Source organism: Acinonyx jubatus, chromosome E4 (genome assembly GCF_027475565.1).
Source record: "Acinonyx jubatus isolate Ajub_Pintada_27869175 chromosome E4, VMU_Ajub_asm_v1.0, whole genome shotgun sequence".
Taxonomy (NCBI): domain Eukaryota; kingdom Metazoa; phylum Chordata; class Mammalia; order Carnivora; family Felidae; genus Acinonyx; species Acinonyx jubatus.
Window position 1 is genome coordinate 67,902,292 of NC_069395.1, and position 136,594 is coordinate 68,038,885.

Sequence of the window (136,594 nt, forward strand, 5' to 3'; positions counted from 1 at the left end):
TAAAGTGAGCCTAACAAATGCTAGTTATTCCTTGTGGCTCCTACTGTCCCGATCTCATCTTGTCATTGCCATCCGGCTGCCTCGTGGGGGTGAGGCTGGCTTCCTGAGTGCCAAGAGCTCAGCGTCCTTTCTTCTCATTAGCGTCTAGAGAACGGGCAAGGGTCCCACTCCTCCCCATCTTGTAACAGCTTCGGGGGACTCAACTCGCAGGATGGACCAAGCAGAATGCTTCGTGCTGGAATGCTGTGTGGACATAGAGACAGGTCCATGGGATGCCGTGTGGACAGAGACAGGTCCATGGGATGCCGTGTGGACAGAGGCAGGTCCATGGGAAGGTCTGGGACTCAGGTCGGCTCAGTCCAAGTCTTCCCTGGAACTTTTCATGTTGGAGGCAGAGACCTCTCACTTCTTGGACTGCAGAGAGGAAACACATAAGCCTGAGGTTTCTGATGGCTACATCCCATGCCATGTGGATCTGTGGTCAACGCAGGGCTCTTAGCTGAGCCTCAAGAAGATGTTTACAAAATGGTTATAAAGGAGTGGGGAGTCACTGGCAAAGCACAGATTGAGACAGGGACCTGGACCGTCTGTCCCTTTGCCACCTTCAAGGCGGTGAAAGGGCCATGGCTTTGAGCCATCACCACCGTCCACGCAGCACAAGTGATAACCGGGCCCATAAGCAAGTTAGATGCAGATTCTCCTGGAGGGTCCCTGCTCCCTGTTGGGAATCAGCTCACCTCAGCTTAACCTCAACCTGTGGGCTTGACAGTGAATCTGACCTCCTAGTTCCTTTGAGTTGGAACATCTGCAACATCAAAGTGAAACAATGGCTCCCTTTGAAGCACAGAAAAATTAACTGGAAATAGAACTATTCTGGTTTCAATGGGTCTGGTTGTAACGAGATGTGGAATTGGAAAATACCCAGGGCTTTCTGATTTCTGAAGAAGGCAGAATCAATTGGCAATTGTTTGGTGTCTCAAAAAAGCATTTCTTAAAAGGCCATTATTGACTCTTGATTAGCCAGGGCATACAGAAAGGAGAGGAATATGGCCCCAGATCATTTCGGCGACCTTCCGAGCCCCAGAAGGGTGCATGCTGAGAATATTCCTTTAAGTCAGCATTTCCAGACTACCCCCCGCCTCCCTGCAGAATCACTACAGGATCAGGATGGAGGGAGAACATTAATAAAAGCTGGTCCAATGTGGAATTAATTCAATTACACAGTCAGCGGAGAAACACTCAGATCCCCCAGAGCCAAAGGCAATTGCTTTAAAACTCCTGATGTCTTTCAGTTCAAATGCGACTAATATCACTGCCGGTCTTTAAATTCTACAATAAAAGACACGGGCACGCCAAGACTTGACAGGAAGTGGTTTGCTTTGCCATCCATTCCTCCAAAATTCATTTTTTTTTAAATGAGAATTTGTCCAGCATCCGACTCAAGAAAATATTACATAATAAAAGCGAACACGGCTTTCGTACTGTGTGTTCGCCATTGTTCTAAACTCCTTGCGCGCGTGAAGCTATTGAATTGTCACAACCCTGTGATTATATAGTCTAGCTCCTTCGCACGGATAGAGAAACCGATGCGTGGATGGGTTTTGGGCGTCACTCATCGGTTGAGTGATGCAGCGTAGACTTGCGTGTGTGCGGTCTGCCTCCAGAGCTGGTGCCCTTGCCACTACCACAGAGAGCCACGTGATGCTGGAAACAGCCCGCGAGCCAGAGAGAAGTGGGTTCAGATCCAGTACTGGCATTCACGGCGGGAACATCTCAGAGACCCCGCTTGCCCTCACTGAGCCTGGTTCTCATTGGTGAAATGGCATAGAGGTTATAAAATTAAGATAACTGATAATAATTATAGCATAATGATAATAATAAAGAAGATAATAGTGTGCCCCAGGGGCCCGGCTCCAAGTAAATACTTCATAAGGTTTGGCTGCTGGAGGGTAAGATGTTTTAATCCCACAATTTTGATCTGAGAGGTACAGATCTCCCTTGACTCACGATGGGGTTACGTCCCAATAACCTCGTCACCAGTTGAAAATATCCCGAGTCAGAAATGCATGCAATTACACTTCACCTACTGAACATCAGAGCCTCGCACCTTCAACACGCCCGTAACACCTACGTCAGCCAACACTTGGGCAAGCACCTCACACAAAGTCTATCTGATAAGAAATGTCGACTGTCCGGGGTCATTTCTTGGACACGCTGTACTGAACGCGAAGATAGACAGGTGGTCAGTGAATTGACCCTGTCATCTCATGGCTGACGGGGAGCATGCGGAAACCGTCTGTAGTTAAGCACAGCGTGTGATTCAGAATGCCAACGCCAGTAGGTTCTCCTCGACAGCATTTTTCCAGCCCAAACTCCTTTAAGGCAACTCACTTCTGTGATCAGTTTCTAAATGGTATGGTCAAGTCAATGCTTCCGCATTTTCCTGTTTTGTTTTCAACTTACAAACATTCTTTGCATTGAGATTAACCATTTATTTGTCGGCGTTTGTGATGACGTCAAACGTGACCGATGACCGCCTCTGCTCTCGTGGGCTTTCCCTCGTGGGAATTATTTCTACCAGGTTCGGTCTCCACCAGCCGAATTCTACAGAGCCGGGCATTGTAAAGACAACCTGGTTCTAGCCTGTAACTTTGATTGGTAACAACTTTTCACTGTTGGCACTTTTAGCCATGGTTGAACTTACTTCGTGTTAATAGATGTCTACTGTTGTTCTGGGGCCGATTTTTGAAGTTCTCAATTGTCACCAACAAAAATGCTGCTTTTTTCCAGCAACGAACAATGTCCGTTTTATTTTGTTTTGAGAAGCCTTTTGAGATAATTGCAAAGTCACGTTCAGTTTTAAGAACAAAATACAGAGAGACCCTGTGTCCCTTTGCTGGTGTTTCCTGATCACATCTTGTAAACTATGGTATAGTACACTCCCCTCCCCTCCCCACCCCAGGACACTGACACTGACACAGTCCAGACACAGGGAGGGGCCCTCCTGCTGCCTTTCATGGCCACGCCCACTCTGCTCCCCCTGGACCCTGGGCAGTCCTGCTCCGCACCCCACATCTGCGGTCTGTCCTTTCCGTGACGTTGGGTAGATGCAGTCACGCACTGTGTAACCTTTTGGGATTGGCTTTTCTCACTTGGCAGAATTCTCTGGAGAGTCATCCAAGCTGTCGTGTGTTTCAATAGTTGTTCCTCGGTGTAGACTTCCCATGGTGTTAACCCTTCAGCCACGGAAGGACATCCGGCCTGTCTCTGTCCCTCTCTCTCTGCTTGTGGATACCCACTCACTCCAGAACCGTTACGTTCAATTGCCATCTTCCTCCACTGAATCGCTTTTGCGTCTGTGTCAAAAATCTGGGGCACCTGGGGGGCTCAGTCAGTTGACTGACCGACTTTTGATCTCAGCTCAGGTCGTGATCTCACGGTTCATGAGTTTGAGCCCTGTGTTGAGCTCAGAGCTGACAGCACGGAGCCTGCTTGGGATTCTGTCTCCCTGTCTCTCTGCCCCTCCTCTGTTCGCTCTCTCCCTCACACTCAAAATAAATAAACTTTAAAAAATTAATCTAATTAGACATATTTATGTGGGCCTGTTTTCGGTGTCTCTATTCTGTTCCACTGAGGCAGTCTTGAGGCAATCTTGATTACTGCCGCTACGTCGTAAGTCGTAAAGCTGGGGGGACGCATTCCCCTCACCTGATTTCCCTGTTCTGAAGTTGTTTTAGCGATTATGCTTCCCTGATCTTTCCGTATACGTTTTATGGGTTTTTTTTTAATTTTTGTTTTCAACGTTTATTTATTTTTGAGGAGAGAGAGTGTGAGCGCAGGAAGGGCAGAGAGAGAGGAGGAGACACAGAATCGGAAGCAGGTGGGTGAATCTGCGAATTTGGAGGACTTGGTCCATTTGGTGAAGTGCCCGAAATCCTGGGTGTAAAGAGGTTGACAACATTCTCTGTTCCTGTCCCCACGTCGCTAGGGTCTGTGGTGATACCGCGGGTTTCGTTCGTGATGCCGCACTCTTGAGTCTTCCCTTTGTCCATTTTCTCAAACTTGGCAGAGAACGCAGTCTTTGTTTCATTGTTTCTCTCTACTTTTTTGTGTTTTCAGTTCAACTGATGTCTGCTCTTGCCTTCGTTATTTTGTTCCTGCTCTGGGTGTATGTTGCTTTCTTCTAGGTTCTTGAGGCACTAGCTTAGATTACAGAGTTGAGATTTTCTCTTTTCTAAAGTACGAACTTGGCGCTGGGCACTCTGCCGTCTCGGCACCGCGTTAGCCGTGGCCACGAGTTTGACGCGAAAGTTCAGCATATGTTTCAAAGCTTCCTTCGAGACTTTGACTCGTGGCTTATTCAGAAGTGTCCCAGTTGGTTTCCAAGTGTTGGAGAATTCCCTGTTGTCACTCTTGCTGATTTTCTGGCGTGATTCCGTGGTGGTCAGAGAACGCATGTTGTATGGTTTTCATTATTTAAATTTCTTGGCTTGGTTTTACGGCCCAGGGTGGGTCCTGTCCTGGTGTCTGTTCGACGGGTGCTGGGAAAGAACCCGATTCTGCTGCTGGTGGCTCAACAGCCTTGTTCCATAAATGCTCAATCGATCCTGTGGGATGATGGTAGTGTTGAATCCTTGTGCCTTTGCTGATTTTGTGTTCGGTATTTCCATTACCTGTTGAGAGAAGGGTATTCTAGAACTACATTCTAGTTGATTCTACTGATTTGTCTGGTTCCACTGGTTTCTGCTTGGTATATTTTGTAGCTCCATTGTTTGATCACACATACTTAGGGTTGCTGTGTCTTCCTGGAGGATATTCCTGTCTGTCTGCGGTGGTTGTATTTTATTTGAAGTACACTGTATCTTATATTAAATATAGCCACTATTTCGCAAATATTTTCTTCTAGTCTGTGACTTGTTTTCTCATTCTTTTGACCAGGAATTTTCTTCTTGAGTTCTAGAAATTTGACTATGACACGTCTTGATGAATTTCTGTGGGTTTACCCTTTCTTGGGCGTTCACTCAACATCTTGAATATGTAAGGTTAGTTCTTTTACCAAGTTTGTAAAATTTTTCCGCCATTGTTTCCTTGAGCACCTGTTCAGCTCTGTCTGCTTTGTCCTCTTCCTAGCGTGAATGCTGGGTCTTTTGTCCCATGTGTCTGGGAGGCTCTGTTAGTTTTTTTTTTTTTTTTTTTTTTTTCCTCAGAAAATTTTCCGTTTCTCAGTTTGGGTAACTTTTACTGTTCTGTCTTACATTTCAGCAAAGCTCTGCTCTGTCCCCTCCATTCTGCTGTGGAGCCCATCACCGAGCTTTTTGTTTTTGTTATTGTGTTTTCCAGTTGTGAACTTCCCATTTGGTGATTTTTTTTTTAAAGATTTTTTTTTTATGTTTCTTTATTTTTGAGAGGCAGAGAGAGACAGAGCATGAGCGGGGGAGGGGCAGAGAGAGGGGGAGACCCAGAATCCGAAGCAGGCTCCAGGCTCCGAGCCGTCAGCACAGAGCCCGACGCGGGGCTCAAACCCACGAACCGCAAGATCATGCCCTGAGACGAAGTCGGACGCTCGACCGACTGAGCCACCCAGTCATTGGGTGATTCTTTATGTTTTATTTCTTGGCGGAGATTTCCAATTCTTTCCCACTTATTTCAAGTGCGTTCGTAATCGCTTGTGGAAGCAAATTTATTGTGTCCGCGTTGGAATCTTCAGCTCCTTCTCCCATTTATCATCTGTGTTGTCTTTTTCATTCAGTCTGAGATATTCTTGGTTCTTGGTGGGACAAGTGATTTTCAGTGGAAGCCTGGTCATTTTGAGTTTCCTAAGACTGGATTTTATTGAAACCTCCTGTTTTTCTGCCTTCCTCTCTCACTGCTCCAGAAGGAGGGAGGTTGAGGCCTCATTCCTGCCGGGTGGAGGCGGGAGTGCCCCCTCCCTGGAGGCCACACGGATACTCCCTGGCTGCTGGATGGTGACAAAACTTCTCACTGTCCACGAGACTTTGTCTTTCACCACCCGGCAGGAAGAGGAAGGGGCATTCGGTTACTGCACGGTGGTCGTGGTGACGGTGGTGATGGGGGCCTCTGGGTACTATGCCAAACAGCTTACGAGGACTCGTTAGTCACACCTCACAAGTGTATGAGTGATAACCCTGTTTTTCGGATGGGCAGAGAGGGGCTCGGGAAGGCAACTTGCTCAAAGTCGTCAGGCGCTAGGTTCGTGGGAGGTCTGAACACCTCACACACCATTCCAGAATGCTGGCGGTGCACGTGGCATTTGGCTGGAGCAGCGGATTAATCGGAGGGGCAAAGGGGTGAGCAAAGGGGTCTTTCAGCAAAGGGGTGAGCACCTGAGTGGCCCTCGTCGGGGGAACCCAAGGCAGGTGAGGACACGAGACGGGGGCAGGGTCGAGTTCCTGCTACGTAAGGTGACAGTGTGACCCTCCCAACAAAATCCCTTCCTGGGTTACCTTTTGTGTCATTTCCAAAATACTAACGAGACAACCGGGTTTACTGTCTCAGCTTGTGGCTCCTTCATTTAACAATGTCATGTTCCCGAATCATGCTTAGTCATTCATTCAGAGTCATTCAGGTCAAGGAGACACAGTGTGTATAGACAGACGGCATCACCCAGGAGAGGCAGGGGACAGAGAGAGGGGAAAGAAAGATTCCAATCGAATTTTGTTCCAAAACGCTGGATGGGACTGGCCAGAGAGGGGGAGTGTGCAAAGAATCAGACCAGAAGATGCTTGGATAGCTTGGCTGTGGCAAAGCAGTCAGGCAGCGGTCCTGAGGGACTTATAGACACATCCTGTCAACACAGAGGGAAAGCAGAAGGGTTCACAATCCGGTGGGGAGCTACAGGGAGCCGTTTGCCCCAAACATGCCACAGAACACGAGTTCCACGGAGTGATCTAAGGGAAAAAGGGTCCCATGGTTCGTGTGAAAGACCTGGTTAGAGAACTGGATTTCTTTGCTGCAGGCCTTGTCAGAGCCTTTAAAACGTTCAGGTGCGTTATAAACACCCCAGAGGGGAGGTAGTAGGCAGGGTTCCGGAAACCACTGGTTTACAGAAATCCCCCCACTGAGCCATTCACAGACTCTTTTCCTTTCTCGGAGATTTCTTGTGACCACTGTAACCTCACACTTTACCTTACACGGATTATTTCGTCATCCCTCCAAACATCCCTTTGCCGTTGGGGTTATAATTTGCAAGTTCCGGGACAGGAAAAGCCTTACGACCCAGAACTGAACCCCCAGCTGTGGATTTTTCTCTACTTTCTCAACAATGTGACTGATGCGCGCTTCGAAGACGACTGGAGCGCTCAATGACTATTTTCTATTTAACCCTGAATTTACCAAGGCAAAAGCAATTTTCTGAGCCCCCCCCCCCCCCGCCTTCCACCCAACACTCTCAACTACCCCCAGTGAATCACAGAACTCGTTCACGAGAGGACACGGCAGTATTTTATATACTTTCTCGAATCAACGCTCAGCTCTAATCAGAGTGCCACGCACCACAGTCCCCCCCCCCCCGCACCTCCCCCCTCCCGCCCGCCCGCCCTCAGCAGCCCTGCGGCCCCGCCTCCTCCCGCGCCCGCCGGTCCCGGAGGCTGCCGGCCAGCGCGCGCGCCTGGTCCCCCCGGGGGGCCCTGGAGAGCTTCTCGAATTCCTCCAACGTGGCTTCCTGCTCCCGGGAGATGTGCTCCCTCCTCTGCTGCTTCCTCCGGATGGCCTCCTTGATGCCCTCGATGTGGCACTTGCCCTCCTTCTCGGCTTTCAGCTTCAGAATGTGCTGGTTCTCCCCCTGCAGGACGCCGAGCTCCTCCCCGCTGCCCCCGGCCCGCCGCGCCCTGCGCTCGGCCAGCTCGGTCAGCAGCCCCTTGTGCGCCGGCACCTGCTCCCCGGCCTCCCCGCGCCGCCGCAGCACCTGATGCAGAGGCTCCCGGGGCCGCTGCGCCCCGGGCCCCAGCTCCCTCCCCAGGCCCGGCTGCGCCCCCGGGCACCGCTGGGCGCCCTGCTCCTGGGACAGCTTCCTCAGCAGCTCTTCGGCCTTGGCCTGCAAGTCCAGGAGCACCTTCCGGGCCTGGTAGTTGACCAGGGAGCTGAGGTTGGTCTCCCGGACCGGCTCCTGGGTGTCCGTGGGGTGCAGGCCCTGCCGGGGACCCGCCCGCTCGGGCCTCTCGGGCTCCGGCGCGCGCAGCTCACGGCTCTGCCGGGGGATCGAAGGCGCGAGCTTCGGGGCGCGCTCCGGGTCGTCGTCCGGCCTCCCGGGGCCGTGGCGCCGTCGGACGCGCCGCTCCTGCTGCCGCCACTGCTCGCGGCTCTCGTGCAGAAGCCGCTCGCGCTCCCGCTCCAGGGTCCGCTGCACCTTCTGGTCCGAGAGCCTCAGCTCCTCCCAGGCGGCGGCCGCCTGCTGCTGCAGCTCCCGCATCCTCTGGGCCTTCCGGAGCCGGGTCAGGACCAGGGCCACGATCTTCTGGCCCCTGGAGGTGGTGAGCGCCTCCTCCAGCTCGGTCCTGAGGAGCTGGGTGCGCGGGCTCGGCCGCTCCTCGCGCGACGCTGACGGCTGGGACGGCTGGCGGGCCGCGGACTCCCCGGGGTCACTGCCTTCCCGCAGGTGGGCGCACGCGCACGCCGCCGGCGCCGCGCACTCCTGGGACCGCCCCGAAGACCTCTGGGACAGAGCCGAGGACAGGGACCGGCGACCCGCTCCTCCGCATTGCGGCACTGCCCACTGGTCTCCGCTCTGCGCCCTCTGCACCCCAAAGGTCCCGCGCGGGGGGCTGGACGCTCCCTCGGGGCAAGGTGGGGGCGAGCCTCCCCGGGCTGGAGGGCAGTGCCAGGGCCCTGGGGGCTGCCGTCGCCAGGCCGGGCCTTGCGCACCGGCCCCCGGCACGCCCCAGGCGTCCTCCAGGCGCCGTCCGTGGGGCCGGGGCCTCCTGGCGCCGTCCGGGGGCCCAGTGGCCACGTCGGTCAGGCTGCGGCTCTCTCGGGGCGAGTCCGGGCACCTGCGCCTTCGAGGCCGCGCGGTGGGCGCGCAGCGCGCATGTGGCGAGGGTGTCCCGGCCTCGCTCCCGGAGCCCGGGGAGGTGGCCCCCGAGCCCGGGTCCAGGAGGGAGCTCGGGCAAAAGCAGACTAAGCCCTCCATACTCGCGCCCGTGTCCGGCTCCGCGGCGCTGCGGGGCGCCCCTGGTGGGGGGCCTGCCCCCGGCTGCGCGCCTGTGACGCCCTGGCTACTTCACAATGCTCCCCGGCCGGGCCTTCGGACAGCCCCACCGCCTGGGGCCGCAGGTATCAGGAGCCCCAGAAGCTGAGGGTGCACGGGGAGCCCCAGGGGTCTCAGGCGAGGACTGAACTCGCGTGTGTACACCTTCACGTGGCGGGATTTTAACGGAACCGGGAGAGGGCGTCACCCCAGCATGGAACGCGGAGGGCTGGCGGGGTTGCCCGGGTGCACTCACGCCCCTCCCCACGCTTTGCCGGTTAAGTTAGCAAACCCGAGTGTGTTTTGTTTACTTTTTTTTTTTCACTTTAGAACAGAAAAAAACTAGTCTATTTTTTCCCTAGTACAGCAATTACTACTTTTGTCAAAACGTGAATGTTGTGCGCACACTTCTGAAACAGCATCAGGTCGTTTTCTCCTTGTGGAGGCACCTGGGGCTGCGGGGGGAGTCACTGGATCTGGTCCTGCAGAGCTGAGTCTGAATCCTCCCCTCCCACCCCCCCACCACCGTGTGGTCTCCGGAAGTTCTGGAAACATGGAGGAGGGGCCTGACATCATCAGGGCGGCAGGACCCCTGAGGGTCAAGGGCTTAGCATGTAATAAATGTTATCTTGACGTCCTGCTAGGCCTCAGTTAAAAGTTGTAAGACTTCATCTGTGGGTTTACGGAAAGTTTCTGCAGATTCCTAGCTTAAGAAGAGAACGGAATAACGGAATTAGTACCATTCTGAAGCAGGCCCCGCCATGTTTGTCCTGTGATCTGCATCTGAGTCATCCTCTCCTTTCTCCAGGTGCAGTGAGGACACAGTTCTGGGCAATATTCTCAAATACGGTCTCTCCTTAAAGAAGAGAGATGAGGATTCCTGCCCCACCCCCCCCACCCCAGCTGCTGCACCCACATCTCTGAATGTCACAGGCAGGGCCAGTAACGCTGGTAACACTTCCTTGAGACGAGGCTGCAGCCTGGCCCTGTGAACTCATTTCCCCACAGGTCACATGGTCAATGGCAGGGTGTTCAGATCCACTTTTTTCCCATGATGCCATGCTGCCTCCAGGAAATGCATTTTCAGTTGAGGCCTGTGCTGTGGACCCCCTGTCCCCCACCAACACCCACTGTGTTGGTATTTGGAGGTGGGCCTTGGGAGGGAATTAGGGGTAGAGGAGGTCACAGGGCCCCATGATGGCATCGGTGTCCCTGTAGGCAGAGGAAGAGACAGCAGTTTCCTCTGTGCCCTGTGAGGACGCAGCAGAAGGCGGCCGTCTGTAAGGCGGGAGGCGGGTCCTCACCAGAACTGAACTGGCTGGCGCCTTGATCTTGGCTTCCCGGCCTCCACACCTGTGACTGGAATATTCCTCAGGCTTCCTGGCCCGTGGTGTTTGGGTGTAGCAGCCTGAGCCGCCCAAGATGAGATGCTTTGAAGAAAATGAGGACTGCGCGTCTACCAGAGGGTCACGGTGGCCGTGTCCTTGAGGCCGTGTGGTGGCAGTCTTGACCAGAGTGATCTGCCCTCCCCGGGGCCGTCCTGCCGGGCTGGGGGCTCACGTGCTGTCATTTTAGCACATCTGCAGCTGAGGATAAGATTTTTATTGGTGCTACTGATACCGTCATTAGAGATCACATTGTGACTAATTTTTACTAAGAGGTGACTTCTTAAAAAATTAAGTTAGATTTCAAATGGAATAATTTAAGTTAGGAAGTTTTTAGGCATGGACTGAGCGGTGCTGATACCCGAGTGTCCCACGTCTCTAACTTCTTTGTCACACATCCTGCGCGCCTGAACATGGCTCGGGCCGGTGCCAGGCCGCTTCCAGTCACGGCAGAGCGGTGTCGTGGGGCACGACACAGCCACCCCAGGGCCAGGAGACCTGCCACCAGCCAGCGCTGCAGCCCGTGGAGTCCCCTCAAGTGGTCACGTCCCCCCCCCCCCCCGACCCTGAGTTTTCCGTTTCTTCGGCCCTGCAGGAGATAATCTGTGGATTTCTTTCGGCCCCAGATGGGAGTTCAAGCTTGGCCACCACTGCAGCCTTCATTCTGTAGAGCAAACTCGAGTTAACCCATGAAAGGCGCCTACCGTGGTGCCCGGCCTCTGCTCGCAGCCTCGTAAGCATCAGCCACTAGAGTCATCATGACCATCAGGCCAAGAGCAGTGGAAGCAGAGCTGCGTGGGGCTGGATTGAAAGACCGGGTTTGGAACAGAGCCACGCAAAGAACCCAGGGACTCAAACTCCCACCCGGGGCTCTTGCCTCCCCGAGGGCCCCCAGAATTCCTTGTGGAGTTGAGAGTAGTTCATTCACCTCCGCCGATGACTGAATGCGGGACACGGTCCCCACTTTACCGTGACACAAATATCCACGGACGGTCTAGGCCAGGACGAGGAAGGCCATCTGGGTTGTTGTAAGGAGGGCTTCGTGCAGGGTGACGTCGGCACTACCCCCGCGTGGGGGCAAGCAGGATCCCTGCGGACTGGGATGGGTGTGGTGGGAGTTCCCACCGGGCAGAAGTCACGTGGCCGGGGGGAGCCGCAGAGACACCGGCACACAGGGGTCGTGTACGTATATGTTGTGCGGTGGGGGTGCCTGATGGGTGGGTCCCCCAGCGGTGCAGGCTGGGCCCGGGTTCCAGAGGCCTCCCACCAGGCCCCAGGATTCCCCAGGGCCCTGGCAGGGGTGGGGCTGGAGGGCTTCGGGCAGCTCTGGGGTCCCTGCCCCTCTGTCCCCAGTACGGCTCATGCTTAACCTGTTTTATATCCTGGGGCTCTTGGTAACACCTCGCCGAAGAGAATTGGGGTTCTGCTTGTTAAAAAGGGTTGAAATCCACTGTGTAGACAATAGTGAGTCCATTCATGTCTTGAAACAGAAAGAGGGGATCTGATGGGTCTGTATTTTAAAGCTCACCCTTGGAGATGGGCCATAGGGGGCTGGCTGGTCAGGAATCCAGGTGAGCCAGCAGGACGGTAACCCCAGGGTGGCCAGGGCACGGGAGGGGCAGGTCAGAGGTCGAGACCAGGACCTGAGGGTGGGTTCTGCCTGCAGAAGCCAGGGCGGGTGTGGACGGAGGTGACCTTGGGAACAGCAGTCGTGGAAATGAGTCGCGGGATCTGTGATAGCATGGCGGCCCCACAGCATGGAACAGCCAGCCGAGTGCCTGGAAGAGACTGCACGGAGCCGGGCAGAGAGTCCTTCCGGACTGGTGGAGGGCGGGTCCCCCTGAGCCTGGGCAGAGGCCAGCTCCTCCGCGCGGATGGAAGGGACGTTTGGCAAGTGCTGAGTGGCCAGGCAATCATTCCCTTGATAAACTGCAAACAATCGGCCTCCTTTTCAGTTGGCAGAAAAATCCTCAAAGCATTTCCCTGGAGGCCCCAGGATTTGGGCCTTCTGCCAAAGACCTGGGCCTCCTTTGTTTCGTTTGTCGGAATCTTGGCAACTATGGCAGACTGACCCCCTCGTTCAAATCCGTCTATGCGACGGGGTGTGCCCTGTGCCCTTGGCAGAAGGTTCTGGAGACTTCTTGCTGCGTGTCCCGGAGCTGGGTCGTGGGTGGCTCGTCTTCTGAGTGTAGAACACGCGTGAATTGCAAAAATGCGCGTGGGAGAGCGTAATATCTCAACACCTGTGTCTTGGCTACTTGGGATGGTATTTCGAACACAACAGACTAAAGGAAATATCAAAATTAATTTCACACGTGGCTTGTTTTGATCTCCTAGTAAATTTAAAGTTACACGTATATGTAATGTCAACTGTGGCAGATTTCTGTGGATTACTTTGAAATCAGCTTTTCTAAGAAGGCGACAATTGGGGCGAAAGTTTCTTCTCCGTGGCCGGATGACAGGGTCAAGTATTAATTTTCAAAATCCAGCTGTGGAGTCCAATCTCACAGGAACTCGGTCCTTCCTGCCCACCCCAATTTTCCTCACCTCACGCAGGAAAACAGACGCCCCAAAGTAGTAGGGTCAGCCGATACAGCAGGGGCCACTCTGGACGTGCGTGTGGGAGACACGGACGCAGGAAAAACGCCAGGCCCACAGAGCGGGAGAGAAAGAAAAGTCTTGCGTGAACACCCAGGGCAGTAACGGAAAACTTACGCTAACGCAGAACCAGGGATGAAAATTGTAGCCTGTAAACTTCTTCAGAAAAAGAAAAAAGTGGGCTAAGAGCCTGGAACTATGACAGCTACGTTTCCGTGGAAACCATCATTTACCCACGATGCACGCTTTCCACACACGTGCTGCCGTGTGTAAGGGCATCATCGCTCCGCGTGCTGCGGGCGCAGACCCTTTCCCGGCAGCGGCGAGGGGCGCAGCCCGGCCTCTCCTGGGGCACAGAGAGGGTGTCCCCGGCCCGGCCGCCAGCCCAGCCTCCGCGTGGCGGCCCCGCGGCCTCGGCCAGAGAAAGTCACGTGTGGACGAGGGGGAGGAGAGGGTTCTAGAGAGTCGCGGTTTTCGGCGTGTTGGGATCTGATGAACCTGAGTGCAATCAGAGGCAGATGGCAATCAGCCAGTTCTCGTGAGGACAGGAGGGGTCACGCGTACTTTCAGGGCAGACGGTGAGCTCACCCCCACGGTGGGTCAGGGGGACCCACCAACAGTGACAGACGCACACGATGGCACAATTCCGTTACTTATTTTGAAACCTTATGACAAGGAGTTCGTAATGCTAGACACAGGAAGAGGCTTTTGCAGTAGAAACCGGGGGAGGGGGGAGGCTGCACGTCATGACTTACCCGACTTGGGGTCACTTCTTCATCCTCAACGTAACAGACATTCCGCTGAACGTTTTCTGGAAAGAACGTGCTTTGTCAAAACTTAAAAGCGTGGGTTTTTTAAAGTCTGCCCTTCCCCCTGGCTTGTTAAAACGGAGCCTGGAGTTTTTAACTTCAAAGGAAATGTGTTCTTCAGAAGCTCTGCGAGAGGGAGGGCAGCTGGGCAGCGGGGTCTGGGCGTCCAGTGGGTACCTCTCGTGATCTCTTGTGGCCCCGTCAGGGCGCTCCTTGCTGGCTCGGGTCCACTGCAGGGCTACACGCGTGGCCCCGTGAGTATTTGATCAACAAAGTCCTCTGCCAGGAAGCTCCCAGAGAGAACGGACAGACCCGCTTGCCTCCGTCCCCAGAGTATCTCCAGCACCTGCTTTAGCCGCGCACGTTGTGCTTCCGTGAAAAGACACACTCCTTCGTTCATCGAGCACTTTTTAACCTTTTTAATGTTTTATTATTTATTTTAGAGAGAGAGACAGAGTGCGAGCACCAGCAGGGGAGAGGAAAAGAGAGAGAGGGAGACACAGAATCTGAAGCAGGCTCCGTGCTGTCAGCCCAGAGCCCGACGCGGGGCTCAAACCCCTGAACCGCAAGATCGTGACCTGAGCTGAAGTCGGACGTGTGACCGACTGAGCTCACCGGGCACCCCGAGCCACAGAGCATTATTAACCCTGTCCTTGGCATACGGTGGATGTAGAGATCAAGACCCGGTCCCTGCTCTTTGTCAACTTAGACATACCTGGTGGACGGTGGCAGTGGCCAGAAGAAAGATCCTAAAATCCCAGGGGACTTTCAGGTGAAGGAAACCCTTCTGGGCCGGAGGGCTGGGTGGGGGGATGACCGACCGTAAGCCCCGGAGGACGGCATCGCGGTCCCGTTCCGTGCCGCGCGTCCAGTGCCTACCGCGGCGTCTCGCACGCAGTGGGAGTGAGTGCGTGTCTGCCGGGGAGAGACTGTGGGGTTCGGCTCTCGGCTGCGAGCTCAGCGCGTGCTGGCTGAGCGTCGAGGCGGCGACTGCACGGAACGTTAGGTGTTTGCTTCCTGAAGGAGACGCGGGTGCCGAGCCGACAGCGCTTTCAAAGGCAAGGGCCTTCGCGAAACCAAGGAAGAAAGGCCAGGTGGTAGGAGATGGGACACAAGGGGAAGGTCGGAAAACAGCATTTAAAAAAAAAAAAAATTTTTTTTAATGTGTATTTATTTTTGAGACAGAGAGAGACAGAGCATGAACGAGGGAGGGTCAGAGAGAGAGGGAGGCACAGAATCCGAAACAGGCTCCAGGCTCTGAGCTGTCAGCACGGAGCCCAACGCGGGGCTCGAACTCACAGACCGCGAGATCATGACCTGAGCCGAAGTCGGATGCTTAACTGACTGAGCCCCCCAGGCGCCCCAACAGCATTTTTAATATAATTCCCTGCTGAAAGCGTGTCTGAAAGCGTGTGTACCTTTAGCCGGTAGTCAGCTAGAGGGGACGGGTTGACCACCGGGCGCGACGTTGTGAAACCACCTCGTTAGCAACACCCCCTCCATTTAATCCAAGAACCAAATCTCGCCAGATACAGGTCAAAGCTTAGAGTTGCTGCAAATGTGTCCAATTCAGCATTAAGAGAAAGGCTAAAAGCCCAGAGAGCATTTCTGCTGCTGTTCCCCACCCCGCCCCACCCTGTGATCTAAATGTAACTGAAATGACACTCCACGTATCAGATATTTACGAGCACTCATGGGCTCTGGAGCGGCCGCTATCTTTCATACTGCGATGAAAGAGCCGTGAGGAAGAGAGTGTGATGGGCCTCACTCGGAAGGGGCTGGAGTGTGAGCAGGTGAGACAGCGATGAGGAAGGGGGCGGTGGGGGTGGGGAGAAGCAGAGAGGAAGGGGGGCGGGGAGGGGGGAGAAGCAGAGAGGAAGGGGCGGCCGGTGGGGGGGAGAAGCAGAGAGGAAGGGGGCGGGGGGGGGGAGAAGCAGAGAGGAAGGGGGTGGAGGGGGCAAGAGGGGGGGGAGAAGCAAAGAGGAAGGGGGTGGGGGGGAAGAGGCAAAGAGGAAGAGGGCAGCGATGGGGGAGAAGCAAAGGAGGGGGGAGAAGCAAAGAGGAAGCGGTGGGGGGGGGGAGAGAAGCAAAGAGATGAGTGAGTTCAGGTTAATTCACAGCCTTTCAGCCTAGCAGGCTCTTCGCCCACTGAAACCCAAGTTTTCCTCGTCTTCCGCAAATTCCTCCCGGCCCCTCTGCATCGATGCGGGACCCTGTGACTCGCTGGCCGCACGACCTCAGTGGAAAGTAGGCAGAAGAGAAGAGGTCACACTAAGCACAGCCCTGGAGCCTCGTCCTCCCTCCCCTGCGGGAGGATGTCAAAACATTTGTTCTGATTGTGCTGTTTTGACCCAGTCTTGAGACCCTGGCCCAGGGCTGGCCGGTTCTCCTGAGCAGTGGATTTGGTCCACACCCCAACCCCTTCCTTCACGCTCTGGGTCACTGTGCATGCCCCCTAATTGTCCCAGGGATAACCCCTGCACCCCAGAGCCCTCCAAAATTATGCAAATTATCCAGTCCTCCGGGAGCTCACGGGACCTAGCTAAGCATGTCCCACCTGACACACCTTAGCTGCGCCCGAGAGCCCTGTTTGCTGTTACTCTGCCCTGGGCACAGCCCCCAGGGCCCTGCCCGACAACCTCCCATTTGTGGCTCTAAGTAGCAAAGAATCCTGCCCTTCATCTGAGCGTCACTGGTGTTGGGTCCTGCCATCTGTGAGTCTTACGAGAGGCTCTGGAAAGCCATGTGCTGCGGACAACAAAGTCGCCTTCTGCCCGAGCTCCGGAATGAACACCGGGGAGCAGACGATCCACCCCGCCGTCCCCATACCTCCCTCCGTGTCAGCGCCTGCCCTGCATTGGGGGCGGGGGTAGAGCTACGGGAGTGATGCTGGCCCAGTACGGGGTCAGCCCGTCTGCCACGGTGGGCAGGCGACCCTACTCTAGTTACCAGGAGAGAACAACCACCAGCTGCTGGGGATGTGGTCGGGGTGGGAAACTTCTGGAGAGATGGGAGCCGCCACCCCAACAGCCCGACGAAGAGGTTGACTTTTTGCCAAGCGGCAAACCGGGTTAGCATTTTCATTTCAATTTAATTTGTTTGAGAGAAAAAGGGAGAGAATCCCAAGCAGGCTCCACGCTCGATGCAGAGCCCGACACGGGGCTCGATCCCACGAACCACGAGATCATGACTTGAGCTGAAATCGAGAGTCGGAGGCTTAACACACTGAGCCCCCCCAGGCGCCCCACCTTCTGCATCTCAGATAAATTTTTAATCACCTAAGCAATCCATAATAACCAAAAAAAAAAAAAATCCAAATACATTAAATTAAATAATGAAAACAAAATAAAAGTCATAGAAATACAACGGTAGTACCTCGGACCACCTCTCCCCGCTGACTCCACCTGCTCTCGCTGACCTGGACTCGACCCCGTCTGCCGTCCATCACGTCTCTCTCCGGTGCTCACGTTTTTCCACAGAAAATGTACGGTACTGTTTCCCCGTAAATCACATCTCGACGCACACCTGGTTCCACGAGTTGCCCCTCTTACTCAACCCCGGGCTCCCACGTGGAGATGAACCCCTCCCTCGGGGCTGCAGCGACCCTCCCGGTGCCCACACCACAGTCATGCCGTTCGCCAGCCTGTTCCCGATTTTCCGCCGTCGCAAAAGCGCCTGCGGCGAACGTGCCCAGATCTGCTTGTCTGGACACTTCCCAGGTGTGATCTGTCCGTCCTGCGTCCTGTGGGGCGGGCACTGACATCATCTCCTTCCTAATGTTTGGGGCCGGCAAGGGCCCAGTGTCCATGTATCAGCACAGAAGACAAAGACACGGTTAATACACAGCGATTCTCAGTCCTCCCTGCGGGATCCGGGACCCCTCTCCCTGCGTCGTCACCAAACACCTGATGTTGTCAGACGTGCATCCATAGTCGGTCTGACAGGTGAAAACGGCGCCCGTGGTCGTCGCCGTGCTGCGATGGATGGCGCTGCTGGGGTCTCCACGTCTCTGCGGCCCCTCCCAAGTCACTCCCGCTTCCGCACACACACCCATCTCTGTCTTACACACCAGCTCCCCTGCACGCCTCACTCACGCCCTCTCACTACGGAACTTTCCGTGCTGCTTCTAGGCCTGCTTTCTAAGTTCTCTCCTTGGTCTCTGCCCCACCCTGACCCCCACCGGCCCCCCGGTCTTCACAAGGGCTGCTCCCTGCGCCTGGGATGACCCCTGAACCCCTCTTCCCTCCTTCCCCTCACGCACACGTTCATATGACATACGGGGTCACCTCCAGGGTCCGTTGCCAGGACACCCCCTCCTCTGTGCTTTCCCATACCTGCCCGGTGACGTTAATCGCAGACTTATTTGTCAGCAGTCTCCGCAGACTATAGACTCGTTGAAGACGAGGATGCATCTTCTCCGTTCCCGAAGCCTCCGTTCCGAGCAGTACCCACCAGACACTTTGCATGGGCGGCAGGATGTGTGCGAGGTGACTGTCCCCACCCAGGCCACAGCTCGTCTCCTCCCTGAGGGTGCTGGCAGGTGCATCAGACGCTTTGAGAATTCTAGATCCGCGTTCACACACAACATCCGTGCAGTGTTCTAGCAAGTTCTGAGCTCTTAGGCTGTGGTCGGTTGTGTGTTTTCCTGGAGGTGTAGGATTCTGGAGACCCACAGAGAAGACAGGAGGTCAGTTGGCTGGTCCCTCAGGCGGGACCCGGGACAGGCCTGCGACCGGCCTCAACTCTACACACGAAGACGTTATCTCAGGGGGCGGCAGGGCAGTGACTCGGGGAATCAGGGTCCCTGAAGGTGGAGCAGGGACGCACCCACCTGGAATAGTGAGTCATCGAGGGTATTGGATGCTTTGCTACGAGGACCCCTGCTGTCCGGGGACCTACCCCCCTCTTCCCTCCCTAATGATGTGTACTTGTCCCATGCACATCATGTTACCTATGTAATATTTATCATTACGTGTTTATCATTCCGCCCAGCACCTAACACCACGGAACATACGCGCTTTCCCTTAGCACGTCGTCCTTAACTAGACGGCGAGTTCTCAGAGGCGGATCTGCGACCTTGTTCACCATCACATCCCCAGCGCCCAGCCAGTGCTCCGTTCACAGTCGGTGCCCAGTTCATCTACCTGGAATGAAATACGGTTGTGTTTGGGAGGGGAGCCCGGGTTCTGCGGCCGACGCCTCTGTGAGGGAGGAAGAGGGTTAGAGGGGTCTTTTCCCACTTGGCCGGGGTCCGCACGCCGGCTGGCCTCATGCTGCTCCTCTTCTCGGGAGGAGTCCAGATCGTGATGTGTCCAGGGCGGTTGCTTGGTGGAAGGTGTGCGTGGAGTTGACCCCGGTCTGCGCCCGGGTGCTCCTGAGTCAATGGACTGACCTTCATCCTCCTCATGCTCACCTGTAAAATGAGTGCAACACACACTTATTTTGCCGCGACACATTTCAGGCGGATCGTGTCCCCTCAAAGCCCCAGCCCCAGCGCCTCAGGACGTGATTACATTCGGAGAGGGTTCAAATCGGGTCGTTAGGGGGGGTGTCCTTACAAGCAGAGGATGTGGAGGGAGAGACACAGAGGGACAGCTCAAGGACCCCGGGGGAAGGTGGCCATCTACTCGTTGAGGAGAGAGGCCTCTGAAGAAACCAAACCCTGATGCCAGGACTGTGAGAAACCGGACGTCTGTGGGTGGGATTTGGTCACAGCTGCCCCAGCAGACACGAGACACTGTAGAAAACTTACAAACGGTCCACTGCAGCTGCCGCCCAAATGTTTGTCGTCTTAGGATGCACTAAAGCATCCTAAGCAAATTACTCAAAATGACTTGTCAGCCCTGCCATGGGCTGGTCAGAACCTGGGTCGCATCCAGAGAGAGGCCACGCGGCCGGCGAGGAGTCCAGCGATGGTCTTGTGGGCTGTGGTGGCGTTTCACCCAGAGACGGAGGCCCAGGGGCACACAAAGCCATCTGCAGCGACAGCGGTCTTCAGGAAGGCGGATTCGATCTAGCTGTCTGGGCCGGGAGGGCAGCACCAGAAGCTGTGGGTGGGTTTCAGTTCAGGACACAGGAGGCTTTTCTAAACGAGCTGCTGGCTTCCTCGGGAAGCATCCCCTGGGCTGGCTGGCTGGCCGCTTGTTGGAAAAGTTAGAGAGGGGACCCCAGCTAGACCCCCTGTTCCCACCAGATAAACTTGGATGTTCCTTTCAGCCCTGATACTCTCTGTGCAAAAGGGTTGTTCTCTGGCTGAAGGACCCAGTTCAGTTGTGCTGAGATACATCTCCTACGACAGTCAACAAATATTCCCCAGCTTTGTTGATTCCATGGCTGTTAGAAGAGCTTTCGAAATTAACCGAGGGACAAAGTGAAATCAGTATTCAAATCATGGAGGTCGGTCATAGGACCTCAGAAATGGGGAAGGGTGCCCAGCTAAGGCTCCAGACCCCCGAGAACAGGGTCACAGGAATCAGCGTGCACCAGTCAAAACCCCAAAAACTGTCATCTGTTTGACAAAGCATAAACAAATAAACAAATACAGACACCGAGCTTGATTTATCTACTAAAAGTTAAGCTATCCTGGAAGAATTTGTTAAAATTACTCCCAGTGAAAGACGACACAGTAAAAACTGTAATTTCCTGAGGACCATCAGTACTTGAGTTTTGGCAAGGCTGATAGAAGCAAGGGACGATTTGGTGGCAGTATAAGAAATACAGTTTTTGGTTGGCGAATTGCATGAGAATAACGGGGTGTCTGTCACGGGTTCTGATGTGACCCCCTGCTGGCACCACCTCCTTCTTCGTCCACCCAACTAGAGGGAGGCCAGGCCTCTGGAGGGGGAGGGATCTGCGGGGGTCTTCGGGCACACTGGGGTGGGGGCGGGGCAGTGGGGACAGGGATGGGGGGGATAGTGGGGGGGGGTGTGTAGGAGAGAGTGGGGACGGGGATAGTGGGGAGTGGGGGGAGGCGGGTAAGTGGGGACGGTGACGGGGGAAAGGGGGGAGTGTGGGGGGTGGGGTGGGGTTTGGGGGGGGTGGGTCGCACCATCGCGGGTGGGGGGCTGTGTGCCAAGATCTGCACCGGGGCGCACCCTGAAGCGCCGGGAGCAAACACCCTGACCCCCTTGGGTTGCGACCCACCACTCGAGAAGCTTCCCCTCTCCGGGTACCCAGCCTTCTGCAGATGCACGGACCACCCCCACTTTCCTCGCGGGACAGCGCCCCCTGCCCTGCACGAAGGGCAGACGCCACGGTGCGGGGAGGAGAGTGTCTCAGCCACCTGGGTCGCCACGCGGGCCCAAAGGGGACACGCAGAGCCTCGGCGGGGGCCAGAGGCCCGGGGCCCGCGCGTCTCTCCCGGGGACAGGCCTCCTACTGCCAGGGCCCGGAAGGGGGGCGGGGCGCGCAGGCCGCGGGGCTGGCAGGTGCAGGCGCGCGGGCTTCCAATTGGTCGCGGCGCCGCGGCGCCCCCGCCCCGAGTGCGCGTGCCCGTGCGCGCCCCCGCCCCGGCCGCGCGCGCCCGGCCGCGCCGCCGCTCTCGCGAGCTCAGGTGGCGGGCGCGCGGCCGGGCCGGCGTCCCCACCCCCCGCGCCCGAGCGCCCCGGGAGCCGGAGGGGGGGCGCGGGCGGGGGGCGGGCGCCGCTGAGGCTTCCGTCTGGCTCGCGCGGCGGCGGCGGCGGCAGAGGTCGCGCACAGATGCGGGTCGGAGCGGCGCGGGGCGGAGGCGGAGGCGGGAAGGCGGCTGCCCGAGGAGCCCCGCAGGTGAGCGCGGGAGCCCGTGGCCGGGGAGGGGGCGGCGCGCGAGGACCCCCGCGACCCCGGGCCGGACGCCGGAGTGGGGGTGGGGGTCGCTGCGGGGACCCGCTGCAGCGCCGCGAGATGCCCGACAGAGACACGCATAGGCCCGGGAAAAGTGCTCCTGTAGCCTGGGGACGCGGAGAGGCTGCGGACTTGGCGGCCGCGGCCCCGGCGCGACCCTCGCCTGGCCACCCCTCCCCCGCGGTCCGCACGCGCGGCGCCCCGTGGCGCTGCCTCCAGCTGCGCGCGCCTGGGGACCGGGTGGGGGGTCCCGTAGGGGGTCGTGGGGGGAGGGCTCGGTCCCGGCAGAAGGGGGCGGGGTATGGGGGTCCTGGCGGGGGGGGGGAGACGGGGTCGGGGGGTGCAGTGCGGAGTGGTTGGGGGGGCTCGGGTCCCGGAGGAGGGGGGCGGGATAGGGGGTCTTGTGGGGGGTCGTGGGGGGGGCTTCTGTCCCGGCAGAAGGGGGCGGGGTAGGGGTGTCCCGGCGGAGGGGAGACGGGGTGGGGGGTCCCGTGGAGAGTCGTGGGGCGGGGGCTCGTCCCGGTGGAGGACGGCGGGGTAGGGGGTCCCGTAGGGGGTCGTGGGGTGAGGGCTCGGGTCCCGGCGGATGAGGGTGGCGGGGTAGGGGGTCCCGTGGGGGGGTCCTGGGGGTGTTCGGGTCCCGGTGGAGGGGGGCAGGGTGGGGGGGGTCCAATGGGACGTTGTAGGGGGGGCGCTCGGATCCCCGCCTAGGGGCCGGGGTAGGGGGTCCTGTGGGGGGTCGCGGAGGGGGCGGGGTAGGGGGGGTCCTGTGGCGGGGGCGTGCGGGGGGGTGGGCTCGGATCCCAGTGAAGGGGGGCGGGGTGGGGAGTCGTGGTGGGGGCCTCGGGTCCCGACAGAGGGGGCGGGGTAGGGGGTCCCGGCGGAGGGAAGATGGAGTGGGGGGGGGGGTCCCGTGGGAGGTAGCGGGGGTTGGGGGAGGCTCGGGTCCAGGGGGAGGGAGTCCCGGCGGAGGGAAGACGGGGTGGGGGGGGTCCCGTGGGGGTAGCCGGGTGGGGGGCTCGGGTCCAGGCGGAGGGGGGCGGGGTGGGGGTCCCGGCGGAGGAGGGGGCGGCCCCGCGGCCCGGGCACCGCCGCGTCCACTCCCGGCTGCAGGCGCCCGCCCGCCGGATGCCCGCGGTGCAGGAACGATGCATCATGGAATGAAGCCGAGCCCCGGAGACGGATGCCTGGAGCGGCAGCAGCCGCCGCCGCCGCAGCCGCCGCCCCCCCGCCGGCTCCTGGCCGCCGTCCTGTGGTTCCAGCTGGCGCTGTGCTTCGGCCCCGCGCAGCTCACGGGCGGTGAGTGACCGCAGGGCCCGGGGGTGGGGGTGTTGGGGGGGGGGGCGCCGGCCGGGCCCGCCGCCGGCCTGAGACCACCCTCAGATCGCGACCCCCGGAGGTCCTCAACTCGACCGGAGGCGCCCCGGCGGTCTGTGTGGGGCTTCCCCCACCGCGGGCCTGGCCCCTGGTTCTGGGGTGGGGGAGGGGACGACGACCATAAACCTGGCCCATTATTCCCCCCTCAGGCAGGAGAGAGCGAGAGAGGAGAGTGGGGTGCCTCGTGCTTAGCGCGTGTTTGTGGCCCTTTGCCCCTTGTCTGTGCCCCAGGTTTCAGCCCCTGGGTTTAGGCGAGAGTTGGAGGCACCCCCTTTGTGAGCGTGTGGGGCCTGCGGACGGGCCAGGCCCGCGGAGGGACCGGGTTGTGGGAAAGTTAACTTTCTCTCTCCTGGGGGGGGGGGGGTTCCGTTTGCATGAAGTAGGGGTGGGGTGGGGTGCAGGGCTTCCCGGAGGTGTGTCGCTGGGGCGCGCTCTGCTCCTCGGGGTCTGTCACGGGGAGTGAGGTCTAGGGCGCCGTGTGCAGCGGAAGCTGGCCGAAGTAAAATCGTAGCCTCCGATTCAGTGGCGCATCTCCAGCTGTTGGGGTTCATGGGGGAGGGGAGGAGGAGGACAGATGGGGACCCTCGTCTGCATTTGCGACCTCATCGCTATGGGTCATCGCTGCCCGCTCCGCATTTCTGGGAGCGCTTGCGCACCTGTGAGACGGGCAGGCTCGTGTTTCCGGAGCTGAACTGCTGTTCGTATATAAATAAACGATAATTGGTGGAAAAGCAGGTATTGATTGATATACGCAAGCCATTTCCTGTTTTCAAATATTGCTGTTTCAGAGAATGAAGGCGGAGAGGGAAGGCATGGGTAACAAATTAGCAAAAGTGGGGGAGGGGTAACCGGTGGGGCTCTATGGCAGAGTCCTCCCTAGCTGGGGCATGTTGCTGAGCCCTTGGAAAGACTTCTGGAGCATCAAGGAGCTTTCTGGGACGTGCTGGTCTCAGAATTAGTGATGAGACGCTCGCCTTACCCTGGGGACGGGGTTTGGGCTGTTTGATTTTCTAACAAGGGGGGATGTTTTTGGTGCTCTTGTATTTATAGAAAAGTCTCCCAGGCAGGTTTTCTCTTCAGAGAGGATGTGGGCAAAGGGGCCGCTGGCCAGGAGCTGTGCCGCCTGCCGGGGCTGCGGCCATAGCTTCTGGGGGCCAGGAGGGCACGCGTGGGGCTGGGCCTTTTCCTTCCCTGTTCTTCCCCCCCTCCCCCCTCCATTCAAGCTTTGATCTCTCAAACCAGGTCCATGAGCTCCTTCCATCCCCTGGGCCCATTTCTCCCTCGGAGCGAGGGATATCGGGGTTTATGTGTGTAGCGCCCGACCGCTGTCGTTGGAAGCGTGAGCTCGGAGGGCGGCCTGGTTGCAGCGTGGTGGCTGTGCCCCCGATGCTACTCGTGCTCACAGAGATTCTCCTCAAGAATCTCACTCAGCTCAGTGCTCAGCACGGCCCCTCGGGCTCAGGTTAGTCACCGTCCGGTCACACCACACGTCCGTTACCGCGTCTTCGGAGGGAGAAGCCGTCACGCTCGGCGTCCAGAGCCTTGAGGGAGGACAGGGTGAGCGTCGCCTGTCCCGTCTGAGTTCACAGCTGGGCCTTTACAGGCACTCATGCACCGCGGAAGGGCTAGCCCCCACCTCGGTTTCATCTTGAACTCCCTCGGGCTGCCCGTGTGGCTTCTGGGAGAGGATCGTCTTTTCCTAATTCCTCCACGAGTAAACAGTTCGGGTGCAAAGGGTGGTGGGGCTGTCCTACCGAGGACGCCATACAGAGACTTCTTTCTCGGGGCAGAGACCCACCCGCAGGCTCCAGCGTGGTCACAGAAGCAAATCCCTTGATTCCGCACCCGTGCTTCTGAGATTTGACAGGCAGACCCATTCCCTGGGATCTTACCGAAAGGCAGATTCTGGTTGGTCTAGGGGGTCGTTCCGGAAGATTCCACGTTTCCAACACGCTCCCAGCTGATGCCTTGCTAACGGTTGGAGGGCCACACTGATTAGCAGTGCTTTAGACGAAGGCATTCCTTCAACAAGTTGCTTCTGACCCCAGACTCACTCCCAGTCACCAAGTGCAAGGGCCGGGGGTGGGGAGGGGGCGGGAGGAGAGGTCTCACGACGTTCCTGTGATCCACAGAGCTGAAAACCAGCCCTCACAGAGGGCTTTCTTTTTTGTTTTTGCTTTTGTCCACAAAAGAGATATGTATTTTAATAGACACTGTTCTGAAACGTGGATTTGCATTTTTGATTGTTTCCAAGGGGAAAAGAAACAGAACAATAGCAATATTTTGTAGTCTCAGGTAGGAGGAAAAAGCATGCATCCGATGCAAGTATTACAGAAAAAGCCTGAGCTAGAAAGGGGAGGAACTGAGAAGACGACCAGACGAAGGAGGGAGAGAACTTTGTCAGAAGAGAAACACTTCGTCCTGGAAAGGCAAACTCGCTTCAATGCTTTAAGACCTTGGAGAGCATCCGTGGGCCCGAGTTGGCCCGAAGTGACTTCTCTGTGGCTCTTTCCAGGCTGTTTTTTAGAAATGAGGACAAAGGGCCCTCATTTGGGGCCACTAAGACCAAATCCCCGAGGGGACTAACACCAGGTTTATAGAGGGACACGAGCCCCACTGTCCCCAGAGTCTCCCTCCCGGTACGCTTGCTGGGGGTTTGCCTGCAGGGTCTGCACCGCACAGGAAGAGGGCTAAGAGTTTGCCCTGTAAGTCAGTCCCTGAGGGCAGATTCGTTAGCACGTTCCGGCCGAATCGCAGGCGGGGCTCTACACTGCACAGCTTCAGCGCCTGGGGCCTTGGAAGCCTCAGTGTCCTGGGTAAACCGAGGACCTGACGTCAGGGCTTGGTGTGCGGGATGGAAGCCGCGTAGGCACTGAGTCAGTGCAGGTGGTAATGAGGCGGGGGCTGGGACAGTGCCAGAACCTTCCAGGCCTTTGCTTTATTCGTTCAATAGATACCGTGTGCCCGTCCACACCCTGTGCTAGGCACTGCTGTGTATAACAATGTTCCTCTGCCTAGAAGGACCCTCTCTAACTCTCTGGTTTTCTGCCCAGTGAGCAAATTTCACTTCCAAACTCAAAGCGCTGTCATTCGTATTTCCCTGGCCACTGGGCCCTCACGTGGGCTGCCACTGCGCCACGTATGACCCTCCCTGCTAGTGCTGTCTCATCCACTGGACCGTCAGCCCCCTGTAGGTAAGCACCTGGACTTCATTCACTTCTGTGTCTCAGGCACTCAGGACAGCATCTGACATACAGGAGAGGCTCTGCCGATGTTGACTGACAGCAGGAAAGGGGTCCCAGATCCCTGCCCCGCTGTTTAGAAAATAATTACCGCGGGTGCTCACCACAGTGCAAGGGTCTCAGGGTAGTTGAGGCCACTTCCATTTGGAGGTGGTCTCGGAGGCTGGAGGGGCAATCCTCAAAGGCTCTAGAGCAGAGGTGGCCCTTCGGCTGGTGTCTGTGGGAGGGGTGGTTGGAGCACCGAGGGAGGGGGAGAGACACCTTGTGCAAAAGTGTGGAGGCCGTCAGGGGTTGTCTTACTCGGGGAGAGCAAACAGTCCGGTTAATCTAGAACAGCACATCTGTAGGGAGCCAGAGAGTAGGGATGGTCTAGAACAGAGTATCTGCAGGGAGCCAGAGAGTAAGGAGGGCAGACAGGTTGGAACCCTGTTGTAAGGGTCTTGGGAGGCCTGGTGAGGATTCTGAATGTCTCACCGCAGGCTGTGGGGACCTGCTGAGGGGTTTGGGGCAGGTGCACGATACCATCCAAGCTGTGCTTGGTTTCCTCTCTCTGCTTGCGAATTGCTGACCTGGGACCCCCCACTTGACTGCCCTCTCTGTGCGTCAGAGTTGTGACACCAGTGGGGTTGAATCAAGCTCCTTGGGGTCTCGTTGAGGCCACGTGGCCATGGCATCCGGCCCTATGCCCGCGCTGAGACACAAATGCTCTGACTGGCTCACTCCTTTGGAGGTGCCGGGCCCTTGGCATCTTATCGAGAAGGTTTTGTGACCTGGTAGAGTGGGAGCTTTTCATGCAACGCTGTGTCTAAAAGTCACGATTTCAAACTGCATTTACCTCAGTCTCTAAACCGAGGTCCCAACTCCTCAAAACTAGAAAGTGCGTTTCTTCAACAAAAGGCCTTAATACATGTGAGCAGTCTGGAAGCTCTGTCGATGTCCCCGCGAGGTGGAATCTGAGGGCTGTCGCAGACACGGGAAGGGTTTCCTGTGGCAGCCAGCAGATCCGTCGTCTCTGAGGCCTGAGTGGCGAGGTGGAGAGAGTCGTGGTTCCGTAATTCCCGCGGTAATGAAGGGGGAGGCGACGATCTCCCTGCAGTAAATACTGGTTGGACACGTGGAGAGAAGCACCCACAATATCTCTCCTGGCGTCCGATGTATATTTCAAAAGCTCCCAGAGGCCAGGAGACTTGCCCTCCGCGGGGAGCCCTGCGGCAGCGCGAGAGCCTGGCATCTTCCCGGGCTGACAGATCACGTTCAGTCTTTGCCATTGAATAGCTACGTGGCTTCGGGCAGGGGTGCGGCTTCTCCCGGGCTCAGTTCTTTCCATGTCGCTGATGTTCTTTGATTCCGTGATGACAGGCATTTGATGGGTGCCGACCTCTCTGTAAAGCTGATTCTCTGTCTTGCACCCACATGTTGGTCTTTTCCGAGTGTCCGCTCTGTGCCCTGGGCACCCACAGCGAGGGGCGCAGTCCTGCTCCCAGGGAAACACTCGAGTCCGGGCCGGTTTCTTCTCAGAAGCTTAGATGTGAAATGCTTGTGTACAATTATTTTTTTCACATACGCTGTTTTAAAAAGTTTATTTATATTTTGAACAAGAGACAGAGAGAGAGTGTGTGAGCCAGCAGGGGAGGGGCAGAGAGAGCAGGAGAGAGGATCCCAAGCAGGCTCTGTCAGCGCAGAGCCCCACGTGGGGCTTGAACTCACGAACCATGAGCCAAAATCAAGAGCCGGTAGCTCAACCGACTGAGCTCCCCACGCGCCCCTCGTGTATGTTTTTATTCAGTTTAGAACTTAGTCTTGTTCACTGATACGGACGAGAACGTTGGTTTCCCCAGGCTACTTTTCCTGATCCTTGCCTTCTTGCTAAGTTTGTTTTGTGTCTGACGGTGAAATAACCACGCACAGCAGCAGTGTGTCTGAAGAGACCGTTGGGATCCTTGGCTCTGAACTGAGGGAAAGAAGGGGCAGAAAAATAGTTTTTGCTAATGTGTTTTCAGTCACATTTCACCAAAACCAAGCACAACTTTTAGGACCAGATACATATTCTTGTGGGTCAGATTTGCCATTTTATCGATGTATTGGTCCATTCTCACGAGAATGAGCTGTGCACCTGTTGCCAATATGGACGATTGGGAAAAGGAGAAACAGAGTTTCCGGCTGGCCACCGTCTGAGTGAGTGACCGGTCTGCAAGTCACTAGTAACAGTGCTACCGATTGTGAACCTTTAGAGACCGTTTACTACGTGTCGGGGCTGCGCTCAGCGATTACACCTGTTAGCTCACAGGATCCCCACCACACCTGTCTGAGGCTGGCGCTGTTCCTGGTTCTTATTTTACAGACGAGGAAACCGAGGCACAGAAGATTCAGCAACTTGCTCAGGGTCGCCCAGCTGGTAAGTGAGGCACGGCGACCCAGATTATCTTTTTTATCATGAGTTTTTTCTGTAGGTGTGGAAATCCCAATCACTACATGCGTTTTTGTTTTTTTTTAAATTGTATTTCAAGGCGAACATCGCTTTTTAAGCCACAGTTACCAAATATTTAGGAACTGATATAAGTGAAGTCTTGTGTTATGACCGTAAAGGGGAAAACACACGAGCAAATCAACAATATGAAACCCCACAACTTAGGAGAAAGTGAAGGCCTGAGTGCCGGCAGCTTGAGCCCTGAAGGGAGGGAGGAAGCGGCCAGGAATCCGTGAGGAATCCACAAGGCCAGGAACCCCTCCACCGTGCTGAGGGGCACAGGGTGGGCACACGGGGTCTGGGACACTGTCCCCGCCTTCTGCCTGTGGCCTCGGCGTGATGGCCTTCATCTGCAAGGCCCTTTCTCCTGTGATTAATTTTATTTATTTTTTTTTTCAACGTTTATTTATTTTTGGGACAGAGAGAGACAGATCCTGTGATTAATTTTAGTTAATATGTGCTTACGTGCTGTTTGCCGGCTGTTTTCACATGGACTTTATCACTGCCTTTGATTTTCTTGGCAACCCAGGAGGATAAGGAGAAGGTTTTGATTTTTTCCCTCCCCCATCCTTTTTTTTTTTTTTTTTTTTTTAATTTGAAGAAACATTTTCAGCGAGGTGGATCTCCTAGTGTCTCAAAATAGACAAAGCAGGTTGGGAGCCAGGCGGGTGGGTCAAGGCTCCCCTCCACATCCCGCGGGCCCGACTGGTACACCTGTCTTCGAGTCGTGTGAGGTACAGGACAGTGTAGTTAGTGCATTTCCAAGTGGAAGAAGACAGTTGTATCTGAGGGTCATGAGCGTGAGTAACTGCTCCTTCTGGAAGGTTAACTTTGAGGTAAGAATAGGGTTTGGTAGTTGGCGAAATCTGAAGTTGCTCAGTCTGCTGTCCAGGAAGGTGCGTTTCACGGACTGAGCTTAAGGTGCTGAGTTTTAGGGAAGGATTTGGTCCGATATTTCTTCTTCTTTGAGGAAGAGACTGCTGTACTACTCTAAGACAGAAGGAATTATCCACTCAAGAGGAAAAACAAACAAATCATGGGAGTCGCACACAAATTAAGAGTGCATTTTTAGATGGCTTCTTAATTGAGAGTATCGTAATTGCTTTATTAATCTTAAACGAGGTAAGCTCGGAACGTCAGAGAAGGAAAACAAAATAATTCTGGAAGTTACTTGGAAATGACAGGGCATCTGGGAGCATCCTAGCGGATGACCCGCCATGACTCCACTCCAGAGCGAAGGTCCTGAGGGCCCCGGGGGGTTTGGGGGGGGGGGGGCAGACACAGGTATGTACCTGCAACAGGCAGGCCCAGGCCCCAGGAATGGAATTTTATTCTGAGAAGGGAGGGGAGTTGGGGAGCCTGATAAGCGTGACCAGTGATCATTTGTCAGCATCCCAGTAAATTGAACTTTTCAAGAGGGAGGATGAATAAGGGTTTTTGGAAATGGAGACTCGACCTGGTTATCCGAGGTTTCTGTTCAAAAGTGGTGGCTTATGTCGCGGAGCTAGCAGCATGGGAACGGAGTGACCAGGAAGGTCATTCATGGGCTCTGTTCCTTTTCCTCAGAGTAACCGAACACAAACAGATCTCGTTTTCTTCGGTCTGGTTGCATTTGTGAAAGATGTGTGTGATTGAGCGGTGAGCCCGGCAGAAAGACGTTCTCCTGAGAGACGTTCTCCTCAGGTCTGTGCATGTAAGGCAGCGTTCTGGATCTGGCCTCCCGCGTTCAGATTCTCAGTACGCGGAGGAACCCTGGGCCCCCTCATCCTGCAAACTCACAAGAAGCTGATTCTGTCCCGGCGAGAAGTAGTCTTGCTTTACAGAAGTGTGATGGATTTAGGGGGCTCATCCCGAGAGGGGCTCTCGGAACCAGACCCTTCAGGGTCTCAGTGTCAGAACCCCAGCCAACAGTGCATTGTAATCGTTTCTTTCGGGGACACATGCACGTTAAGGACGGTGTGACAGAATGCACTCCATGGCTGGCTGGGGCCACCTCTGTTTAACTCATGTTTGCGCTTCCTCTGCTGTGAAACAACCTGGCTGTGAACTGCTGTGTGGACTTTTAAATTTTACTTTAATGTTTATTTATGTATTTTGAGAGAGAGAGAGGGAGAGCGTGGGGGAGGGACAGAGAGAGAGAGAATCCCAACCAGGCTCCACGATGTCAGCACAGAGTGCGATGTGGGGCTCCATCCTGTGACCCTGGGCTTGTGACCCGAGCTGAGATCAAGAGTCGGCCGCTCGTCCGACTGAGCCGCCGGGCGCCCCTGCTGTGTCGACTTCAAAGCCTTGCCAGCTCTTTCTCTTTGGATGGTACCTGGGGGACTCTGTGTTTTCCTGCCTCCCTTCCACTGACACCAGTGTTCGTAGACAAGAGGTCCTCGTCTGCCTGTCGTGACGGCGTGGGGGGTACGACTTGGCGTCTTGAGACAAAGTTCATATGCCGGGGTTCCTTGGCGCGGTCACTGGCTGGCTAAGCTGCTGCTGCCAACCTAGCTGCTGCCTTAGCCTCCTTGTGACTACCTGTGAAATGGGAAGAGCACACCGTCTGCCTGCCATGGTTGTCGTGAGGGCCGGATGCACCAACAGAGGGACGATGAGTGTTCGAGGGGTCAGAACCCTCACCGACGGACCAGCAGTGAGCGCTTGTTCCGTTCACCGTGGGTGGTGCAGTTACCGGGAGCCTCCTTTGTCCTGAAAAGCTGTCGCCTAACAAGTACCTGAGTGGGTAACAAGCACACCCCGTGGTGCTGGTCCGTGGCCCCCGTGGTCGGGACGTGGTGTGGCGGGTCCACGGGGAAGGCTCACCAGAGGGCAGCCTTAGCAGAGGGCAGGAGGCCGGACCCACGGCCGCGCCAACCGCAGGGATCAGGAACTTGAACCACCACTGGAGGCAGTCACAGCCAACGACCTGTGTCTTCAGGGACGTGATGTGCCTGGATCTTCGTTTTAGGAAGGGGGTTTTTAGCATCGTGGAGATGGGGGAGAGGGAGAGCCATCTCTGCTCGTTGTCTTTGGTTATTTTTAAGGTATAAGCCTTTATTTATTTATTCTTTGGGGGGGGTGCATGTGCACAAGCAGGGGAGGGGCAGAGAGAGAATCCCAAGCAGGCTCCACGATGTCGGCACGGAGCCCGACACGGGGCTCGATCCCACGATGCTGGCTGGGATCGTGACCCAACTCAGCCACCAGGCGCCCCAGCTGTTCACCGTCTTTATTGTGTTTCTGCCGGTGGCTCTGCAGAGGGCACAGTCGGGACAGAACGGGGCGCTGCCCTCGGCCCGAACTCCAGGGCCGCCGGTCGAAAGCTCTCCCCGCCGGCCGAGGCCGATCCCACGAGGGCTTTGAGCGGCGAGGAACAGGTGCCTGTAGGAGTCGGGAATGGGGCCGAAAGCTGGCGGGTGTGGGTGGAGGAGGGCTGCTGGCGGGCGGGGCTCCCGTGACCAGCAGGCTTGTGTCGCCCTCAGGACGTCCACTCGGTCGCGATCTGTACAGCTGAGACCGGGTCGGGTTCTGGGGAGGGGGAGCGGAGTGGAGCCGCACAGAGGGAGGGGCCCTCTGGGGAGGGGCGTGCGGGGGGAGCCATGAGGAGGGCTGGAGGGTGAAGCCTGGGAAACACCCACACTCAGGTGTCAAGAGGAGAAGGCAGTCGCGCCCGCGGTATCGGCCACAGTAATAGTAAAGCCACGACAGGACTTGGCCCTGGGCTGGTTGCTCCTCCAGATGTGGGCCCGAGATTTGTTCCCACGCTGTTCTCGGGATGCTGTTCAAGCACCTGGGACTCTGCACGTCCGCACCTGGCCGTGCACCTGTGCACAGGTGTGGGGGCTGGGAGGGCAGAGCCCGAGGCCGGAAGGTCCTCCCTCCCGGGGTCACTGGTCGGGGGGCCGTGTGTGCGCGGTGATGGGCGGGGCTTCTCCGCGCTCCGGGGGGCTGCATGCGCCCTTTGCCCTTCTGCTGCCACTTAACCTTCGACGGAGCGACCCCGTCACGCCCACCCCTGTGGCCAGCGCTGTCCCCTCTGGGCGGGTCACTTGACCTCACCCCGCTTCGTTTTCCTCGTCTGCGATCGGGGCAGAGGGGCGGCCCCTGCACTTGACGGGGTTCACGGGGGCGGGCTGTGTGCCTGGAGGCGGCAGGACCGGAGTCAGGATCGCAGCTTGGAAGGAGACCTCCTTCCACGGCCCCACGGAAACGCCTCCCCCACGAGGACGAACGTGAGAGCTCAGGGGGCAGCTGTGAGTGTGCTCAGGGGGAGTCGCGTCTGCAGGCAGAGAAGGTCCTGTGTGGCCAGAGGAAGGCCCGGCGGCCTTTTCTGGGCTCACGGAAGCCTTGGGGAGGAGAAACTGGACACGATTCACCCTCGTGCCCAGGGCCCACGGTGGCTGGGGGTCCTCGTGTCCCTCTCTTTGCCCCCCCCCCCCCATCCTGCACACTACCTCGGTGCTGGGAGCGCTGGACCCCAGAATCGGGAGCTGCGTTTGGATCCAGGGAATCACCAAACGCTTTGTTGTGTTGAGTGCCAGCTGCGTGTGGTCTTTCCTGAGACCCCTTTGCAGCTGCTTTCGGGCGTCTGTGGGCCGGAGGCCCGGGGTCCTCTGTCTGCCCTCCAGTCTCGGTGCCGCCTGTGGGCCCGGCCTGTCCTCAGGGCTGTGCGGTGCCAGGGTCTTACCTGGGGAAGGGTCCTTACGTGCAGCCTGCTCAGTGTGCCTTGCATCAGTGGCAGAGGGCCTTGTGTGGCTTTGTAGGGTCGCGGGCACGTGTCCCTGGAGAGCGGCTTTGTGGGAAGTCTGCACGAGGTTTTCATTTCCGTGGAAGTGAGCACACAGACCACTGGGCCCGTGTCCCCTCCGGATGCAGGGAGACCCCGCTCTCTGGGGGCTGGGAGTGGGGGTGAGCCTGCTCTGTGTCCGTGGCCACCACGCTCGCGGGCGGGTCCCCGCCAGCTGGGGTGGCGGCTGAAACTCTTCCCCCCCCCCGCCTCGCCTCGCTGTGTGGCTCTGTGTGGAGTGGCTGCCGGGCCCTAATCAGAAGCGTAGCGGCCGCCTGGCCTCCCCTCGCTTGGCCGCTCTCTCCTACGCACCTCGGCCTCTAGCACTTGGCTCTTCTCTCGTACCTGCTGGGTGGATGTTGCTGCTAACTGGGTCACGTTCTCAGTGACGTAGCAGAAAAGTGGCAGATTGCAGCAAGCCTGAGGCTCCTCGGGCCTTCGGTTTACACTGAAAGCCTGTCTTTCCACTGCTCCTCCTGGATTCAGGCCCACACGTAAAGTTGCCGCCCCCAGGTGCAGAGCAAGTGGCCGCGTGTTCCTTGATACCCGTCTTTCCGGAAGATGTTGCACCAGGGGTGCCCCCTTGGCCCGGGAAGGCAAGGAGCAAGACCCGGATGAGGCCTGAGGAATCTACTTGTTCATGCCGCCCTGAGCTGCCAGCAACTCCCTCGGGCCTGGACAGCCCTCCGTCCCTTTCCTACCTGGGCACAGTCTTCCTGTCCCTTCAGAGACGGCTCACCCCTCGCCCCACCCCTCCCCTGACCTCTTGGACGGCCCCAGCCCTTCCCCTCCCCATCCCCCCTCCCCTGTGTCCGCCCAAGAAGTCGCCGTGTCCTCAGAGCCCTGGGAGCACCAGAATCCTGGCCTGAGCCGGGCGCCACGGAGGCCGCCTGGTCCGGGACATTACACGGAGCCCCTGGCTCCCCCGTGGGGTCTGCTGGATGGTGTGCGGCCTCGGGGCCCCCTGGGCAAGTCGCCCGGGCCTCACCCGCTCTACTTGACTGCACCTGCTTTATGTGCTGGGCTCGCTCACGCCCTCCCCGCAGCTGGGGCCCCTGCCTGCAGACGAGGGAGACAAGGTCAAGACTCCTGTGTGGCTTGTGCCGTCATCACTGAGAGAACAAAGCGAATCCCGGACCTGCTGCTGTCTTCAGATGTCGGGGGAACGACTTGATGTGTCTGTGCCTCGGCGTCCACGTCTGTGTGATGGGGGTGGGGTGCCATGAGGCTCGAACAGCCGTCACAGGGGCATGTCTGGCGGGGCCGTCTCCATCGTTACTTGTCTTCACCGTCAGAAGGCAGGGGCCCCGCCGACTCTTTACCTGACCGCCATCTAGATGCTTCATAACCGGTCTTCTGAGCAGTCGGGCTTCCATGGTGGACGGCTGGCTCCTCCTCCAGGCTGGGCTCCAGGCTTGCGCTCCATCCAGATCTCCGGAAGCACAGATGGACGTAGCCAGCCCGGCCTGGCCCCTCGGCTTGGCCAGCAGGCCGGTGGGTCTGCAGCCGGGGTGTTATTGAATTGAGCATCTTGTTACTTCTGACTCTCTTCCCTTTTGCTTTTGACGCCTGGATCACTGGCCGGAAGAACACCCTGAACCCTGTCCTGCCCTCGGCAAGCGACGGCCGCGAGGGCCCGAGGTTCCCTCACTCTGGCCTGACGGGTTCAAGCAGGGCTTTGAGCTCCAGCTTCTGTCCTCCCCCTCCCCCCCCCGTCACGTTTACTCAGTAGGAACTTATTAAGCACTTGCTGTGTGCGAGCCCTGCTTCAGGAGCTCAGACTGGAAATGGGAGCGAGGACGTGGCACCCACGTGTGGGCTCTGTCACAGGCCACCCCGGGCAGCCATGGCAAGTTCTGGGGGCTGTGTGTCGGGCTCCCCGGTGCCTGCTTGCCAGGGCCTCGCGAGGCCTTTCCCTGGTGTGCACGGGCGTGGAAGGGGAGGCAGGGAGAGGGGCCCTCAGTGTCTCTTCTCATCGGGACACCAGTCATACGGGCTCAGGGCCCCACCCTTGCGACCTCCCCACTCACACTGGGGCTTCGGCTTCAGCATGTGAATTGGGGGGGGGGACACTGGTCAGTCCTCAGCGGATACCCAAGGAAGACCAATGTGAATTCTGACAAAAAGATGCCGTGAGGACGCAGAGTTCTTATCCCAGCCGGGGGAGACCAGGCAGGCTTCCAGGAGGAGGTGATACCAGAGCCGAGTTCTGAGGAAGGGTGGCAGCGAGACGGACGCAGCAGCACGAACACTGGCGTGGCCACGTGGCCTTGCCCGTGTGCGCACACGCTTGGGTGTGTACACGTTTGTGCCTGTGTGTGTATGCGCTTGAGTGTGTGTGTGTGTGTGTGTGTATGCGCTTGAGTGTGTGTGTGTGTGTGTGTGTGAGAGAGAGAGAGAGAGAGAGAGAGAGAGAGAGAGAGAGAGAGAGAGAGAGATGGGGGTCAGCAAACCATTGCTTTCCTACTCGTGTGTTCTCTGCAGTCGGAGTCAGTCACCAGGCGTTGGCTGAGGTCAAGCTACGCAGACTAACGTGCAGACACCGGGGCCCCGGGATCATCTGAAAGTTCAAATGTGCGGAGTTCCCCGAATCATAGGCCTCGGTGTTTGCTCTAACCTAATCAGCCGGCTGCTAGACGCTCCTGTGACTCGATTACAGCCGCTGGCCACTCCAAAATCAATCGCTTGTGGCTCCCAGGCCACCCCGTGGGCCGCGTCTGGGTTAGGTCAGGAAAATACTGAATTACTGCCTGGAGCCGGCCTGCGGAGACGTGGCAGCTGATGTCTACAGTAACGGGAGGGTAGTTCTGATCGCAGGTTTAGTCACTCGCATTTATCTTTTCTGGGTTTCTTCTCCCCCAAACATTTGCTCCGTTCCTTTTTCCTGTCCTTCCGACGTTCTAAGTGTCCGACTCATCTGTGTGCCTGGTGTGGCTGTGGGGCCCCGGGTCCTCGGCGGCCTCATCCAGGCAGGCCGGTGGCCGGGCTCCCCACGGTCACCCTGTCTGCTCACTGCCTCCTGGGAGCCCTCAGCTTCCAGCCCGGGGACCAGCTTCCCACGGTCTGTGAGTGCCCCACCCGCCGCCGCGCGTGCGTGAAGACTCGTGTGTGTGCCGCTCACACGAATGACAGGCGGGACCCAGAAGCTCTGCTGTTGTGGAAAATTGTGTGTGGAAAAAACATGCATCTTTATTTTTTCCCCTGAAAATGCAGACAGAATGAGAAATACTCCAATAAACCTGCAAAAGCGATGCCTCTGTCTTAGTTGTCTCTGTAATTCAGCCCGTCGTTACGACAAACCGAGGCATTACAGGCTTCGTAACTGTGATTATGGTACCGTTTCCTGTGTTACAAACCAATGCTTTCGTTGCATATGAGAAACAGTGTTTTCCGTGATGAATACTGGAAACATGATCAGTGTCCCTGTCGTGCAGATCTGTGGTCGGCCCGCGTCCGTGCTGGAGGGACCTTGGAGGTGGCGGTCATTACTCGTGCAGAAACGGGTCCAGGGCTCTCACAGCTGGTGAGCGGCAGAGCCGGCCAGGGGCCCCAGTTTCCTCTCTCTGATGTCACTCGCACCCCTGCGGACAGCTGGGGTTGTAACAGCAGTGCCCGCCTTTCAGGCGTCTTTTGGGTTAAATGAGATAATAGGAGGAAACACACACACAGCAAGGTCTGGCCCAGATCATGGCTCGGTGAACACAAGGGGTCCTTGCTTCCATCAGTCCTTGTGAGCCTCCTCCACAAACCCGCTTCAGGCCTTCTTGAACAGGTGCTTCCCGCCCTGCCCCCCGTGTCCTGGGTGATAAATGTCACATGCTCACGAGCTATCACATCCTCCCTGAAACACATTTACAGCCACGGGGGACGATCTGCAGACTTCGCTATGCGGCTGCTAGACTTTGCCTCCTGGGAGATGTCTGTCTGTGTCTCTGTCTCCTCATGTGATGCGTCCCCTCTCCTGGGACCTGGGGGCCCAGCCCCCTGCGGCTTGGACAGGCGGCACCGGCGGTCAGCTGCCCAGTGCGTGCACCGCCCGAGGTTGGTGTGACGGGTCCCTCTCTGAGGAATACGGCTGGCCGGGCTGTTGTCTTTCCAGAGCACACGGGGCGATGTGTCCCTTGGGAACAGAGGCCCCGTGTGCTGCGGAAGCCCTGGCTCCCGTGAACGCCGTGCCGTGTGCGCTGGTTCCTGAGCCGGGAGCAGGCATTGCCCAGGACTTGTCACACCGAGAACTTCACGCTCATGAGCACAAACCGTGGGGCTTCACAGAGCCTCACCGTGCTGAGATCGGCAAAGCCAATGCAGAAGCAGTGCCATGGGGTCTGGGCGCAGAGACACGGGTTCAGACTTGTTTGAAGAGGGAGGCGTCTGTATCGGGTGATGTGTAGGGACACGGGCAGGGCCGCCCATGGGCCGGTGTGTGGCTCGCTTGCTGCCCAGTGAGGACTCACTCTGGCCTGAACTGAGACTGTGTTGTGGGGACACTCGGTCAGTGAGGCCGGACGTGTGGTCGTGATAACACAACTATGACGGCAGTAACGACGGCCGGTGTTCCTCACCCACATGCTTCGTGCCTCTCACATTCCGAGTGTTTTCTTTCCACGTATGAACGCGTCCAGCCGTATGGCTTAGGTCCTATGTTCGTGCCTGTTTTCAGACAAGCAAACCAGCAGTACCGGGGCTGGGGTCCCGTGCAAGCCCCCGGCCCCACCGCCTGCAGGCTGGGGGCACTCGGCCCTGGCGCCTCAGATGTCAGACTGGGATGGACCCCCCAGCGGCCTGCCCGCTTTCCCCTCGAACAAAACCTCTTCCAACAGGAAGCATAATTTCCTAATCTCTTGCAAACTGTTTCCTTCCCAGGAACTCACCAGGAGGTCATTGGGGAGCCCCTGGGGGCCAAGAAAGGAGCAGTGTGTCTGGGCCACGCTTTAGGGGTTCGCGCGTGGCCCAGCTTGGCCCTGGGCCTGAGGCCGGGAAGCGCCGCTCCAGAGACGGGTCCAGCCGCGGCGAGACCGGGCAGGTGCTCCATGTGGGGGCAGTAAGGTCCAGGGGAGGGGGCGGGAATGGGGGGGAAGGAAGGCTGGGGACATGTAGGGAAGGGTGAGGTCAAGAGAACGGAAGGGAAGGAGAGGAACGGCAGTGGGGTTTCTGGTCCAGGCGCCGGGGAGGAGTGTGGAGCCCGTGAGCGTCATGGAGACGTCAGGGGGAAGAGCTCATTGTGGGAAGATGACTTCGGTCTGAAAACACTTGGAGTTTGATGTGCAGGTGGAGTTGCCCCACAGGCATCAGGATGGCAGGTACAGTCGGGGTTCTGGAAGCAGATTTAGAGTCGTCCTCTGGGAAGCAGTCACTGAGATCAGCGTTCGTGGTCCAGAGAGGAGCCTGCAGGCTGGGGGTCCGCCAGGGGCTCCCCAGACAGAGGCTGGGGCGCAGGGAGAGCCGGGGGCCTGCATCTGAATCCCAGCTGCACAGCCCATGACCTTGGGCACGTCCTTGAGCGTCTCTGTGCCTCAGTCTGGTCACAGCGCCCGGGGGCATTTGGAGAAGCCGGTGAGGCGCCAGGGAGGTGCAGGGGTGCTGGGGGAGGGCTGGTGGAACTCCCCAGGGGTGGAAGGGTGCGGGCGAGGGCACAGCGCCTGTGTTAGCTCGCTGGTGGTCACGGGGGGTTCCAGCGCCCCTCTGCATGGTTGGCGTTCCTGGCGAGACCTTAGCACGCAGCTCTTTCTCTGACGGCGGCTGAGGGGGCTGCGAGCGTGTGGGGGGAACAGCGGGTCCCCGGTGCAGCCTCGTCCTTTCTCCTTGAGTAGGAGGCAGTGGCCGCAGGGGGAGCACGAGAAGGTGAGTCCGGGAGGAGTTTGTAAAAGGTGGGGGGGCGGTCCAGGGGGGACTTTGTGGGTGTTTCTGTGGAACCGGCTTTGCTTCGGACTCCAGATGCCCAGCCTTGAACACAGTGAATGGCACTAAACGTTGGAAACTCAGGAAAACTGGCCAGACGGACACAAGGAAGCCATCCTCCCACCTCTGAGGGCGCGTGCGACTCCTCCTGGACCACCAGCAGCATCTGTCAGGTCACAGGACTGCCGAGGTCTGCACAGCGGGGGTCTGGCTGCTTAGTGGAAATCTGAGGTTTTCTTCAAGTGCAGTGTGCCCTTATTTAGTTTTTTTTTCTGAAGATGGGTCATCTGGGGCCTGGAGGCGGCTGGATGGAGAGGGTTCTGCACAGATCCCAGGGGCTGGGCTTTTTCTTTCTGCCGAGGGATCAAAGCTGGCGGGTGGACAAGGAGCGTCCGAGAGACAATGTGCAGGGATCACCAAGGACCCCTTGGGTTAGAGATTTTAATCTTTCCCCCATAGCGAAGGGGTTGTGTGTGTGTGTATTTGTTGTTGAGACTTTAAAGGTAATTTAGAGAACAAAACTAAGGAAGTAAATGTCACATGAACTCTGCTGAAAGTGAGATGCGGGCATCTTTTCTACATGTGCACGTTTTCCCCCCAAACGGGACTGTATACATGATTTTGTGACCTGCATTTGTTGCTTAACGGTAAATCATGGTGTCTTTTGTCGTCTCTTAAAAATTAATCTCTTATAAATAATTTTAACTCACTTTGTAGTGTTCTGCATTATGCATATCACAGAATTTATTTAACTGATGTGCTGCATATCTGGTGCTTGAAAAACAGGGGCGGTTTTTCAGGGGGGGCAAATGGCCTGATGATCCTGAAAACGAAGCTGTAATTACTCGCTGTAAAAAGCGCCTGAGGGGATCCGGTTGGTGTTGAATGTGCTCACTGGCAGGGAACTCGGGAGCTCGGGTTGGAGCGTGTCAGGCTCGCGTTCCCGGGGAGCTTGGCGCTGAGCAGAGGGGAGGGTTCATCTGTGTGCAGGTAACGGCGGGCTTTCTGGAGGAGGAGCAGCCTGCACAGGAGTACTGTCACCAGGGGGTGCGGGGTTTTCAACAACCTGGAAGCGAGGACATCCCGGTATTTTTATGGGCCATTTGCATTGAACCGCTCGAATTGTTGGTTCATGTTGTTCTTCAGTTTTTCTGTTGGTGATTTTTATATTTTTCATTCATTTATGAAAACTTCATATATCTGCCTGTCCATGCACTGTTTTTGCAGTTACAGTTAATTGCACTTACGAAAAACCTAATCAACTTTTCTCCATGTTCCTGCCATTTGGTTTCATACTTCAACCTGAGACCCGCGTCCGTGGCTCCGGGAGGCCGAGCAGCTGTGTGCTGGGTGATCTGTGGAGGGCGGCTGGTGGGGAGTCCCCACCCCTGCGCAGGGTGGCCCTGGAGCGTGGGATCCGCGGGGTCAGCCGCCCGGTCTCCCTGCATCCGGGGCATTGTGCTTCTCCCCCGTGGAGGCTAACGCTCCTGGTGCCGAATCCAGATCCCGCCTGCTCACTGCGGCCGCGCCTGTGGCCTGCTGGGCACCCGATGGGCATCTGGCTCTGCGTTCAGGGTTCCGTGAGGTAGTGGGGGGCAGACGACCCCCGAGTCAGGGTGCCAGCAGGCGCGTGCTGCCCTGGTTCTCGTAGGCCCGGAGGGTCTCCCGCATTTACGAGGACGGCGGCGCCCCACCCCCCACCCCCCTCCCCAGCAGGAGATGGCGGCCCGAGGCCTCACGAGGAGGACTTGGCAGGTCAAACGTGTATGTCAGGAGCCAAAGTAGCGGTCATTCCTCCCTTAGAGCAGGCGGCTGGTTCGCGCCAAGTCAGGAGAGGGCGCCGGAGCTCGCCTGGTCCTCCCAGGGCTCCGCAGCACGGGCTCCTGTCCTGAAGGGGGCAGGTTCCCGCGGGGAGCTGGGCAGCGTTGAACCCGTCCGGCCGCAGGCCTGCCCGCTCGGGGCTCTCCCGCAGGAGCTCCTGCGGCTCCTGGACAGACAGATGGACGGGCCCACAGCTCACCCCTGTGGGTCTCGCCTCCTAGGAGGGCTCCTCGGAGGGCAAAGCAGGGCGGACCTTACGGCTTTGGTATGAACGAGTGTCCCAGCCCCTTCCCGCTAACTCCTGAAGGCCTACTCTGCGCCCGGGGGCTTTCCCGCCTCTGCTCCTACGCAGGATTTATGTGGTTTTCAATCCGGGCGGCAGCCGGCACCCCACCCGGTTCCGCACCGGTGGGCGGCCTCGCCTGTGTGCTGAGGCTCAGAAGGACCCGGAAGCTTCTGGAGCCTAAAGTCCTGCTGGTTCCCTGGAGCCGGGCTGCTTGGGAAGGGTGGTGGTGGGTGGGGCCGGGCTGCAGCGGGAAGGGCGGGGCCGACGGCTCCCACGCTCTCAGACAGCGGGCTTATCTTTGGGACTGGCCTCAAGCAGACGCTGTGCCACTGCCAGACGCTGTCCCAAGGACTGGGTCGCGGATCATCCCCAGGGAGCGTGACTCCCGCAGGACGGTTGGGGGCTGTGGCTGGCAGTGTGGGGGACATGCCCCGCGTGAGGGCGGCCGTGGCAGACAGACCTCAGCTGGCGGGTTCCACGCTGTGCTTCCCGTGGCCCCGTGGCCCCTTTGCTCAAGGGCCCGCCCAGCCCCTGGGGTCCCGGCACGGCGCCCTCACGCGGCCTTTTCTGGTATCGCTGCTGTGATGACTTCTTGTCCTTCCCTTCTTTCCGGGCTCCTGTCTGCAGGACGCTCGCCCTCCCAGACTCCCCCGGAATGTTCCTGCTCCTCCTTCCATCTGTCTCCTTTCCTGAGAGATTTCCACAACTTTTTCCCATATTTTTTTGTCAAGGTGTTTTAGCTGCCATATTTTAATTACTAGGAACCCTTCCTTTTTATCTAACGGCACTCTGGTCTCATTTCTTGTCTTGTATCTTTGAGGATGATGCTGTCGTAGTTTTTTCTCTAGTGTTTCTCGAAGTGGAGGCTTATGACCGTCCATGATGACGACCCACATCCACAGGGGCCGTGTGTGCACAGGTGCCACTGGTCCCTTCTGGACCCGCTGGGCTGGAATTCAGCCACCTCCTCGAGGCAGGGGGTCCCCAGCCGTGCACATCTGCAGGGGGTCCCCGGCTACACACATGGGGCAGGTCTGCTGCTCCTCTCCGGGCAGAGCCTCCGATTTCTCTCCGGGGTGGAGATGAAGCCAGTGGCCTGGGGCCGCTGTTCTTGCACAGGCAGGAGAGCAGTGGGCGGCGGTGCTGCTCCAGATTTACGCTTTCCGTCAAGTCCCTGCTTTGGGTAATGGTGCCTTTTCCCTGCTCTCTGCTGGTACCCCCAAATCTCTGAGCTGGGGCATCCTGAGAACAAGCCTCCGAACCTGCCCTGGGGGAGGGCTCACCTGGAGGAGGTCACCTGGGTTGAACTGTTTCCGCACGCGTTGCCTCCCCACGCCCGCCCCACCGTCTGCAGGACCTTTTGGGGCTCCTTGGCCCCGGGGCGCCCTCACGTTACTCTTCACGACTCTGCCGACTCCTCGGTCCACCTTCCGTTTTTTAAAAATGAGACACTTTCTGCATTTCCACTTCCTCTGTTTTGTGTGTTGTTGGGGGTTTATGCCCTTTCTGAATCCTTTGTTGTCGTTTTAGTGGAGTCTTGGGAAAGAGAAAAATTATGCACATGTTAAGTCTGACACGTTCACAAAGCCCTAATTTCACCTTAACTTATTTCAGAATAATTTTTTTGCACAGGTAACGGCATGAGATGCTGTTCTGAGTGGCTCGTGGGTGTCATCCCGCTGAGGCCTCACCCCTGCCCTGGAGGGAGGTACCGATACCCCGTGTGCGGTGCTGGAGACGCAGGCAGAGCCAGGCTGGGCAGCTGCCTGGGTGGCGAGCGGCGGGTCTGGGGGAAGCGCAGGCGGGGTCTGAGCGTTAACCGCGGCCCCCGCTGTGTGTTCTTGGGGAGGAGGGCGTGTGCGTGCGCAAAGCAGGACGGCACACGGTGAGGGTGCAGTCGGCACCTGGGGGGGTGGGCTTCTGTCACGGGGACGAGGAAGAAAGGCCACGCCGGGCCCAGGAGGAGAGAGGAAAGCAAGCTGGCCAAGAGCTGTGAGCGGCCCCGCGGTAGTGCTGAGGCGGGTCTCCCGGGGATGCGGGGCGTGCGGGGGACAGTGTTCGCCCCGGGTGCCCGCAGCACGTGTCCAGCGACCGCCTTTGGGGTGAGAACGGGGCAGAGGGTGCTGTTGGGAGGCTCCCCCCAGCGGCCGCCTACCTGAAGGGGCCACAGGGGGCAGGAGGCAAGGGACCCAGCTTCAGACTGCACCGCGGGAGGACGTGGTAGCCGCGGCTCGGTTTTCCCGTGGCCTGTCAGGAGGCCCCACCCTCCCACACCATCTCCCCTCACCAAGGATCGAAGAGCAAGTCACTCGGCGCCCGGGATGTGTATTTTAAAACCTCGGATCCAAATTACAGCCTTAAAATGACTAACGACCTGTGGTTGAAGGGGACGGGCCCTCAGGAGCCGTGTGGTCTCTGTGATGAGCCGGGAAGGCTGTGTCAGGTGTCTGGGGGCCTGGACGTGGTTACGGATGCTGGAGCGGTGAACACCGCGTCTGCCAGAGCCCCCGGGTAATTTAATCCCGTCAGTGCCTGTTGGAATTCAGGTGCCGTGTCTGAACATAGACGTGTCGTTTCTACACGTCGTGTAACGCTGCCTGCAGACGTGTGGTCACGTACGACACAAGTCGCTTGGGGGTAGCCTGGCCACACTTCCTAATCACAGCCTCCACGCAGCCTCCGAATGTTTTATAAGCCGCATTTGCGTGTTCTATGGCTCGTACAGAGTCCCCGATGTGCCCACCTGCCTGCGGCTTCACTTCGTAACGGGCACCTGACCAGGGGCAGGGGTGCTCCGGGCTGAGGACGGGTTGGCAGCTGGGGCCACGCGGGCGCCTCTGTCCCCGCGGCTCGGCCCCGTGTGCGGGCTCCAGGAGGCGTCTACAGCTGCCGGGCTGGGATTTCCCGGAGCAGGTTGCAGGCGGGCGGGCGGCACGGGGTGGGGGAGGCTGGGGTCACCAGGGGCTCCCCGCTGCCCCGTCCGTTAGTAGCTGTCTTGTGACTTCACTGTTGTTTTCAGTACAGTGTGGACATTGTCACCGCCCTTCCGTGTGAGGGGGGGTGATCCCTTGGGGAAGACGAGGACGCGCACGCGGGGTGGGGCTGGGGGTCCTCGGGATCCTGTCCTGAGGCCGGCTAGGGGAGCCAATGGAGTTTTCCACGCTGGGCTAAAGAAGGCATGGAGTCCTGTGTGTGGAGGCCCGCGCGGTGGGAGTGAGTGGGGCGCGTTGTGTCGGAGAGTCTCCACGGAGAACCTCCTCTCCGCCCGTGCCCAGTGACAGCACAAGGGCCCTGGAGGTCAGCGAGGGCTTCCGGCAGCCAGCTTGGACGACCGCGGTTGCCGGGCCCTGTGTGCATTTGTGCTGGGTCCCAGCCCCTGGGGACACAGGTCGAGCTGTGTGTCTGCAGCAACGGCAGACCTTGGCGGGCACACAGGTTGGCTTGGAAAGCCGAGACTAAAGAAAAAGGGGGAAACTTGCGTTTGGGGCCCCGGGTGACAGGTACGTGGGAAGGAGCAGATCTCCCCTGTGGCTCTGGGAAGCCCCCAGGGGTCAGAGCTGGATGGGAGTCGTTACTGTCACCCTTTGGGTGGTGGGCAGTGGTCACCCCTGGGAGGGGCCGTGGTTTGGGGTGCCGTGGGAGGGGAGCGGGCGACCGGTGATGTCCTAGCAGGTAGCCTGTGGGCCGGGCCGTCGGAGGCTCCGTGGAATTGCCGTGAGAACGCCCTCCCCTCAGCGGGTCAGCCACGGGTGGAGACCTGTGGTGCCTCTCGTGGTGACCGTGCCGTGGGACACACCGGCGTGCGGGCCCAGATGTGTTTGTTGGGACGAAACCCCAGCACCCCGTGGGCGGTGCCCCTGGCTCCTTCCCGTCTGCATTGTGACATCTTTTACTGCTGACGGGCAAGTACATCCGTGACGGGGAGCCGTGGCTGCTGTGTGGCTGTCGCCTGTGAGACCCGCCTGCCCCGCCTGATTGGGCGTGCGGTCTGCCCACCTGGGCCGGTGCCCCGCGTGCGGCTCTGTGGCTCCTGGTGCCGGGTGCCGGCTGCGCGGTGGCTGTGCGGGCGGGGGACGTGCGCTTCTGTTGGTGCTGCTTCTGGAGAGCAGGAGCAGTAACCGCGACAAATGCTGGCAGACACGCAGACACGCCCCTTGCTGTCAGCTGACCTGTTTTGTTTCTCGTAGCGGGGACTTTATTTTCTCCTTTGTTGCTCTCTGAATCTCTCCGTTTAAACGTAAAGTCTGCTGAAGACCGGCAATGAGAGTCTCAGGGAGGGATCAAGATGCTTCGGGGGCTCTTGGGACGCATAGGAGCAGGTGGGAGAGGGCAGGCCTGTGAGAGCAGCCGCCTGCGGGTCGTGCTTCTGTCAGAAGTGTAGCCCCTCCCGTCTGGGGACTTTCACGCCTTCCCTGAGCTGCCGGTGCACCTGCAGCTCCGGGGGTTGCGGCGGCCAAACCGCACAACCTCCCGACTGAGAACGTGCTTGGCATCCAGAGGGCATGATTATGAGGGTGGGTGTGGACTGCTTGTCCAGGACATTCAGAAAGACATGGTGGCCTCCACGGAGGAGGAGTCCCTCTTCTGTGCCTTCCCTCCGTCCATCCGTCCACGCATCTACTGACCATCTATCCGTCCGTCCGCCCGTCTGTGCCCACTTGTCGACCCATCTATCCATCCGTTCGTCCATGCCTGTCTGTCCATCCGTCTGTCCATCCATCCATCCACCGATTGTCCATCCACCTGTCCATCAACTGTCCACCTGTCTATGCCTGTCTGCCCATCTGTCTGTCCACCCATCCATCCATCTTTCCATCTGTCCACTGACCATCCATCTGTCCATCCGTCCGTCCATCTACCACATCTGTCGGCCCATCACTGAGTCAGCTTCTGCTGGCCCCTCTGGCATGAAAGGCCTGACGGGAGAACTCGGGTCTGGGCGGGGGCACAGCACACAAGGCCGCAGGGTGGAGAATGTGGGAGGGGGAGAGGTCGGGTGTTACTGCTCTGGGAAAAGGTGTTTCCAGGTTTGGGGAATGAGACTACATAAACCACGAAGTCGGAGCAGACAACCCACAGTTATTCCTGTGTGTTTCTTGATCGAGACTGGGAGAGCTGGGGGTGAGGCTCCCTGATCAGGAGCGGAAAGCCGGACCTACCCCCCTACCCCATAGCCACAGACAAAGCTGCTGTCAGAAGCGAAACCTGCCCCAGAGGGCACAGTGGGCTGAGTGCACAGAGCAGGCGTGCGTGCAGGGAGGCCCTGGGTGCCAGGCCAGGAGCTGGTGGTCAGAGCTGAGCTCAGCCCCTGGTTTCTGCTTTCTGGGCACAGCCCAGTGATGTGGGGATTTGGAACCCGGGGGCACGAAGCATCGTGCTCAGTGTCACCAAACTTCAGGCCAACATAGGAGTCCGTGGAGGGGTGGGAGGGGCAGGACTTGCCGCATCTGTCCGAATGGCAGGATCCCTGGTGGACCAGCCAGGGAGGCAGGGCAGGCCCCTGAGGCGCGGCTGCTGGCCTGTCGGGCTCACCTAGGATGGGGCTGGCGGACGCAGAGGCAGCATCGTCGGGCCCCTGTCCCTGACGGGTGCGCTGACCGTCTGGGCGGTGTGGGCAGTAGGCGCCAACAGCAGGCACAGAGGTACGAGCTGGGCAGAGAGGAGGTCCTGATAGATTCCACCAGAGGGACCTGGAACTTTCTAAGAGCAAGCGGGTGGATTCTCTCGGAGGCATCTGGACTGAGGACTGAGTGGCTAGTGGGCAGGAGGGGCTGGTGGTGACCTTGGTCCTGGCTCCGCCCCAAGACCACAAGCAGATCACTGAGCATCTCAGGGCCCAGTGGCCTCACCCCCGAAGCGGAGGGTGTCCGGGCCCCTAGGAAGGACCGCGTGCCACGCAGTGCCTGAGAAGCCTTCGTGAAGTCCGAACGGTCCAGCGGCCGTGGGTGTTTGGTAAGAGTCGTACTTGGACATCCTCACGTCCAGTAGCAGGTGAGAATGATAGATTTCATCAAAGATTTTGGGAGAACTCTAATTACTGACAACCAGTGACGTTCGGCCTGCAGTGTCCCGTCCCCATCCTGTCTTCAGTTCAGAGGGGAGGGTGGCTGCTGAGGCCAGAGAGCTGGGAGGCAGCGCTGAGAACCCGCTCTCTGGTGCCTGGAAGGTCTGGCCACAGAGGCCCTGTGTAACCTGTTGTCTCACTGAACCCTGGCATCCGGGGACGGCTGTTTGGGTCCCCCGTCCTGGGTGCCAGGCCAGGAGAAGGCACCCCCATCGTGTCCGGACTCTGGCCTGGAACCCCCTCGGCCCTCTCCTGCGTGCCAGGGGCCTCCCCATCCCCTGCAGTGGCAGGATTGTGGGCCAAGCGGGTCTGGGTCACACCGTCCGGGTTAACCACGTTCCAGCAAAGCCATTTTCTTGGTGAAATCATAGGACGAACCCAGCGTTGAGTTTACAGGAAATTGTGCACGTTGATGAAGATTGGTATGAGTTTCGAGTTGTTTTCCTCAGAATTCTGTAAAACCACCGTATCGCCCCGTCACCTCTCAGTATGTTTCTGTCAGAGTCCTGTCTTCTCTTGAATTTTGTCTTATGGCTAAATTTGATGAAATGATAGTATCGTTTGGGAATTCTCTTCTGTTTAAATTTGCTTATTGATTTTTTTTTAAAATGAAGATCTCAGCCCGTGGGAGGGTTTCTCCTGACTTCCGAGGAAGATGGGGTGGGGGGGGGGCACTGGCGCCACGTGACGGGAGCCGGCTTCCAGCCCCATCTGGTGGCACTCATAATTCCAGCTGCCGTGGCTCCCTCCCCCGTGGCAAAACGAAGACCGAGGATTCACAGGCCCACCGCCACGTCGAGGAAGAGCCCGGGCTGGACACTGTGCCGACCTTGGGGTGGTGTGGGGTCGGTGTGCGCAGCCCGGACCGTGGGGCTGTGCTGAGGCCCAGGAGCCTCCTCCTTGGTCACGTGAGGCCACGCTCGCTTCAGCCTTTTGTCCCCAGTGCTGACCGGCGTCTGGTGGAGGGAGGGAAAGCCCAGGTGTCCTTGTGGTGGGGGGAGCGGGATGCTGGCTTCCAGCTGTTCTTCCTGGGGTCCTTGTCCTGCTGGCGTCCACGCCCGAGTCTGTGGCTGGGGACCTCACGCCCGGGAGGTTCCTCGGTACAGCTACCTGCTGCTGGTCTGTCCTGAGTCCTGTCCCCAGCTCGTATTCTATCCACGGCAGCCCCCGCACACCTTACGTGGCCCCAGCAGGTCCCTTCCTGCCACGTGGGAGCTGAGAACCTAGCCACTACCACGGCGTTTCCCTTCCGTGGCAGACATCTGGCGATGTCGAGACACCTGCAGGGGTCTCCTTCCCCGCAGTCTCGGGGGATGCAGGAAATACGAGCCCTCAGGACCTTGGTGCTGCCTTGGGCACCCCTGCTCTTCCCCTGCGTGGATGGCTGTCCACTCCCCAGCCTTTGTCCCGAGGCCTCCTTCCCTCTCCTGGTGCCGTGCTCCACACCACGGGGACGGGCCTGGTGGCTGCCGGGAGCGTGACTATAAGGGAATGAAAATACGCCCGGTGAGTATTTTCAAGATACCATTCGTGTTGCACAAACAAATAAAACGTGGTCTGTGTCCATGACAATATTGCTTCAGTCAAGGGACAGATTCACAACCACGGATTCAAATCATGTGATCGATGCACAGCTGCCATTGCAGCCTTGCACGCCACCCACACACGTGCACACTCATTCACGCACACATGCATGCACGCCACCCACACGTGTGCACCCACACACTTTGACAGAGCAGGAAACTGAGGCCCAGAGAGGTTCATTGACTTGTCCTGCCTCAAACAGCTGGAGATAGGCTGATTCGGGGTTGACGGTGGGTTCTGGCAGGTTCTGCTTCCCTTGGCCGTGTGTGCACCGCCCCCAGGACACTGGAGGAAGGCTGGGCCGGGGACCTGGTGGGGATGGGGGGGCTCTGTCATCACCGTCCCTTTGGCCCTGCTTTTCAGTGGGAGGGCAGCCGCTGGCTCAGTCTGCAGAGGTGAGGTGTGGGGTGCTCCCGGATCAGAAGGTCGTGCCCTGTCCCGTCCTGCCCCTGACACGGGAGAGCTGGGCAGGCTCTCGTGGGAACCTCTCTCTTCCGGAGCCACGAGACCTGCTGACAAGGGACAGATGCAGAGAGGAGACAGAAGGGACTCCTGCGGAATCCCACCAGCATTTTTCAAGGACAAAATTGAACTCCTGCCAGAAGTTTCACACGGAGTCAGGAAGGAGCTCATCGGGCTGGCGGTGCCTGGAGGCCGTGCTAGCGCCCACAGGATGGGCCTGTCCGCCGTCACCGGGGCTGGCAGAGCAGGACTCGCGCCCGACGCAGGGACTGGAGCCCCTGCCCATCCCGCCGCCCGCCCCACTGCCTGCCCCGCTGCCTGCCCCCAGCGCTAAGCGTATTTATACCTTATTTTATTTGCTAGTTGGAAATGTGCCAACCAAGCTCCTGACTTTATTGAAAACCGTGAAGAACTGGGGATTAAAATTCAGCGGGAGGAAGCTTGCCCCCGGGAAGGACATTGATGCTGCGGAAAGGCCAGCTTTCCCAGTGCTGGCGACAGGTGGACCATCCCGGCTGCTGCTGCCTCATGCGCTGGCTCCTTGTGAACTCTCCGCGTGCATGTTCCGGGCTTGCCGAAGACGATGTCCCCCAGGGGAGGTTCCTGCCTCATCTGGTGAAGGCAGAGCCTGCCAGTTTAGGAATCTTGCTTTCGGGCCCAGAGGCTGAGCATCGGGGGCTCGGGGGTCAGGGCAGCCCCAGGCCAGCCGCAGCCAGGCAGACCCCGGGGGCGAACGGGCTGCTTGGCCTCTTGAGAATCGAGTTCTAGAGAAGTAAGTGAGCAGCGTCCTGGGTGGGAGGGAGAAAAGTGTGCCATCGGCTGAGTCCCTGTCCCCAGGCTTCCAGAAGGAGTGAGTGGATTTCAGAGCACAATCTCTCCGGAACCAGGCTGAGGTCTGACACGGCCCAGGGGCACACCTGCTGCCCACCAGGCCGCCTCCCGGCTCCCAGGCCTCTGGCCTCAGCTCCCCCTTGCCCTCGGAACCCTAGCAGGTTCCAGGGTTCAAGGTCCCTGTGGGGTGGTGTGGGGCCACGGCCTGCAAGGCACACCCTGCACTCGCATCTGGAGCCGACCACCCACCCCCCCACCTGCCAGCAGCCTGGCCACGTGATTAAACTGCATCTTCACCGCCCTGTGCCCCACCCCACCCCCCCCAGGGCAGGCTGACGCCACGTGCCTCACAGCCCACCTCTGACCACACGGTTGGTGTTTCGGCTTGACTTGCTCCATCCTGGGTCATCTTGTCAGCTCTCCTGGGACCACGGACGGATAAGAAGGACACACATCACTTGGGAAGTCCCAGCTGGAAGGTGTGCCTAGGAGCTGGGGCCGGGCCAGCCGGATTCCCCCCTCCCCCCCCCCCACTGCCTCAGCTGGCCTCCCCCTTGGCTGGCCCCCCCACTTCCCAGCCCCCCCTCCCTCTTGGCTGCCCCACACTTCCCAGCTCTCTCCTCCCCCTCGGCTTCCCTCCCCCCCTTCCCCTCCCCCTCGGCTTCCCTCCCTCCCCCCTTCCCCTCCCCCTCGGCTTCCCTCCCTCCCCCCTTCCCCTCCCCCTCGGCTTCCCTCCCTCCCCCCCTTCCCCTCCCCCTCGGCTTCCCTCCCTCCCTCCTTCCTCCTCCCCAGTGGGTTACCTCCCTCCACCCCCCACCTCCCCCCTCAGCAGGTCACCACCACTTGCCTCCTGGTAACACCACCCCGTTTCTGAGTTGAAATGACCCAGGAAACCAGGTCTACCTCTCTTTGCAACTGCCTGGCTGCAGGGGGAGGGGACATCAAGCAGACGGGAAGATAGGGATTTTCCTTGGGTCTCGGGTGAGGGCTGAGGGTCCTAGCCGCACCTCTGTGCCTCCAGTCCAATCCTCTGCCCTTGGGACTCAGTGTACCAATTCAGGGCCTCTCAAATTGCATTTGGGTCAGCCCTTCAGTGTTTTCAAAGTGTCGGGGTCCTTCCTTCTCTGGGCGCCCCGCAGGTCTGAGATGGACAAGGTGATTCCCCGTCCCTCTTTTTCAGGCACGGTCACGAGGCTCTATGGAAGCTTCTGCAGTTTGCCGAGGGCCACGTGTCACTGAGGCGCTAGAGCGGGCCAGCGGCCACCGTGCCCCCACCCCCAAGCAGAGTGAGCGATTTGACACAGATCGCCTTTTTCTCGTGCGGAGCGGAGGCCAGATCTGCTCCCGGCCCAGCCTGTCCTATTTGCCAGCTAATGAGGCAAACTGGGCTCCATGAAAGATTAAGCAGCAGCTGCTCCATTTTCTTCCTGTCTGACTTTGAAATTGTGACGGGCGCATCTGCACGGCAGCTCCAGGTACGCTGTCTGGGCCCGCGGGATCCAGGAGCCCTTAAATGCAGCCAGAATCGTGCGGTTTTTTTCAGGCTGGCTCGTGTGCGGTATTTTGAGCACCACCATTCAGGACCGAACCATTAGCCATGCAAACGAAGCACAGAATCCCTGCTCACCCTGTTGGCTCTAATTCGTAATACCTTCCGGGGCAGGGGGAGGCGCCACCACAGCTCCTGGCTGGAACAAGTGCAGAGATGACATTAGCAGATGATTTGAGTTGGGAGAAAACTAGCAGGCAGCTCGGCCCCGCCCCCAATGCTGCTCTGTTAGCAACTAGCACAGAGGTGCGGTGCCAGCCTGGGGTTTACCCGCGTCCTGTTTTCTGGCCGGTTCACGCTGGTCCAGGCTGCACTTGGCACTCGAGGGAGGAAGACCCATTTGCTTCTATGTTACAGAGCTTTGGGGATTTTATAAAATTTTGCAAGAAAAATAGTAACAGTAAAACCCCGGAGCCTGTTTCTGAACGAACAGATGCCTGCTTGCATTTTTCCTTTGCATTCATCTTAAATCAACTTATTCCCACACGCACCACTCACAAAGCTCCCCCTCCGTCGCCGCTGCAATTCTGTGACGTGAGTGAGGGTGGAAATCTGTGACGGAAGGGGCATCTTTCGATGCCCTTTGGTGACTGTGATTTTGTTTATGAAGCAGAGCTGCTCATTAGCTCCCCCAGGCTGCCCAGGGAACGTGTCCCTTCATCCTCCACGTAGCGTTCAGCTAAGGTGAGGGAGAAGCATGCTCGTTTTGGGAACTGGTGGTGTTTTGTCCAGCCGTTTCTGGCCCACGTCCTTTCTTCGCCAGCGAACTCCACTGACGGCGTATTTATAACACGGTTTCAGAAATTAGGTAATTGCAGCTAGGATGTAACGGTTCATTATCAATCCCGACCAGACGGCAGTTTTATCCCCTGCATCCATCCGTTTTGCTCACCTGGTCGCACCGTGCCTGGCCCGAGTGCACACGTTTATTTTCCACGTGCAGGGGGCCCTCCCGGGGGGAGAGCCGCCAGCCTCACCTGCGGCATCTCGGGGCCGGCAGCCAGACCCGCGGGGCCCTCTGGCAGGGAGGTGTTTTAGGGACAGCACTACAGGGACGGTATGTGATTGGCAGGCGGCTCTGTGGAATTTAATACCCAGCGACACACGGCTGTCCTCAGCCCGGCGTCCCCCTGGCGGAACCTCCCGTTGTGCTGTTTGCAGTCTCTGACGCTGCGTGTCTGTGGACAGCCCCGCGGGCTCTCACCCACCCCAGCTTAACGCCCCCTTGCCACCAGGGATCATAAAAAAATAACGTGTTTCTCGATTATGAATATTCATTGCAGAGAACTTGGAAAATACAGACATGTATAAAGAATAAAACGTCAACCCTCAATCCCAAGTAACCACAGGTAACGTTCGGGCGTCTCCCTTTTTTTCTACAAACGTGCATCCCTTTTGTGTATTAAAGACAAGGACCACGACGTGCACGCTGTTTTGTGTTTTGTCTTCTTAATCAGCTGCATATGTGCGGAGTTGGCCCATAACCATTAACACTTAATGATTGGAAAATCTTCAAAGCCTGACTTGAATGGTTTTAGAGCGTTTTATCATAGGAATGGATCGCACACGATCATCTTGGCTCAGGTGCCCCACGAACAGGTGCTCCTGAGAAAGTGCTGCGTGACCCACCGTCTGCAAGTAGGGGTCTCTGAGGTCGTGCATGAGGCCCCGGTAGGAGAGCGTCGGGGTGCACGCGCTTGCCACAGCCGCCGGCCGGAGCCGTGCTGTGTCTGCACGACAGTCCCAGTTTGCTGCCGCGCTCGGCCCTCCCGGCCTGGTCCGAGGCACCGGCCCGTGGGCCTCCGTGAAATAAAATGCGCAGCCTTTTTATGCCTACGCTCGAGAACCTTCCTTCGTCCCTGCGCCCGAGGCCACAGTGAGGCCAGCCTGTCCGTCCCGGCTCCCGAACGGACCGGTGCTGGCGCTCAGCGAGACGCTGCGGATGTGAGTTCGTGAGCAACATAGTTGGCGCAGGGAAACCAGATGCCTGTGCTTCGTCGGCGCTAGAGTCCGGTCGTGGGAGAAGGCCGGTCCTTGGGCAGAGTGCGTCTCCTCCGTGGGGACACCTCCCCCTGGGGCCTCATTCGCTCTGGAGTAGCGGCTCCCAGGGTCCCCTCTCCGTGCTCACGCCAGACCCACAGCAGGGATGAGGCTCCGTGCGGAGGAGACTGAGAGGCAGGAAGGGGCACACCCTGGATTCTTCTAAATTAAGTGTGATGTCCTTGGAGCCCTACCGGCCTGGCTGATGAGCAGTTCGATCAGAAGTTCAGGAGTGTGTGTGTGTGTCTGTCGTGGGGGGGTGGGGCCGCTCCTTCTCCCGGTCCTTCCAGGGTCATCCGGTCCTGGGTGCCAGGCAGGGAGGGCGCTGGGTCATTAGGCCTTGGCGGCTGCCAGGCTGCCTCTCCAGCTGCCGGTTCTACAGCCAGCGTCTGGGGCCCTGCTCCTCCGGGAGGCTCAGGGGCCCCCCCGCCCCCCCCCCCAGAGCACACCAGGCCCGCCTCCCTGGCCCTGCAGTGGCCTCTGCCCCCCTGCTGCCCAGCGAGAAGCCCCAGGGACACAGGGAGCCGGTGGCACATAGATACACGGCGAGGAGTGCGTGGAGGGGGGAGGCCGGTGCACCCGCGGGCTGTGCTGTCATCTGTGAGGTGTTGGAGCACGTGTGCACCGTGCTGCGTCCTCGTGATTCTGATTCGCTTTGAAGCCCTGCTGGCCTGGCGCAGGAAGCTGCTCGGTGCCTCAGCCTGCCGGGCTCAGGTGGTTGGCAGAGGGCGTCGAGCATCAGGAGGAGGGTGTTCCCACGTTTTATGGTCAGGAAAGAAGAGGAGGATGACAGGCTCTGCCCAAGTCGCTTGGAACAAATTCGTGTTGGCATCGTGACTTGGAGGAAACCCTCCGTATTTAATGACCTGTCCCCCCCCCCCACGTGTTTCACTGGAGGTCAGCTTGGCAGTGGTCCGAGGCACGGGTGGGTCGGGTCAGGGTGCCCATCGTGGGGCACGTGGCGTGGCCTCCCCAAGCAGGCAGAGACCTGGGCGGGGGGGGGGGGGCTCTGGGACCCCCTCATTCGGAGCTGTCCCAGTTTATGCAGTCGGTTAAACTTTTGGGTCTCACATTTCCCAGCTATTTTGGGTGACTTCTAAGATTCCTTCCAGCAGGAACCTTCTGTAATTTCTGCATGGCTGAGCAGTTTCAGCTGATACATACGTGCATAGTATTTTATAGTTTTCAATGTATTTTTGTAAAGATCCATTTGACTTAAATAAGCTTGTGAAGGAGATGTGCGACAGACGTGGCATGTAGCGCTCGTTACTGCTACGCGCCCAACCCTCCGTCAGACGAAGGGTCAGTGAGCAGCGTGGTGGCTTTGACCCACGAGACCTCTGACTCCCAGGGGACGGAGTGGAAGCGTGGGCAGCTTTGCCGTGGAGACTCTGGTAGGCGATGGCAGGCGAGACTTCCCTCCAGCTAATCGTCTTGAGCACAGAGAGATGGGCAAACCGAGACGGAGCCCCGAGCTCTTTGCTGCTTGACGAAGCGCGCGGTGGGGTTCACCTGCAGACCCGTCGGGGAGAGCGTGGCCCCAAGTCAGCCAGCGCTGTGTTTCCGCCTTATTTCACAGTGTCTTGCCCTTCCTCGCTGTCCCCGAGCCCTGAAAAGTCTGGGCGGCCCTTGGGAATGTACACAGAGATTAGGAGCCTCACAGGTGACCCGGACCCCAGCTTGCCATGAGCCTTCGGCGGGGAAGGGGTGCCGACACGTGGTATTTCCAGAAGGACCGTGTGAGGCTAGGGCTGTTTATTAGCAGCTGGATTTTCATGAAGTTACTGTGACAGCCGATACCGCCAACTATTGTATTGATCTCACGGGGGGGTGATGTGGATGAAACGAGGTTGTGTGTGCACTTTGGAAACTGAAGTCCTGAGCACGTGGAAAACGGCTTTAGTGTTGCCCTACAGCCATTGCTCACAGAAACGAAAGGACATTTGAAGTTTCAGAAACAAAAAGGGCCACGGGCACTTTGAGAATGTGTTCTAGAAATTTCTTCTTTTTCTAAACCTTGACTCATCTCTTGGGCTTCCATCCGAGGGCTTGTGCTTCGGGGGGTCGTCACCAGTTTTTATGAGAAAGAGACTAGACATCCTGGAATTTACAAGTGGAGGGAGAGGCCGTCCATGCGCCTCACTTAGTGACAAGACCGAGCTGCCTGTCGGGGACACAGCTGGTCACACAGACAGCCTCCTTATGTTGGTCGGGACTCGCTTTAGAAAAGAGTCACGTTTGTAACTTACTGATCAGTTTCACAATGTTACCACATCTTTGTCAGACGTTGTCAAGTAATAATCCTGGGTTTACGGCATCTACAGAATTTCCGTGCCCCGTCTCCTGTCGCGGAGAGAGACCCTCAGAGTCTTCTGGGGGTGGTTTTCTGTGCTGCTTTACTTCAAACGTTTAAAGGCTTGTTCTGTTTTGCCGTGTTGTAATATCGCAGCCTGGGATAATTGTGTCATGTTGTTGGGCGAGCGTTTGTGGAGCAGTATTGAGACTGGGGTGGAAACCACATTATGAGTTAGTACCGTTATCCGTTTCATTGGAGCTGAAACCGAGAGAATGAGTTTAGGAATAATTGGGTAATCAAAGTGAATTAAATCAAGAGGGGGAAAATGTCAGTCTGGCATCAAACGGGGAAGCGCTACACTTCCACATCTGTGGCCTTTATGCATTTTAATCAAGTCTAAATTATGCTATTAAGACTTATTTTTGCTGCATTTCCTTGCTCAGACGCAGCAGACTTTGTATTCATCTCTGGATAATTCTGGAAACATTGACGCATTCCCACGATTTCCAGGGAAGAGCCACCTGACGTGCTGGCCACCCAGCTGCTCGGAGCTGCTGTTAGGTTCCCACCGGGTGTGGGGTGCAGGCCGTGGCCCCAGTGTGGGTGGGTGCTGTGTGGACGTCATCGCGTGGCCCCAGGAAAGTCGGTGTCGGTGGGGTCTGCTTGATGTCACTCCACTGTAACAATAGCGTGTGGGCCATTGGCACGCAGACACCGGGCCGCAGCAACGTGCCGGGTCTTGCTTTCTGGTGTCTTCGCTGTGTTTCCTAGGGTGCGGTGGGGGTGGGCGGGGATCCTGTCTCTCCAGTGAGAAATCTGTTTAGCCTAATTAGTAATGTTTTTTTCCGGATACCTCTTAAATCTGTAAAGTGATAATATGCTGAATTATGGAGTGACACAGCCCCACATTCACAAACACAATTAACTTAGAAGCCTTTGGTTTGCTTTGTTGAATTGTTGGTTGCGTGTCGTGTCTGAAAATTTGTCTTAAACCTGTTCGTTTGCTCTGAGTGCTTTCTCCGTGTTTTCGGTGTGGTTTTGGTTGGACTCTCAGGTCCCCAGGAATGTGGCTGTCCTTGTGCCAGGGGGAGGGGACAGCGCTGGGCAGAGGGGACAGCACCGGACAGGCCTCCCCAGGAGCCGGCTGCTGGCTCCAGAACAGAGGTCAGTGCCCAGAGCGCCGGCCACAGCTCTCCCCTCCAGGCTCGGCTCCTAATTTACAGAAGTCAGAGTCTGCCTGTTTAAGGCTCACCCGTTGGGCCAAGGGCAGGACTGTTGTGCTCATGCCCAACAGTCATTTGCAAAGACTCTTAATCCTAGAGCATCATAGGAAACAATCTTGAGTATTTTTGGAAATGAAGGTGGTTCTAGGAAATCAGGAGGTTACCATTTTATGAAGCTCTATGTTTTTGTTCTTTAGGGAACTGGTTGAATATTAATGTAACAGCTTACCTTCACTTATTATGCACTTGCCGTGTGCTAGTCATTGCTTTATGTCTATTTATGCCTCATCTAAATTACACAATAGCCCTAGAAGTAGGCACTTATAATAGCCACGTTACATATGAAGAAACACAGAGAGGTTAGGTAACTTGGCCAAGATCACACAGCTAGAAAATGGCAGAGTCAGGATTCAAAGCACACAGTCTCACCCCACAACCTGTGCCCTTAGGCATCCACTACGTTATTTGAAGCAACTGTGTGTTTTCAATAGAATGACAGGGCAGGGTGTATTTAGAGCAGTGATTTTTAAACCTGTTTGACTGTGAACCGCTGAAACAGATGTATTTTACATTGCAGACTAACAACTAACGAAACCACACGAAACGGTCCTCCCCTTTACCCTGTGAGAGCCACTCTGACTTTTCCTTTCTATTTCATTTCCAAAAAGTGCCCGTTGTGACCCTTCAAATAGGTCTCGTCATAGCGTAAGGCCACAACATGCGGATCAACCGCTTCTGACAGTCCTGGATGTAAGCTCACTCTTCAGGGGGCCTGGGCTCGGTGGTTTGTGGAGTGAATTTCTCCCACTGCCCAGCGCTGTGCGATGGTTCAGCATATAAATAGATTCTAGCAATCCCCTTTTCTCCTTCTTCCCTTTTCTTTTTAAAAGCAAAGAGCTGAAATGCCGTCAAACACGGAGGTTATTTCGACTGGAACAGAGAGGGTCAAGAACCACTTAATAACGATCTTGTGAGGGAAATGCGGGTCACGAATCAACTTTTATAAAGCAAATTACGTTTTCCCGTAGACTTTAATTGTAACTGTAACAGTGTTAGGTTGCTATTTCTACCGAGTTCTGACTCTGAGACCTCCTCTAAGTCCTGCGAGGGCCTTCCGTGGCCCACCCTGGCTTCTGCAGGGGAGGGCGGGCCTGGGACGGGCCGGCCTCCTCCCTCCCGGTGAGCGGAGGCATCGGTGGCAGCCGGGGGCCACCTTGCCCGGTCCTTCCAGCCTTTCCTGGCACGTGTCCGGCGGCCCCCGGACTGTCTGTCGTCGGGGACGGGATCCTGTGCATGTTCGAGCCTGACCTTGCCCAGGACGGGCCGCCGGGATGTGAAGACGATGTCCGGGTGGCTGTGCGGTGGCCGGAAGCTTCCGGCATGCCAGGCGGCTCCGTGTGATCAACCTGGAGCGCCGTGTGCGCGGACGCTGGTGTCGGAGGGTTGGTCCGTCTGCTGGCCAGTTTTGCTTCGTGTCGTTTCTTCTGTGTTGCTGCACACACACCACCAGTTCCTGTGCTTCCGGGATCCGACAGGCTGTTGGTCCACGCGCTCGCTTAGGAGATGAGCTAAGGGGCGCCCGGGGGGCTCAGTCCATGAAACGCCTGACTGCTGGTCTCGGCTCAGGTCGTGAGCTCACGGGTGTGAGGTGGAGCCGGGCGTCAGGCTCGGCGCTCGGAGCGGAGCCTTCCTGGGACTCCGTCTCCCTCTCTCTCTGCCGCTTCCCACTCGCTCGCTCGCTCCCTCCCTCTTCCTCTCAAGTAATAAAAATAAAGTAAAAAGGTAAGCGAAGGTCACTCTGAGGGCAAAGGATCTCGGAGGCGGCAGAGCTCCAGGGGGCGTAAGGCGCGGTGAGCAGGCGGTCAGACGGGCCTCGCCGCGGTCTCAGGGCCTACCCGGCTTCTGGCTCCACAGGCCGGGCCAGCCGACCTCCAGGGTCTTCAGAGTAGGACAGGGGTGAAGGTTTTCCCTTCTGGTGAAGAGGCGTCTGTTCTGTGAGATGCTCTCAGAGAAACCCTGTCCGCAGAGAAAGCGCTTTCGGCCCAGGCGAAGCCGGGTCTGTTCAGACCGACGGAGGAACGTCCTCGCGGTGTGGAGAGGGACTCCCGGGGCCCGCGACCTTCCCGCCTTTACTCTCGTCTCTGAGGACAAGTGTCCCGTGCTGTCCAGGGCCGGTTCCGCCTCAGGAGCCGCTCGCTGGGCCCCAGCCACGGCCTCCCCAGGAGAAGGCTTCGGCGCCCGAGTGTGGCACCCGCCACGCTGTGGTCAGTGGGAGCTCGGTGACCGGCTCGCCGGGCTCCGGGTGTTCTGGGTGACGCATCTCGCCCACAACGTGCACCGGGACGTGTCTGTGCTGCGGGACCACGAGGGTTGTGTCCCGTGGAGGCACTAACAGTTCACTGCTGTTTGCTCCATCCTGTCCGGACAGCTATGGAGACCAAACACGTTCACAAACGTCCTTTCCCTCAAAGACTTTGCAGAGTCGTGAAGACGTGAGCCAGGAGAGGCCCCGTGGGTGGCCGTGGGGGTGGCTGGTGTGGAAGGGGGTGTTGGGGGGGTGCATGGGGGCCAGAATCCCGAGCCCGGGTGTGGTTCCAGCCTCTGCTCCCAGCCCGGCATCCCCCCCACCCCAGACACCAGGGCTCTGACCCCAACCCCTGGGGGGTCTCGTGGCCGCCAGTGACACTGACGGGGGTGCTGGGGGCTGGGCTCGGTGCTGCTCTGGATTCAACTGCAGACGTGCAGACGCGTCTGTTTAAACTTCGGCGGGACGCCCTTTCCTCGCTGGCCCCAGATCCTCTCACTAAGCGAATGCATAAAAAATCAATTTTTGGGTCTGTATTCTGTATCTTCCTGCAAAGACTCACACAGCAGTTTACAGAGGGATAGAGCCGGCCCCGGTTCTAAATTGATTTGGCCGCATTGGATACAGTCCTCCTTCCTCCAACATGACTTTTCAGTTATGGTAAAGCCCAAAGATCGCTTTTCACGCCTCTTTCGGTTTTAGGGTTCTTCCTGGACTTCTTAGGGTGCTCACGGCTAGACTGCCTGGTGGGTTGACTCCAAAGTAGCCAGCCGGGAAGTCAGGACCCCCGTGAGCCGGGGTTTTGATGCAGTTCTTTGCATGTGGAGGACCCTCGGGGCCTGCTGCTAATTTGCAGCTGGAAGAAAAGGGAAGGAGGAGATCTTTGCTCCTGTTCCCCTGAGGGCCAGAGCACCAAGTACAGAGCTTTCTGGACGTTTCCTGGGGCCACAGTGCTGGGCAGGGACATCAGTGCCAGTGGAGGGGACGCTGGACCGGGGGCTGTCACAGGCCGGGGCTGCCCACCAGGCTGCTTCCTGGGACTCGGCTCTGGAGAGAAACAGTGTCCCCTGGGACGAGGGGTCAACTGGCTCTCCTGTCATTCACGTCCTTAAAGTGTCCGAGTCCTTTAGGAAGATGGCACGAGCCTGGGACCCCGGGAGGGAACGGGGCCAGGAGGAGAGGGCTCTCCCTACTCCCCCCCTGCTCTCTCACACATGTGCGTGCACGCACACACGCGCACTCACACGCACACATGCACACACTCTATAAGGAACTGGTTCACGCGGGTGTGCGGGCTGGGAGGTCCAAGATCTACCTGGCAACCTGGTCACCCAGTGGGGGCCGATGGCGTGAGCTCTGGTCTGAGGATGAGTCTGACAGCGGGAGGAGGTCAACGCGCCAGCCTGACGATGTCCGGCAGAGAGAGTTCTCTCTTACTCAACCTTTTGTTCTGTTCGGGCCGTCAATAGATTGGATGAGGCCCACCCACGTCAGGGAGGGCCGTCCGCTGTACTCAGTCTACCCACTCACGTGGTGATTGCATCCAGAGGACCGTGTGACCAGATGTCTGGGCGCCGTGGCCCGGTCACGTTGACCCATAAGGTGGACCATCACACGGACTGTCCCTTGTGCGTACACGCTGCGTTCTGAATTGGATTTAGGAGGAATGGCCAGGAGGTACCACCTCCCAGGGCTTGTTAAAAAGGAAAGTACCCTTTTCTGTCTGTTTCCCCCAAAAGAAACATATCAGAAATCACCCGGGAACTCTCTCCTCCCGCCTAAGCTGTGGCCACTCACTTCCAAAGCATCCGCAGGATTTGGAGCCCGGACGGCAGGCTGCCAGGACCCTCCGGGCAGGCCCCCCGTCCCCAGTGGGTGTGCGTCCGGTGGGCTGACCCCCACGTTGCAGAGGACGGCTCTGTGGAGAAGCAGCCCCGACTGGGGACCGACCCGCCGGGGGTACTTTGGAAAGTGGTGTCTCGAGCTCTGGCAGGCCGTGGGAAGCGACCGTCTGGCTCGGTGGGGTCAGTGGTCCGGATGAAGGATGGCTTCTTAAGCCATCCCGTCCTCCGACCTCGGTCCCTTCACCTGTTCTCACTCCCTTCTCTGTGTCGGCGGCTGGGCCCAGCTAGTGGCGTCCTGATCGTCAGACCGTTGGAAACGGAGCGACGCAGCGGCTGGTCCCTGGGAGGCAGCCGACAGGGCGGCGGTTTTTGAAGAGAAGGATTAGTAAGGAGAACACAGAACCGGGCCCGTGAGGAAACTCTGCGTCCTCGCAGCATGGTTCTCTCGTTAATTACGAGAGCAGGAGTCCTTCTGACGGATCACGGATGCTCAGCTCTCCCCTGGGGGATCTGTCCTTTTCTCAGAGACAGCGGCTTCCCGGCTGGGGCAGGGAGGTGTGCCGGGCCGAGGGGTCGGTGCCTTTGACGGGCAGTCGGTGTGGCTCCCTGGTTAGTGGGTGTGAGGGAAGCAATGTGGCTCAGCCACATCCCCACCCGCTCTGGCCCTACACTGCAGAGGCACGGAGGGGGAGGTGTGTGCAGGTGCAGGTGGGAGGAAGGTCGTCAGGAAGTAAGGAATTCGGTCCACGCGGGTTGGGAGAAAGGAGGGGCCGGGAGGGTGTTAGGAGAGAACGGGTCTGTGCTGGGGGAGAGCCCTTCACGCCCACCTCACCCTCGGAATACCTCATCCAGCCAGCCAGCCAGCCATCATCCACCCACCCATCACCCATCCTCCCACCCATCCATCTCCCCTCCCTCCCTCCCTCCCTCCCTCCCTCTCTGCCTCCTCCATTAGCAGCACCTGTGGAATGCCCCCTTACTACACAACATGCCGGGGGCTGAGGAGGTGAAGAATAAGACACAGCCTCCCCTCCCCGCCCCCCCGACCCAGAGGTTCACAGCGCAGCGGGGGAGGACGTGAGGTAGACCACAACGCTGCCAGGGTGAGGAGGACTCTAGGAGAGGTGGGCACAGGTTCCCTGACGGGAAGAGAGGCTCCTGGTCAGACTCTGAAGGCAGAGGGATGGTTCCCGGGGAGGCACCCCTGAAGCCGTCCTGGAGGGCGGACACGTTTGGGGGACCATCCTTCCCTCAGTGGGTTTTCCGGGAGACCCCCTTCCTGCCTCAGTGGAAGGTGAGCCCCCCTCCCCCCCACAGGGCTGGACCCCCTCCCCTGCGCCTCCCCGTCCCTCATCTGCGGACTTTCTTTCTCCCTGCTGCGTGGAGACAGGCTCAGATCTCTTTAATACAATAGTAGGAAAGCCCCTCCCGTGACCCTAATGCTTCAGCCGCGGGACGACCCGCGATGGCTTCAGCCGCGTTCTTGCGTGCACACTGAGTGCCTTGGAGGACAAGCCCGGGCTGCCCGCACCCTTCCAGCAGTCCCTTCCTTTCTGCAGCCCCTTCCAGCCTGGCCGCGCCCCCGTGCCCGGTGTGTCTCTTGCCCTTGCCCAGCCGCCTGCCTGCCTTCGTGGGTGCCGCTGGCTCCGCCATGTGCCACGTGGCTTCCTCTCACCGTCTGTTCCCAGGAGGCCACCCAGCTGTGCCTCCAGCTGCCGTCTGTGCGCAGACATGCGGCTCAGACTTGCTCCTCCGGCTGGTCACCCCCACCTTGCCTGGGTGTCTCCAGACCCAGAGTCCCCGCACCCCCCTTTGGCCCCAGGTGGTTTCCACCGCGTCCCGTCCCCCTGCATGCAGGCTCAGCGCCAGAACCTGGGACCGTCCTGGATGCCTCCCTTAACCCCTTCCCCTCACCCCTGCCGCCATCCCTTCCGTCCCTGAATTTGCGCTTCTGCGTCCGTAGTGTCTCCTGCAGCCTCTCTGTGCCACTCCTGCCTCTTCTGGCCTGTCGTTTCTCGCCACGACTGCTGCAGTAGCTTGAGACTCCACATGCCTCAATTGCTGGCCCTCCCAGGAGCTGGACTGGCTGCCTCAGAGCCATCTGGAGAGCTTTCCAGAAGCACAGCCCTTTGCCCCCCACCCTGAGAGCACCGGGATCCATGAGTCTGCCTTTCACAAACAAGCTGTCCCTGGATCCTGACATAACCTGGTACCTGGGAGTTCTTTCTGATGGTCTTCCTGCCTCCTGCCTAGTCTGTGCAAGCCTGTCCTCTGCCTGGGTGAGGAGAAGTCATTCGGAGACACGTGTCTGGTCCCCGTTATCCCTTTGTTCAAGCTCTCAGTCCCTGGGGTTAATATCCAAAGTATATGAGGAACTCCTATAACACCAAAAAAAAAAAACAAAACAAAAAGAACAAACCAAAACCCAAACAATCCAATTAAAAAATGAGCAGAGGACATGAACAGACGTGTCTCCAAAGAAGACATCCAGATGACCAAAAGATGCTCAACATCACTCATCATCAGGGAAATGCAAGTCAGACCGCAATGAGCTGCCGCCTCACACCTGTCAGAATGGCTCAAATCAACACAAGAAACAACAGGTGTGGGCGAGGATGTGGAGAAAGGGGACCCCTCGTGCACTGGTGGTGGGAATGCAAACTGGTGCAGCCACTCTGGAGAGCAGTGTGGGTGGAGGTGCCTCAAGAAATTAAAAATAGAGATGCCATGTAATCCGGTAACTCTACTACCAAGGATTTACCCATAGAAGATGAAAACACTAATTCAGAAGGACACTCGCACCCTTGTGTTTATTGCAGGGTTATTTACGATCGTCAAGCTACGAACAGCCCGTGTCCACTGACCGATGAATGGACAAAGAAGTGGTATACATACAACGGAATATTACGCAGCCACAAAAAGAATGAAATCTTGCCATTTGTGACAACATAAATGGACCTTGAGGGTGTTATGCTCAGTGAAATAAATCACAAAGAGCAACAAATACTCTAGGATTTCGTGGAATCTAAAACACAAACGGTCCAGAGCACACATGTGGTTGCCGGAGGAGAGGGGTGCAGGGAGCAGCGCGGGGGGGGGCGGGTCCGGGGACAACAGTCACAGCACTGTGAGTACGGTCAGCTGTGCTGTCACAGTGATGTGTGGTGAAGATGTGTGGTGACGACGGCAGCTCCGCTCATGTGACCACAGCGTCACATGCACACTGCGGGCTCACCGTGTTGTGCACCCAACACTAATGTGACGTCGTGTGCCAGCTGCAGCTAACAGCACAGGACTCCGTTCCTGCCGTGACACCCCCGCTGCCCCCCGCCCCCCCCTCCCCCGGCAACCAAGCCCTGGGCTCCCTCAGCTGTCCTCTCTGCCTCCTGCCCCGCCCCTGGCTCCACCCCCCGCCCCGCCCCCTGCTCCAGCTCCTCCTCCCGCCCCCCACCCAGCTCTGGCTCCGCCTCCCACTCCGGCTCTGCCTTCCGGCTCCGCCTCTCCTCCCTCCACCCCACCCCCTGCACCTCGTCTCTGGCTCCTCCCCCTTGGCCCGCCCCTGGCTCCGCCTCCCACTCCAGCTCTTCCTTCCAGCTCCGCCCCCTGCTCTGGCTCCTCCTCCTCCCGCCCCTCCCAGCTCCACCTCCCACCCCGCCCCACGACTCTGCCTCTCACCGCCTGCGTGCCTTTCGAGTCCGTCCGCCTCCTGCTCCGCTCCTGACTCCGCCCCCAACTCCACCTCCCACTGTGGCTCCGCCTCTCACCCCGCCCTCGGCTCCCGCTCTGCCTCCTGCTCTCTGCTTCCTTCTTGCTCCGAAGGTCCCCCTGGACAGGACACTCCCACCCCACAGTGACTCAGAGGCCCATCCCCCCTGGCTGGTGGTCAGCTGCTCACCGGGCCCTCGCCTGCCCCTCGCCACCCCTCCCTGGTCGCCTGGGGCTGTTGGACTGCAGGCAGTCGACCTGAGCAATACATTGAGGCGCCCGACTGTGTCTTTCCTTCCAAGTGAAGACACGACCCCATCACTTAAGGACACTGTGCTGCCCTCCCCACGGGCACCTGCCAGGTTTCCCGTCTGCTCTGACACCTGCACAGGCTCTCCCTCCAGCTATAACGTCTGCAGACCCCCGGACACCCGCCCACTGCCTCCTCGCTTGACCCGGCCCTCCAGGGTCACCTCAGTATGCTTCCCTTCCCCAACACGGTTCATTCATTTCTCAAACGTCTGGGGAGCTCTTTCTGTGCAGGACCGGGATGGACTGTGGGCCGCAAAGATGAAGGGCTCACAGGTCAGCACGGACCGTGCTGTTCCCCACACTGTTCCCTGCAGGGCTGGTCTCATGGGTTAGGAAGCCACCAGGACCTCGGGGAGCCTCCAGGAGGCCTGGCACAAGGGAAGGAGCAAAGGGCAAGGGGCGGGGAGGGGAGGGGAAGGGGCGTTCACTGCTCCGGCCAACCCTGCCAGGACGCCATGCCGGCCTCCCCGACAGCGTTGTTCTGTCCCTGGAATGTCGTCAGTATGTCCTGCAGGGCCTGGCTCAGGTTCCACCACCTCCTTCCCGTCTGTTCTGTGGCTTCAGCTCCTCCAGCCTCCACAAAGGGTGGGGTCAGTCAGGAGGACTCCCACCAGCACCGTCCCGAGTCACAGAGAGGGCTTCTATTCTCATCTCTCGTGCTGTGTGGCCGCGTGGCCACGGCGTGTGGAATGACAGTGTCTGTCCCTGACGTGGGCAGGCCCTCGGCGTCCGGGAGATGCATTCAGAGGCACCTTTTCTTCTCTCTGTCAATGTAGGGTTCGATGGCCTTCAGGCGTGCACGGACCCAGGCGTCCCCGAGAACGGCTTCAGGACGCCCAGCGGAGGGGTGTTCCCTGAGAGCTCTGTCACCCAGTTTCACTGTGAAGACGGGTTCAAGCTGAAGGGCTCCACAAAGAGACTGTGTGTGCGACACCCTAACGGCACCCTCGGCTGGATCCCCAGCGATAAGCCTGTCTGTGCGCGAGAAGGTAAAGTGCGCGCCCTGCCCGCCCCGTCCGGGCAGGCCGATACCCCGGGCCGCGCCATCCGGCCCAGCCTGCATGCGGATGGGAAGGCGGTGTGGCCAGGGCTGGGGCCCGGGATGAATTTGCCCCCGTGGCAGGAGGGACCGTGTTCCTCCTCCGCCCCAGTTCCAACCCCACTCGTCACCGTTTTCGTCCGTGTGAGCGAGCGGCTGGGAGAATGTTAGAGCCGCTCACTGTGCGCAGCCTCGGTCCATACGGAGACGCACATTTTGGACATGAGCCACGTAAGGAGGGAGCACCACAGGGCCAGCCGACCTGGCGGGCGTTTATTTCTGGCAAGTATCCTGCTTGAGACGCGGCAGTCACTTACCGTTCGCGCCAGCCCACGCCTGCTGGTCGAGACGGCTTTGCTTGTAGGTGCGTAGGGTCCGGAAGGGAGCCCTGGGTGCCGCTGGTTGGGGAGGCGCGATGCGGTTTGTGTGTCTGAGGCCGGCAGAGCCTGGGTCTCTCGGTTCAGTGTCCGTCGTTGATTTTGGTTTATCACGGAGCTGTCACCGCGGCATGCGGGCTGTTACTCTGAAGGAGCCGAGATCCTTCTTGTGAACGTCTCTCCGTAGCTGACTTGGGGAGGCCTTGATGGGGCACCGGCTCAGCCCTCCTGGGGACTGCGGCCTGCCCCCAGAGTTCGCCCTGCCCTGGCTTTGAATTTCAAGGTTTTTTGTTTTTGTTTTTGTTTTTTTAAAGAGAAAAAGTTAGCGCAAAGAATTAGGGTGAAATAAGTCAGAGAAAGACGAATACCGTGTGATTTCACCTCCATGTGGATTCTAAAGAGCAAAGCTGACGAATAAACGGAACAGAAGAGAAACAGACCCCCTGAAAGAGAGAATCCCAAGCAGGCTCTGAACCCTGAGATCATGACCTGAGCCGAAATGAGGAGTCGGACGCCTCCTTGAGCCACCCAGGCACCCTGTACGTTCAGATTTTCTGCTCCCGTGCAGCCCGTGCAGGCCATGGTTTCCATGAGGTTCTACTGATTAAAAGTGTGTTTGGTTTGCAAATCCTGACTTTCCTGCCAGAATCTGTGCCCTGTGGTCTCAGTGTTTAAAATCTGGACAAGCTCAGGAACCTCTGAGGGCAAAGAGGACACGTGGGCTTCATGGTTATTGCCCGGAGATGGGGAGACCTTTCCGTATTTCCATCCTGGGGGAAAAAAAAAAGATGGCCCCTTTCCAGGCCTCCATAAGCACATAGTCTGTAGTAATTCCAGAAAGGGAAGGAGCATCTGCTGTGGACAGCCCCAGGTGTACAGGGAGGGCCGTGCTCCTGGGGTGCCCCGGGGACCCCCAGCCCTTCCTTCCACAGCTGAAAATAAGACCACCCTTTCCACAGAGGGTCCAGACATCGTGTTGTGGTCTCAGGATCGGTTCAGAGAGTTCAGAAGAACAGAAACCACCTTTCTAAGTAGCAGCCGTTTCTCAATAATAACGGTAACCTTGGTGGGCTTTGGGAGACGTGCGGGAAGGGGCGTCCTGTGCTGCTGCGACAGTGGAGACGTGCGTCGCTGTTCGTGGACTGCGGGGGCGGGGGCACCGTGGATGTCCCACAGAGGCGAGAACGCGGAACCGTTCTCCGCTGAGGTGTGCGTGGCCTCCCGCCCCGGCCAGGACTGTGCCGTGCAGATGCCGGGCTGCTGAATTCCTTGGTTCCCTCCGTCCGGGCGTCAAGGTGCTGAATTTTGGGCGGTAGTAGTAACAGGGGTCAGTCACCGCGTTCAGATAAGCCCTCAACTTATCTTTCGAGGGGGCAGCCTCCCTGGTTAGGAAGGTGAGGCTCAGAGAGGTTCGCTGGCTTCGTCCCGGTCACATAGCAGACGTGCAGGCAGCAGGCTTGGAGCCGCGGGTTTTCCCCTGCGAGGTCGTGTCACGGAGGCCACTCCCAAGGACGCGTGGTTACTACAGGTGGCGGTGTTGGTGCTCAGGGTGGAGGGACTCAGAGGAACGTGGGGCCCAAACCCCCCTTCTGATCTGGTTTTTGTCGGACCCAAAGGGAAACCGAGAGCCTTCCCACAGTTAAATGGCGATTTAGGGACAGACCTGGTCCAGCCCCTGGTCTTGTCACTGTCACCTGGACCCCTCCCGGGCTGTCACGCTGGCGGCCAGTCCTGCCTGAGATGCGGATTTTTGAAAAGTAGGTTTAGATGCAGGAAAATGCGTTGTTATCCTGCTACAGGCGCCCTACAGAAGCGAGGTGGCACCTCCCTGGCTCGCCTGGATGCCCGCTGTCTCTTCACCACGCTCCACCTCAGCCCGATTCCAGTCTTAATCGTTCCCTCCAAGAAAACGACCGAGTTTCAGGTTTGGACTCATGGGACTGATCACGTAGGCGGTGGAGTTTTATGGCACTGAGACCTTCCACCCTACAGATGCAGAAACATCCTCTCCAGGCTGGTTCCGAGAGACCGGAGCCCCCACGGCCCGAAGCAGAGCTGAGGACGGTCACTGTTCAGGGAGCAGGGGAGGCGGCGGTGTGGTGGAGGGGACTGAAAACACACCCCATGGGTGCAGGGCGGTGATGTGGCAAGTCCAGAGCCCAGGGGACAGGGTGAGAGCCACTGATGGGCCTCTGCTCAGGTCTGCTGGGGGACACCTGCCCGCGGGTAAACACCCCTCGCCCAGTTCTCACGGGGGGTGAAGGCTGACTTTGCCTGAAGCCACCTGACGAACACTTACTGGACTCGTGTCAAACCAGGATGCGGAGAGGCCATCCCTCCCCTGACAGGGGCAGGGTCAGTGTTACACACGTAAGGAAGGGGTGTGTTTAGAAGATCAGTACGCAAATGAGACTACAATAAGAGTTAATCGAATCTACTTAGGTTATGAGAAAATAGCACATGGGGGCTGGGGGGGGGGGGGCGGTGATCCGCCTGTGTCTTGCCCAAACGGACGTGCCACCGGCATTCGTGGAAACGACGGCCGGGCAGAGCCCTCTCTGTGCCCTGGCATTGTTACACCGGCTGTGTGTTTTCAGATGGACAATGGCCCACAGGTCCCGGCTGGGGGAGCCCAGGTTACCAGGCCGCGATCTACACCTTCTGCCCAGGCCCCCCCTCCCTTAGGACCCTCATCCGGGAGGGTGTTTGGGACGCTCATGAGAGTCAGACGGCAGCTTATAGCTTCGGGTGGACACAGCTCTGTGTTCAGACAAGCTGGTCCTCGTGCAAAACCACAACCTTCTCTTTTCCGCCTGCGGCTTCTCTGCTGGAGGCTTTGGAGGCAGATGGACCCGTGCGTGTTTATGCAGCGGGGTTTAGACGCTAAAGGAGCTGTGATCTGCGTGCGGCCGGACACGGTTCTCTTGTCCCCGTAGCGGGTCTGTGGATGGTCACGGTCACGCCGACGTCGGTCTCAGGCAGACGCACAGTGAGCAAACCAGGTGGGCGTCCAGCAAATGGGGTCTCAGACAGATTCACACGGGGCTCGTCCCGAGCAGGCTCCCAGACCGCACCTCTGGGGTGCCTTCCTGACAAGGGTGCAGCCAGCGGAGGCGCTGTGACCCGGACCGTGTGGGGGACCCTGCCTGTGGCTGGCCGGGTGGTTCCTTCTGCCCCAGGAGGAGCGGAGGGTGTGTGGGGGACAAAGCGTTGTTCGAGCTGCACGTGCACGTGCCCTGAAAGTGCCGCCCCTGTCCGGAGACCCCCAGGGCCTTTCTGGCCATGAGTATGACTCCTGGAATGGCCAGGGGGGAGGGGAGCCTCGTGGCCCTTGTAGGCGGGAGGCCGGGGCCCACGCTCTGCACGCTGGCCGGGCTCCCGATGCGCTTTGTCTGCTTGTCTGCGGGGCCCCCGCAGCCTTAGGCCATCTGGGTAAGGTTTGCATCCCTCAGGTGGGCGTTTGCTGAGAGTACTCACGCTGAGCAACTTCGGGTTTCTGGGTCTTTGTGTGGCTTTTCCTGACATTTCGGCTCTAGGTGCGTTTGGCTGAAGCCATTCTGACTCATTCACCCCCTGGAAAGCACGTGTAAACCCTCCCATTTTTCCTATTGGCTTGGTATGCTTTTTATCAGCACCGGAACCTGCCCCACGCCCGTCACTCAGGTGCACACACCCGGCCACCCCCAGTGCACACCTGGGCGTCTGCGTGTTACCTGTGCATCTGGGCGTCTGCTCCTCACCTGGGCATCTGCGCATTACCTGGATGTCTGTGCGTTACCTGGGCATCCCTTCCCCACCAAGAGCGCTGTGTTTTAAGGAGGGTCGGCGTGTGCACTGGGGACCGTGCACTGCCACCTGAGGTTCCCACCCAGCCCCACGAAGCAGGTGTTAATGACCTTACTTTCCAGACGAGAAAGTGTAGGTGAGAGGGGCCTCCCAGGAAGCGAGTCCAAGAGCGGGATTCAGATCCAGGCGTTGCCCCCCGAGATGATGACCTCCAGGGGAGGGGGGAGCAGGTGACATGTGTCCTCCTGACCCCAGACCCACGCCCCTTGGGGGAGGCGTCGTGTCTGTTTGTTCAGTCCCCTGGTTCCCAAAGTGTGTGCCGTGGGCTCCTCGTCTCAAGAACTTGCTAAGAATACATCTTCAGGCCTCCGGACTTGGAAGGTTAGGAGTGAGAGCAGCTCTCTGCATATTTTTTTTAAACTCCTGAAAACAGCTTGAGGCCCACACACACCGGGACGTGCCAGAGTGTTTTCCCGGGGGGAGGACACGACGTTCTCTGGTGTGAGGCAGATCCTGGGAGATGAACTCGTACAGTCAGAGAGCGCCCGTGCTGGCATTTGTGGACAGAGACACTACAGCCCGGGAGTACGGGTCATGTGGCAGGCACACTGGGGCTGGGACCAGCATCCGGACTCCTCGTTCAGTGCTCTTCCTGCAGAGCCCCCGGGGAGCCTGAGAAAGAGCGGGGTCTGGAACGTCCTCCAGGAGGCTGTCAGTTGTTCTGGGCGGCGAAGATGGGAGCTCACGGGGCTGGATCCCACTTGCCGCCAGCATTTTCCACCTCCACTGTCCTCATCTTCTGGTTGTGGCTGACGTGGCCTGGAGCACGGGTCTCCACGTGTCCCCTCCTCGCAGACCGAATGGGGGACAGGCCATCCCTGCAGCAAGCATTATGTGTAAGTTCTTGCTAAGGGGCTTTGACGCCTGGAGACCTGACCGGGGCTCCTATAAAAGACAAAGAGTTTGGTACAAGGTTCTCCGAGCCTCCCAGGGGCAAGTGCAGAGTGCGTTTACGTAGTATCATCACGTTAGGAATTTTAAGAGAGCAGATGCGGCCTCACTCGTGGCCAGTGAGGGTGGCGGGTAAGCCCCGTGCCCTTGAACGCAGGGGCACAGCCGTTGTTCAACAGCAGCGCGTCCCGCTCCTTCTGGGTCACCTTCTGCTGTCACCCCTGGGTCAGGGTGAATGTCCCCCGGCTCCAGGGGCTTCACCAAGACAGAGACGCTCTAAGAATGTTTATTTACAGTCCTTTTCTCCACGTGTGTATCTTCCATCACCGGAAATGTCTCGTTGCTTTGGGCGTGGGCATCCGACAGCAGCTGTGTCCACAGGGACGGGCACCTGCTTGTCCCCAGGTTGCTGCGTCCTCACTGCCGTCTCCTCAGGCGGGAAAGCAGAGTGGTGCCCGTCCCCGCTCCCGGGACCCCCGTCCCCGCCCCCAGGACCCCCATCCCCAGGAGCACTGTCCCTTCTCATTTGTGCTGTCCCCATCCCCTCCCCTCCCCCGTCTCTTGTGGCTTCAGTGTGAGTTTGGTTTACTTTCTTAAAAAGATTTCAACTTAACGTGGTCATGGCGTGAGAGCAAAAACAAATCCAGAGCAAATAAGGTCACGGTGGGGAGACACAGAGGGGATGAGTGACCTAAATGACCGTTATCATCCCTACAGGGTGACGGCTGGACACCACAGACAGGTTCGCTCAGCAGCACAGCCCTTACCAGCTGCCCGAAGCGTCCCCGTGTCCCGGGGGCGCCGGGGTCCTGCCCGGTCTGAGCAAGGGCCGTGGAGGTGGGCTTGTGGGAGTGTCAGTGTCCCTCTGCTCACACAGAGTACCCCGGTCAGACCGAGTGCAAAGGGCACAGGATTGTCAGGAGCCCCCAGCACCAGGCAGATGGTGTGGATTCCCCAGAAAGCAGGTTTTCACGGGCTCGAAGGTGAAACTACCTAGATTAGGTTGGCTGCTTGTGAAGAATGGAGTGCTTCCCACCCGCACCCTTCCACACCCACCGCAGGGGGCTGATTCTCCTGGCTCCAGGGCTGGGCCACGTCCATAGTCCCACCCGAGCCCACGTGTGCTGGGGACCCGCCTGGGCCTCCGGTGCGGAACCCACGCGGGGAGGCTGTGCTGATGCCGCCTTCGCCGGGGTTCACGGCACTGCCCTGGGGGCGTGTGGGGAGCGCCTGTGCCCCACACAGTGCCCCAGGCGTCTGGACTCAGCAGGTTCTCAGGAGACACTCCAGGCGCAGCCGGTGGGTAGAGGGTATGGGGACCATCTGCTTTCACGTCCCTGCGAGCTCAGCTCTGGGAAACAGGTGTTTCCTGTCACCTCCTCATCGCTAAGAGTGAAGGCCACATTCCAGAAGGTGGGAAGAGACGTCAAGTTCCTTCACCCATGAAACGGTTGAGACTGTTGATCGAGAGAAAAGTAGGTCTGTGTTCTGGGCGGGGCAACCTCTGCCTTCGGGAGATGGTGAGGGTTCATGGGTTTGGAAATCCAGATGCCACCCTAGTCAGTTGTCCCCAAGTTCTGCCAGCACTCCCTGCTTGCCCGGCCGGAGGCCCCGGTTCAGCTGGGGGGACTCATTCCCAGCGAACTTCTTGTTCTCTCTGGATTGCGTAGTTGTTTGTGTAAACTCATAGAACATAACCTTTACAGGAAGGCACACGAAACCCCACAGCCCACAGAATTAGCACACAGTGGACAGCCCCCCCGGGCCCCCTAGGCTGCCCCTCTCGTGGGTCAGGACCTCGTGTCCTGGTTATCACTCAGCCCAGGCGTGCGCATTCCCAGACACGGCACCACTTTGATTTAATTTTGCCTTATTTTTGAATTCATATACGTGGAATTATACATTAGGTATTTTACGTTAGACTTTTCTACTTGGTTGTGAAATTACGCTATTTTCCGTGCAGCTGTGGTTGGTACATTTGCAGGGTGTTCTGTTACAAATGGACCAGAATTTGAACATTCTGATGTTGATGGGCCTTCAGGATTTTTCTCACTGGGTCTGTTACAAGTAAGTTGTCCGCCCTTATCCATGGAGGACGTATTCCAAGACCGCAATGGACACCTGAAACTGTGGATGGTACCAAACGCTGTGTCACTGTGTTTTTTCCTACACATACACACCTGTGATAAAGTGTAACTTATAAATTAGATACAGGTGGAGATAAACATAATAATTAATTATAAAATGGAATAATTATGCGGGGCGCCTGGGTGGCTCAGTCGGTTGAGCATCCGACTTCGGCTCAGGTCACGATCTCGCGGTCCGTGAGTTCGAGCCCCGCGTCGGGCTCTGTGCGGATGGCTCAGAGCCTGGAGCCTGCTCTGGATTCTGTGCCTCCCTCTCTCTCTGCCCCTCCCCTGCTCACCCTCTGTCTCTCTCTGTCTCAAAAATAAATAAACGTTTAAAAAAATAGAATAATTATAACACCACACCATAATAACAGTATGTGAACGTGGTCTCTGTCTCTAAACGTCTTACTGTCCTGCCTTCACCTTATTCTGTGAGGACAGTGACGATGAGATGCCCACGTGGGGAGACCACGTGACGTGAGCGACACGGGCAGGTGGCGCAGCGTGTGGTCAGCGGAGGACCATCTGCTTGCCGACGTGGACACCAAGGGGAGCGCTGCCGTGCTGCTGCGAATGCTCTTGACCTCACCTCTGGCGGCTGTTCCCCGGCTGTCCCGTGGCGGTGGTGTGGTGTGGACGGTGCCCGTTTCTCCCCGCAGTGTCGTGTGACAACATGCGTGAATGCTAACACCAGGGAAGCTCACCTGAGCCTTGGTACCCAGTGTTGTCCCTGGGGCTCGGCCACGCAGGCTTGGTTGACCACTCACGGGGCTCGGCCTCCGGCTCCCCAGAGGCCGAGTGGATCCACAGGGACCCCGCCTCAGTCACACCGTCAGCACAGAGCGTCTGCTGTGGCCTAGAGGCTCCCGGTGGACACGCTCGGCTCAGGGAGGGCACTAGGGAGGTCATGACCCAGGACCCGAGGGCAAAGACCGAGCCTGTCTTTGGGTCAGGTAATCCCTCGGTGTGCGGGCCACAGCCGTGCTTCAGAAGCTCCGGGAGCTGCACGTCGCACGAAGCCAACCCCAGATCCCCGCCCTGATCTGCAAGGTGCCGTGTGGTCTGACCTGCCTGTGTTTCAGACACGCCGACACCCGGCTGTTCCCTGTGCCCAAAACCTCCGTCTCCCGGATCCGCACAACTGAGTCCTTCTTGCCGCTGGGCTGTACTTAACAGATGTCATCTCCTCAGGGCGCGCGTCCTGTCTTCCCAAACCCGGGGGGCCCTTGGTCAGTGTCTGTGTGACCTTGGCACCTGCTCGTCAGAGCCACCATCGTGCCCGTCGCGCTCTAGCTCACACATCTGCTCGTTTGTTAGCGGTCGCTCTGCACACAGCTGCCACGAGGTGCTGTTCCCGACTGTCTCTCTGTGCCCGGCACCCGGAGCGGGACTCAGCAGCCCGCTGCTGAGTGCGTGAGCGAGCCAGCGAATGGGACAGACGGGTGAGTAAATAAACGGTACAGATGCCGGTGTAAACAAACCCAGAGCCCTGCACAGCAGGACTCCCAGAGGCTGTGCTGCGCGGCCGTGAACTGGGGATCTCGAGGGCGTGCTACCAACTCAGTTCCCAGAAGCACTTTCTGGCGAGCATTGGTGTCTGAAGTTGGCGTTTTAGGCAATCAAATCAGTTTTCGCACGGAACTAACACTGCAAAAGGGAGTAAGTCTAGCGTGTGGTGCGCATTCTTAAGACTTTTTTCCTTTTCTGCTCCGTTCTTTAGGACCCCCGTGTGCTGACTTCTTTAGGACCAGTTGACCTGTTCTTCGGTATAAATGCAAAACACCGCCTTAATATCCCCTCCTTCATCTGCTTACGGTATTAAATCCTTTGCGCCAAAGCAGGACTCACTCTCGGTGACGGCAGGCGGGTCTGGGAGGGAAGCCTTTGATGATCTCTCGGTTACGTCCCCGAAGTGTCCATTTGAGCGCTGTCTACGGAGGGTTTGATCGTTGACCCCATTCTGCACGACAGAATCAATACTGATGGATCTGTGTTCGCAGTCCTTGGCAGTGGTGTTTTTATAGCGGCTTTTAAAAATCCTTGCTGCCTGCTGGATGCATTTGTGCTATAGAAAACCTGTGCTTTTTCCATTTGAAGCCAGCACTGATGAAGATTACATTACTTTCAGACACTAAAGATCCTGGCTTATCTGTTTCCACAGAAATACTGTCCGTAGCCGTTTACGGGTACCGTTGGCTGGTTGGGGCACACACACTTCTTCAGCGGGGATGCTGGGCACCAGACGCTGTGGGTAAAAATTCAGGATGGCTCTGTGTGCCATTCGCTCCTGTCGAGGTGTGGTTTAGGGTTTATGACAGCTTGTCTGTTTCATTTGTGTCCTTTGTCCCAGCACAGCCCTGCTTACAGGAGCTCAGACTGCAGCCTCCAGCCCTCCGGTCGGTGGGCGCCCCTGCCCCCAGCAGTCAGTCCTCCACCGTGCCCCATGGTGACCCCTCTCTGAGCAGAGGCTGGGAGGCTGTGGTTCCCTGTGACCTGTGTGTCACATGCCCTGTCTGTGCCCCGGCCCCTGCCTGTGGACACGGGCCTGTAGGCGGGAGTTCAGAGCCCTCTGTGTTACTGACCACCTTGCCGAGAAACCGTCAGGCTCCTGTCCCTGGTCGGCCAGTGTCCACGTGCCCTCGGTGCCCGTGGACTTTACTCCCTGCAGCTGGCTGCCTGCTGAGCACAAATTCCAAGTCAGTCGTGGAAACGGCTGTTCCGTCACGTAGATTCCTGCCGCGGGGTCGATTTACGGCGAGGTTTTATAGGCGGGTGCCTTGATGAATGTGTTTGGATCTGCTGTGAAGGATTCCTGCATCGTGATACTGAAGACTGATGCACGTTTTCCATTAAGAAGGCAGCAGCGGTCTGACTGCGTGATGCCGTTCAGGGTTCTTCCGGCACTGATTCCGGGGGACTCGGCTGTTCTGGTGGGAGACTGTTGGTTAAACGTGAGCAGCTGAAACCCCTTGCCACCATCCAAAGCTCAAAGGCAAGAGGTCAGATTGGAGGCAGGACAGCGTTTCCAGACAGATGGCCTCTGCTGAGATCCCCAGGCCCAGGGAAGGCCTGGTGGGCGGGACCCCGGGGGCTTCAGGGTCCTGTTTCCCAGGGCGTTTCTTCTCTGCCAGACGTGTGGGGAGTCTAGAAGAGCAGAGTAGACATGGGAGGAAGCCGGTGGCACAGTCCTTGCTCTCGAGAGGAGGGCAGAGCCGGCTGGTGAGCCTTGATTTTGGCGGCCGTCCCTCAGAACCCCGGGGCCTCGAACCCCCGTCTCTGGGAGCCCCCGGCCCTCGGAGCCTCTGGCCCTTCTCGGCCAAGGCTCCCCGGCACTGACCTTCTGCGGTCAGATTCCCGGTGCTCCCTGTGCACCCAGCCCCACACCAAAGCTCTGGGCCGCCTTCCGCCGCCTCAGGCCTCAGAGCTGACAGTTCGGAGCTTCGCAGGCCTGGAAGGTCCGGGTTTCTGTTGACGCTGTTCCAGCCATGTGGGGGTCCAATAAGAACCGTCATAACAAATTCCAAAGCTTGGAGCGCAAACCCCCGTAAGGCAGGGCCTCCTGACTCTTGACGGTGGGATAAACCTCTCACGCGGGCGCGTGTGAGTCGGAGGCACGGCCCGGCTGGCGGCTGTGCGCTGAGCTGAGAGGAGACGGCGCTGGAGGCCCAGGGTTAGACGTCACTCGCTTTATTTTATCTCTTGATCATCTGCTGTGTGCAGTCCTTGTTCCTCGGGCCCTCGTTCGGGCAGCCCGTCCCCTCCCGACCTCCGCACCGCTCCAGCTGCCCCCTTGGGAGGCAGTGCTGGCGGCCACACGTGCGGGGAATGTCGGTGGGAAGTCCTAGCAGGTGCAGTCCCGCCTTGGCCCCTCTTTTCCACCAGGCGTATCTTCTGTGCCCCACAGGCCGAGGCTGCGGGCCATGGGGGGACCACCACGTGGGCGGCGGCGTGAACCCCCAACTCTTGTGTTTCTTCACTCATTTCCACAATCACCGAGAGCTCACTGTGTGGTATCGAGTGTCACAGGCAGGAGATGAAGTTGCTTTCGTGGCCGGATCCCCCTTCCTATGTCCCTCCCCGTGTCCCTCCCGTGCCCCTCCCGTGCCCCTCCCATGCCCCCTCCCTGTGTCCCACCCTGTGTCCCTCTCATGCCCTCCCGTGTCCCTCCCTGTGTCCTCTCCTGTGTCCCTCCTGTGTCTCTGAGAAGCAGGCTGTGCTGCCCGCGGGCACACCTGAGCCCCGAGTGGAGCCTGAGGCCGGGTCTGGGAAGAGGAGTGAAGTTGGGAGCCACGAGCGGTGTGAGTCAGGTTGATAACGTGTCCTGTTCACACAATTGCAGATTGCCGCGTCCCTCAGGTGGAGGATGCTGAGATCCGTAACAAGACCTACAGACACGGAGATAAGCTGATCGTCACCTGTCACGAAGGGTTCAAGATCCGTTACCCCGACCTTCACAACATGGTTTCGCTGTGTCGCGATGATGGGACTTGGGACAATCTGCCCCTCTGTCAAGGTGGGTGCAGAGCACGTGTCCCTAACAGGTCGCGGGGACCGCGCTCGGCCCACACCCCCTGCACTGGGATCGGAGTCCCTGCACCCTCCCTGCAAAAGCATTCGCGGAAATACCTCATTGTTCAGGAGATAGGAGTCTGGCGGCCGGGCGTGAGCTCAGTGATGAATTATTGTATATTCAATGAAAACAGTATTTACACTCATTTCAGTGGTGGTGAGAACATACTTATGGCTAATCTCACAGAGGCCTCTGTAAGATTACAGAGGATCTTCATAATGCGATCCCTTTTTATAATGCACAAGGATCAGAAAAATAATCAAATTCAGATTTATCCAAACCACACAGTGAGTATTCCTTGCACTTTTAAAATCTGCCTGGGCCGACGTCGACCCTGTTTGTGAAAATAAGTCCCCCCATTCACATCAGTTCTGATTTTATTTTTTGACATGTGACCTGGACCGAGGGCCCAAGAGGCCCATGCATAATTCATCGTTTGGGGGGAGGGCGGGCCGGGTCCAGTGACGACCAACGTGGGCCCCGCGCGGGGGAGTCCGGCTGGCGAGCTCTGACGCTCTGCGAGCCGTGGTTGCAGATAAGTGGTTTCCTTCCGTGGGGGCTGGAGTCGGGGCCCCTCAGGAGAACATGGGCGCAGGACTGGAGGACAGGGGACATGCCCCCCACCACACGGCGGGGCTCTCCGCGGAAACTCCCCTCACCCCGCGGCTGCTCCCCCACTTTCTAAAGGTTCCCTTTCACACCACGTGAGGACCACGTGCCCCTTCACCAGCTCTTTCGGTCGCAGTTATTTTTTTTAAGTGCCCAATGGCAGGGTCCTTGTCAGGGGCTCAGGTGCGGCTCTCCCCATGCTCGCCCCGCCCCTCCGTCCACCGCCCCACCCTCAGGTCTCAGCGCGGCGGGAGGGAGCAGGCCCACCGGGCTGGAGACTGGTGCTTCATCAGCCAGCCCTGCAGGCCAGCCTCATTCCTCCAGTGGCCTGGTCTGCACCCACCGGCCCTCCACTGGAGCCCCCGCCTGTGCCGCCCCCATGGGACCCCCGCCCTCCCCTCCCCTCCACTGGAGCCCCCGCCTGTGCCGCCCCCATGGGACCCCCGCCCTCCCCTCCCCTCCACTGGAGCCCCCGCCTGTGCCCCCCCAATGGGACCCCTGCCCTCCCCTCCCCTCCCCTCCACTGGGGCCCTGTCTGTGCCCTGCCTGAGGCAGCCTGACTCCTCAGAGCCCTGGGAGGAATATAATTGGCCCTTAGAATGACATAACCCTGAGGCTTTCACTGTAGAACCGGGGGGCTGAAGCCCAAGGAGGAGCCACTCTATTATCTAGAGGTGCAGGTAGGAATCACATTACTGACTCAAAGTCTGGTTTCTACCGCTGTGTTTAGGATGGGACGGGCTGTCCCCAGGCACACAGCGTCTCTTTCTTTGATTTACTGCTTGAGTCATAACCCCTTCTGTCTGCTTTTGGGCGGTCAGGGAGCCCTGTCCCAAGGCCCCTTTTCCGGGGGATCTTCGGGTATCGGAGAGCAGCGCGTGATGCCCGCTGTGGGCCGTGGGCCAGCTGGTTGCTCCTTGGCGGAAGCCAGCTTACCTGTGTGGGCGGCTCAGAACTGCACTCTTCCCCGGCAGGAGGCGAGGGTCCCCTGTGTCAGCGCCTCTGAACTTGCTCGGTTCTGATGCATCACGTGTTTGTGCCGATACCCGTGTTCTGTTTCCTCAGTTACTGATTCTGTTCGTTCCTGACCCCCAGCCTCCCCCTGCCCCCCACATTTCACTTTTGTTACAAACACCGTCCACGTTCAGCTCCGTCGTTAAATCATCGAAGGCCGTGGAGAGGTGATGTGGCTGCGTCTCAGATACGGTCCACCCCGAGTGTTGGCTGGTGCGGGAGGTGGTCTCTTGGGTCCACAGATCTCTGTGGCTCCAGCACACGGCCGTGTGGGGTCCGCCCAGAGTCAGTGTCTCCCGAAGTTCTGCACGCTGGGGGGCCTCTCTGGCCGCACCCTGGTCTCACCCTCGTACACGGACATCACCTGCCGGTTTGCTGACCAAAGCAGTTTCCCGAAGACAAAGCCCTCTGATGCTTCTGATACGTAACACAGCCGGCCAGAAGGAGGGCCCGGTCACCTGCTGCGGGGGGTGTGATGTAATTTGTACTCGGTGATTGGAAGGGAAAGGAGGGATTTCCATTATACGTTATTTATTTCACACACAGTTAGTTCTCCCCAGGAAGAGCACGGCTCGGCAGGGCCATTATTCCCGCCAGTGGAATCACTGAAGGCAGTAAGAGACCCCATGGTTGCAGTGGATGCCACACCGGGTGGGTCTGTGTGCTGAGAACGCCCCACTGGGCTGCACAGATCCCACTGGAAGTGTCCCCTGGGCTGCACGGGCTCCTGTGTCGGTGCTGGACCCAGCCCCACTTGCACTCGGAAAGCACACAGAACTGGGCCTCCGAGAGGGCCCCACAGCTGCACTAGCACCCGGAGCCTTAATGTCCGTCCTTGGGCTCCACACAGACCCGAACCAGAGGCTCAGGGGAGGACCCAGCAGTCTGCTCTGCGACGCCTTCTGTCCAGGTCATTCTCAAGGCTGAGAGCCACGGGGTCCCTTATCCACTGCACATAAAACACAGCTGGGTCTTTGGGCGGAATCACACCGGGTCAGGCGGCACCCACTCTGTAATCCGCACAGCAGCAGGGGGTTTGCGTGATAGCCTTCTCGAACGCCCCAGACCCCCCCCGCAACCCCACCCCCACACCGTTGAAACAGTCAGGGTGTTGGTCCCTCCACGGTGGTTCTCAGCCTGGCAGCACATTCGGCTTACTTGGAGAGTGTCCAGGCTGCCTGTGGACCGGGCATTGGTGTTTATCAAAAGTTCCTCAGGTGATTCTCAGGTGCAGTCAGGGCTACGACCACCGGCCAGGGCCCTACAGCTACCCCCCCCTCCCCACCCCCACCCCCACCTGCCGTGTGCAGCTGTAAAACCTAACATCCGAGTCACAAATGGGATAGTCGAGCAGATGAAGGGGTCTGGCCAAGGCGCTCCGTCCCCAGAGGCCAGGTCACGCTTCCAGCGAGTGAATCCACCGGGGCGGGGGCGGATCTGAAGGTGCACAGAGGCGATCAAGACAGACTGTCCCCTTCTGTCCCCTCACAGGCTGCCTGAGACCTCTCTCCTCCTCTAACGGCTACGTGAACGTCTCCGAGTTCCAGACCTCCTTCCCCGTGGGGACCGTCATCTCCTATCACTGCTTTCCTGGCTTTAAGCTGGAGGGGTCGGAGTATCTCGAATGCTTGCACAACCTCATCTGGTCGTCCAGCCCGCCCCGGTGCCTCGCTCTGGAAGGTAACGTGTGTCCCTGTTTCGCGGCTGGATCTTGGGTTATGGAAGCGGACGCGTCACTAGGAGAGCTGAGCGTTACGGTCACAGTATTCTGTTCCCTGAGCACACGGGGCCCGAGCCGAGGCAGCGAGCCTGGCCATCGGCCGAGAAGCCGGACTTAGAACCATCGTAAAACCGGCTCCCCTCCCCTGCCCGTCCTAGGCTTAAAGGGAATAAAAGAGAAAAGTTGGAAGCATCAAAGGTTAAACTGCAAGATACTGCAGAGTTAAATGAAATGTCTTCAAAAATTAATTTTCTCTGCACTAAATGAAAACAGATTGTATTACGGCATCGTTAATCTCACCCCTCATTTTATCGTCGTGTCGATGTTTCTTCCTATTTCTATAGAGCATTTTACGGCTTAGCTGTAAATGCTTTGCTGGGAGCACACACACTTGGAAGCCTGAAACCAAGAGCTCCTTCCTCCGTGGCCTCCCTAAATGTCTGTGATGATTCTAGAGTGTGGTTCACGAAGGGGCACTGGTCAGTGAGGGGACGGGGCGCCCAGTGACAGGATCAGGCCCGTGTCTGGGGGGTAGAGCCGTACAGACTTCCGCCAGGAAAGATGGGCGTGCTCGCTCGGCCCTGGCTTTAATGCAGGTCTTAAAATTATGATCAGACAAACAGCAGTTTCCTTCTGGGCGTCTGAGCCCGGTGGGGAGAAGAAAACGAGAGCTCCACCAGGAGCCTGTCCACAGATCGTGTGGCCTCTCGTGGGAAGCAAGACACGACAACGTGGCGTTCTCTCCAGGGTGTGAGTGCGTCACGGGAAGAGGCTGGGGGTTTCGGGAAGCGCCTCCTCCAGGGATTTGGACTTGGAGTAGGGGAGGGGGGGTGGAGCGTCGGCAGGGAGGCGGGGAGAGGGGCTGCGGACCACCAGCGGCAGGGGTGTCCTCAGAGCCCAGCCCCCGCTGCCCACCCATCCCAAATCCCCTGGGGTCAACCTCCAGGGGACATGTCAGAAGAGATGTGGGTGCACAGTTAAATCTGAGTTTTAGATAAACAGCAAATGATTTCTTAACAAAATGTTTTTAATGTGTATTTATTTTTGAGAAAGAGAGAGAGAGACAGAGCAGAGCAGGGGAGCAGCAGAGAGAGAGGGAGACAAGAATCCGAAGCAGCCTTCAGGCTCTGAGCTGTCAGAGCCCCAACCCGGGGCTCGAACCCACGCACCGTGAGATCCTGGCTGAGCTGAAGTCAGACGCTCAACCGACTGAGCCCCCCAGGCGCCCCAACAGCAAACTATTTCTTACTGTGAACGTGCCCTGAACGTTGGCATGGGACTTAACTCATGGTGGAAAATTACTTTGTTAAATTTGAAGTTGATATAACCCAGTGTGCGGTGTTCTCACTCGTTAAACCGGCGACCCTAACCTCAGGGTGGGGCGTCCTGTGTCCCTCCCCCCCATCTGGACCGCAGGCTGAGGTGAGCCTGGGTCCAGGAGAGGGGACTCTGAGGTCCGGAAGCGTCTCCCTGCGCAGACAACCAGAAACAGAGACTCGGTGGAGGGAGTCGTTGGCGGGATCCCGTCAGTTCAAAATGCCGGTTTTCACACCTCTTCAAGTCGGTCGCGTTCTGATCAGCTCCGTTTTGAAACTTTGAACGCTTGTTTTTGTGGAGCCTGGAGAACACGGTGTGAACAGGTACGGCAAACTTGGAGGTCTGAACGGGGAGGTGGGCCGCGGCCCCCGCCAGCGAGGGCCGTGGCCCAGGGGGCCGCCTGCGTCGCAAATGCCGAGTCCTTCCTGGAGTTCTGTCGTGTGCGTTTAGATCACCTTTATTCCCCCGCACGGTGCCGTAAAACACCTGCCAGACCCAGGTGCGGGACCTTGCACTGCTAACCAGCTGGAGACCCCAGAGCCACGGTCCTGGACCCAGAGCCACGGTGCAGCCTGAAGGCTTTTTGTCTCAAGACTTGATAGAAACGGGGCTGAATTAAACGATGGGTCAAAGTAACAAGTGCGACTTTACGACAGGTTATCCAGCGGGGCCCCGGCGTCGGTGTTTCTTCAGCTCCACCGGGATCGTGTGCCATGTTTGTGGGGGGCAGGGCCCTATTTGTACAACATAGTCGCTGGGCGTGCGTGGTCGGTGAACCGTCCTGAAGGGCTCTGCCCCTTGCCCGTGCCACTGTTTCCCCCTCGGTGTCCATCTTTCCGAGCTCACGATCTGATTTTTCTTGATGGCCCAGTGGAAATCTGTGCACGGTGCTGGGGAAGCAGGAAGCTCTCAGGGGCTTCTAAATATGGGGCGATCTGGCCCCCGAGTGCCCGGGTCTGGACGGCTGTGCCGTGGCGCTTTCCGGGCTCACCGCGACCCCCAGCCCATTGGCTGTCCGTGTGCCTGTCCTGCCGCTCCCCCAGCCCCAGCTTTTCCAAACCTGCCAAGGGCCAGGAGAAGGGGTCACACAGAGGGCCAAGAGGCAGGTGGCACACTGAGCAAGGGAGTGGACCGCCATCAGACCCCCCGGGCGGGCTCCCATCCTGGGTCTCCCCCTTCATCGCTTTGCCCCAGGGTGGGTCACTTGGCTCGTCCGTCCCCATTTCCGCACCTGCCAGATGGGGCAGATGGTTATGTTCATCCCGAGACTGCGAGGCTCCACGTGGTAACGAGTTCGGGGTCGGTGAGTGGTCCTCCAAGCGGCCGCCGTTATCACTGTGCTCAGAATTTAGATACGTAGGCCGGTCTGGACATGGCTGTGCGAACAGAGTACCGCGCTTTTCTGCTCGTACGTTGTGACTGTTCTCGCTGCTCTGGTGTTTGCAGATAAGACGAATCCCAGATGACAGAAACCCTGAACCATAGCAATTTGCATTAATTTTGAGAGCTTACTATGTGTCACAGTGTTGGACACAGTAACTCAGTCTTCCTAGTGAGACAGGTGCTGTTTTAACCCACTTCACCGATGGGCAGACCCAGGCTTGTAAAGTTCCAGAAACTCACCAGTTCACACCACCAGTAAGTGGGCGAGCTGGGACTCAGACATGGGTCTCTGTCACCTCAGAGCTCATGTTCCTAATCACCAGGGCACTTTATCCAATTAAATTCTGATTGCTTTATGTCCAACCGGGAAACAACGGGATGTTTTTATAGCCATTTTGTAAAGAGTGAAAAAATTTTGAAAAAACACATAGGAAGGGACTCCTATGTCGTTGTTCGTCCTGTGGGAATCCTAGCTGCAGGGCACGTGAGGCCAGATGGAGGCCACTCGCTATTGCCCCCAGGACCTGCGGTCTCCCCGTCACGGTGGAGAGCCCACCAGGGTAGTGTCTCCTGTCACAGACCGGGTCTGACGCCTTGAAGGACAACCTGACCTGTCCAGACCCTCCACCCCTGGGTCCTGGCTCTTCTGCCACATGGTGCCTCTTGGACTCACTCGGCTGGAGGGCACCTGGTGAGGTCAGGCTTCTCCAGCTCCGATGGCCCCCCCAAGGTGTCCGTGACCCCAGGATGGATGCCTGGCCTCATGAGGGGCTCACATTTTGGAAGGAGAAGCTCCAGCAGCTTCGCTGAAGGCCCAGGTCATGTGTCCAAGGTCAGGACACTTGCCGCACTGAGAGCGGGAGGTCCTGGAGCACGCGTTCCCTGTAGCTGTGCTGGGGGCAGGGGACAAAGCACCTGAAATCATAGTCTTGAACCACAATGTCGCTCCATCGTTGAAAAATAGACGCGAGGCTTTAAAACGAAGGTTATAATAAAGGACAATGAACGACACTATATGATGATACAGGTGTCAATCCACCAAGAAGGTACAGCATTTATAAATACATATGTACCCAACATAGGAGCCCCTAAGTAGTTAAAGCAAATATTAGCAGACCTACAAGAAGAGATTTATAGCAATACAGTGATACCAAGGGACTTTAACACCCGCTTACATCAGTGGACAGATCATCACACAGAAAATCAATCAGGAAACATCAACCTCAAATGACACATTATACCAGATGGGCTTAACAGACGTATACACAGTACTCCACCCCAAACCAGCAGAATACACATTCTTCTCAAGTACACGTGGAACTCTGTGTCCAGGACACATCACGTGTTAAGCCAAAAAGCAAGTCGTAATAAACACAAGAAGACTGACATCCTATCAAGTATCTTTTCTGACCACAATGGTATAAAACTAGAAATCAATTACAAGAAGAAAAACTGGGAAAACAAATACGTGGAGATTAAATAACATGTTACTGAACAAGTGCTGGGTCATAGAAAAAATCAAAGGAGAAGTAAAAAAAAAAAATACGTAGACACAAATGAAAAAAAGAAATGTGACATAGTGAAATCTACAGGATACAGCAACAATGGTTCTAAGGGAAAAGTTCGTAACAATACAAGCCTACCCAAAGACACCAGAAAAATCTCAAATAAACAATTTACACCTAAAGGAACTAGAAGAAGAACCAGCAAAACCCAAAGTTAGCAGAAAGAAGGATATAATAAAGATCAGGAAGGAAATAAATGAAATAGAGACTCAAATGATAATAGAAAGATCAATGAAACTAAGAGCTAGTTTTTTGAAAAAATAAACAAAATTGACAAACTTATAGACGGATTCACCAGTAAAAAGGAGAAAGGCCTCAAATAAAATCAGAAATGAAAGAGGAGAAGTTACAGCCAACAGCACACAAATACAGAGGATAAAAGGGGCTACTGGAACAATTCTATACCAACAAAATTGGACAACATAGAAAAAAATGGATAAATTCCTAGAAACTTATGGTCTTCCCAGACTGAGTCATGAAGAAAATCTGAATAGACTGATTACTAGTAAGAAGATTGAGTCAGTGATCAAAAACCTCCCAAGAAACCAAAGTCCAGTACCAGTTAGTTTCAGTGGTGAATTCTACCAAACATTCAAAGATTTAATGGCAATCCTTCTCAAACTCTTCCAAAACACTGAAGAGGAGAAAATGCTTCCAAAGTCATTTTACAAGGCCAGCATTACCCTGATACTAAAACCAGATAATGACAACACAAGAAAATCATAAGCCAGTATCCCCGATGAACAGTCATGTAAAAATCATCAACAAGGTATTAGCAAAATGAATTCAACAATATATTTAGAAGATCACATACAATGATCAAGTGGGATTTATTTCAGGGATGCAAGAGTGGTCAACATTTGTAAGTCAGTCATCGTGATACGCCACATTAACAAAACAGAAGGTAAAAGTCACGCAGTCATTTCAATAGATGCAGGAAAAGCATTTGTCAATATTCAACATCCTTTTATGATAAAAACTCTCCACAGAGTGTGTGTAGAAGGAATGTACCTCAAAGTAATGAAAGTCGTAATATGACAAACTCAGAGCTATTATACTCAACAATGAAAAGCTGAAAACTTTTCCTCTAACGTCAGGGACAAGACAAGGATGCCCCTTCTCCCTCTTTCATTCAACATAGTACTGGAAGTGTTAGAGCAATTAGGCAAGGAAAAAAAATAAAGGCACATAAAGAAAAAGTAAAACTGCTACTATGTTTAGATGACGTGATACTATATATAGAAAACTCTGAAGACTCCACCAAAAAACTGTTAGAATAAATGAACTTAGTAGAAGTTGCTGGACACAACATTAATATACAAATATCTGCTGCTTTTCTATACACGAATAGCAAACCGTCAGAGAAATCAAGAAAACAGTGTCATTTACAATCACATCAGAAAGAATCAAATAGGATGAGAGGGTGATCTGGCTATGACATTTGTCACCCATTGATCACCAAGGTTGATTTGGCTGGTCTGGCTGGCTGGGCAGGTGTCCCCTTCCTCCCTCAGCTCTCCACACACGTCCCTCCCGAAGCTGCACACTTAGTAGAAGCAGACGACCTTCCCTAATAGAGGAGGACGGTCAAAGGCATACAAGTGGCTGTGTTCACCTCCTAGGACCTCCAAACAAGCTCTCAAAGTCCATTTGTGGGAGAATGTAGGGCAGTCAAGCTTCCAAGACTCAACACGTTCAAGTGAGGCGCTGCATGCGGTGGTCTGCCTTTCTGTAAAATTAGAAATGAAAGAAGAGTAAAATACCTAGGAATAAATCTAACCAAGGAGGTGAAAGACTGGTACGCTGAAAACTGTAAGACTTTGATGAAAGAAACTGAAGGTGACACGAACAAATGGAAAGACATTCCATACTCATGGGTTAGAAGAACAGATTTGTTACAGTGTCCATGCTAGCCAAGGCAATCTACGGATTCAAAGCTGTCAAAATTCCAATGGCGTTTCTTCACAGAAATAGAACAAATCATCCTAAAGTTTGTGTGGAACCACAAAACACCCTAGATAGCCAAAAGAGTCTTGAAAAAGAAGAGCGAAGCCAAAGGTATCCCACTCCCTGATTCCAAACTGTATTACAAAGCTGTAGCAGTTAGAGCAGTGTGGTCCTGGCACAAAAACAGACATGTAGATCGACAGAACAGAATAGAGATCCCAGAAATAAACCCACAATTATATGGTCAATTACCTTACGACAAAGAAGGCAAGAATACACGATGGGGAAAAGAAGATCTCTTCAACAAATGGCGCTGGGAGAACCTGACAGCTACATGCAAAAGAATGAAACTGGACCACTTTCTTCCATCATATACAAAAATAAACTCAACGTGGATTAAAGACCTGAGTGTGAGGTCTGAAACCATAAAAATCCTAGAAGAAAACAGAGGTGGTAAGCTCCTTGACATCTGCCTCAGTGAGGTTTTCTTGGCCCTGACTCCAAAGATAACGGAAGCCAAAGCAAAACTAAGTAGGCGGGATTACATCAAAATAAAATGCTGCCATGAAGGAAACCACTGAGAAAATGAAGAGGTAGTCTACTGAATGGGAGAAGATGTTTGCTAATCGTATGACCGATGAGAGGTTAATATCCAAAATATATAAAGAACTCATGCAACTCAATAACAACAAACACCCCCAAACCACTGAGTTAAAAATGGGTAAAATATCTGAACAGATATTTTCCCAAAGAAGACATCCAGATGGCAAACAGACCCATGAAAAGATGCTCAACGTCACTTCTCATCAGGGAAATACAAATCAAAACCATGATGAGATGTCGCCTCACACCTGTCAGGATGGCCAGAATCAACAACACAAGAAACAACAGGTGTTGGCGAGGATGCGGAGAGAGGGGAACCCTCATGGCACTGTTGGTGGGAATGCAGACTGGTGCAGCCACCATGGAGAACAGTACGGAGTTTCCTCAAAAAAATTAGAAATAGGTCTACCCTATGACCCAGCAATTCCACTTCTGGGTATTTACCCAAGGAACACAAGAACACGAATTCAGAGGGATACATGCACCCCAGTGTTTACTGGAACATTATTTACAGTAGCCAAGAAGTAGAAACAACCTAATTGTCCATCAGTAGATGAATGGGTAAGAAAGATGTGGTTTTTATGCACAATGGAATATTACTCAGCCATAAAATCAGCAATCAGACCTTGCCATTTGCAATGGCAGGGACGAGTTTTGTGTTAAAATGTCAGACAAATACTGCATGGTTTCACTCTCGTGTGGAATCTAAAAAACAAAACAAAACCCAGACTCCTAGATTGAGAGAACATATTTGGTGGCTGGTAGGGGTGGGGTGGGTGCAGTGGGGGCAGGGGTCAGGAAATACAAACTCCCAGTTATAAACAGCGTGGGGAACATACCCAGCGATGTTGTATTAACGGTGTGTGGTGACACGGGTCACCAGACTTGCTGCGGTGGCCATTTTGCTGTGTTTGCAAATGTCAAATCAGTGTGTTGCACAGGTAATATAATACTGTGTGTCACTGGGACCTCGGTGAGGAAGAAGAAGAAGGTGGGGGGCAGGGGCATCCGGGAAGGTGGGGAGCCTGGCCCCGGGGGTCGTGCCTGTGTTTGTTTTTCCCAAACAGGGACTAAATCACCCCAGGATCCGCGGGCACGAAGGTGCCATTTGCGGTGACTCGGGCCGTGGCTTTGCCAGTGCAGAACTTTTCAACAGGCGCCGGGCTGGCATTTCCCCCGCGGAACAAGCAAAGCTGACCCCATTAGCGGCTGAATATGGGAAAGTTTGTTTCTAAATCCGACCAGTCCCACCACTCAAATTACTCAAATTGCCGAAGTGATTTTTCCCTTCTGCTCACTTGAGAGCGCACAGGCCCAGGGATGCAGGTTTAACCCACGGTTTCGGCCTCAAATTATAGGAACGCAGCACTCGATTTCCTGAGAACCTGCCAGCGCCCAGGGGTCCGCTCAGGTCCACGTCCTTCTGCAAGAAAAAGAGCAAAAAATAAGAACCTGAAAAACCCTGTTTGGCCAAATGTGAAATAACTGGAAAGGTTCCAGTTTAGGATCAAAACCGAGAGCCAGTGTGGATGTGAAGGTCTGGCGACGGTGGAGCGGAGTCAGGACCTGGGGGGTCCCAGAGCCCCCAGTGCCATTTCCCTGCAGGAACCTGGGCCTCGCGCAGTGGCACCGCCGAGGCGACCCTGTGCCGGGAACAGCAGACACGCAGCAGGGAGTGTGGGCTCCTCGATGCGACCAGCCGGAGCCCCTCGGGGTCCAGGATGCACCCAAGGGCGCCCACCCCGTGCCAGCGCCGTCCCGTCTTAAAGGAGCGCTGGAGCACACCAGGAGTCGTTGTGAAGAAGGGTGCCGTGTGCTCTCTTGGCTGTGAGGTCACGTGTCGCAGGGTCCGCCCCAAACCAGGCGGGACCCTCCGTGTCACGAGACCAGCCGGCCAGGGGGAGGGGCGTCTTCACGGCCTTCCTGCCCTGGGTCCCCGGAAAGACACTGAAGAATCGGATCCCTGGGTTAACCGGAAACTCTCCTGCACCGGATTCCAAGTAACTTGGCGGACCGAGCCCCTAGCGGGATTTCCTGGCGCTGAGTTTGGACCATCCGTCTGGAATTCCTTAGACACCCGCCTCCCTTTCTGCCCTTCCCCACGTCCCCCTGCGCCTCCTTGGCAGAAATGAAGCAGTAGCGACCGACCAGTTGACTGGGTGTGTCCCCGCCTTGGAGGGCGTGCCAGCCCCTGGGTCTGCACCCGCGCCCACCCCCTCCCTGCCTCTCTGTGCCCCCTCCTCACCCACGCTCTCCAACAGGGAGAACTCACACTTGGCCTTCCTACAAGCAGCGTGGGGACGACACGGTGAACGGCCACTGACGGGACCTCCCTTTGATTCATTCCATGGGCCTGGACACCGCCCCACGCCCCCCTGGAGGTGCCTCACCCTCACGAGTGCCACGAGTGTCACGACACATGTGCTGCCATCCGGCAGATGAGGAAACTGAGGCTCGGATGGCGTGTACCCTCTCCCAAGGTTGCCTGCTCCCGGGGGGGGGGGAAGCCCGCGAGCCTGCGAGCCCGCAGCTGTTCCCGGCTCCCGGGGCCCAGCGCACCTGCTGGAAGCCAGGGTCTGGGTTCTAAGCCTGGCTCCGCGGGTCCATCTTTTCGATGCGGGACCCCCCCCCCCCCCCCCCCGCTCCTCCCGGAGTCACATCCGTGACTCTGCTCCTGCCCAGAACGCTCTGCTCCCAGAGAGGCTGCAGAGGGGAGGGGGCACGAGGAGAGGCCCCGGCAACCGCCTGCAGGACCCAGGGCTCCATCCCCGCGGAGGGAGCCGTGGCTGCGCAGGGTGGTCCTGCACCAGGCACCTCCTGTAGCCTCGGAACGGCTCTGGGCCCTGCCGCTCGCCCTTTGCGGAAGGAGCAGGCCCTGTGGGGCGGCCGGAGCTCCCCTGACTGTGCCCCTTCTGCGCCTCGTGCCGGCTTCTCCGCCCCCTGGTGCTCGGGGCACCCGGCTTTCCGTCACGTGTCACGTACGACGTACTACGCACGACGTTCTCTTATCGAGGAGGGAGGACACGCTCCGTGATCGGACGACGTTGTTGAGGAGGGAGGACACGCTCTTTGTTGGGCCCAAGCCGCGCTGCAAATGCAGGGGGTCAACGTGGGCGGTCCTTCCGACCCCCTCCTTCCCGGGCCGGACATGCACCTGCCTGCGGTGGTGGGAAGAGCAGTGACCAGCTGGCCACCCTCACCCACCGGCCCCCCCACCTCGGCCGGGCCTGGGCTCTCAAGCCCCCTGCAGAGGCGCGTCAGACCCTGCCGCTCAGGGTTCAGTATGAGATTGAATTAGAACACAAAGAGCAACGAATGCCCTCTTCCTAACTCGGTGTAGCCCTGGGGCTCCTATTCAGGGAAGACGTAGGGAGGCTGTTTATCCACCCGCACCCCACCTCCCTAATGTAAAAGGTTTACCGGGGCCAGGACTACCTGGTCAGAGGGCCCTGAACCCCTGCCCAGAGGCCTGGAGGCCCAGAGGCGGGGCTCCCCGAGGAGCAGGGAGGCTGGAGCTAGCTGTTCCTGAACTCCCACCGGCACTCTGTTTTACGTGTTTACATCCTGTGTTTCCACCGGAGGGTGAGCGTGTCAGCGTGAAGCATGAAAACCGTTCCTGTAGCTCTGCCTCTGAGGACCTGGAGACCGGGGAGTGAAATGGCCTGCGGGTCACATGCAAACTCCCGCCTCCTCAGGCCCCCAGCCTTCTGGTCTACGCGAAACGGCTGATTTCGAGCCCTAGTGAGGAGCCCAGCTAAGATTAGATCTTACTCTCGGAAGCAAGACTGTTGTCAGTGCTCTGTGAGGACAAGCATGTGTCCTGGCCTGGGCCCCGGCCACTCCCGTGTTAGTGACGTTGGCCAGGAGCCCCTGGGAAACGGCGCAGAGGCGGCTTAGGGCCGAGAACAAGCCCTGCCCCCCCCCCCCCCCCCCCCCCGCGGGCGCGCGCCTGGCTGTGAGCTCTGCTGGCGCCGCCTATACGTGACCCGGCAGCGTCCCCACGCAGGGCTCCGCGTCGCCAGAGTACGATCGCAGGAACACTGGCATCTCCTGCCTTCGCTGCACTCATGTGTCTGCCTCTCGCGGCATTTTTGCCACCGTAGCCCTCCCCACCCCCATCTCGCGTGCTCAAGAGCTGGCTGTGCTCAGGCATCGAGAAACTTCATCCTTCTAATCCTCTTTTTTCCTGTATGGAATCCAGAAACACTGATCTTTCTGTCCCCAGAAACCAAAAGGCCTTGCTCCTGTTTGAGCAGAAGGGGCCCTCAGGCCCCCTGCTGCTACTTCACGGGCTGGTGGCCCCGAGCTTCCTCCTCCTGTCCAGGTCCCTGTTGGCGGCCAGAGCCCTCGCAGCCCTGTCTGGGCGCCTTGCTGCCTGTTCCCTCCGTGGACACATGTGGCCATCAGCCCCCGGGCTTCCTTGGTTCCCCACCCGTTGCAAATGGAGGTATTTCCACCAACGGCAGAGGGACTGGCGGAGGATGGGAGCTGGCCAGCTCTGGACTGGTTTCTCCCACCAAGTCAGGGAACGAGGGCCACCCCCCCCTCCCCTGCAGACTCCCCTCCAGAGAGGGGGTCCCCTAGACTCCAGCCCTGCGCCCCTCGGCCCTACCCGCAGGCATCCTGGCCCCAGGGCGGCGGCACCGGGTGTGGTGGGCCTGGGGCCCTGGGGCTGCGCGCTGTCACGTCTGCATGGGAAGTGGTCAGATGCAGGGCCTGGGATGGGGGTGAGTGCCGGGTCAGCCGGCGCTGTGGGTCTGATGAAGCCCGTGTGAGGCTGTGACCGGAGGCCAGCTCTCTGCAGCAAGGCCACGTGTCCACGGTGGGAACCCCACACACAAGCGTCCCCCGGGGCTCACTCTTCTGAGCTGGCCTGACCCCCACCCCTTCCAGGACACCGGAGATCTCGCGACCCAGGCCCGGTGTGTTGTTAGGGTGTGAGTGGGGACCAGTCTCTCTCTTTCGCCGTCCGTGGCTCCCACCAACGGCATCTTGCTCTGCCCTCCAGCCTCCTCTTGGTTTTGAAAAGCTCAGGGATGAGCCAGCCGAGGTTTTCATCTTGTGTTCAGGTGTTGGTCACTGAAGGGATGTGGAACTGAGCGGTAGCACAGTGGTGGCCCGTGGTTTGAGCCACGAGCTCGTGCCTCGGGAGCAACTTTGTCGTGCTCGGAAACTAGGTGGCTGGGACAAGTGGGAAAATCCCACTGTTTGTCCCTAAACTCCACAGTATCCTCTCCGTCGCTGCTCCGGGCAGAATTTCTGTCTTTCCTTCCTCTCTGGGAAGTCAGGCGACTTGTACTCCATGGTCATATAGCCTCTTGCGGTCAGTCAGGTGCACCACAGACAGGGACAGGTCCCTCGGGTCAGTCCCGGCCTCTTCCAGACGGGACGTCACCGGGAGCGTTCAGCGGGGTGGCTTGGGGTCATTCTTCCCCGGCTCCGGCCCCCACCCCCGCCTGTCTTCACAGGTGGTCTCCAGAATTGCCTCTTTCCCACAGGAACTAGACATTTTCGTGACAGGCAGGTAAGCCTTGCACACGTTTCCACGCCTGTTTTGGTGTCTCGAATTGTTCGTTTTGGAGAACCTGAAACCGTGATTCCTGTGTTCATAACCATTTCCTCTCTCGGTGCAGGAGGAAGCGTTTTTGTTGTTCTTGGTTTTGTTTTTACAAAAAGATGAATTGTGCCTGGATTTCCATCAGAGTGACAGCTCCCCTTCTGTGGCCCCTGAAAACACCGCAGGACTCGGCATGTGCCGGCCAGCTCGTTCCAATGGCTGGAACCGAACGCGGTTCCCAACGTCTCTTCCGCTCGCGGGAAGGGATGTGACAGGTGTCGGGAAGGTAGGGCCATCGCCCCAATTGTAGCTGAGAAGGCGGTTAAATCGGAACATGGATCTTAAACTAGTCCCCCGTGCAGGCGGTCACGAGTGAGCCTTTGTCCATCTGTGTTTCATACCGGGAGTGGAACTGGGAAGAAAGGTGCATGGTAGGTAGCCCAGCAGCCGGGAATTCTGTGGAATTCTGTAGGCCGCCGGCGCGAGGAGCGTGAGTGGGATCTCACTCCACCTCCACCTGACATTTCGGGACCCTGTACCGCGGGCGACCCTGTACTGTCCCCAGCCTGGCTGTGTGGGCACCGCCCGGAGAGGCATGACGGTGATGTCCGCCAGGGCTCCCAGGGCTCAGGTCTGTGTCACTGTCCCCCTGCCCGCTGCGGCCTGTCTCAGCCTGCCCACAGGGATGCTCGTGGCTGGTTGACTGTCCCTGTGAGGGAATCTCGGGGTCCAGCTGACCCAGGAAACCCTCTGGGTCCGGTGGGCTGCTTCGCCGGGGACCCAGGGGCTCAGCCTCGCTTCCAGGCTTGTGTCCTGGCCCGGAGCCACTGTCTACAAGGTACCATATACAGGGTGAATTACAACAGCAGGATCAGATTTTCTCGCTGTTCTGGGGGCTGGAAGCCCAGGACCCAAGGGTCCACAGGGCCATTTTCCTTCTGCGGTCCTTCCTTGCCTGGTCTGGCTTCCAGGGAGGCCACCGCATCCCTTGCTCATTGTCACACGTGGCTGTGTCCCCTCTGTGCCTCTCCTGCAGGGACACCAGCCCCGTGGATTAAGGGCCAACTCCCCATAGCAGGACCTCGTCTCAACTTGATTTCACCTGCCGCACACTCAGTTTCCGAGTGAGGTCACGTTCATGGGGTAGCCGGCATTAGGACTCCAGTGTCACAGTCCGGCCCACACCCCAAGCTCTCCCCTTGGCTGAGGAAGAGGCAGACGCCCTCGGCCTTCCCTCCGCCTGCTTCTGATTTGGAAGGGCTCACTCTCCTTAAGGCGTCCCAGCCCCGGCTGGCTGGCCTCCTCTAGACTCTGTCCATAGCCCTGTCCCAGGCTAGTGTCCCCTCTGGCCAGCGCTCGGCACCCACCATGCCCCCTGAGCCCAGGGGGCTCCCCGCCTCCTGTCCCTCTGCCTCTTTCGACCTCTGATCTGCCCTCACTCAGCCCAACAGATAGGTCACTGCTTGTACGTCTGCCCTGGGGTGGTCTGCACCCCACTTCCCCACTCAGTCAAGATCCCACTGAGAACTCGGGAGGGAGTGTGGCTTCAGGGTGGCCTCACTTAAGGTCAGACCCCAGCCGGGCAGTTTATTCTCTGGGTGACCTTGGGCGAGTGACTTCGCCCCTCTGAGCTGGATTCCCTTACTTGCACGGGGACCCCTGCTTTGCAAAGTGGTTGTTAGGGTCAGGTGTGCAGTGCGTGGGTGGCCCCCATGGTGGTGCCCCGTGGGCTGTGGCTGTAATCACCTCCCTGCCCGCAGTGTAGCTGAGCATGACCATGACTGCTCGTCAGGGTTGGAGGCCTCATCTCTCATTTGGAGAAGGCTGCACAGGGTTACGGCTTCTGTTTCACAAGCCGCGGGAACCTAGGCTCAGAACCAGGCCACATAAATGCCGTGCATCTGCTGAGCGGGATTCGAACCCAGGAGAGAGTGCTTTGCACTTCGTAGAGCTGCTGTGGGGTCACCCGGGGACCCCCGGCAGTCATGCCCTCTCAGCTCCCGGCTCGCGCTCTGCTCATCTGCCCGCCCCCCTGGCCTCCCCTTTCTTCTTTCCTCACACCCACGGCTTCTAAGCACGCTGTTGTCCGATGCATCCCGTGTCCCTTGAGGGACACTCCGACCGGGCGGCTCCGAGGTGCAGAGCAGACCAGGGCCCCCCTTGGGGAGCCAGGCAGGATTGATCCTAACGCTGATCTGTCCACACATCTCTGAGCACAGAGACACCAGGCTCCCTCCGGCCTCATCGTCCTTTGCTTCCTGAACTGGACACATTTATCAGCCTTCCGTGTTGTTACCACGAGCAAAAGTGGAAAATCTAACGTGCCGGGTAACGTTGATTGATTTTCCCTGAACTAAAAGCAAAGTTTCAGGCGTCACCTTGGAAACAGCTGTGACTTTGGCCTAGAGGGGCCTTGTCCCGCTTCCTGGAATCATTACCCAGGCGCGGACCTGACTGGGGACAGCTGGCGCAGTGGCCACTTTAATTATTAGTGGCCAGCAGGCCCGCTGACGGCAGAGGCTTGGGGACCGTGTACTTGTGTGGAGCGAGGCCCGTGCCCCCGGCTCCTCTGGGAGCCGCTCAGACAACACGCCGGGTCGTCTGGAGACGAGGGGCCCTCGTCGATCCACAGAGCCGCCGGCCGTCCTCCCTGCCCCCTGCAGCCCAGGAGCCAGCCTTCCCTCGCGTCACCACACTCGGCCCGGGGTGGCGCTTCCCGGACTGTCTGACTCACGCGGGAGTTCTGCGCGAACGAAGGCTCGACTCAGGAGGTCTGGGCTGGCGCTGACACGTGCATTTCTGAGACTCGCGGCTGAGCCCAAAGCTGACGGTCGGGGACTGCGGATCGAAAGCAAGGGCCTGGTGGAAGGTACCTCCGGCTTCTCACACTGGCTCCCCGGACGTTGTGAGCTGGTGACCCGGCAGGGAGGCCTTTGCCCCGCGTGCTGTCGCAGCCGCTGAGGCCGTGCCCTCAACTGGACCCCCCGTTAGACTCACCTGGGGCCCCGAAGACCTCGCCGTGCCCAGGACCCACCCGGAACAGCCAGGCGGCCAGGGTTGGGGAGCCGCTGATGTACGTCCCCGAGACACTGTCGAGACGCGGCACTGACACCGGGGCGGGTGGGCGCTGCTGTGACAGGTGCCCAGAAACGTATCGTGGCTCAACAGGATAGCAGCTCGTCTCCATGCAGCGGTGTTTGTGTGCGTGGGCCGGCCGGCATTCTTCTGCACCTGCCACTCAGGGGCCGTGGGGGTTCTGCCATCCTCGGGGTGCGGCTCCTGGGACCCCCGGGGGTCGTCTCTGTCGTGGTCGGCCTGAGACCCGGAGCGTTTTGGGCGTCAGCCTGGACGCGGCGTCCGTCACTTCAGCTCACGGTCTGCTGACTGGAACTCAGGGGGACGAGGGACCCGGGTGCAGGGCGGCTCTGAGCCTGGGACAGAGTCAGCAGGTGGTCCGGGTGCACAGACGGGGGCCAGCTCTTCCCTCCCAAGGGACAGGCACCGATCCACAACCCGTCACAGCCCTGGGGATTCCCGACACAGTGCCCCACAGAGAGTTCGGAGCGTTCTTGAGGCGCAGGCTGTTTGTGGACTCCTTTTCCTCTGTTGCACGTGGAGAAACGTGTCAGTGGCTGAGGACAGAGGCCAGTTAGATTCTCATCCCAGCCACCGTCCCCGACGTGGCCTCCCCCTCACTCGGCTGCAGGGACTCAGCCTCGGCCACCAGCCTGGACTCGGCTCTGGTGCATTCCCGCCCTGCCCCCACCTCCTCCCTTGCTGGGCTTCCTGCCACATAGGGGACAGCGTCGGAGCCCCGGTCGAGGCATCTCATCTCGGCGGCTCCTCCAGACCTCTCCGACCATCGTGTGCTCCCAGCCCCTCCCCCTCCTCAGCTCACTCCTAACTGGCCTCCCTTCTGCCCAAGTCACTGAGGTTTCTTGCGGCCAAATCGAGTGTCCCTTCTCTGCTCCTGCCTTTCTCGCCTGCTAGGAACCACCCCTCCTCCTGAAAGCCATCTGCCCGGCCGCTCTTGTGCCCTGACTGATCCCAGTGTCTGGACTGGGCCCCTCCTCTTTTCTGTCTACCTTCCCTCCACAGGTGAGCTCCCCCCACCCTGTGGTTCCGAATTTTCTCTCTGTGCTCATGACTCTGGAGTCCCAGGCAAGCCCCTGACGCCCTCCACGGCTACTGCATCCAACGTGGAGACGCCTCCAGGCTCAGCAGTGCCGCCCCGACCCGAACCAGCAAACCAACAAGAACCCTTCCTGGGAGGAGCCCCACCGTCTGCTCAGATGTCAGCATCCGGAATCTGGGAGACACTCTCAGCCCCCAAACGCCACCCTCACCGGCCCTGTTGGAGAAACAGACTCAAGTCTGTCCCGTAATCTGTTCCTTGCTGTCACTGCCCCTGTACTGGGCCAGGCCACCCGCCCCCCAAAGATGGTCTCACGTAGCGGCATCCATGCCTTCCCCCCGACGGTGTCCAGCGTACCCGGATTGTGCCCCCCTGCCCCACCGCCCTGCACAGGAAGATACGGTGGTTTGTTTGGTGTTTGTCTTCTAATACGTTACAGACCAATAATCGTATAATGGTAAAACTGGATTCTAGAAAAAAACCAAAAAGACAAAGACATAGAAGTCCCACCTTAGATTATTAGACACAACAGTACTAAAATTGCGTTTTAATAGATAGAAATGGAGAACATTCATGGATGTTGCAGCAAGGTCAAATTGAAGGTCGGATTGCTACAAAAGTTTCTAACTGGCTACGCTGGATTTCTCTGTTTGGCGGGGGACTCGCCCCACACAGCCCGTGCGCCAGCATCAGCGTGGACCCGCTGTGAGCCAGGCGGCTCTGGGCTCGGTTAAGTGCCACACCGCCCCCGTGGGGACCGTCCCTGAACTGCTCGCCTGCCACTGCCCTCACCCAGGCCCCTCATCCCCGCACTGTCAGCACCTCTCCTCTGGGCTCCTTCGTGGCACCGAGACTGTGCCAGAGACAGCAGTGGTGGTGGTGTGGGACTCCCACCTTGAAGCTGTCTGTTCAGTAGCTGATGGGCACTCGTCCCCGCCCTCTGACTGCCTGTGTGCCCTGTTGGAGGTGCTGCAGGGCCTGCCTGTGATTTGGGGGAGCAAGAGGGAGCACCTCGTTTCTGCCCTCTGCCAGGAGACAACACCCGAGTCTCCGTTTCCAGTAGTGAGTTGAATCTGTAGATGGGGCGGGGTTGAGGGCCCAGGTGAGGGAGCCATGCAGTCAGGGTTCCAGAGAGAACCAGAGCCAGTAGTGTGCATGTGTATACGCTCTTCTGTGTGTATGTCCACGTGATCACGTTTATATGTGTCCTACACATAATCACACGACAGGTAATTCTGTATGTTTAAAATCACAGTGTATATGTCATGGTGTGTATGTGTACAGACTCACAGCATATCATATATGAACATGATCACAGTGCGTGTGCACATACCGTATATATGATTACAACATATATACTTCACAATTTATGTGTATAATAACCACAGTATATATGTATATACTATGTATATATACATAATCACAATGTATATGTTATACCGTGCGTGTGTGTGTGTGTGTGTGTGTGTATACATAATCAGTATATATATACACACTCTGTATATACATAGTCACTGCATATATCTATGCCAGTGGTGTGATATATACATACTGTATATGTATATACACACACATGCACATATGTGTATATATATACACACATATACACAATCACAGTAAATATATACGTAACGTATCTACATATTTCATTACAGTGTGTATATATATATATATATATATATATGCTATGTATACATATGTAATCACAGTACGTATGCCATGCTGTGTGTATGTAATATATACAGTGTGTGTATATATACTTATATGTATATGTGTATATGTATTTGCATATATATAAGTGTTTATACGTATACCGTGTATATATGTAGTCACTGTGTAAATACATACTATATATATACATATACACACAATCACCGTGCATATAATATTCTCTATGTACATATTTCATCACAGTTTACATGTGCTGTATACACATGTAATCACAGTGTGTGTGTGTATACTATATGCACATAATCACAGGGCATATACTCTGTGTGTACATAATCACAGTGTACATACAGGTACCCTGTGTGTGTGCGTGTGCGTGCTCATGGAGGCTGGAAGGCCCCGGGATGTGCAGCGTGCCGTCTCTGAGCTGGAGGTCCGGGAGAGCCAGCAGTGTGACTCAGCCCTAGTCAGGAGGGCCGAGCACCAGTGCTGGGGTCCCAGGAGGTAGGAGAGGAGAGTCCCAGCTTGTGCAAAGCGAGAGTCTCGCCCCTCCTCTGCATTTCTGTTGTGTCGGGTCCTCAGCAGACTGGATGGTGCCCACCACAGGGGGAAGTGCCATCTGCCCCGTCTGTGACTCAAATGCTGGACAAGAGACACCCTCACGGACAGGCCAGAAGTGATGGTTAACCAGCGGTCTGGGCGCCCGCAGCCCAGTCAAGGTGACCCGTAAGTGTCGCCATCACAGGGTTCCTGTGTCACCCACACCAGGGGCTGGGACCACGTGGACCTGCCCCCCTGATGGGGTCGGGCCACACACAGCCTGTCCTGTTCCTTTCTTGTCCCTGGCTCCCCACCGGCACTGAGCCGGTTAACACCGTCCCGCTGGAGCCTGCCTCTTCCGTGGTCCTAGCCCACGGCCCATGACCTCACCTGCTCTCTGGGGGTCTTCTGTGTCTCCATCGTGGGGTGCACAACGGCTGTTCTCTGGCCCGTCCCGTGGGGGGAAGCCAGCTGGCCTGGCCTGCATGTTTTAAGCCTCCCCCCACCCCCATTCCTGAATCCCCCACAGGGGCCAGCACACATCTTACTGTTTATAAAACAACATCTGTGCCCAGAGTTTCCAGCACCTTCCGCCCCTCGGGAGGCGGGGTGCCTGGCACTTCACCCACCTCATGTGTGAGTGTGTGTGAGTGCGTGTGTGCGTGCGAGGGTGGCACTGATGCTTCCTTCTGTGGACTGCGGACAGGGCTTACCAGCCACGTGAATATTCATCGTCTACTTACTTGTCCTCATCTTTAGTCAGCCCGGAGGACGGGGACCAGCGTAGTGCCGGGTTCCAGCGCCGATTCAAAACACGTCTGTTAAATGAATTAAGAAATGGGTGAAAGATGGGGCGCCTGGGGAGCTCGGTCGGTTGAGTGTCCGACTCTTGATTTCAGCTCAGCTCATGATCTCACGGTTCATGGGATTGAGCCCCGCGTCCGGCTCCTTGCTGTGTGAGCCTGTCTCTCCCCCTCTCCCTCCCTCTCTCTCTCTCTCTCTGTCCCTGCTCTGCTTGCTCTTTCTCTCTCTAAAAAGAGGGTGAAAGAACACAGTCAGTACATAAGACGAGAGGTGGGAAGGCCCTTCCAGAAGGCCTGAGATGTGGCCTGTCCGGGGTAGTCAGTCCCATGTCTCTGTGCCAGAGCGGGCGCTGTGCGCTGAGCACGCAAAACAGGAAGACAGGTGAGAAATCACTTTTGCCACTTAATATGCATCAGGCTTTCTTTCCAGCTTCATTTTGCTTCGGGCAGTAGGACGAGCTGGGCCTCCCTGAGCCTAGACGGTGGGCAAGGGGCCTAGGCGCACGGAAGGACAGGGGAGAGGCCGTCTGAGATGTGCCTGCCCGTTGGCAAATGACAGTGTCCCACACGCCGGCAGGAGACAGCCTGTGCGTCCACTTCTAGCACCCCAAACACAAGCAGCATTTGCTGCCCGACCCTGGGGCCCATCCGGCCGCCCCCCCGCCCCCTCCCCCCCCCCCCCCCCCCCCGCCACGTAGTGAGCAGCCTGCACAGGAGCAGCCGTGGGTCCCCACGAGATGCTCAGAGGCTGGAGAGTTAGGAGCCCAGACTCAGGTGTGCGGGGTGAGGCTCCGTGGCCCCGACACGACCGAGGGAGGCGGGTCAACTGTGTTGTAGGGAAGCCCCGTCTATGGAGAGGCTGGTGTGGTCTGCCTCCCACAAGAAGCCAGCCAGGATTGCCGAGCCAAGGTCCATCAGGCATGTGAGCGTCGCAGACCCCAAAGAGCAGGACAACCTCCGCGTCCAGGGGGCTCCTCCCTGGAGGAGGAACGGAGAAAGTCCGCTGTGGGCTCACCCCCCACGAGGCGGGGTCAGTGGGAGGATGCCTCTCACCAGGGCCCAGGGTGGACCGTGAGGAATTTGGGGGACCCCGGGCCCTGGCAAATGCTTTCCTCCCCCCACACTGTGGTTGAGAGCGCCTCGCGCCCTGGAAGACCCAACAGAGCAGCACCCATACCCGATTCGGGCCCTTTAGCCCGCGGCTCGTGGCCACCCTGCAGTGAGGGAGGCTTCCCCGAGCTCGGCCCAGACAGACCACCTGCCTCCAGGCCCCCAGGCACCTGCCAGCTGCCTGGAAGGGGCCGGTCCTGGGCCAGGACTGCAGGTGAGGGAAGGGGAGACCCAAGGGGTGATTCTAGGGGCGTTGGAAGCACAGGGAACTTGGGGTTTTTCCAGACCCTGGGCGATGCTGCTGGTGGGCCCGGGCAGAGGCTGGAGAGGTCTCTCGGGCAGGTGAGAGCCCGCGGAGCGGCTGTGTGAGACCCAGCAAGGGGCCTGATTTCTCCTGGCTTCTTCCCTGACGTGACCGAAGGGTGTGTGTCCGGGCCCCTTGAGGCCCCCGTCTATCCAACACTGGACAGCAGCCACCCCGTGTCCCATACGGAGGGGCCCCCCTGCACCAGCCCCTTGGCAACCTTTTGGGGTTTTTCCACCCAGAAAAGTAGGGTCTGTGTGTGTTTTCATCCTCCGCCTCGCTCGGCAGGGGGCCGTTGTCACAGCTCAGCTTGGAGCAGCTGTGCTGCTGGAGTTGAGTTCCGGCCTCTCCCACCCAGCGCGGGCACGGCTGTGTCTCTGTGGCAGATGTCGGCCCCGGGCCACACGCCATGTCCACACCGAACCCTGCATCTGTATCTGGCACCCTGTTGCCCTGGGAGCTGCACACGCGGGAAGTGTGTGGCAGGAGGTGCATGGTGGGAAGGGGCAGAGGGCGTTGCTTTAAGCGGATTGGGAATGTAGCCTCTGCGTTTCTGTGTTTCCCAGAGCGGCACCGGCTGGCCCGGGCCCCCTTCACTGAGGCCCCTAAAATGCATGCAGGTGTCAGTGTCGACGTGGTGGAGAAGCTTCGATAAAACTACGATCACGCCTGAACTTCCTCTTCCACGGGACCAGAAACGCTTGAGGGTTTCCCCTGGGAGGGAGACGGGCCCTCCAGCTCCTTGTGAAGGTTTGCAAGGTTCCTTCACTCCGACTGTGGACACTCATCACGAGCAGTGCCGCGGGCCGTGGGAGAGGAGCCAGGGGCCGTGGGAGGGGAGGGGGACAGAGGAGAAGCAAGAGCAGGTGGGGCTCCTGTGTCTTTTCACCCGTCTCCCACTCCCCTTCCTCAGCCCACAGGAGACGAGCTCTCGTGAATAGTGTGCCTTGCAGACATTTGGTTGGTAGAGATCTTACTGCTAAGCAGGAAGGAGCCGTGACCCTGTGTCATACAGCAGGGCACAGAGCGCTGACACAGGATGGAGCGATGACAAGGGGACAGATCAGTGATGCAGGGCACAGGGCGGTGACAAGGAGACAGAGCGGTGACAAGGGGACAGAGTGTTGACACAGGGCACAGAGCGGTGACACAGGACACGGAGTGGTGACATGGGACAAAGTGATACAGGGGACAGAGCAGTGACAGGACACGGGGCAGTGACAAGGGGACAGGGATTACGGGCCGGGCCTGGCTGAGTCCCAGCACACCCTCGGGACCCCAAGGCCCACAGAAGCCCCGACTGGACCTAATATTTTCTGAGTTGTAGGAGACGTTGAGGAAACCCATGTCCAGGGGTCTGTTCCCGCCACCCGCGGGCTTTCCCGGGCTCGTTTTGTGTTGTGTGGACGCGGCAGCGGCCGGTGTCAGAGTCACAACCACGAGCGGAGTTTCGCCTGTGTGGGGCCTCCGGTGAGGGGTGCCATCTGTCTGTGTAGATCCGTCTGTCCCTCCGGGAGGGGTGCAGGGGAGGGGGCCGCAGACTGTCCAGGCTCCGAGAGGGGCTGGGGGTGGGTGCCCCCCAAGCCCCGAGGGCTCCCACGTTGTTACTGGAAAGCCGCTTGCCGGGATCATGATTATGGTCTCCGTCGTCGTCTCTTGCAAGTGAAAGACCACCCCACCCTGGCTGCCAGCAGGACACGAGGTGGGCGGTCCCCTCCCAGCAAAGCCGATGGTGGGCCAGGCTCAGTCAGTAGAAACACCACGAGATGTGCAGATAAACGTTCCCACTTCGTGGCTCTTGTGTCTCACCAGCGGCAGCGGCAGCCACAGGATCAGTCTCTGCAGTGGGTGGTTTTCATGTGGCATCGAGAAGATGCGGCCTTGACATGCGCGTGTGGGGTCCTGGCTGCATGGGGTGGCAGGGATAGTTGGGGCTGTAGCACACCTTCGTGTTCTGTGGTCCCACCCCCACAAGGCCCCGAAGTTAGGGAGAACGTCCCCCAGGGCATGGAAGTTAGGGAGAGCGTCCCCCAGGGCATGGAAGTTAGGGACAATGTCCCCGAGTGTTCGGATGGCGAAACCCCAGAAGGGAAACAGCCCCGCACTCCGGCTCATCAGCACAGAGTGGGGGTCGCGTGCAGATCTGGGGGCATCCGAGCCCTGCCCCTCTGTTCCGCACAGCCCCCCAATTCCCTCCTAGATGATTGATCTGTCCAGCGTCCAGTTCGACATTCTCAGCAGAATATGGGACCGTTTGCCACAGGGTCGATGCCACAGTGTGACCGGTCCTTTGTCCTTCAGGGCAAGTGAGGGGGTGCTGCTGAGACGCATTCGTTCGCTGGGCCTTGGAAACGTTCCGGTAGTTTCCAGATCCCTGTGGCTCTGGGACTGACGCGGAGCCTGTGCTAGAGGAGCCTCTCTGTCCTGTGTGCCCCTGAGCACAGAAAGGGCCTTCTGCACTGCAGGACTGAGGGGGCTCCGGGGTGGTGGAGGGGGACCCAGGCAGCTGCCTGAGTGGGCAGAGGTCACCGTCAGACATGGACCCCCCCCCCCCCCCCCCCGCCACTGGCCTCTGCCGTCCCGCGGGTGCACACAGCATCGTTCAGCCTGGGGAAGGCTGGAGTCCCACCGGCCCGGCCCGTACCCCGCCACATCCCCAAGTGTCACTGGGGTCTCTGGCTTCAGACGCTCAGGCCCTGGCCTTCCTGGCTGTCCACCTACATTCTGTCGGAACAGCCCTCAGACTCTCCCGTTTCACAGGTGAGGACACTGAGGCCCAGAGGCGAGAAGCAGCCCGCCGGGGTCACTGGGCTGGCCAGGCGCCGGGCCCGAGCTCAGACCGGGGCTGGCGGCTGCCGGAGAGTCTGAGCTCCGAGCTCCCGTTCCCCATCCACGAGGAGCCCACAGGACCCCGCAGTGGTGTTCGCAGGGCTGGAGGAGTGAGTGTAGAGGGCCTCTTGCCCCCTCCCCCCGCCTCCAGACGCTGTGCGCAGTGGCCCCTCTTGCTCTCACGTGGCCTGCACGTGCAGGGTCTGCACCGGCGGTGCTGGGCTCCCCCACGTGTGGCCGTGAGCTGCCTTGGTAGTTTGTGCCTGGACTGTGTGCAGGGACGGGTTACGGGGCACCAGCGGTTCTGTCCAGAGAGGAAACTGAAAATGCCTTTTTTCTTCCCCTGAAATCAAAGAGTATTAGGGTCAGAAAAGCCAAATCACAGTGGGTGGGGTAGGCTTCCATTTTGCGGGGGAGGACAGCAGGGCCTGGAGAGGCCGTGTGGCGTGCGTGAGGTCACGGCGTTCGGTGGCCCCCCTGTGCCCGCCGTGCTCCCCTGCCAGGCGCCTGCCCCGGGCAGCAACAGGCTTGGGGTGGCGGCTCCTGTCGCTAGAGTGGTTCTCTGTAAGTATCGTCGTTGCAGGTACTGGGTTGTCGGGTGCGTTATAACACTCGCGGTCAGTACTGTGTGATAAAGAGGCCCACGCTGCCATGTAGGATGAACGTGTCTTTGACGAGGTTCTCACGGCCCCTGCGGCCCGCACGTGCCCAGGGCGCGGCAGGGGCTCCGCGGGCCCCAGGCGCCATCCCCGAGCCAGTCCTGAAGCTGTTTTTCTCCCCGCTGCCCCAGTGTGTCCGCTGCCTCCCACCGTGAGTCACGGTGATTTCGTCTGCCACCCGCGGCCTTGTGAGCGCTACAACCACGGGACCGTGGTAGAGTTCTACTGCGACCCCGGCTACAGCCTCACCAGCGACTACAAGTACATCACCTGCCAGTACGGGGAGTGGTTCCCCTCCTACCAGGTTTACTGCATCAAGTCAGGTGAGCAGCGTGAGGTCACAGCCCCCGCCCTACCCCGGCGTGAGGGACACCCGTGGCGCGGAAACTCCTCGCTGGGGCCCCAGATGCTTCCCCGCCCCGGGGCAGGGCGGTCCTCTGCGCACGGGGTCTCCCCCAGCCCCGTCCCTCCCTCTGAGGAGGCCCCCGGCCCTTGGGCGCCAGCCCGGCCTTTCTCTTCCAGTTGATGCGTGTAGAACACGAAGGTGTGATTGCAGGTAAGACCTGCGCCCACTTGGAAAACCGCAGGCCGTTTGCAAACCTGGGTGGGGGCCTCCTAGTTACTAGCAAGATGCTAGCAAACCCACCACCGGTCCCAGGAGCCCAGGCTAGTGACCACAATCTCGTCGGTCTCTCGCCCATCTGGTCCCACCCCCTCGCCCTGGGGTTTCCTGCCAGAGCACCTGTCCCCTGGCCGCTGTATGTGGGGGAAGCGCTTATTAACCTGGGACATCTGGTGACCCTGGGATGGGAACCCGTTACACGGGGAGGGGGCGGCCCCAAGGGAGGATGGTGGGCGCACACGGGGGGGCCTGGGCCCCAGGGATGGGGACTCCCCTGGAAGGGCCGCTCCTGCCTTCTCCTCCTGGCAGACGTGTTGACGGTCAGAGGTGGATGAGAGGCCGCGGAGGACACATCCCTTTACCCCCCGTCCCTTTCTCCAGCACGGCCGACAGTCGCAGCCCACCCCCCTGCCCCGGGTGCCCAGGGAGAGTGACCCCTGTTCTCTGCCAGAGAAGCAGGTGTGTTTCTCACTGCGCACCAGGCTGTCCGCCCTCCGTACCTGCCGGCAGCCGCACAGAGGCCACACTGGGGACGGACTTTGGGGTGCGGGGGGGGTCTGACCTGGGGCAGTACCAGCCTGCCTGCGGAGCCCCCCCAGGTCAGATCCATCCAGCAAACACACTCGTGCCCGCTCGGCCTCTGGCGCCGCTCTGTTCTCTCCCCGCAGAGCAAACGTGGCCCAGCACTCACGAGACCCTCCTGACCACGTGGAAGGTCGTGGCGTTCACGGCGACCAGCGTGCTGCTGGTGCTGCTGCTGGTCATCCTGGCCAGGATGTTCCAGACCAAGTTCAAGGCCCATTTCCCTGTCAGGTCAGTGCCGTGGCCTTCGAGCAGCCAGGAGAAAGAAGGTGGTGGGAGCACTGGGTCAGGCCTGGCAGATGGGCGCGCAGGTTGGGGGGTGTCTGGGGTCAGAGCACCGAGCTGGGCAGGGCTCAACTCTTCCCACCGCCCCCTCCCCCCCAATGTCCTCGTGCGCCCCTGGTGGACGGCTCTGGACGGGCGCAGGAGCGGGGAGGGGGTGTCTGCATTCGGAGCACAGAGCTGGGCAGGGCTCAACTCCTTCCTCCCCACCGTGTCCTCGTGCACCCCTGGTGGACGGCTCCGGGCGGGCGCGGGGGGTGTGGAGATGGACCCACAGAGTCGGGGCTGTGGCCGTGCAGGGCGCCCGGGGCCTGTTCCCATCACCCCTGGGCGGAACTAAGTAGGAGATGCGGGCAAAGGTGTGAGATCCAGCAGAGGTTCCAAACCAACGTGGCCAGGGAAGCCTCCGGAAGCAGACAGGGCTCTGGACAGGATGTGGGGGGTTGGGAAGGACCCGCTGGCCCTCCCCTGGCCAGCGCACACACGGGCTCACACTGGTGCCCCCACCCTCACGGCGGTCATCCCAGAAGAGGAGTTTGCTGGGAACACGGTGCCCCGGCCTCTCCGACAACCTAGGCGTGACCCTTGACCCCTGCTGCTGGCTGACCACCGTTCCCGGAGGGAGGCGTCGCTGATGTTGTCGGGGGACGAGTTTGTGACCTTCAGGAAACAGAGGCCAGATCGCTGGCCAGGCCTCCCCGACACCAGCCACCTCACCCGGAGGGATCTCGAGTGTCCTCAGGCTTGTGTGCCCGTGTCAGTCCCTTTGGGACCCCGTGCTTCCAGAAGAAGCTTTGTCTTCACCTGCAGGGCCGGTGTGGCCCCCAGAGTTGTGCACGCCTTCCTGGAAAGGCGGGTTGACAGTGGGGGAGGCTCCTGGAATGAATCCCTTCCCCCTCTTGCCTCCAGGAAGGTCCAGTCTCTCAAGCTCCCGGCCAGGTGAGGACTGAGGGAGGCTGTGGAGCTGCTTGGTCGGCCCTCAGGCCCCCAGGCTGGCCCCGTGTCGCTGAGCCATGCACCTGCCCCAGCCACGCCCCTGCTGAGATGCCAGCACCTTCTGTGCTCTGTGGCCTCACATCTGACTTACTAATCAAGGGACTGGGATCTATCGTGAGCAGTCCTAGCATCTACAGAAGACTTAAGGTTGCAGAGGGGGGCTGACCCACATGTGATTTGTGGCACATTGGGTGCTTGGGGCCATTTCCCCACGTCTGCTTGGGAGAGAAGCTTCCAGAACATCCACTGCACGAGGAGTTTTTAAAATGTGCCCCGAACTCTTTCATGTGGTGTTTTTCTACCCTCGAGTATTCTCGGTTAGCCACACAGACGACAGCTTTCTCGGGACAAGCCCACAGTGGACCTTTCTCGGGCCACGCGGGGGCGGGGAACACCAGAGAGTGAGGGGCTCGATGGCAGCACATGGGGGCCGAGCCGCGGCCCGGCGTCAGTGGGTGAGACCAGAGGATGGACGGGCACAGGCTGGGGGCAGGGACACGCAGCCTCTTGCCGGGGGAGCGGGGAGCGTTCCTGGCCAGCTCGCTTTCCCTCCCTGCCCGCCTCCCTCCGTCTCCAGGATTGTGCCCCTCCACCCAGCGCCCGCATCCACACGTGGCATTTCCCGGGGTTTTGGAGCCGGGCCGTGGCAGTCAGCGCTCAGGTCTGCCCGCCGGCTGGGTCCTCCCCTCTGGACATTTATCCTCCGGCTGCGTCACTCAGTGCCAGGGCCCAGCGGGGAACTAGGAAGCCAAGTCAACAAGCCACTCGGGCCCTCTGGGGGACAGACGCAGTGCGGTGGTCAGACCCCCGTCAGGGCGACGGGCCGCACAGGGGCGAGGCCCGCAGAGACAGCAGCCACCCTTGGCGGCTGCTGGGTGGGGGGTGGAGGGGCCGCGTAATGACTAAGGTGGCGACGTGGGTTTTCCCTTTTCTACCTTGATGGGAATCGGTGACTTTCACGCTGGAGCGGAAACAAAAACGGAGTCTAAGAAGCGCAGGGTCTAACGTTTCCTCGTGCACTGAGGGCCTCTGGTTTCCCGTTGGCTCGTGGAGCTCCTCCATTTTCAGAGGGCTTCCTGAGCGACCCTGAGGAGGCACAGCGGGATGGGCCACATGGTCCCCTGCTCAGGGCCGGAGGTTGGGGAGGAGGAAGCCTGAGGGGCCAGTGGGGCCCAGACAAAGGGGGACGCTGCTGTCCCAGTGTGGCCGTGGCCCTCAGTGCCACCATCTGCCAGACGGGGCCCCGGAAGAGGCTCAACACGGGCTCCGCTGCCATCACGAGCCTTGGGGGGCCTTCAGTCCTGGGGGGGCCTCGGTCTTGGGGGGGTCCTCGGTTTTGGGGGGCCTCTGCTGCACAGGGTGGGGGTCCTCGGTCTTGGGGAGGCCTCCGCTGCATGGAGGGGACTCAGTCCTGGGGGGCCTCCGCTGCACAGGGTGGGGGTCCTCGGTCTTGGGGGGCCTCAGTCTTGGGCCTCCACTGCACAGGGTGGGGGTCCTCGGTCTTGGGGGGCCTCTGCTGCACAGGGTGGGGGTCCTCGGTCTTGGGGGGCCTCCGCTGCACAGGGTGGGGGTCCTCGGTCTTGGGGAGGCCTCCGCTGCACGGAGGGGACTCAGTGCTGGGGGGCCTCCGCTGCACAGGGTGGGGGTCCTTGGTCTTGGGGGGCCTCAGTCTTGGGCCTCCACTGCACAGGGTGGGGGTCCTCAGTGTTGGGGAGCCTCCACTGCACAGGGTGGGGGTCCTCGGTCTTGGGGGGGGCTTTCGCTGCACAGGGTGGGGGTCCTCGGTCTTGGGGGGCCTCCGCTGCACAGGGTGGGGGTCCTCGGTCTTGGGGGACCTCCGCTGCACAGGGTGGGGGTCCTCAGTGTTGGGGAGCCTCCACTGCACAGGGTGGGGGGCCTCGGTCTTGGGGGGCCTCCGCTGCACAGGGTGGGAGGGCCTCCATCCTGGGGGTTGCTGGGGGCCTCCGTCCTGGGGGGCACGCCACTCTGACCGGTCGGCGCCACTCTCCTCGGCACAGGGGGCCTCCCCGGAGCTCCAGCAGCGACCCGGACTTCGTGGTGGTGGACGGGGTTCCCGTCATGCTTCCGTCCTATGACGAGGCCGTGAGCGGCAGCTTGAGGGCCTCAGGCCCTGGGTACCTGGGCTCCGTGGGCCCAGGCTGCCCCTTGCCTGTGGACGACCAGAGCCCCCCAGCATACCCCGGCTCAGGGGACACGGACACGGGCACAGGGGGCTCAGAGCCCTGTGACGGCATCTCAGGCTCCTCTGAGCCGCTCCAGAGTCTGTATTCACCTTCCGCGTGCCCGGGGGGCCCCCGCCCCGACAGCGCTGACACGGGGGCCGGCTCGGCACGGGAGACGGCGTCCAGCAGCCCAGGCATCGACATCGCCGATGGTGAGTGTCCGCCCCGCGCCCGCCCCTGGCCTCTCCTGCCGCTCATTGTTCTCCCTGCATGAGGCCTGGAGCGAGGCCGTCCTCTCCCACGTGATGGGTGCAGGTTTCAGGAGGCCCCAAGCTGTCGGAGCAGGAAGCCCGCAGTGGTTTCATGGCGTCTGGGCGAGCCAGGGAGCTCTCTGCCCGCTCCGTCCGCTAGGCAGGGCTTGGAAGAGCTTGGTGCCAGGGTCAGCATGCACGCACGCACACGGGAGACCAGGGCGCCTGTGGGGCGGCCCCGAGAAGCCATGTGCACACAGGCCTCTCGCCGGGACAAAGAAACGGGCACGCGCGCCCAGCACAAGGAAAGGCCAGTGTAGCTCCCGGAGAAGTGGGGGCAACCAGGGTCTCCCGGGGGACACAGAGCACCGCGGGGCACACGAGGGCCCCAGTCCGGGCGTGTGGTGGCTGTGATGGCCGAGGTGGCCCAGAGATGGGCCTCCTTCCTGCCCGCCCACTGCCTCTGCACAGCATCTCACCCTCTGGCGGGTCTGACCGCTAGGACACAGGGTTAAGGTCTCAGCACCTTATTTTGCGTGAGCTGGTGTGAGATTTTCCAGCAAAGATGCTGTAATGAGTGCTTTATGTGGTCAGTTTACACGGAACTTGGCGTTTTCTTCTGACACCGGAATTACAGATACTTTAACAAAGTTTTTGTTCCCACATCCCTGCAGCTAAGCTGGTAACGGGCTCTCCTTTTACAGAGATCCCTCTGATGGAAGAAGATGCCTGACCAGCAGAGGTCCGACCATCTTCCTGCCCCTCGGGGATGTGAACTGTGCGCCCTGGGGTGAGGCCTCAGGGGGACAGAGCTCCGGGGCGCTGGGGGGTTCCAGCTTTGGGGGCCGTGACTCACATCATCCATCGCGGACTCGACTCTGCGGCTGGTAGGCTGGCGGTGGTTTTCACGACAGTGGAGGGTAGCAGGGGGCCCGGGCGGTCCTGGAGAAGGTGTCCAGTGTGTCCCTGCTGCGGAGCAATCCCGTGACTTGTGCTGTGGGCGCTGCCTGCCTCCTCTGTCAGCGTGTCCCTCACCGATTCGCCCCGAGGTCTGCCGTGCTCGACGCAGGCTCCGTCTGGGGGCTGTGCTTCCCGCGGGAGGCCCCCTGGGGAAGGCTCCCGGGGGGTTGGGGCAACCTCCTTGACCCGACACTGTACTCAGAGCGGGCGCAGCAATCCCAGCGAGGGAGGAAGGAAAAGACGAGGGCGGACTCTGCTTTCTGGAAGCCTGTCCAGAAGCGGCCGTCCTTTGGTGAAGCGTGATGAGCGTCTGTCCACGGACTGGCACGCAGACGGTGCGTCGGGTGAGTCTGGTGACTTTGGGGATGGCCGGATGTGCTCAGACGCGGGGCCTGGCAGGGAACGTTACAAGGTAACGTTTCATTCAGTGGTTTAAGGATTCGCGTGACCATGTGTCTCAAGAGCCGCGAGCCCCCTCATTACCCGTTACAGCGTCACCCCCAACAGCCATACAGTTTATTTTCCAAAACAGAGATTTTCTGTACACATGTTCTTCCTCCAAATAAAGTATGAATGAAGTTGGAGTTTTTCTTTCTATTTTGTCTGCAAAGCAGACGGGCCGCCCAGCCCAGACGGCTGTCCCCTCCCTCCAGGGGCCTGCGGCCACCCACCTACCTGTGCACCTGCTGTGCAGGCCTCCCCCGGGCCCGTTGGGTGCTGTTCCTAAGAAACTGATGGATGAAAAAGTCTCCCAAGTCCTGAAATGTCTCTTCAAATACATGTTCATCTGTGGACTTGATTTCTTTCTTCCTCTGGGCTTTAGACAAATAGAAACAAAACTCTGATCCATAAAATTGCTACGTGGTTGGAGCGGAGAGAGCTGGGAGCTTGGTCAAATCCTGGTTTATCCGGATGCAGACTGAGTAAAAATTAAAAACAAAGTGACAGTTTGAAGTGTGACTTTAATATCGGGGTGGGGCCGGGCGGGCAGGGGAGGATCAGTGACCTCAGGGTCGGGGCTGAGGGCGGCGGCTGGGAGGGGCCCGAGAGCCCCCGGGACAGCGAGCGCTGGGCGTGTGGGGAGCAGTGTTGACTCGCTAGACCTCGTTTGGCACTACTTTGTATCACGAGCTGCGGGGAAGGAGCTGAATTTTCATCAGGGTTTCTGCTTAAATGCCACCTGGCCTGCCAAGAGGCAGGGGGCAGGGGCGGCTGAGGGGCCGCTGAGGATCCAGCATGGGCCGCCTCCTCCAGGCAGCCATCCCAGGAGCCCGGTCAGGCCAGGTGCTCCCCAGGTGTTCCCCAGGCCTGCACCTGTCCTCCCTCCCAGGCCCCAAGCGGAGAGCATGTTAGAGACCTCTGGCTAAGTGCCTCCTTTCCTGCAGGACAGCTGGGAAGGGCCCCGGAAAGTGTTCTCCCTCCCAAAGCAGCCCTCTCACCGGTGAGCCACGTGCAGGGGTGCCACTCTGGGAGGCCGGTCCCGCAGGTGCCACGGACACCCAGGTGTTAGCGGCAGCAGTGTTCTCAGCATCGCGGCCTCTTGGAAGGAGGTGCTGCTTCTCCGCATTAGAGTCTAAATGAGTCCCCTGGCCCCCTCGGTCCCTCTGGTTTCTGGTCACGTCAGCGTCTCACCCACAAATGCTCTTCCCCATGATTGTTTCTATAGTGAGCCTGTGTGGCAGAAAAGGATGCTCGTGATGGCCCCAGCACGTCTCAATCCTGTTCTCTCTCCGTTCGAAGGTCCCGGCAGCCCCTCTGGGTCCTGGTGCTGCCCTGGGCAGCGGTCGGCAGTCAGGCCGGTGCCCTGAGGCGCTTCAGAACCCTCTCCACCTCCCTGCCCCAGTCCCAGTAGCCGCACGAGACCGCAGGCCCAGGAGGAGTTCGAGGCTCTCGGGCCACAGGCTTCTGCTGGGTCCGGATGCACCTCCTGTCCCCGTGCCTCCCCTCTCCGTGCCCCAGGACCTGGTGCCTGGTGTCCCTGCAGGGACCGCGCAGTGACACGGGAGAGCACGGCTTTGCCACAGCCACCACCTGGCCTCAGATCCTGCCTCCGCCGCCAGCGGGCTGTGTGTTTGGACGAGGGGTTGCGCCTGGAGCGTCCGTCTCCTCATGGAGAAATGAGAGCCGGCCCCCTTGGCCTTCCTCGCTGGCCTGTGGTGGGCAGGATAGCAAACGCAGACACACACGCAGCGCCCAGTAGGCGTTGACAAATGGTGGCTGTTCTCCCCTGTGGCCGAGCGTGTGCGAGGGGTCATGTGGATGATTTCCGGGCACCTGCCACCTGCCTTGGGCCCCTGCTGCCCGGCGGGTGCTTGCTGGAGGCCGCCCCCAGCAGATGGGCGGGAGCGTGAGGTCCATTCCCCTGGCCTCTCCCCTCCCTGAGCTCTCTGTGCAGAGGAACGTGTCCCGTCCTCTGAATGTTCCAGAAGCTTCTGCTCACGGAGGGCAGGACGACCTCAGGAGTCTCCCGGGGACTCTGAAGGACCCAGATCAGCTACACAGCAGCCCTGCTTCCCTAATTTTATAGCCTGTCTTGGATCGAAAGCATAAAAGTTAATGCCCGTACGTTCCTGGGTGATAAAGGGGAGAGACCCCACAATAAAGAGGCCTGGTCTGGCAGACAGAACAGGGCCCTGGAGAGAGCGGTCGGTTGTCGGGGAGGGTGGGTCCCGAGCACAGTGGCGTTGAAATCATAAAACTTGACTTAGAATGAGCGGCATCAGCACAGCAATGTTTGACAGCTGTGGCCAGCAGGGCACCGTCTCCACACTGGGAGGAAGCCTCGGTGTCAGGCGCACAGCAGCCCTGCTCCCTGGTTAGGCTCGTGCGCACGGACCTTTCTGGTTTCTCAACAGACTGTATTCTTCAGAACAGCTTGAGTTGTGGGAGAATCGAGCGGAAAGTACAGAGCCCCACACCCCACACCCCTCCTCCCGTTATTTCCACCCGGAGTTTGCTTGTGACAACGGACGAGCCCACGTTGATGCGTTGTAGGTCCCCCCTCCCCCGTCTGAAACTTTGTTGAGCCGAAGTGGCAACAGTCGAAGAGTGTCCCCTGCTTTCCAAAAGTTCGCGTTCGGCCGCTTGGCTTTCACGAAGGACCTGCTCCCGCCGTTTTGCTAACTGAAGGGGATCCAAAGGGGGTTTTGCTTTTACGAAAAAAGCGGTTGGTGCTAATGCAGAGCGTGAGCTTCCGGAAAGCGGGGGTTCCCGGATAATTACCTGGAGTGCCGAGCTTACTGTTGGAGACGCGCATTCCCCGGGTGTGGACAACGGTACGGTGAGGTGACGGCATCACACAGAGTGCTCACCTGCTCGTCCCTCGTCCCCTCCAACCCGTGGCTGCCACTGACCTTTTACTGTCCCGTGGCTTTGCTTCTGGGACAGTCACCTGGCTGGAGTCACACGGGATGTGGCCTTTCACTCAGCAGCAAGCACGAAAGTCTGTGCTTCCACGGGACAAGAGAGCGGCCCACGTGCACAACTAGAAACTTGAAAAGACTTCACGCACTTCTTGCCTCTTGGGGCTGGAGAACGCGAGAGGCCAGCGAGGCTGTGACCAGGATCGCCTCCCCGGCCACCCGAACCCAGCCGGGATGGAACATCCCACGGGCTCTCTCAACATCCCATTTGGGGTCTGACAGACTCCGTGTCCCGAGCGTGGCGGACAGATGGGCACCTGCGGGCACAGGGGGGTCGTCTCCTGCACGCACACACCAGCAGCTGCCTTTCCCCACGGCAGGGGGACTCCCGGCACCAAACGGGACCCCGTCCTCCGCTAGTGTCCCCGCAGCTGTAGAGTCTGGAGAACGTCAGGCCTGGTTCTGGAGGTATTGAGTGAGTCCGTGTAGACGGGCTGGGCCCGGCCTGGCGTGGACGTCCAGGAATGTGTCAGCAGTGGGCCTCGTCACTGAACTCAGCCAGCTCCGGGCTATTGGCTTCCTCCCCGAGATCCGGGAGGGGAGGCTGCTTGTTTTCCCCGCAGCACGTCATGGTGACGTCCTCTGTGGTCACTGAGCCCCTCCCGTTCACCCTGAGATCCCCGCCCCTCCCCCTAACCCTCCAAAGGGCGAAGCCACAGAAAAGAGTGAAGTGAGTCTGGCCTGACTTGTTCTTTGTTGACTTAAGAACTTACTGGTTTGTGTCTCCCACCACTAGGAGCACAGGGCTCACGGGCCATCTGTTCAGTAGCTGAGCCGGGTGCTCGGGGGAGCCCAGCGCTCCGTCCCCACGCGCACAGGCCACACCCCCTTCTCCACTCTGGCCGTTTGCTCCGTCCCGCGGTCCTCGAGGACCCTAGCTGCACGTAGCAATGTCAGCTTCGGGTTTTCCGGGGCCAGTCGCTCACAGGAGGCAACAGGAACACGGGCATTCAGCCTCACATCCCTCACCGGTCAGGGGACGCTGTGAATGGCACCTGCCTCCCAGTGTCCTGTCAGGACCGAATCCAGCAACGGCACAGCGCCTGGCCCAGAGTAGACGCTCCAATGTGGTGGCTGCACTTGGTCAAGCATCCTTCCCCCTCGGTGCTCCCAACGAGCTGAGAAATGCACCCTTTCTCCTGGTTTCCTGCTCCCCTCTGGTATCCTGTCCCTCCTGGTCTCCTGTCCCCCTTGGTATCCTGTCCCCCCACCCCCGGTCTCCTGTCCCTCCTGGTCTCCTGTTCCCCTCAGTATCCTGCTCCCCCCGGTCTCCTGTCCCCCCGTCTCCTGTCCCCCCTGGTCTCCTGTCCCCCACCCCCGGTCTCCTGTCCCTCCTGGTCTCCTGTTCCCCTCAGTATCCTGCTCCCCCCTGGTCTCCTGTCCCTCCCCGGTCTCCTGTTCCCCCTGTCTCCTGTCTCCCCTGGTCTCCTGTCCCCCCCATCTCCTGTTCCCCCCAGTCTCCTGTTCCCCCCGGTCTCCTGTCCCCCCCAATCTCCTGTCCTCCCTGTCTCCTGTCCCCCCCATCTTCTGTCCCCCCGGTCTCCTGTCCACCCCCGGTCTCCTGTTCTCCCTTGGTCTCCTGTCCCCCCTGAACCAAACACCCGGGACAGCAGTATGGCCCTGACACCCGCCCTCCGGCTTTTACAGAAACTAGAGATCCTCTGAGGTCGGTGAAGCCACAGCACCTGCCCTGCGGGGTCCAGCATCCTGGCCTTTCAGGTTCCCCTCGGTCCCGGCCCCTGCCTGTTCTGCACTTGCACCTACCACGGTGAAGGCCGCCAGCCCCTCTCGACCCTGAACTTACTAACAGGAAGACAGGATTTTGCAAACAGTCTCACTGCTTGAGAGCTCGGAGCAGAGGCGTCACTGCGGGGAGCCCTCAAGGAGCCCTCGGGGGTCACACGGGGCACCTAGCAGGTGGCCTCAGCCGGGAGTCTTGCACCCCAGGGATGTTTGGCAGCGTCTGGAGACCTCCTTGGGTGTCCCGGGGGGGGGGGGGCACCACTCGCATCCAGGGCAGGGGGAGGCCAGGGATGCCGCCAACACCCTACATGCACGGGACGGGGCCCTCGCACGGAGTCGCCCCAAATGCCAGCAGTGCCCAGGCGAGAAACCTTGGTTTGGAGACGTTCCGTGACGCCACGGGGCCCACCAAGCTGACCCAGGCGAGCTCCCACTCGCCACTCCTGCTCTGGGCATCGGGGCCATCCGCGCCAGGACGCCTGCCCTCCTCTGAGGAGCGGGAAGCCTCTCTGGGAATATTTAAATGCATAACGTAAACTAAGCCGGTGAATTGTGTGGGAGCACAATCATCAAAACATTTTTAGAACTAACGTGTAACAGCTGCGTGTTTCTCTGGGTCAGCAGTTAAATAACGAGGCATAAGGGCAGGTGTCTTCGCGACCATAACGCGAAGCGGCGGAGGGCTGTGTGAACAATATTCTGAGATTTCTGTAAACGCTGTAATGTGATGTGAGAATCTCTGTATTTCTTCGGTGACACGGCCACAGGCTTGGCTATAACGTGGCTCGAGGCCCAGGCAGTGAGCGGGGAGGCACCAGATTCGGTGAGAGGTTAGAAAGAATGGGGCGGAGCCCGCGATGCTGCCCTCCGACTGGGATTAAAGCCCAGACAGGTGTGAGCTCGAGATCCGGAGAGGATCCCAGAGAAGCCGTGTGGTCAAGTGAAGAAAGCACGGGGTTTGAAACAAGAAAACCTGAATTTATATCCCGGCGCCGGGCGGGGCGGGGGGTGGTGCACTCAGAGAGTTGGGGGGCTGGCGCTGCCGGGCCGAGGCCACAGACGCAGCGCCAGGGGCGTCCCCATGTTTGGGGCGCCGAGGCCGCGTCTGTGAGGGCTCGGGTTACCCCGCCCTGTGCTGGCGGCTCTGCCCCGCGAGGAGCTTCCCGGCCCCGTGCTGACCCTTCACAGCCCCGCCATCTGGGTGGGAATGAGGACAGCCAGGTTCTGTCCCTCCTCGGCCACTTACCCCCAAGAGGCCTGCACCCAGCTGCTCCCCTCTGGGTCCTCGGGTGGGTCCAGATCAGAAGGACCGCCTCTTGCCCAGCGTCCCTTTGTCCTACTTCCAACCCTGTAGGGAGCTCCTTCTAAGATGCAAACAAAAAAACCCCTTCCCCCCCCCCCCCAAGGAGTCCCATCTCCCGGGACAAAGGCCATCCTCCGAAGACTCGTGGGTCCCCGTCTAGGTCCTTGCCGGCCCCTCAATGGCACGGGCCCCTGGGCTCCTGCCTCAGGAAGGAATGCCCTCAGCGCAGCACCCCATGTCCTCTGGTTGGGAGGCATCGGGAGCCTTGCACTCCAGAACCCTTCCTAGACCAGCCCCTCCTGCCCCTTGGCTGACCCTGTCCTCTTAGCGCCCCTCACGGATGTCCCCATCTTCAGGCCAGTGCCTGCCCTGCTGCACGAGGGGGACCCGGGGCCCAGCCTCCCGGCTGTGGGCTCTCGTGCCCCCCGGGCTACCCCCGATGCCCCAGATCCAAGCCAAATCCCCCGGTGGGGAGCACCTGCCTGTTGGGGACACAGACGATTTTAAATGGCGTGTGGACGGCCGTCTCCAGATGTTTAGCGCTTCCTGCCGCCTTCCACGCATTCTCCGCAGTTCCTGTAAAAGAGCCATTTGCTGCCCACAGGGGGAGGAGTGGCCGGCACAGTGAGCTGACGTCCTGACCCCGCCAGCCTTCAGTCCGAGCCCAAAGCCCAGGAAGACGTGGGGTCACAGGGACGCTGCCCCAGGCAGGCCTGCTCGTCAGGTGCGGGCCGGTGGGAACCCCCCCAGAATCCAAATTACAGGGGCTGAGCCTCCGTCTGGCTCTGGGCCCCGGGGAGGCCCCGGAACACAGTCCAACAGGCTCCGCCCCCCGGGCCGGCTGGGTGGGGGAGGGGGTGGGGGTAGCCAGCGCTGGAAGCCAGTGAGGCTGGACGGGTGCCCAGCAGAGACACCCCCAGGCGTCCCGGCTGCCGGGTCAGACATGTGTCGGCGTCCTCCAAGGAGCCGAAGCTCCTGGCCGGTGGCAGGAACGGCCACCGCCCCCCCCCCCCCACCCCCGGTTCCCAGCCTCACACCCTCGGGGCTCGGGCACCTGTGGATCGGGACACGGCCGTCTCCTCCACACGCCAATGGGGCCCTCCCCGCCAGACCCAGCTCTGGCCCCTCCTCTCACCCCGCAGCTCCCAGACCCTCGTGTCTTGGGTCCTCGAACCCCCTCCTGGGCCCAAGGGCATCGCGCGTGCCCCTCCCCCTCCACCGGGCTGACTCCCGTCTTTAAATGTCACCAGAGGTCCTCCTGTCCTCTGTGGCCGAGCCCCCTCCCCTGCAGAGACCTCTCCCAGCTCCGAGCCCTCCCGGCCCCGCGCTCCGGACCCTGGACTGGCAGTTCTGCCTCCGTCCCAGCTGTGCCCTGGTACCAGCCCTGGGTCTCCCACCTGGCGACAGTGGATGCTGTCTGAGCGCCTGCTTCTGGGAACTGCTGCTTGTGGCCTGTGTCCGTCTGCACCGCCGCGGACAGTGTTTGGGGACCGACTCTGGTTTCTGTCAGCAAGTCAGACATGCCCAAGGTCAGCCTGTCTCCCCCAGAAGGGGCCATGTCCCCACCCCGGAGTGGGAAGCCTGCACGCTGGGATCCAAGGACCCCAGCGCCCGCGTGACTCGGACCCAAACAGCCGAGCGTCTCTGGTCGTCCCCTGACAACGGGTGTCGGGCCGGGGGCACCCGGCAGGCCCCCTCCTCACCGGCTTTCTCAGGAGCTCGGAAGGTGGCGTTCCCGCTCCCAGGGCCTGGTAGACCCCAGACAGAGACGGAAGACGTGCTCTCTCCCGGGAAGTCCCCTGACGCTGCCCGTGGCGTCCTTCGCGTTCGTCCGCGTGGCAGCGAGGGGCAGAAATCCCTCTGTAAGCCACGTAATCCCCTGTCGCCTGTTTGCACCACACTGTGTTTATCCATCATCCGCCAACGGATGCGGCTGCTGTGACAGGTGCTGCTGTGGGGGCGGTGGGGGGGGGCAGGCATCGCCCCCGAGGGGACGCCCGAGGTGGACTGGGTGGTGGGGGTGCGGGCATTGCCTCCGAGGCGGGACTGGGCAGGGTGCCGGCAGTGCCCCCGAGGGGACGCCCGAAGGGACGCTGTGTCATCTGACTGCGGTTTTCATTCCGCGAGGAACGGGCACACTGGTTTCCACGGCAGGGCAGGAATCACACCGCCTGAGCCTGACGGCCCCGTGGGACTGCAGGGCCACGAATGCCCTGAAGCCTCGTGGGTCGTGCCGGCCCGTCATCTGCCCCCTGTTGTGTCTGGCGCTTTCTGGCCGCACAGCGACTGACCCGGGCTCACAGATGCCAGCTCGCGACCGCCAGCCCGGCACTGGCTCTCCGTTTGCTGTCCCTGCCAGTCTGTGCGCAGCACGTGCCTCCTCGGCCCGAAACAAGGCTTGTTTGCCGGCAGTCGGTGCAGGCAGGTGACGCCAGGACGCCGGAATGGTGGCTTGGGAAGAACGAAGCAGAAGAGAGACTGAGCAGAGGTGACACGTGGGTTTGTTCTGGAGATGTCACCACTGGAGCACCGGGAGCTCAGTCCCACTGCCTGGGAGTTCCCCCCCCCCCCACCCCCCGTGTTGGCCTCTGTCGCCGCGGGTCCAGCGTGGCCCCAGGGCTGATGCCCTCGCTCGTGGAGGTCGTGTGAGCCCCCTACCGGAGACAGGGGACGCGGCGAAGCAGGTGCCGACAGTACCGGCCTCAGCAGCGGCCGGAGGAGCAGGCGGGTCCCAGGAGTGGAGGCTGACGCAGGGTCAGCTGTGTGCCCAAGGTCACCCCGCTGGTCTACAGCAATCAGGGCTCAGAGCCCCAGGGCAGACCGCCCCCACCCCTGATGCGCACGCGCCCAGAGCACACAGAGCACGCGCCACGGAAGCCCCCGGCCAGAGAGGCCAAGACCTCTGGCATCAGACCGACACGCTGAGTTCAGGTCGTGGCCCTGCCCTCGCCGCAGTGTGACCTTCAGCGGGCCACATACACACTGTCGTCCCCAGGAGCCAAATTTGGGAAGCGGTCCGGCCGCCTGTCAAGAGGAGGGCGGGACGTCCACACAGTGGGGGCTCCTCAGCCCTGAAAAGGAAGAAACTACTCCTACAACATCATTCATTCCACATGCACGAATCTTGAAAACGTGCTCGGGGGAAGGAGCCTTAAATGCACGACTCCACTTAGAAGTTCCGGGACGGAGGAAACTAACCTTCGGTGGAGAAGCCGGACAGGGGTTCCTCCGGGGGTGGGGGTGGTAGGTTCGACCGAGGACGGGCAGCAGGAATGTTCCGGGCTGGTGGCAACGTCCTCCCGCCTCACGGGGTTTGGCTTACACCGCTGTCTCCTTTTGCAAAACTCGATTTCATTGTAAGTACATTTACCTCAAAAGAAAAATCTGCAACGCCCCCCCTCACCTCTAGTTACTGACTGGGTGTTGAATCGCGGGGATGTGCTGATGCTCACAGTGTTCAAACCCCCGTCCTGGTGGGGCCCCTGGAGAGCAGCCCTCTCCTCGCCCCCCCCCCCCGCCCTCACCACCTCAGCTCTGTCACCACTCTGTCAGAGTCTGTTCATCAGACCTTGTCCCCAAGCGTCCTCTTCCAGGCGTCCCCAGAGTTGAGGGAACCATCGGGACCAGAGCCCCTCTGCCTTGTCAGCAAGGAGGATGGGGGCCACCCCCAGCCGGGCCCCCCACCCCTGAGCTGGGCACAGAGGCAGTTGTGGGCCGCCCCTGCCCCGGGAGATGGCGCGGACAGAATTTCGGGGCTTGGCCGGAGCGCTCAGCGGCCGGAGCCGAGGCCCCAACTATGATCAGCCCTGAGCTCCGCGGCTCCGAACACTGACAGTATCTTCACTGTCCACTCTGGCAGTTCTGGGGGTCGGCCAGGCTCAGCTGGACGGTTTTCGCAGTCACATGGTGGCCTCCCCCCTCTCCCGGCCGCCGGCTGCGACCTCAGGGGGCTGCACGAGCAGAACCCACCCGCTACGTGAGTAGTAGTGAGTAGGCCGTGAGCCGCCGTGGGACCCGCAGGAGCCCGTGCAGCACATCTTTCTTGTCAAACGTGGCTGGAGACCCCTTGTGGTTTTGTTGTGTTGCGAATGGGAACCGCGTGTGTGCCCGCCTACCTGGCTAAATTCTACGATTTTACTAAAATCTAATACACTGTGTAGGCACGCTCACAGTCGTCTGTGCATAAAGAGATTTTTCTCTTCTTTTCCACAGTTACTGCCCTGGGCTCGCTATCCTGTCTCACAGGATCCGTTAATGCCTCCGGCCCCACGTCGATCCGTGGCAGGCCCTGGGTCCTGTTCCTGAATTAATAGAAATGACTCCAGCATTTTTCCATTTAGTAAAATGTTTGATCTGGGGTTTTAGCAATGAGTCTTTATCATGTTTAAGTAGTTTCTATCCACTCTCAACAACTTCTTAGGGGAGAAAACAAGACGAACCTGTCAAGTTCATGATAGAAGCACCAAATATCTATGAAACTGGGTCCATAAGTTGTGAGCGTAAATCTTATTTTCATTTTCTCTGCGACAGTATGAAACTCATACATTTTTTGTGGTTAGGAAATTTAAAACAATAGAAAACCGTGTTTTGGAAACCCCACTCCCACTGCCTCCCAGGGGACCTTCGCACCTGCGGTCGCCAGCCCACGGGGCCCAGCAGCCGGCAGAGAATATGGTGGAGTCACCTTACCGAAGCCAGTGTGGGCTCTCCAGGCAGGAGAGCCAGGGGCCCAAAGGTGCCATGGCACTGGGGCAGGGGCTGTTTTCCTTCCCTGCTTGCCTGGGTCTCAGGACAGAGCGGGGGTGGTCTCTGACTGTGGTCGGGGGCCTGCGCCACGCCAGGGACTGCCCCAACCCCCTCCCTGCCCATTGCTCTAACAATCTTGTTTCATTCGTTCCGAGATCTTCTGGGTTCTTGGCATGACGAGTGATTCTTGATGGAAACCTGAACGTTTTTTAATCGTTAGACCCTGAATCTTAAAACCCTGTGTTTTAGCTGGAGGGGCAGAGGGAAGGTGGTCCTGCTAGGGGACGTAGGAGTCAAGGCCCCCCGACCCCGAGGGAAGGGCTCCTCGTTACTGGGGGGGGCGAGAACGGACACCCAGATTTCTGCATGCTCTCTCTTTACACTTCGGCGGGACCGGCTGCAGTGATGAAAGTCTCGGTCTGACACCATTTCGCCAGGGCTGGTGGGGTGCTCCCCACGACCCCTTTGCTGGGTCGAGGTGGACCCACGGCCTTTTCTGAGTGTTCGGAGGAGAAGGATTCTTGTCCAAGGGCTCTGTCCTGCTGGGCTGCGTCTTCCCCCATCCTTTGCCCAGAGGGAGGCTCTCCTGGGGGGTTGCTGTGTGCACCTGTTGCTTTTCTGTCGATCCAGGCCTGGGATACTGGACAGATGCGAATCAGAGTCCCAGGAGCCTCCCCGCCACGTGCCCAGGCCCCACACCTTCCAGAACCTTCTCTTGCGTGTTCATATACACTGTCCAGAGTTTCTTGTTGTCCTTGGAAGGAGATGAAGCAAAGGGTATATCTGTTCCGTCTCCCCAGAAACAGAAGCACACGCTCACGCACATGCTCATGCACACACAGCTCACGCACACACACTCATGCGCATGCACACACGTTCACGCTCGCGCACACACAGCATTCATTCAGTACTTTAGCAGAACCTTTAGGCACCTATTTCAACCCCACCAAACTCTGCCACACATCTCGCATTCTCACCTCCCAGATGCATATATGTGGGGCCAGGCCGGGCTACCAGCTGCAGGGCCCCACAGACGTGCTGGTGCTTGGATACCTGGCATCTGACTACGTCTTGCCTGCTGGGTCTCTGAAAGGGAAACCACGTAGCTAATGGTCTCTGTTTGTCTAACATTCCCGGGAAACACATTCACGCAGGGCATTCATCTGCAGGAAAGAATCGCTACACTGCCCTCGCCGAAGGGTAATCTACATCGGCATGCACCGTGCAGAAAGAGGACCGACTCTAAGTCGCCATTTGTACTTTCTCCTCGCAAAGCTGTACATCGGGGGATGTTAAAGTTCTCCGTGTGGGGGGAACTCTCACTTCACGTTATATGAAAGGGCTCTGGCTGGATCTGGGCAGCTCAGGCAGGTGTCGAGGGGTGGGAAGCACGTTCTCTGGAAAAGCTGTGCTCCTTTAACGACGGGCTCCCGGTGTGAGGGAGAGCTGGGCTGGTCACCGTGTCTGTCCCTGTACGGGAATCCCAGGGCTTCGGAGGAAACGTGCATCTGCAGAGGGGCCGTGGGGAACACGCACATTAGTAAAACCTTTCCCCTGGCCAGCGGGGGAGAATGTAAGGTAAACATTTGCACCAGCGAGAGAAGGCGCTGGGTCAGATGACACAAACCAAGCGTGGCTTCAGAACCATCCAGAGCAAGAAGCTGCACTCAGCGGGAGTCCAAGTGATAGAAGGGACCGGGCGCTGGGTGTGTCTCACCCACGTGGCTGCCGTGGCCAGGGGGGCAAGACGATTCATTTGGGAGCTCAACTCACATGATGCCACTTGGCACAGTCACTTCTCTCTTGGAGAAGCCTGCCCGGGCTGCAGACTCCTTCTACTCTATCCCGATGTGGCCCCTCTTCTTGAGGAAGAGGGGTGTGTGCGTGGGGGGAGCCTGCGTGCTGGGGACGGACGCCCTCGAGCCGAATGTGTGCGCAGACTTGTTCCCACTCAGGGAACTTCGTACCTACGTGTCTCTCTTTGCCTCACGGTGAGTCTTGTGCTGCAGCATCTCAGGCGTCTGGCGTCCTCTGGGACCCGGTTGCATGAGCTGGGGCGGCCTGAGAGTCACCTACAGCCTGGTCTAGTCCGCTTGGTGTCCCCCAGTTCTGGAGGCTGGACGCCCCAGATCGCCCGGTCTCAGGCAGAGCCACTTCCTGGCTTTCAGACGGCCGCCCCTCCCCGTACCTCCCCCCCCCCCCCCCCCCGGCAGGCAGGGAGCTCTCTGCGTCTCTTCCTCTTCTTACAAAGCCACAAATCCCTCACGAGGACCTACCTCCGCGACCTCATCTACTCCTGGTCACCTCCCCAGGCCCGTGTCCGTGCACCATCGCGCTGGAGGTGAGGGCTTCATCATGTGGAGGACGGAGCTAGTCACCAAGCATCTCCCATCCGTCCAGCTCAGCCCTGGTCTCCGTGGCCCCGAGATGCACTGCCGGCCCACCGAACTGCCAGAGCCCCCCACACGCTTCTCTGCATTAAGACAAAGTCCTTGTGGAAAACCCACCTGCCTGAGAGAGAGCCCCCCACCTTCCCGTCTTCCTGCCGGTGAGGCCGTCCCTACGCTGGCCATTTTGAGAACAATGCACCTGTCTGGGGACTGGGGCCTTGGTCCTGGTGCCCCCTCGGCTTCGCTGATGCCCCACTCTGTCCACGCTTCTCCCCTGGTCTTGGGGCTTCCTCGAGAGCATCCGGGATGCCCTTGGATGTGAACACTGGTCTCTTCCACTTTCCAATTTCTTGTTTCTCAAATCCTGAACACACGGTGTTCAGCAGCTTAAGGTTTAGCTCTGGGGATGTGGGCTGTGTGACCTCGGACAGGCTCCTTTCTGTCCCCACCTCATGATTTTCACTTCCCTCCTCATTAGGAGGTGTAAGGTCAGCACCTGCAAAGGCGGGTGAACGTGCAAAGCTTAGCCGGTGCCTGGGCGCTGGCAATTACCATGATTACAATTTTGGAAAACAAGGTTTGGATGGCAGGCATTGACCCCTACAGCCTTGTGCGACACGAAGGGCCCAGAACGTCACCACAGGGACATTTGTGGCTAAGGTCCTGGGAACCAGAGGACCCACCGTGGGGGCAGGAGGGGTAGGAGGGGCAGGGGGAGCCAGGCCAGTGAGCAGTCAATCTGGGCTTTGACCCTCATCCCATCCCGTGGCCATGGGCAAGTTTCTACCCACTTTGGACCTCTGTTTCCTCAGCCGTAAGACGGGGATGATGATTTCCAGCTAAGGACAATTTGATAAGGTTTAGAGGCCATGCATCTAAGATGTGCAGCACCTGCTGGGCCTGGGGGGTGGGGGGCGCTCAGTGCTTTATCTCTACCGCGACCCCCACACGCTCTGTCAGTGATAATCCTCTGTGGGAAGGGGTGAGGGGAGAGGGGCAAAAGCAGGGATGAGGTCTCGTTCCCCCAAAAGCCCGCAGCAGCTCCGGGGACTTTCGCGATCTTGACCTCACCCTGGAAGGCCTTGAGGAGATGAGAGGGGTCAGCCCATGTGAAGAGGGGCAGGGGCGGGAGGTAACGGGATTGCCTGAGGCCACGTCCTGAGAGGCCCCTCCTTGCTCTTGTGTCCCCCCCAGCTCGGCCACCTCACAGCGATGCACGGGGATCAGAGGACACAGGGGTCAGAGGACATGGGGGTCAGAGGACACGGGGTCAGAGGACACGGCCTTGAGCCAGGGAATACATTTACTGCTTAATGACCCATAATTTTTAGTAAAGGAAGAACGGAACACAGCAGAATCGAATAGAAAGTTTGCACATAGTAAGAGGAGGAGCCGTGTCATCTGTGTGCTTACGAGCGTGGGTGCGAGCGGTGTGTTTAGACGGGTCACTGTCACGGAGGTTTGAAAACCACTTCATGGGGCGCCTGGGTGGCTCAGTCGGTTGAGCGTGGGACTTCAGCTCAGGTCACCATCTCGCGGTCCGTGAGTTCGAGCCCCGCGTCGGGCTCTGGGCTGACGGCTCGGAGCCTGGAGCCTGCTTCCGATTCTGTGTCTCCCTCTCTTTCTGCCCCTCCCCCGTTCATGCTCTGTCTCTCTCTGTCTCAAAAATAAATAAACGTTAAAAAAAAATTAAAAAAAAAAAAAGAAAAGAAAACCACTTCATTGCATCCCGCAGTCTATACTGACGGCTGACCGCTCTGTAAGAGCAGACGCACTTTCCCAACCACCCCACTTATTCTCTCTTGGGAACCGGCCCGTTCTGGAGTGACAGTAAATCCTTCCAGATCTGCGGCCACCTCCCAGTTCCCGCTGGCTCTGCCCACCAGTACAGTCCTCCGCCCCTCCCCTGCGCGCGCCTCTCCCCTCCAGGCCGGGCTTCCTTCCCTCCCTGCCGTCTCAGCACAGCGTTTCCTGTGCAGGAGCCCCTGGCCTGCTCACGTGCCCCCGGGCATTTGCCGAATGGCTGCATTTAAAAACCGCAGTCCTGGGCTCAGTGCTGTGACCACCCTTGGGCAGCTGGTTCCTTCTTCCGTCACTGAACACCCTTTGCACCACAACGTGTGCCCCTTTCGCAACCAGTTCGCCAAACCGCCAAGTCGGGGGGGGGGGGGGCGGGGGACACTCCCCAGGAGCCCCCCCCCCCCCACCGCGCCTGGGGGCCCCCAGGGCCGCCCTCGCCTCGGACGGTCTGGCTGCGGATCTCGGGGTCCCCGCGACCGTCCTTAGGCTCAGTGGTCTGCTGGCATAGCCCACAGAAGCGAGGAACGCCCGCACTCTGAACTCCATCTGTGTGACGCCAGATTGGAGCCAGCGGAAGTTTCCGCCCACGGCGCCGGAGGGCCTCGGGGCGTTCGGACGCGAGATCTCGGCGTCCTCGGGGATGTGCTACCCTTTGGCATCAGCGTGCAGCAAATGCACAGAGCACTGCCGATGAGGGAGCGAAACGCAGCCGAGGGCCCAGCGCAGGCTAGCACCCCACCCCCCGCCCCCAGGCAGGGTGTGTGTGCCGTTCCTCGGGCCCTCCGGCTGCCCGAGGACTGGGGACACGACAGAAGACGCGTGGTTAATGATAGACTCTCCCTCCGTTTACGCATCTCAGTAAATTACAAGGCAAAGGCGGTCTCATCAACGGCTTCATCCCTACAAACCTGTAGACTCAGTTTCCCGGAGCCCCCACATCAGCCTCCCCGGAGGCTCACGCAAGCTTCCGTGTCCGGACTTCTTCCCGGGCCTTGCCCGCAGACAGTCCGCGTGGTTGACCTTCGGCCTGCGCCCCCTCCCCGAGTCTGGAGCGGATGCTGGGGGCCCCAGACAGCCACCGCGGATCGCACTGTGGCTCCGGGGCGGCCAAGCCCCCGGGCAGACGAAAGCAGTCCTATGTGGCAGGACGGCTCTTCTCTTCGCCACCCGCCCACCCAGGGACACCTGGGGTGCCGCCGGTCTCGGGCTTTTAGGAACCGAGCCGTGATGCGGCCACGGCCCGGGTGCCTCCGGAAGCGCGGGGCCGAGCAAAAGAGGCGCGTACTCGGGATTCCGCGCACAGGGAGCTACAGAAAAGGCGCGTCTCATCTACGGTGGTGGAGGGGAGGCCCGGCGCGCCTTCCTGTGGGGGGATGACGCCTCGATAAGGCCGAGTTTGAAACACCCCGCCCCGAATGCGCACGGGTGCAGCCGCTCTGGAGAACGGGCTGGAGGTTCCTGAGGACGGTCAGAAAAGAAGTACCCACGGCCCAGCAACCGCACTGCTAGGGTTCATCCAGAGGTGCGAACATGCTGATTCGGAGGGGCCCGCGCACCCCAATGTTTAGGCGGCACTGTGGGCGATAGCCAAAGTACCAAAAGAGCCCGAGTGCCCGTCGACTGACGAACAGAAGAAGAGACGTGGTTTGCGTGCCCTGGACTATTCGGCGTCCTGCCATTTGCCACAACGTGGACGGGACTGGAGGGCATTATGTTCAGTGAAGTCAGTCAGAGAAAGACAGATATCGTGTGATTTCACTCATAGGTGGAATTTGAGAAACTTAGATGAACACAGGGGAAGGGAAGGAAAAATAAGCTTCAAACCGTGAGAGGGAGAGGGAGGCAAACCACAGGAGATTCTTAAATACAGAGAACAAACTGGGGTTGATGGGGGTGTGGTGGGGGGGGGTTGGGAAAGTGGGGGATGGGCATGAGGAGGGCGCTTGCTGGGACGAGCACCGGGTGCTGTAGGTAAGAGATGAGTCACTGGGTTCCACTCCTGAAGCCGAGACCACCTGTAGGTCAGCCAACCTGACAAGAAATTATTCAAATAACTAACTAAAGTAGATGAAACACCCCACGCACCAAGCCCTTGCTCCAGGCCCGCCATTTTGCTAAGCTCTTTCTGGGGTGAACACTCTTATGCTCAGATGTCACTGCTAGATGTCACTGTTACCGGTGGCTCCGAGAGAGCCCTGGGTCCCACTGGGAACGGACACCATCTGAGTTCGAAGCGAGGCCTCTTTCGCGCTCACAGCACCCGTGCTCTGCTCCGCTGGCCTCTGGTTCGGTGTCTCCGGCCCCACAGCCTCTCTCGGCCCCGAGGACAGAAGCGGCGGGCACGGCGGGGTGAGCCTCTCCGGGCTTCCCACATCCAGTGTCTTCACGTGCAGGGTGCGGTGTTCTGTGTTGTTAGTTTTGTAAAATTGGGATCTTAATATACACGCTGTAACACGAGTTTTTTTTCCATTTAATAATGTTTTATAAGTTAACATCTCCTCAACTCCTTGAGTCATTGGTTCGTTGAAATTTCAGAGCAGGGAGGGAGATGAGGTTTAAGGTTTTCTTTTTTTGTCATTTTTCTTTTTTATTTTAGAGAGGTAGAAGGAGAGAGAGTGCAAGCAGGGGAGAGGGACAGAGCGAGAGAGAGAGAAAATCTCAAGCTGAGCCTGGAGCCCGGCCTGGGGCTCGATCCCATGACCTCGAGATCGTGGCTTGAGCCGAAATTGAGAGTTGGACGCTCACACGCCTGAGCCCCCCGGGCGCCTCGGGGTTTAAGGTTTTCCAAGCCATCGGTGACTTGCCGCTTGCTGTGGATGCGGGAGTCGGGGCCGTACCCTCACGAGGTCCCCTCACGGGGACGGCTGTACCGTCCTCATACTGATGCTGACGGAAGTCAACCACCCACAGAAAACGCCCTCCGTCGAGCACATTCATTTCCGCTTCTGAGTAGTTCTGTTTTCTCAAGGACAACTCTAAAGGGTAGAAATACTGATTGTTTGACCCTAATTATACACATTTAGTACACTAATTTATTTTCCTCCACGTACAGACGTAGATCTGTATCTCGGGAACGCGAATATTCTCCGCGAGCATCCTTGAAGTCCACACGCACCCCAGGCTGTCCACGTGCCGTAGTTAGCCTAGCCCACATCCCTTTGTTCTGTGGCTCACCTCCTCCCATCCTTCGAGAATTGTAAGGCTGCGGGGGACCCATCCACACGGAAATGCTGTGGTCGATTTGAAGCACTAACCCAAACTAGTGTGAAATTTGTCAGAAAAGGCTAAGAATTTACACGCTCACGGGAGGGTCTGAGGGAGCGGGTCTTGGGTCAGTCGGCATCTGGGCCCTTTAAGAACGGAAATATCCCGTGCTGTCACACAGACTCGGGCTCAAAGCGGCAAGGCCCCATTCCTGCACCGCATGCTGGTCCAGGTCGGGGGCTTGTGCCCTGCACCCCCTCAAGTGACTAACCACTGGGCTCCCAGGCCATCGGCCAACCTGGAGGTCTCATTCCACTGGAACTGCTGGGTTTTGGGGCTTTTTGGTTTTCATTTTTGCCAGTTGGTGGGTAGGCCGTGGGACTACGCGGCTTGCCCGGTGGGAACAAGTCGGGAAATAGGACAGAACGTTCAGCAGATGGACAGCCAACATTGCCGTCACCAGCAGTGCAGTCGCGATAGTGTGGGAGCCAGAAAGAGCGTGCTTGGCCTTGGAACGGCCCGCTCTCCGGCGTAACCACACCTGCCTGGGGGGCTGGATCGTGTGGTCCGGGTGGACCCCTGGCACTCAGGGGCCTGGGTATGTGACTTCCACCCAGGGGAGAAACCAGAGCCAAAGGGCCAACCAGGTCACTCAGGCCGCCCCCACAGAGAGGAAGCCGGGCAGCACGAGGGGCTGCAGATATTAAATACTAAGTATCGGTGGGACTCTTCCTCCTTGAAGAAAACGTCAGGGTGGGGAAGAGACTTTTGTTCCAGCCAGGACGCAATGGCTTTAGCGGGACCCCCGATCGCTGCCGGGGCTGGGTTCGTTTGCATCAGTGTACTGGCCGTCGAAGCTTCCCGTCCTGGGAATCTGCCCGTTTCTCTAAGGTGCCATCCGTCTCTATCTACGGGTCTGTGGGCATTGCTGACGTGTTCTGAACACCAGGCTTTTGCCCAGGAGTGCGCACCGTCAGCGCATCACCGCGGCCGTTCCTTGTGGGGTCACTTACCTACGACGATGTGGGAGTACGTGAAAACTGAAGATTTTTGTCTGCGTGGGGTCAAATCCCTTATCCGTTCTTCTCTTAAAGGAGCATGGATTTGATACCTCGGTTAAGAAATCCTTAGCTTCCCTTTATGGGCTCTTTCAGCCGGAGTCTGGGGTGTGTATGGCTGAGGTGCTCCGAGCAAAGCGCTGAGACCCGCCAAGTGAAGATCAGTGTGGAGGAGAGGCGGAGAGCCCAGCCAGCCTCCCCGCCGGGCTAGGCCTGGGGGTCAGCGCCTCAGGCCACAGCAGCCGAAGAAGGGCCAGGTCGGCCGGGGCGACCGGAGACAGAAAGCCTGAGGTCCGCACGCTGCACGGTGGGGACCGCCGGGGACCACAGGGGTCTGGACGTGTGGAGGCAACGCTGAGTCTTGCCCAGAATGCCCTTCTCTGTGGAAGGAGTCTGTCCCACCCACGCTGGGAACTGGCTTGTCCCTTTGAGGTCTGGGGAGGGGACCCTGTGTCCATCCAGGCAAGAGGAGGCCGAGGGGTCCTGGGAGGCTTTGTGAATGCAGAGCTGATGAGCTGTATCCCGGAATATGGAGCTGAGCTTCCCTCTGGGGGCTGTTTCCTCCAAATCCTCCCTTCTGCGCGCTCCCCAAGTGCCTGTGGTGAGGTCCAGCACGTCCCGGGCCGTGTCTCCACACGAGGGGAGCCCCCCCCACCAGACTTGCACCTCCAGGACCGGAGTTTTCCCTCCACGGTCTTCCTGACCCAGCGGACTAGCTCCCTGGAGCAAATCCCACAGATCCCAGCACCTGGGGTGTCCCCAGTGTGAATCCCACAGATCCAGGGCCCAGGTTGTCCCCAGAGCAGATCCCACTCACTTCTGCACGCGCCCCCTCACTAACACATTAGTCTTGGCAGGAAGGCGTTATTCTTTGTACTTACCGGATAATTAAATCAATGCTTCCAGAAACGGAGACTTGCCAGGTCTCCCAGCTGCGTGCCTGGGGAGGGTGTGCGGGGGCGGATGGGGACATGGTTTCCGTGGCAGCTGCAGGGACACAGCGTGCGGGTCACAGGAGGAACACTAGTGGCAGGAGCCCCACCCCACCCCATCTTTAAGGTGGCTCATCGTTTGCCGTTTCCCCTCCTGGGCCGCTGACACACGAGTCCGAGGGGCAAACGCTCAGCACCGGGTACTGAACCCTCCTCTCGCCCCGGGTGACCCAGCCGTGGCGGCTCCCACAGCCCCCGCGGCGGCTCCCACAGCCCCCACGGCAGGCACGGCTGGCAGGTGTCTCGGGCTCTGACGAGGCTGCTCGTCCCTCTTCGCAGCGACTGGGCGCTGACGGCCAAGTAGGGCACGGCCTCTGTCACCGCGGGGCAGGAGCAAAGCAGGAGACGAGTGTGCGTCAGCTCCTCGTGTCGGGGAGCCTCTTCCGAAGGAGAATTCACCGCTCTCCAGTCGGGGTTCCTGCTGGAATCGGCGCATCTTCATGTTTTGAGAGGGGAAGAAATCAGGGCTTCGGGCTGGTCCGCAGACTAAGCTGGTGGACACGAAGCAAAAGCCAGTGTGGACGTCGAGTGGAATGAGGGCTCAGACACCACGTGCTACAGGGACCCAGGAAAAGGGACTTTTGGGGCCTGAACCGTCAAGAAAGCACGTACGGAGGAGCTAAGGACGCCTGAAGGGTTAGGGTGATGGAGGAAGGGGTTCTGGGAGAGGGGGTTCTAGGGGAAGGCAGGAATGAGCCAGATTTGTCCCAACGGGAACAGGAGGGGCCTTAACTCCAAAGGCCCTTGCAGCCAGCCGGATGGGGTAGCCTGGACGTCAGCCACTAACATAACTCTCCCCTCTTCCCACTAAAATAGCGATGGAGATGGGAGTGAGCCCTCACTAAAAATTAGGTCTAATAGTCAATCTGTCGCCCTTACTAACCACAAGGTTTATAAGCCTGGACTGAGGAGTCCAGAGGCAGATACAGACTGTCCGTCTCAACACAGATACAGGGGCCCCGTCCCTCCCCCCACTGCGGGGCCTGGATTCCAAAGCACAAAACCTGCATCAACTGGAAAACCGGGCGGTCAGAGCCCCGGCAGCTGCACTAGAAGCAGGAAGGAGCCGCGGTCCCTCTGGCCAGCCCTCCACCCCTCACCAGCCCTCTCTTCATGCACCTGTTCACAGACTCTGCTTCCAAAGCCGACGGGGCAGGCATGAGGGGGGGGGAAAGGAGGCACACAGGTCGGGAAGCGCCCGGGAGCGGTGGCTCCGAGCCCCGTATTGTATACATCAGGGAACAGGCTGGAGAAGACGCACATCATCCAGGGGAACAGAGGTATACAGCCAGCCGGTAGACGCGGGAATCGGGCCGGAGCTCCTCCCGGGATCTGGTGCCCAGAGAAGAATCTGGGAAAGGAATTTGACAGGTAGGTAAGTGAATGGTGGGAGGGGCCTGACGAGCCGTGCGCCCCTCTGTGGACACACACGCGTCTGTGTGGATCCCCGCCGCCTCCAGGAGGGTCAGGGAGACAGCCATCACCCCGAGGACTCGCACAAGGTCCCCATCTCTGCAGGCGGTTTTCTGCGAAGCCTCGAGCAAAGCTGAGAAACGGTACCTGGCATTCTGTGAAGGATACGGAAGGATGCGGCCCTCCCAGAGGGAGAAGGGTCTACAACAGGTCTTGTAGGCACGGTGAGAAAAATTGGTGCCAAGCGTCACCCCACGATCGCCTGCTAATCGCAGGGGGGACGTTCGTCCTCACAACACAGGGCCCCATTCTTCCTGCCCTGACACGGTGATCACACTTGGCATCGTGGACAACAGACGTTCACCTGCGAACCTGGCTCCACTTTGCAGCAAATTCGGGACAAGGGAAGAAACTAAATACACCAAGAGGAAACAATCAGACAGATCCTGAATGCACAGAGCGAACACGGAAACATCCAGGAAGTGGGGGGGGGGGGCGGTGGTTGCTGCTCTGATCATATGCTGAACCGGGGGGAAAAGCCTTTGGGGGACATCGAGGAAGTCTGAACACGGACTGCCTCTTAGATATTAGGGAACTATTGTTAGGTTTTTCAGGTGTGATGCAGTATTGAGATCAGAAGGAAGAAGTCTTGCTTTTATGAGATGCACGCTGAGTCCCCGAAGTCCCCCAAGCGGCGTATTATAATATTCACAATTTATTTTCTGACAGGTCAGCATTTTAATTATGTATATATTACAGACAAATAAAATACTGACAGCTATCGAATCTAAGTGATGATACCTGCAGCTTTCCCACTTGGTAATGGGGAATTTTCATAAAATTCATAAAAGAAGAACAGAAGTAACTGTGATCTACTGAGCAGCATGAGGACCCTGCGAGAAGCTCTCCCCGGAAGCAGAAGCAAGGAGCGAAGACGCAAAAGCCAGGAGAGGGAGGCAGAGCCTGACGCGACAGTCCGGAGTCTCCCTTCCCGAGGAGCAGACACAAAAGAGAACGGAGCCCCAGCATGGGGAGGGGGCCGTTCCCAGAGAAGAAAACAGAAGAAAACATCAAGGCCATCGTTACAGAACACAGCCCGGGCGGGAAGTATAAAAGCACGGTCTGGATTCCAGGCAAAAGCAATGACTCGACCCATTTCTAGGAATCTTCTGGAAGTAGTTTTCAACTGTAAGGAAATGCAAGAAAGAACTCTCACCCTTCCCAGAAAAGGGAAATTTTTAATTTGCATTTTCAGCAAAGGAATGGATTTGAAGTTACAGACTTCTTGGCAATGTTAAATGTTTTTGTTTTTGTTTTTCTTAAGTTACATCCAGAGCACTTTGAGTGAAGAAAGTAAGAATGCAAGAATGTTATTCCCAGCCGAATCACTTGTGATATGAAGAAGCTGTATAAAAATATTCTTATATATGGACATGCAAAATATAACTTTTATGGGAAAAAATTACATAAGCATATGTTCCATTCAACCCAGAGCTAAATTTGGGGCAGGAGACGGATGAAATCACACAAGTGTATTTGTGGGTCCTCTCTTGGTGGATCCGGATCCCAATTTTAGTAACGCGGTCGGATTATGGCTTCCCAGAGCAAAGCGTGCCCACGCCGAGTCCCCGCACCCTCTCCTCCCCTGCGTCTGCATGGTTCCCAGTGCCGCCCGCCCCGCATCACCCCTGCTTGCTACGGTGCCTCTCCCACGCTCACCCGCCCTGAAAGAACAATGTTGCTGTTCTGCTCCGGTGGCTGGCGGCCCGCAGCAGTGAGTGATGAACACCTTGCAGGGCTCTGCCGGGAGAATTGACTGAGAATCTTTGAGAATCTTTTCGCTTTGCAGACACAGCTGCGCGATACCAGGAACTTTCAGAGTGGTTTTTCCACATCTGGAGTGCTACAGTGTTTTTGTTTTTGTTTTTAAAAATAATACCAGGAAGCAGAGGTTATGTTACTCGCCTCTGTTCATATCATCTTCCATCTGAGAATATTCTTTTATGTCAATGATTCCTTAAAAAGATTATAAGCAGTGTGGCCCTGATTATGTTGTGTACACACGCACACACGCACACACATACGCACACACATACGCACACACATAAAGAGAGCTCAGGAGACTAGAGTGAGGAGATGA

At 58.5% G+C, this 136,594-nt stretch overlaps 2 protein-coding genes and 2 long non-coding RNA genes across 9 annotated transcripts; 1 reads left to right on the forward strand and 3 right to left on the reverse strand.

Annotated features, from left to right (window-relative positions):
* Nucleotides 1–7,558: 7,558 nt before the first annotated feature.
* CCDC185 (coiled-coil domain containing 185) lies at nt 7,559–9,309 on the reverse strand. Its single transcript, XM_027046303.2, has one exon. It carries the CDS (start codon nt 9,143–9,145, stop codon nt 7,559–7,561), a length of 1,587 nt encoding a protein of 528 aa, XP_026902104.2. The 5' UTR covers nt 9,146–9,309.
* A 7,934-nt stretch (nt 9,310–17,243) lies between these two features.
* LOC113595638 (uncharacterized) lies at nt 17,244–18,686 on the reverse strand. Its single transcript, XR_003416193.2, has 2 exons — nt 18,329–18,686; nt 17,244–17,968 (listed from the first exon to the last, which is right to left on the reverse strand). It is a non-coding gene; the product is annotated as an uncharacterized LOC113595638 (long non-coding RNA).
* Nucleotides 18,687–18,700: 14 nt separating this feature from the next.
* LOC128313049 (uncharacterized) lies at nt 18,701–21,384 on the reverse strand. Of its 4 annotated transcripts, XR_008293181.1 has the most exons (4): nt 21,277–21,379; nt 20,185–20,339; nt 19,859–20,015; nt 18,701–19,138 (listed from the first exon to the last, which is right to left on the reverse strand). It is a non-coding gene; the product is annotated as an uncharacterized LOC128313049 (long non-coding RNA). The 4 variants fall into 4 exon arrangements; XR_008293179.1 differs by lacking the exon at nt 20,185–20,339 and having other exon boundaries at nt 21,138–21,384; XR_008293180.1 differs by lacking the exon at nt 21,277–21,379 and having other exon boundaries at nt 20,185–20,879.
* Nucleotides 21,385–21,542: 158 nt separating this feature from the next.
* Nucleotides 21,543–112,967, forward strand: SUSD4 (sushi domain containing 4). 3 transcript variants are annotated; one of them, XM_053209854.1, is made up of 10 exons: nt 21,544–21,758; nt 22,929–23,114; nt 66,669–66,881; nt 78,514–78,687; nt 81,859–82,047; nt 106,639–106,830; nt 107,798–107,942; nt 108,903–108,932; nt 111,008–111,384; nt 112,128–112,967. In XM_053209854.1, the coding sequence occupies exons 2-10, from the start codon at nt 22,964–22,966 to the stop codon at nt 112,154–112,156; spliced, it is 1,500 nt and encodes a 499-aa protein (XP_053065829.1). In that variant the 5' UTR covers nt 21,544–21,758; nt 22,929–22,963; the 3' UTR covers nt 112,157–112,967. The 3 variants fall into 3 exon arrangements, with proteins under 3 accessions (XP_053065831.1, XP_053065829.1, XP_053065830.1); XM_053209856.1 differs by lacking the exon at nt 66,669–66,881 and having other exon boundaries at nt 21,543–21,758; XM_053209855.1 differs by lacking the exon at nt 108,903–108,932 and having other exon boundaries at nt 21,547–21,758.
* The last annotated feature ends 23,627 nt before the right edge of the window (nt 112,968–136,594 follow it).

Coding starts and splice junctions, on each gene's coding strand:
- SUSD4 (XM_053209854.1), top strand. CDS start 22,964: ATGCATCATGGAATGAAGCCGAGCCCCGGAGACGGATGCCTGGAGCGG. Junction 78,688..81,858: donor CAATCTGCCCCTCTGTCAAG/GTGGGTGCAGAG, acceptor GTCCCCTCACAG/GCTGCCTGAGACCTCTCTCC. Junction 108,933..111,007: donor TCTCTCAAGCTCCCGGCCAG/GTGAGGACTGAG, acceptor TCCTCGGCACAG/GGGGCCTCCCCGGAGCTCCA.
- CCDC185 (XM_027046303.2), bottom strand. CDS start 9,145: ATGGAGGGCTTAGTCTGCTTTTGCCCGAGCTCCCTCCTGGACCCGGGC.